At 37.6% G+C, this 144,179-nt stretch overlaps 5 protein-coding genes and 1 long non-coding RNA gene across 10 annotated transcripts in view; 5 read left to right on the top strand and 1 right to left on the bottom strand.

The window, feature by feature from the left end:
- LOC149793615 (uncharacterized) overlaps window positions 1-1,357 on the top strand; it is a 6,061-nt gene extending 4,704 nt beyond the window's left edge. Inside the window, exon 5 of the mRNA XM_089967581.1 lies at window positions 773-1,357. Coding sequence (XP_089823707.1) covers window positions 773-855 — 83 coding nt within the window. The 3' untranslated portion in view covers window positions 856-1,357. The remainder of the gene's footprint in view (window positions 1-772) is intronic.
- A 3,683-nt stretch (window positions 1,358-5,040) lies between these two features.
- Window positions 5,041-8,702, top strand: LOC149793614 (uncharacterized). Of its 2 annotated transcripts, none has more exons than XM_089967579.1 (5): window positions 5,041-5,165; window positions 5,663-5,946; window positions 6,674-6,845; window positions 7,243-7,296; window positions 8,219-8,702. In XM_089967579.1, the coding sequence occupies exons 1-5, from the start codon at window positions 5,138-5,140 to the stop codon at window positions 8,299-8,301; spliced, it is 621 nt and encodes a 206-aa protein (XP_089823705.1). In that variant the 5' UTR covers window positions 5,041-5,137; the 3' UTR covers window positions 8,302-8,702. The 2 variants fall into 2 exon arrangements, with proteins under 2 accessions (XP_089823705.1, XP_089823706.1); XM_089967580.1 differs by lacking the exon at window positions 5,041-5,165 and adding an exon at window positions 5,188-5,418.
- Window positions 8,703-19,000: 10,298 nt separating this feature from the next.
- Window positions 19,001-26,904, top strand: LOC149793613 (EF-hand calcium-binding domain-containing protein 1-like). 3 transcript variants are annotated; one of them, XM_089967574.1, is made up of 5 exons: window positions 19,001-19,143; window positions 22,501-22,740; window positions 24,012-24,183; window positions 24,927-24,980; window positions 26,540-26,904. In XM_089967574.1, the coding sequence occupies exons 2-5, from the start codon at window positions 22,519-22,521 to the stop codon at window positions 26,620-26,622; spliced, it is 531 nt and encodes a 176-aa protein (XP_089823700.1). In that variant the 5' UTR covers window positions 19,001-19,143; window positions 22,501-22,518; the 3' UTR covers window positions 26,623-26,904. The 3 variants fall into 3 exon arrangements, with proteins under 3 accessions (XP_089823700.1, XP_089823702.1, XP_089823701.1); XM_089967575.1 differs by having other exon boundaries at window positions 19,011-19,139; XM_089967576.1 differs by lacking the exon at window positions 24,927-24,980.
- Window positions 26,905-64,143: 37,239 nt separating this feature from the next.
- Window positions 64,144-77,072, top strand: LOC149793612 (uncharacterized). The gene is made up of 7 exons (XM_089967572.1): window positions 64,144-64,421; window positions 65,135-65,306; window positions 65,984-66,037; window positions 74,039-74,322; window positions 75,049-75,220; window positions 75,615-75,668; window positions 76,591-77,072. The coding sequence occupies exons 1-7, from the start codon at window positions 64,146-64,148 to the stop codon at window positions 76,671-76,673; spliced, it is 1,095 nt and encodes a 364-aa protein (XP_089823698.1). The 5' UTR covers window positions 64,144-64,145; the 3' UTR covers window positions 76,674-77,072.
- A 6,623-nt stretch (window positions 77,073-83,695) lies between these two features.
- On the top strand, window positions 83,696-91,614 carry LOC149793611 (EF-hand calcium-binding domain-containing protein 1-like). 2 transcript variants are annotated; one of them, XM_089967577.1, is made up of 5 exons: window positions 83,696-83,830; window positions 86,901-87,140; window positions 88,340-88,511; window positions 89,271-89,324; window positions 90,976-91,614. In XM_089967577.1, the coding sequence occupies exons 2-5, from the start codon at window positions 86,919-86,921 to the stop codon at window positions 91,056-91,058; spliced, it is 531 nt and encodes a 176-aa protein (XP_089823703.1). In that variant the 5' UTR covers window positions 83,696-83,830; window positions 86,901-86,918; the 3' UTR covers window positions 91,059-91,614. The 2 variants fall into 2 exon arrangements, with proteins under 2 accessions (XP_089823703.1, XP_089823704.1); XM_089967578.1 differs by having other exon boundaries at window positions 83,699-83,834.
- A 24,543-nt stretch (window positions 91,615-116,157) lies between these two features.
- Window positions 116,158-139,258, bottom strand: LOC149793610 (uncharacterized). The gene is made up of 2 exons (XR_016422579.1): window positions 139,059-139,258; window positions 116,158-116,460 (listed from the first exon to the last, which is right to left on the bottom strand). It is a non-coding gene; the product is annotated as an uncharacterized LOC149793610 (long non-coding RNA).
- Window positions 139,259-144,179: the final 4,921 nt, after the last annotated feature.

The following is a 144,179-nucleotide window of genomic DNA, read 5'->3' as shown; positions in this document are numbered from 1 at the left end:
AATGGCGTTAAACCCAACAACAACAAAAACAACAACTAATTTTTGACACTATTCAGGAAGACAACCTGACTGATGGCAGAAGGAGCAATTTTACATAAATGTGATATTTCATAATTATTAAAAAATCCACAATTAATTATCTGGTGAGGAACAAAATTGCGAATACTGGAGGCAATAAAGGGGGATAAAATTATATCATGTAAATGTATGATTGAGCACAACTAGGTTGTTTGCAAAGTTAATCAACATTTTGACACTGACCGTTTTCATTAGAGGATCAAAATGAAGTGTTAAATTTGGTTTTCAAAGCTTAAACATGGACCTCGAATGAGCCTAATATCATGCTTGAAAAAATGACAGCTATATATACTGTATTAAAAACCCTTTCGAGTTTGCATTAACATATTATGGTACTGTAACTTCAAAAGTATATTAAGAACAAAATGTTTTATGATTTACAACATTTAGCATATAAAATTACTTTTTCCAGAATTAATGAACAAGTATTTTAGACAATTCACAAACACCCATTAATGTTTCAAACGTTATTAAATAGTAGAACCCATTTTACGTATTAGTATGCATTCTTTGAAACCCAAATTGAAAAGTCTTACCAAATATAAAGGTATGAATGAACAAGTATTGCAAAGCATGCTGCGTGATTTTCAACTAGACTGCCTTTCTAGGGACGATAGGTAGGAATCAGATTTTGCATGTTCTGATGTTTCCTTTCCTCCATCTTCCCTTGATTTAACTTATTTTATCTTTACAGGTGATGGTGCTGATGGTGTAAATGACATGATTGGGGAGAGCACGAGCCCCAAGTCGGTGAATGAGGAAACAACACAACAGTGATGTGGAAATAATGGAATAGTTAACGTCTCAATATTTTGACTGTGTTTGTGCTGTTAGTTTGAACTGATATATCGAATGAAAAATCATACTCTAACACTCTTTTTACTTAAAAAATATAGTGGAAAACGTAATAGTGGCATCACCGTGACTGATGAAAGTTGGAGACCTATATTGAATCAATTGGGATGACATTTTCTTATATATTCTCATTCTCTTACATAACGGAAATGCTTATATAACAACATATGGTGCGCTGGAAGATTGTTCAACTATTCTGTTATCAAGAACAAAAGGTCATACATTGTAGAATGTTTTGAGAAAGTATTTGTTGCATCGTTTCAAAAGAGATAATTCTACATCACGATGCAATAAATTAATGTAATAATAATGACAATACTAATAATAATAATAATAATAATAATAATAATTGATGTTATTGTTATTATTATTATTAATATTTAGGTCATTTTATTTTGGTAGATACAATTAAATCTTTAAATTTATCTCGATAGAGTTTTTGTTTTATTTGGTACTGTATACGGATGCTATCTTGTCATACTAGGAAATTAATTAACGGAATTCGATTTCCATCATTTTGTGATACATTATGTGCTATTGTATGAAGGAATACGCATCCCCCCCCGTAATCATTTCAATGTACTATTCCGTCAGAATCTAAAAAATTATAGATCTTTACATGACGGATGAGTTATTTGAAAAACTATATATGTCGCGAAAATATACATATTAGATCATAAATTAATAAATGATCCAGTGGACATCAGTTTGTAAATAGTTATTTAGATGATAAATTAATAAACTATCCATTAGACATCAGTTCGTAAATACTCATTTGGATCAAAAAATAAAAAATACTCTAATGGACTTTAATTTATAAATATTGCCAATGTATATGCGTGACACATTACAGGACCAGTTGGAATTTCTTGTTTCTTTCTAGCCAGACAATACCGCCGCACCACGGTTTGTTGATTTGTTAATTTATTTGAGATTTCGGACAATGACCAGAAGATATAAAAATTTTTTGTAGCTTTATTTGATCTGTAACCTCGAAGAAAAAGAGTCGCTCAACTGTCTGTCTCTTGTCTTATATGTTCATATGTTTGAGACTTGTTATGCACTTTTTCAGAGTCTATCAGGGTATCTTTCTCTTTGCACGAGGAAAATGAACTTATTAGACTTGATTGGAACATATGTAGGTGACGGATAATTTGGACTGAATTTCGATGTTTTAAAGCAGTGTAGACCATTGGTCAGGAAGACATTTTCTTCATGGATGGAAGCATATAATACCAGTCACATGTTTATAAACTCTGTTGTAATTGTTTTGTACAGAGTATTGGCAATCATTTCTAACTCTTTAATTTGACTTAAACACGTACGTGAGTTCTAGGTATGATTGTGTGTCAACGTTAGGGTTAACTAAAATATTCGTAGGCTGTCTTGTAAAGATCGTCCGTATGGAGAGCAATTACTAAAAGATAATGAAAGGATTTTTTGTGGGGTTTTAATACAGTGTCATGATTTAAATATGCCAGTAACATGTTGCAAAGGTGGAGACTGAATTGAAAACTAGCTAGAGATAATGCTATGGGGTGTTATAGCATCAGCTGTTACCTTGGTTCCATCTTTTGAATCGTCTGCATAGAGAACATATGACCACTGTATGAGGCTCTTATTTCATCTCTGAAAATAAGCGAATTCCTGGTAGGCTTGGCAAGGATAAAACATTATTTTTGGGAGCTTCATTAACTACTGTGGTGATTTTTTGACTGAGAAAAACTCGTTGAACTTGAATGGGCATTAGACTGGTATACGGATCAACGTGTGAACCGGACTCGACTTCATAATGGACGAGTAAACCAAACTAATTATATCATTTAATTTCCGACAATATATATTAGGTTTACACATCATACAAATGGACGAAGAGTGTAAGGACATCACAAATATGGTGACATTTTTGTGTGCAGATCATGATATTCCCGTGTACGTGAAAGTCTCATATGTTGTGTTTTATACGCCTATTACCTTATTTATCAACCCTACAGTCTGATATGTCTATTGCCCTAATACAAATTTTATATATATATATATATATATATATATATATATATATATATATATATATATATATATATATATATATATATATATATATATATATATTGCCCCTACCTAAGTTTTGGATGCTTTAAAACTGACATGTACGATAGCAACCGTAGTATTAATCGACATTGAACAATTTCCGGTAGCACTTTAGACGCCATTTTCAGCAATAGATAAAGTAGGAAGTATATATAAATTTTCCCCATACATAAGTATCAAATAAACATTTAGTGCTTTAAGTGGATGATGTGGGTGTTGAAAGGCATAACCTTATACAATTGGCTCTCTGACTACAAGGAAGAAGTTGTTACGGCGCATGGGGCGAATGACTACAGAAAGGGGTCTTATTCACATACATACATATTATATATTAAGAGTAAATCAGAAATTATCTGGCTAAATATAGTACCGGTAAAATGTTGTCATCGGAATGCTCTTAACTGAGGTCAGATCATAAAATATCAAAAGTCCAAATCGATACACTCAGAAACTCCACATTTGGTGGACATTGAAAAGGTATGCCCATGGTCCATTGTATGTGGGTACTGACGATGTTTGCATACGATCCATTGTCAGTGTACACTGACAGAGTATGCACTCTAAGGTTCATTCATAAGGAGGAAAACACAATCAAGGTATAAGTGACATATACGTCAGCTGCACGATACCATCTCATCTCTGCAATTTGTTTAAGTACTAACGTTGATACTCTCTAAAGATCGGCTAAAATCCATGCATATTGACGTCCTTTGACTATCTATCTATCTATCTATCTATCTATCATAATAATAACAATAGGAAACTAATTTGTTTTGTAGATGTAAAAAAAATATTTCGCTTGTGAAGTGGAAATATTTTGCATTTTGCACAAATAGCTTCACCAATCCTGTCAACATAATATTTCCATTTCACGTGTGAATTATTTCCTTACATCTACATAAAGAAATACATAAATGCATCAGTGCGTGAACAATTAATAGTGACGATAAAAATGGTATCACCACTGGCGATATCAAACTCTGGAACTGTTTTATTTTCTGTTTTTCGGAAATATATGCCCTTAAATATGATAACTATTCGTATTTTTTAAAACTTCTACTGTTCTTCCTCGTTTTTCTTGGCGTTCATTCCCCCTCCCCCTTCAGACAAGGGAAGGACAGCATTTTCTTCAACCCACCCGATCCCCAACACACTCAGACAGGATGAACTGATAACAAATAAAATATAACATCACTTTATATTTAAGCAAAGAGCGAGCGGATGCAGTAAAAATGATTGTTAAAAAATTCCGACAACAAGAACTGGTAGGTTACAAGTATTCGCTAATCAAAGATATTTTCCATATGGTTTCTACAACTTGTCATGGACTGAAATTTAGTTTTAAGTTTTAACCGTTTCTATGCCAATGGCGGATCCAGAAATATTGTGGGAGTAGGGAATTGAGCTGACGGTTTATTGGAAAAGAACCATCTCTTTCTTAATCGTTTCAGGCTATAATTATAATTACCTACCTGTAAAGAAAACTTACGGTAGGAAAAGTTCCAGTTGTTTCGCACTCGTGTGTGCGTGTGTGTGTGTGTGTGTGTGTGTGTGTGTGTGTGTAAGCCTACTAGATAAATCACTAGCATGCGATAATCATTCAGTCATTATGGCATCATTCACCCTTATACAAACTAGAAAGCTTTCAGGGCATAACTCTGGAACAAATATCATACTAAAAACTAGTTAATTACAAAATTTAAGGTGTATCACTTTCAAAGCCACACATTCACGTGTGAAAGCAGGGACTGCAAATTAACTAATAGGTAAACTGACAATCATTACAATCTTAAATTTAAAAATGCATGGCTCTCCACTGCATCAATCTGCATCCAAAATTGTTATCGTTATATGCATTGTTGTACGGACGAGTCTTATTTAGTTACCTATTGTAGTAGTTATTCATAGTGTAACAGTTTACGCTTGTATCACGTAACGCTCTTACTTGAAGTGGATTGACAAAGACTGACGTATTTTATTTTCCCAATCTGGTTTTCGCATGTCCGGTATTCCTGGAAATGGACACCATAAACAGCAGGAAGTTTCGCCATCTTTCCTGGAATAAACGAATTGACCGAGCTATATAGATAAAAGGACCACAATAGATAGCATTATGCATCCTGAAGTTTGTTGCAGGTGGTGTAAGTATCCGTTACCGGTTCAAGATAGGTTCATGCATGCACATAAGATTACATTTTAATGAACAAATGTTTTCTCACGCAAGATAGAGGAATACAAATTCATGTTCTTTATTTTTAGTTAGATTATTTGCTTTTAATTCGTACTGAGTTTGACTTCACAGCAAGACGTGAAAGCTATTTAGTGCCAAGGCAACTGGAGCAAGGTTTCTAAAACAGCGATATACAATGTTCACTGACCCGGGCTGATTTGATGGTAAGTTCTCGAACTAATCTACTTCTGGTGGCGAATCCAACCCGCTTACCACTGACTCGTTTTGGCTCTTCGTTCATTTTGTTTGGAAGAGGTATATAATTAAGATAATCGTTCGTTAAAATTAATTAGATGTAATAAATGTTGATCTGACCGTGATTCCCGATCTTTTGAGCATTTGCGTATTATCATTTAAATTTTGCTTGTTTTCCAAACATGCTTTGACATTTATATATTTCATTTGTAGGTGTAGACATGTTCAAAATGAACCCCAGGACGTGTTTGATTCTCTTTGTTCTGACTGCTGCATTGCTGAATGATTCTGAAGCCTTCCGATTCCGTCGTTTTAAGAGCCGCGTGGTCAATGCAGTAAGGAGAGTAGGTCATGAGGTTCGGAGAGTCGTTGAACCAGTGATATGTCCACTTACCTGTTCGAAGGTGTGCCCTGGTGTAGGTTCAGCTGTAGGCCTACACCCTGCTGTCACCGGAATTGGGTGTCATGCTGTATGTAGGAGGATTTGTAAGAGAAGTGTAAGAAAAAAGTTCTTATATGTAGAAATTAAGTTATCAATATAAATGTCTTCGATAAATGACAAAATGTATGTAACAGCTCTCTAACGACCAGTTCTAATAGTGAATAAAATATATATGAAATGCACGTTCTCTTCCCCTTCTATGCAATTTTGAACATTTGAGTTTTTAATTTCTTAGTTTGCACAAAAATATTCTAAATTATATTGATAATTTTCAATTATTGTGCACTTTCTGTACTCTCTAACTCTTATATTTTCTCATTAGAATTAACAATGCAAGCGACGGATATACAAATAACGTTTGCTAGAAAGGATACCTTTCTCTTTAATCGTATTGTACAGCATGGATATTCTTTCAAAACAACAAGTCAAGCCCATTATCTAAAACCTGAAATGTGCTGTGAAGACATATACAGCCATGCAATTCATTTCGATCAAAGATTATAATTATATCCGTTAAATAAATCATATTGATAACATATTAATGAAAGGTAAAGTAAGTGCAAAAATGAGCCTTACTCTGTTTCTTAACTGTTACTGTATGAGAAACAACAGAATTGTTTGATTCGTTAAGGATTCTACTTTTTAAAAATCTCTTTTAAACTTTAAATTAAAAACCAGTTTATGTCTTGAAACATACTGAATTAATAAAATTCATGAATTATGTTAGCAATAAGGCATCTGCGATATACGGTCTCTCGATTTGTTTATATATATCAATTTAGATTCCCGATCTTGTGACTTCAGACGTCCGGTACCAAGTTGTACCAATGTCGCCTGATTTCAGTCATTACGACCTGAACGGCGACAAGTTGCTATCTCCAGAAGAGTTCGCATCAGCTGAGAAACTGCCGTTGGAGGAGGTGTACGATCTATTCCAGTCTGCTGATGTTGATGGTAAGTTGGTATATTGTATTCCCTACCTAAATAAAATTTAAGATTTACAGTTTCAAGTACTAATTTGAATAACACAATGTTCAAAACAATACCTAGATGGAAGCCACTTATAGTTAGAACATAGCTTGTTTGTTTTCAATACGTAATATTTTTTAAATGAAGAACAGAGTATATAAAATGACATAATCCCCAGTTTACGTTCTATATCTGTAACTAGTGATTTACCACCATGGATCTTGTAAGCTTAAATGTGGCTCGGTTAGCAATAATCAAATCATTTATTGTTAATTATCCTTCAAAATGAAAATGCATCAAGTTTATGTTCTAGTTAGTTTCCTTCGTAAATATTGTGATATCAAATTATTTTGGTTTTTAATTCCACAATTTTTTTATTTAGGTGATCAGATGTTGGATGTAGATGAATTCGAGACAGCACCATTCATTTTTACCAGTAAGTTTTTATTTGAATGCAAATAAGACACGCAACTGTTAAAACAGGAAAAAAGATAGAAAACACAAAAGATCAACAAAAATCAGCAACAAGTAGAACGGCTGGTTTCGAGATACAAGTTTGTATGATTTTCTTGCTTAGTTGTAAAGCCTTCCTTTGGCTACAAGATATACTTGACTGATGGTAGAAAGAACAATTATATTTACATGTGACAATTCTTAATTAGGAAAGGAAGCACAATTAATGTACCGGTGATTATAAAATAGCGTGTTCTGGAGGAAGCAATGGGAATTAAAATTATACCATGCCAATGTCTGATTGGACACAACTATGTCATTTATAAAGTAATCAACCTCTTGACAATGATTTCTTGCATTCAGGGATCAAAATAAATTGTTGGATTTAGTTATCAAAACTTGAACACGAATCTTTGACCGAGCCTATGCGTGTACGAAAATGGCAGCTACAAATTATGTTATACTGAACACCCCGTATAATTTACTTATCATTTAATAGTCTGTCTCTTTTTATAGAACGTTTAGAAAATAATGTTTTTATCATTTAAACGTATGCCCTCTTAAATCGGAATAAATCAACTATACCTCAGCACCTAAAAATAATTGTTTTACCAGGGGAAAATGACCACACGTAATTTAGAAAATCCAGGAGCATGTTTTTAATGATGGGTGTTATCAAATAATAGCGCCAATTGCAAGTATTCGTATGCAGTCTTTGAAATCCTATTTGAAAAGTCTTACCAAATAAGAAATTATGAATGAACAAGTATTGCAAAGTATGTTGCGTGATTTTCAACCAAACTGCCTTTAGAGGGATGGTCAGTAGGAATCAGATTTGCGTGTTCTGATGTACCATTTTATGTTTCCTTTCCTCCATCTTCCCTTCAATTAACTTATCGTTACAGGTGATGGTGCTGATGGTGTAAATGCCATGATTGGGACGAGCACGAGCCCCAAGTCGGTGAATGAGGAAACAACACAACAGTGATGTGGAAATTCTGGAATAATATACGTCTCCATATTTAGATTGTGTTTGTGTTTATGTTGTTAGTTTTGGACTGATATGTCGAATAAAACTGTAGTATGTGCTAATACTACTGCTATTTCATAAAAGTGTGGAAAACGTGAGACTGCCAGCACCTTGTCTGAGGAAAGTCGGAGACCTATATTTTCTTATATATTTTCATTTTCTTATATAACGCAAATATTTATAGAGTATATGGGCGAACTAAAGAACGAAAGGTGATACTTTCTAAAATGTTTTGAGAATGTATTTGGTGCATAGTTTCAATGATATAATACTATTTGATGATTCCACATCAAAATTTAATAACTAATATTATAATTAGGGCCATTTTTTCAGTGGATGAAAATAAATCTTTAAACTTGTCTGGGCAGGATTGTGGTTTTTCTTTTTTTACACTATATTAATGCTATCTTGCGCTCTGAAGTTCACGGTGTCTGTACTCAATTTAAAACGCACGTCATATAGTATGATTAAGGACAGGAATGCTATTTCTATCATTTTGTCATGCATTGTGTCCTAATGTACAAGGACGGTACACATTTTGTCTCCGTAATTTTTTTCAATGTACTGTTCAACTGGAATCTAATCAAATATAAGTCGTTACATGGCGGATGAGTTATTTGAAATAAATACATTTAGATCATAAATGATCCAATGGTATTCAATTTGTATATATTCATTGAGATTGTAAGGTAATAAATAGTCTAACGGACTTCACTATTGTACATTTTAAAGTATGTATGGCACACTTTTCTTGAGTTGAAATTTCAGGGGATTTTTTTGCTGCCAGACAAAACCGTCTCACTAAGGGCTGTTGATTTATTGATTAGTTTACCTTTCGGCCACTGTCCACAAAAGTTATATTGGTAGCATTATAACAGCGGTCCCTTCAAAAAAAAGTTACACCACATCCTCCCCTCTCTCTGGTCTTACCTGTAAATATGCTTGGGAGTTGTTATATACGTGTACAGAATCTATCTGCGTATTTTCTCTTTACACGAGAAATAAAGGAACTTGTAAGACGCCAATGGAGGATATATAGTTAACAGGTAATTTTGACTGAAGTGCGATGTGTTTAAAAGAATGCAGATTATTGTCCATGAAGAGATGTTCTCCATGGATGCCAAAAATAATATCATTCACGTGTTTACAAACTCTTTTGAAATTGTTTTTGTACTTGTTTTGGCGATCTTTTCCATGTTTTGACACTGACATAAGCATGTCAGTGCCTATGCTTGCTCAGGATGAATTCTGTCAGCTTGTTGATCAGGTTCTTGATTATACGCAAACTTAAAATATATTGAGTTCTTAAAACAAAAGTTATTTTTTCTTTAATAAATCTCACAGGTGATAAATGGTTATAGAATCTCTAGTATCCCTCTGGAGAGAAGAATGACCATGCATAAGTTACACAGGTACAATCTGCTATGTTCAACCGGTATCACATGATTTGAACCTAATTCGTATTAGATCCTCTGTAATCCTATTCCCCAACTTCACAATATTGCATATTGCGACATTCTATTCTGTACTATGATATCATTAAAGCATATTATCTGGAATTACAAGTAGATGGAAGCCACTTATAGTTAGAACATAGCTTGTTTGTTTTCAATACGTAATATTTTTTAAATGAAGAACAGAGTATATAAAATGACATAATCCACAGTTTACGTTCTATATCTGTAGCTAGTGATTTACCACCATGGATCTTGTAAGCTTAAATGTGGCTCGGTTAGCAATAATCAAATCATTTATTGTTAATTAGCCTTCAACATGAAAATGCATCGAGTTTATGTCCTAGTTAGTTTCCTTCGTAAATATTGTGATATCAAATTATTTTGGTTTTTAATTCCACATTTTTTTTCATTTAGATGATCAGATGTTGGATGTAGATGAATTCGAGACAGCACCATTCATTTTTACCAGTAAGTTTTTATTTGAATGCAAATAAGACACGCAACTGTTAAAACAGGAAAAAAGATAGAAAACACAAAACATCAACAAAAATCAGCAACAAGTAGAACGGTTGGTTTCGAGATACAAGTTTGTACGGTTTACTTTGTTAGTTGTAAAGCCTTCCTTTGGCTACAAGATGTACTTGACTTATGGTAGAGAGAACAATTATATTTACATGTGACAATTCTTAATTAGGAAAGGAAGCACAATTAATATACCGGTGATTACAAAATAGCGAGTTCAGGAGAAAGCAATGGGAATTAAAATTATACCATGCCAATGTCTGATTGGACACAACTATGTCATTTGTAAAGTAATCAACCTCTTGACAATCAGTTCTTGCATTCAGAGATCGAAATAAATTGTTAGATTTAGTTATCAAACCTTAAACACGAATATTTGACCGAGCCTATGCGTGTACGAAAATGGCAGCTACAAATTATGTTATACTGAACACCCCATATAATTTACTTATCATTTAATAGTTTGTCACTTTTTATAGAAGTTTAGAAAATAATATTTTTTCATTTAAATGCATGCCCTCTTAAATCGGAATAAATCAACTATACCTCAGCACCTAAAAATAATTGTTTTACCAGGGGAAAAGGAACACGTATTTTAGAAAATCCAGGAGCATGTTTTTAATGATGGGTTTTATCAAGTAATAGCGCCAATTGTAAGTATTCGTATGCAGTCTTTGAAATCCTATTTGAAAAGTCTTACCAAATAAAAAGTTATGAATGAACAAGTATTGCAAAGTATGTTGCGTGATTTTCAACCAAACTGCCTTTAGAGGGATGGTCAGTAGGAATCAGATTTGCGTGTTCTGATGTACCATTTTATGTTTCCTTTCCTCCATCTTCCCTTCAATTAACTTATCGTTACAGGTGATGGTGCTGATGGTGTAAATGCCATGATTGGGACGAGCACGAGCCCCAAGTCGGTGAATGAGGAAACAACACAACAGTGATGTGGAAATTCTGGAAAAATATACGTCTCCATATTTAGACTGTGTTTGTGTTTATGTTGTTATTTTGGACTGATATGTCGAATAAAACTGTTGTCTGTGCTGATACTACTGTTATTTCAAAAAATTGTGGAAAACGTGAGACCTCCAGCACCTTGTCTGAGGGAAGTCGGCGACCTGAATTTTCTTTTATATTTTCATTTTCTTATATAACGCAAATATTTATAGAGTATATGGGCGAACTAAAGAACAAAAGGTCATACTTTCTAAAATGTTTTGAGAATGTATTTGGTGCATAGTTTCAAAGATACAATACTATTTGATGATTCCACATAAAAAATTAATAACTAATATTATAATTGGGGCCATTCCTTTTCATTGTATGAAAATAAATCTTTAATTTTTCTGGGCAGGATTGTGGTTTTTCTTTTTTTACACTATATTAATGCTATCTTGCGCTCTGAAGTTCACGGTGTCTGTTCTCAATTTAAAACGCACGTCATATAGTATGATGAAGGACAGGGATGCTATTTCTATCATTTTGTCATGCATTGTGTCCTATTGTACAAGGACGGTACACATTTTTTCTGCGTAATTTTTTTCAATGTACTGTTCAGCTGGAATCTAATCAAATATAAGTCGTTAATGGCGGACGAGTTATTTGAAATAAATACATTTAGATCATAAATGATCCAATGGTATTCAATTTGTATATATTCATTGAGATTGTAAGGTAATAAGTAGTCCAACGGACTTCACTATTGTACATTTTAAAGTATATATGGCACACTTTTCATGAGTTGAAATTTCAGGGGTCTATTTGCGGCCAGACAAAACCGTCTCACTAAGGGCTGTTGATTTATTGATTATTTTACCTTTCGGCCACTGTCCACAAAAGTTATATTGGTAGCATTATAACAATTGTCCCTTCAAAAAAAGTTACACCATATCCTCCCCTCTCTCTGGTCTTACCTGTAAATATGCTTGGGAGTTGTTACATACGTATACATAATCTATCTGCGTATCTTATCTTTACACGAGAAATAAAGGAACTTGTAAGACGCCAATGGAGGATATATAGTTGACAGGTAATTTTGACTGAAGTGCCCTGTGTTTAAATGAATGCAGATTATTGTCCATGAAGAGATGTTCTCCATGGATACCAAAAATAATACTATTCACGTGTTTTGAAATTGTTTTTGTACTTGTTTTGGCGATCTTTTCCATATCTTTACACTGACATAAGCATGTCAGTGCCTATGCTTGCTCAGGATGAATTCTGTCAGCTTGTTGATCAGGTTCTTGATTATACGCAAACTTAAAATATATTGAGTTCTTAAAACAAAAGTTATTTTTTCTTTAATAAATCTCACAGGTGATAAATGGTTATAGAATCTCTAGTATCCCTCTGGAGAGAAGAATGACCATGCATAAGTTACACAGGTACAATCTGCTATGTTCAACCGGTATCACATGTTTTGAACCTAATTCGTATTAGATCCTCTGTAATCCTATTCCCCAACTTCACAATATTGCATATTGCGACATTCTATTCTGTACTATGATATCATTAAAGCATATTATCTGGAATTACAAGTCGATAGCAAACTACACACTGAGTTGAAAAAGAAAATAATCTTGATATTCTGATTCTATTAAAATATAAATTATGTTTATACTACTAGGAATATCATATCACAACATGTGCAAAGCTGGTTCACGACTGGGGTTTGATATCATAAAATAACATGCATAAGCATGCCTCTATCTTCGCTCACCTATTAATTAATAATATTAACTTACAAATAATATACTTGTTATCCCCCTTTATTAATAATATAAATGTTAGAGCCCTTTATTAATTATGTATCGCTTAGACTCCTTGATTAATAATGTAACATTTATAAATAACGTACCTGTTAGGCTCCTTGATTAATATTCTACATGTTAACCTGTTTTATAATGAATCTGTTAGCTTACTTTATAACTAATGTGCCGGTTAACCTCTTTTATATATTATGTACCCTTTTAGCCTCCATTATAAATAATGTACGTGTAAGTTTGTATCAGTTAGCTTCCTTTATAAAAAATTGTACCTTTTTAGTCTCCATCATAAATAATGTACGCAATAATTTCCGTTAAATATAATTTACCTGCTAGCCTCCGTTATGTCTTTGATGTATGAAGCAATGTGGAGATATTTAACATAAAATATTCAGAAAATAACACCAACACTTTCTTGAAAAAGCGTTACTGTAATATAATCTATTGTCTGCCCGTTTTTTATGCGTCCGTCTGTCTGTCAGACAGTCTACTGGGGCTTATTTTCTTGAACACCAAAGGTTATACAGGGGGTCAGTTTCATTAGTGATCTCAAAATATATACTCATGCTGAGAATTAAATTTTGTCTTGCTGATGATACTTTTGTTAGGGGAGAAATAACATCATATGGGAATATATTTTTGCTATTGAAAAAGTGTTCACGTATTCCATAAATTTGAGAAAATTCTCCAATTTTGCTCAATGACAAAGAAAGACTCTGCATGAGATTTCTAGGAATGATGACCTTATTTGATTTCGTAATGCCTGCTGAATGTTTAGCTAAAATTTACAGCTGGCAATTAAATTATCACAAAGATATTCCAGAATCACACGGGGTGATGAAAATGTTTCGATAAACTGAGTAAACCCGAAACCGGATAGTCTCATATTTGTGACAAATTTGGAGGAATCTTAACGATGGTTTTGACCTCATGGATCCTTTGAAAAGGTTTGAAGGTCATCGTAGATAATTTATGAGGACATTTGATTTACATTTCATCAGAGATTAAAATATGCGTAACTCACAAAAGGACACAGAAGTCAGGGAACGGCTGATGGGAGAGTGGGCAGTGGAAAAGTTTCCATCAGATGCATTCATTTCTTTATTTTTTGTTTTCATAAAAGCTTTGGTACTAAACAGTATCCTCGTAAAACACCTTACTAATTAGGCAGTGCCGTAATTAATCTAGCTGAACATATTGTGCCGTAAACTGCCAAAATTATAATGATGTGCCGTAAAACGCCTAACTAATCATGATGTGCCGTAATACTCATTACTAATCATACAGTGTCGTAAACACCTAACTAATCAACCTGAATAGTTTTCTTTAGTAACAATTTTGTGTATGTTATTAGCTTACAAAACGTCGATTAACAAAACAAAGCAAAAAGAAGAAAGATTCTATTAGCTATTTTTGAAAACATAATTTATTGTGGTCCTGGATGAAATAACACATTATACACATTTGCATATCCTTTTACGTCTTAAACAAGGGATATAATTTAGAGAAGATATGTGCAGTTCATTCAGCACAGGAACGAGTACTGCGAACTGTGCAGATCAAGATAAGGTGTTTTCACACTCGAACAAATATTTTTAGTACACCAAAACCAAATAGGTTTTCTTTCTTGTTTGAAACAAAAAGGGATTTGCATGTGTTTAACCTTTAAGAATGGGGGGGGGGGAACTGACCTGCAATGTGAGACACCGATTCTGTTACAAAGTTATATGGAAGTTCATGTCAAAATTTCTACGAATAATATGATTTGATCTGAAGATATTGCATGTCGATTAATTGTAAGGTTAGACTGTACATTGACCTTAAGACGCAAGAAATGGTGGTAAACATTATGGATTGGTATCATACTTTTTTTAGATATAGATATATTGTTTCAAACATGAAAGTAACGTTAACTATTATTTTTTATTGGAAGCTGATAATCCACGAGACTGAAACCTTATTTATCCAATATTCGTCTTTTCTCAGAGCACGATAAAATTTGGTAAGCACAGTGACGTTTCGTCATGACTCTGGTTCGTCAAAATAAGCATGTTAAATCACATATTTTCCATCGGTATAAACTCATAGCTTTATCCCGCTATGTTTCTTCTCCTGAACGGTCTACATAAATAATTTGCTAAATTGCACCTGAAGCATGAACATGTCAAGTGCAAAGATCAATATTCGATTATCATAGCAAGTAACCACTGGTTTAGTCAGAGCTACTAGGGACCGATTTCCAGATTACTAATTTCGCTTCACGGAATCCCTGAAAAATGGTTAATTTCCGGTACAGTATTCTTGAAAACCTTGACTGCAATATTCAAGAAAATATTACGATTTTGTTCATATTCTTACACTTGTATAAACGAATACCTTCCAGGCCAAATTTCTACAACCTCTATGTATTTGCGGTTTCATATAGATTTACTTTTACAGCTTTAGCCCAAGTTGCTTTGATCAAAGGAGTTTTGAGATTAAGGTTTCATACCTGCTGGGCTATAATCATTAGATAAATTTAAACACCCATGTCTTATATCCCAGATGACGTTATTAAAGAGAAGAACTTGGTTCCACTCTGATGTTTTATTCTTACTTAAAGTTTGATGGAACTATCAGACATACTTGTCTTCATTTTAAAGAATATAAAATTTAGATTTCCTTTTCATGCAATTTCCATTTTCTTCCTGCAATTAATACACAAATTATACCCTATTGTAAATTCAGTACAAACATGTGAGTTATTTGTGCATACTTATGTTTTAAATATTTACAGTCTGTGCAATGACTTGTAGTTTTTGCGGTCAGTAAGCGGACTCCATCTCTTTAACACTCAGTATTTTTGGACTTTCCTTTAACAAAGGTTTTTTGATAATGATTTAAAAGTGATGAAATTCATATAAGGAGGAACATTTTCGATAGCACACAAATATAAATCACCACATTTTCCACTTTTATTTCGAAATACAATCGGCAACTAGCTCAGTCGTGACATTTTTTTATTCTTATATACATTTTCTATAAATATATATTAAGCCTTCTTCATATTACTTAACGATTCCTCTTGTAATCTTAAAAAGTGAAATACAATTTGTAAAAAATGTCTTTATAATTGGAAATGACCAAGATACGACCATTAAATCTGTGCGTGTGACTTTGAGGTGATGCAAATATAGTTCTCATTACTATTTCTGTATCTCGTGAAGCTGAATCGTTCATAGGAGAATATATATATATATATATATATATATATATATATATATATATATATATATATATATATATATATATATATATATATATATATATATATATATATATATATTAACATTATGGACTACAATTAAAGCTTTAAGTTTCAAACATGGCTGTATGTGAAGTATACAAAGTCGCATATGTATTAAATGTTCAAGATACTAGTTTTTCATCCATAATGTTTAGCAGTGTTTAAGTATTGTAGATGAGTTTACAATATTGGATAGATATTTTACACTAATAAAATATCTTGTGTAATTGTGTTTCATCAGGTTCTCATTTTAGGAGACACTGGACACAAGGAGACCAAATCTCTCCTGACATTTTCATCCTATACTATTAGATATATTATTATCCCATATAATAATACTATGATGTTTAAATATAAGGAAATTATTATAAACAATGGAAGGTATGTAATTTTTGTAGAATACAGTTGACGCGTCATTGACTCTTAATGGCTTTGAAATGCCTCTTAAATCAGTTTTGGACCTACGATATCAATATTCCAAATGTTCATGTCTTAACATAAACGACGAAAGAACTAATGCAGTCTGCACTGGCAGTAGAACAAAAGTAATGTTGCGTATTGTACAGAATATCATTTCTATTGGGAAATATCTAAATTTACTTTCGTCGGTATGATCATCTCTGCAGACTAAAATGATGTGGTTAAATAAACATATGAGACTAAAGTTATTGAAGTTCGAAATATTGTTTTGAAATGGCAAATACGGAGTTATTAAAAATATGGTACTGTCAAGAGTTTCTCATTTATTATTGAGTTTATTAAATCCTCCTCATAATGTACTCATATACTTTTTCTATAAGATCGTTGGGGTAGGGTCAAAGTTAGAATTTCAAAGTAGTCATTATTAAGGATTACACTGAAGTTATAATAACATGATGGATATCAATATATTCACAGATGCCATTACATTAACTTCGATTACAAGAACGATTGCTTCTTAGAAAATGTGGCAAACATATTGTAGCTGCCTTCGTTTCACATCTGGACCATTTGTTAATTGTTTGTAGTAGATTTACTTAAGGGAAGTCATGTAGGCAAGACACAGTTTTTGATTGATGTTTTTGTTCCGCTCAGGATACATTAAGCTACATCATAATCTTAGAGTATAAAGAAAAGATAGCTTTGTATAAACACAAATATAGATGAATGTCAATATTAGAACTGGAGAGTCTAGTGTAATATAGAAGCATTGGATTTAAAAAGAACTATATACATAAATTTTGAAAGTTAATATCATTAGTACAGTGAATTTTAAAGTGTTTTGTAATGAATAAATAATGCAATATTTCGAAATAAACTTTATTACCATTTTTTTGATAACAAATGGTATAAACTTGATATTAATAACTTTAATTTTAACATAAAATGATGTATTTAATATATGTTATTACACTGGTCTTTATTGATAGTTAAAAAAAGAATGTATAACAATCAATTTGCAATAATTACTATTAAATTACTGTGCTAGAAAGGTGTCTACGTGTCACAAGCAAAGGTGGTTTCAAACTAAAATTTTCCAAGACGCTTTACCAACTAATATTAATTTATGTACCATTTCTAAAATGCCAAACAACATATGTTCTTCAGAAGCTCTTTAAGATATATTCTGGAAGTGTATCGAAGCAAAATTAATTCTTAATAGTTTTACTGAATATGTAAGAATAAGTTCAATCTTCTCCATAATTTTTCACATTTCAACGAAACAATTTCTCCTCTCAACAGTAAAATGGAGCTAATAATGGTATACATTTATACTGAAATTTACACTATATACGTATAGATGTTGAATTACCTTGTGAATCACTATATATGGCATAACTGTTGTAAAGAAATTAAGTTAAATCTTATGTCTGGAAGTATTCTGGTTATGTAACATGCAGATAGGAGAGTTTCAACGCTCAATGGCATTTGCTCTTCGAAATGCTCAAGATAATGTATCGGCATGTGCAATGCACGTGCTTATGTATGACACAGGTATTATGGATTGGCGTTGAAGATGCAGTTTTAACTTTTTACTAGGAAGCTTATCTCGTCTCTATTAAGAAATAAAAATGTCAGCGATAAGCTGATCTGTCTGGATAAGAGGGTAAGCACAACTTCCTCCTTCATAAAATACAAAATTTAGTCTGACCAATCATCCTTAACATATGGGTCTAATTCAAGTACTTCCTCAAAATACGGGAGACATATTTAATTGAAATACATAGAATAGCTTGATTGGGTCTTATCATTCTTTCAATGCTGAACTTGAAGTCTGTTTCCTGCATCCTAAAAAGAAAAGAAAGAATTTTCCTTCGATTAATAAAATATAAGACGGTGGGAATCAACATATTAATAGCATTTTGTAACCCTTTTCATAGTCTTTCGAATTTTGAAGATGTTTGTACAAAATTTGCATTTAAATGCAGCTGTTTTGGATGGATAATTTTATAAGACTTAATAAAGCCATCCGCAGTAAAACTGCTGTGAATGGCTTCTCGAGTTATTCCTCATCTGAGAACAAATAAACTTTGTTCAAGCTTTAATAAAAGTGCCGTTGATGGGAATTATGAGGAAATAGATAATTTTAGTACTTAATATAACAAGTGGTCCACTTCTTTGTGCACTCCTTATTCTATTTAAAATGTCAAGTCAGCAATTGTAGTATTTTCTCCTTTTTGGTCAGTTTTTCTCCTACACGTTTAATTCAGCCATCGTATATAAAGCTGCTGATTGCAAGTAGTTGATGTATTCCACGACCGGTGATCATTACAAGTATACATCGTAGGTATGCATCCATTATTATTATAATTAACTTTTATCTTGACTTCTAATTGTTCTGTAATGCCGTGAACATTTTTTCTCCGTTTGATTCTCTTATGTGTACGAGTTCTTTATTCATTGTTCATAATTGTGTTTTTTTCCTGCTAGTGTAGATACTTACATAATTTTTTTTCTTATTAATACTGAGTTAGATTTAACTGAATGATATTGACATATTTTGATATCATTTATGATTCGATCTAAATTTCAACTGCATAGTCTTCGACCTAATTTTATGCGTTGGATTACCGGAGTGTTACAGTTCTTTTCGTTTATTTTCACACTTTTCCTATTCGTAGATTGTGATTTTCAAATCTATCCTTAACACACAAGGAAAACTATTTAGATTAAACTATTTCATTCAAAGATATGTAAGCCATTGCATTTTCGCTTTGGTTTTCTTTGATTTGTTCATGTCTCTCTGTCTATTTACTCTCTCCCTATCTCCTTCTCAAACTAGCTCTAAATATTGCAACTGTTTGGTGGTAACGATTGTTTTTATTGTTTTGGTTTTATTTGTAGAGAAAGAAAAATATGACATTTTTAAACATAAACAACAATTTTAGAATTCAAAGGTATATTTTAAAGGACTTTCCATTACCACGCGTTTCTAAGGACGTCAACTAAAGGTTAATTTTTAGTCACGTATTCTCTGCTGCGCCTATTTGGAAAGCCTAAATTCTATCTCCGACTCGTTCGGTCTGTCTGTCTGTCTCTCAGTGTATTTACTTCAAAATTTATTATAAAGTTGATGTTATTCCAAAGGTATTTGCCCTTTAGTAATGAAATGTATTTGACTTCATTGACTGAAGAATTACTGTAACGTTGATTAGTCTTCACCCCTCTCATTTATTGTGCGCTAACTATTAGTCTGTATTGTTGCTATACAGCGCTGTTTCATATAAAGTATATCTTGGTGTTCCACAACATAAGATAAGTGACTTGTACAACGACACTTGTGTAAATTAGAAGATATATCTTGGTGTTCCAGAACATTCACCTTGTATTTAAAAACAGGGCAGTTGCACTAAAAAGTAATACAATGTATAGTAATAACTCTACAATATTGTTGTTTCATTTTATAATTTATTTTACCCCACTGGATCCTCTCGTTTAAGTGAAGTCACCCCCCCCCCCATGAAAACGGTTTAATTGATTTCGCTCGCTGCGTTATATCACTTGATTGGTTTCTGAGCGTCTTTTGAAACATTTCGATTACAGGCATGCCGTGATACGCTAACTGCTAGGATTCATTTTTTATTTTTGGGGTGGCGATGGGGCTGGGAGAGGGGTAGGGTTGGGTGAGGATGAATCGGTGAATATATGAGTTGTACAAATGCGCATTCAAGTTTAGATACTCTTTTCGTATAAACGCCGCATCATTTTCGTTAATTTGCATGGTATACCATTGTATTTTATTAACGTCCACATTGTTTCTTATGAACTGATTCAAAGGCTTTTCAAAATGTAGGCTATTCATACACTACAGAACTCACCACTTTGTACGAACTAGATGTTTCGTTTCGTGGTGTTTGTACAGCGATTGTATTCGTCTTTAGAAATGGCACATTGAAAGGTTTCATTTAACATTTACGTGTGAAACCATCATTCATTGGGATACTTTTCTTTCTTAAATGTTTCTTCTGTCCAGTCTGCTGATGCGTGTTCGTTACCTTTCAAGCTGGTAATCATTCTTAAAGATTATTTTTAATCGTCTTAGGTGGTTTTCACTATTTTTGTAGTTATGCATCCAATAAGTATTTAAACAGAACTATTTACTGATCCTTTTATCGTAAGGATCATACTAAAACAAACGAAAGAACAAAGAAATACAAACCTATTAGGTATTTAGGTTCAAAGTTGTATTAGGTATTTAGGTTCAACGTTGGATGATAAGGTACACTACCGCTATTCCACTGCTTACAAAATCAAAGCCTTTCCTACATAAACAACCTACCTTATTTTAAAGATAGATATGTTGTGACGATCATCTATTGAATACACTAAGGCTAGTGTGACAACACTATACAAAATCTCCGATTAATTAAGATTTTATTTTAGGAAACTATCGGATAATTTTATAAGAACTGATAATAATTCATCTGTTACACACATCATGGATAAGGATTAAAACCTTCTACATAAAAACATACCTCTAATGCATGAAGTCGAAACGTGTGGAATTTTTAGAATGCTAATGTTAATTGTTAAAAATGACAGAAAAATATAATGGAAGGATTCGTTTTGATAAATTTTCTCAGAATAAATGGAGTAATTTCCAGAAAGGAAACGCTTGTTACTTTTGTTTTTGAACTTATGTTCTGATATCGGTCGATGTTTATGAAATGTCTACTCTTAACACACCCACTTATGGCATATATATTTTAATGTGGCCCCTTTCAAGATACATATATATATATTAATGTGGCCCCTTTTAACACACATATATATATATATATATATAAAGGGGCCACATTAATATTTATATATATTAATGTGGCCCCTCTTATATATATATATATATTATTTTTAATGTGGCCCCTTTTAATATATATATATATATATATATATATATATATATATATATATATATATATATATATATATATATATATATATATATATATTTTAATGTGGCCCCTTTCTGCCTTCGTTTTTAGCATCTGTAATCTGTTTTATATTTTTGAATTCTTCAACTGCTCATCTAAAATCGTCATATGATAGCCTTCTTAATATTCGAAGCTATTGTCGGCTCTTCTTTATAGTTGTACTTTTGGTTTTGTGGCTGGTAGGCCAGTCTATTTTTTGTCTTACCTTGTGCTCTCTCTCTCGTCTTACCTTGTGCTCTCTCTCCCTCTCTCTCTCCGCGTCTTACTTTCCTTAGCTGGTTTACATTACATTGTTTATCGAATATATTAGTCGTTTACTTTTACATCCCATCATTGTTGTTGTTCTCCTTTACCCTTTCTGAATGTTAAGTCACTTTCTTTTAGCTTTATTCTCCTACACGGCAACAGTGAAACACTTCGAAAACAAACGGTAGATCAGTGACAAGCAAACTAGGGATTTTTATATGTAACATTATTTGATATGATGTGTAAACAAGTAGCGTTTTCATGGATATAAGATGTAACAATATTTGATGTGATTTGTAAACAAGTGATGTTTTCACTAATGTAACATGTAACAATATTTGATATGATTTGCAAGCAGGTGCTGTTTTCATAGATATATGAATTAATTAACTGATTGTTTGATTGGAGACCATATTTCATTACATACAGCTTTTTCTCGATACTGTATCTAATTTTTCCACATATAGGCATCAACCAACTCAAATATGTATACTGGGGCGTGTTTGATTCTCTTGGCTGTGACAGTAGTATTGCTAGATGGTGCTGTAGCCTGGCGGTTTCGACTACCGCGGATTCACATCCCAGTGCCCGTATGTCAAGAGGTCTGCCACACGGAATGTCCCAACTTTGGCGATAATGCAGGGTGGCACCCAGCCATCACGGCACATTTGTGTCATTTAGCATGCCGAAGGGTTTGCAAGAGAAGCGTAAGTAAACTATGTGCTTGAAATGATTCTACGAAATATATATATATATATATATATATATATATATATATATATATATATATATATATATATATATATATATATGTATGTATGTATGTATGTATACTAGGAAATGGTTTGATAACGTATTTAACTTTACCCAGTAATAAATGAATGCCGATCATCCCATATTATGTCGCTCGATCTCTTGAAATAATGGGAATGGAAATCGATTTACCCCGAAAGACATGCAAAGATTTAAAGATATTAACCACAGAAGAGAATAGAATGAACCCAACACGTTTTGTAAAACTAACAAAATAATTTATTTCCCTAGAATTCAAAGTGAAATTTAAAAATAACTTACATTATTGTGAATTAAATCCCGATTGTCCTAAATGTTCTATCACAAGTCCAAAAGTATTGAGTATTCCTAATGATTTCCAGTGGTGTTTTGGATGAATTCCAAAATTGAACGTTCTTATGTGCTTGTAGTCTGGAAGGTGCTAACAATCTTGATGCATCACAGTGTTATAATCCAAGATGATCTCACGTGAATTAACAATAATTCAAAACAATAATTTAGTCTGAAAATGCTGTGTACTTTGTAATTCCAATAAATAATTTTACAAATGTCCTCTCAAACTAAAACTGAATACGATAAAAAGAGTAATTAAACGTTGGATACTGATATAGGAATGAATGATTCTAATGTAATCGATCTTGAAATAAAATTTTAATATATGGGATAAGGCTCAAAAGTTCTTTTTCAGAACATTCGGCACAACGGAAATATCCATCAACCTGTAAACATAATTCGGTTCTAGAAAATTCTAAGGTCAGAATCAAGGCTGTACCCATACTTCAAACTTAGTAAACTTATTTACACGGCATGACATTAGACATGTGACATCTACTAGTACCCTCAATTTTGAATAAAGGTCAATCACAAAAAAACAAATGTCTGTTATTCGTAATCATGCTTTGAAATCGCAGTTTGAAGCTTGTTTTAATGAATTTTGTAAAAAAAATCGTTCACTAGTTTTAAACAAACATTTGTGAAACTAATATCGGTTGGCGAGGAAATGAAAATTTTTACTTCCAGCAAAAAAGTCCTTTGTCATTTGACTGACTGGTTTTGCGAACAACAGTTTTATCATGGTATACAAGGAATTTCGAGTACGTCCAAGTCATAGCATATATAAGCAATACAGTTTTTAAGTTTCACTCCCTTTCTTAATCGTCTTTCAGTCTTTAATCATTATTTTTAGATCCCTGAGTTGGCAGCGGCTGATGAAGATTATCAAGTTGTACCCATGTCCCGAGACTTCCGTCATTATGACCTGAACGACGACAAACTTATATCACCCGAAGAGTTTGCAAATGCTCAGAAAGTTCCACTGGATGAAGTTTATAATGTGTTTCAATTTGCTGATACAAATGGTGAGCTGTGAAAATTGCATACGGTACAAGCCTAATCAAACCCTACAGCATTTATACCTATGAGAAAATTTGAATGAAATCGAAATTTGCTTATAACAAGTCGACCTTTTATGCACAAAGGTTAATGCTTTAGTAACCTTTCAAATAAAGCACTGCATTTCGTGTTAGGGAGATTTATAGCTAGAGACTATATGTTCCGAATCAAGTTTTCATTTTCATCCGTTGATGCAGAAAAATCTGATTGGTGATTCTGATGATCAGTAGAACCTGGCATCTTTTTTGTGTCCGTCAGATTTCAGTAATGCTGGGGATTTGGATTTTAATCAGATTGACCAAATAGGAAATCAAACTGTGTGCATGCCGGATGAAAATAGTGTGAAATGAGGATCCTATTGAATTAATTATGTTTGTCGTGTAGGTTATTTTATAATTGATTTACATTTATTTAGTGATCCTGTATTAAGAATATTAGCAATTTTCCTATCTTGAAAGAGTTGCCGAATACTATGACAGCAGTTAAGCCATTTAATTTCAGTTTTAAAATCTCTCCTCCTCCTCCCGTAAACATTCGTACCTGGAGGTAATTCCTGTTGTTTGTAGCCTACTGTGCCATAAAATTAAATTTTCACAAGCCACTCATAAAACGAGAGAAATAAATGATTATTGGGATTGCTTTCGTTGTTAATAAAATACTGTAATTTTTTTTGACTATTCCCTCTTATTTTTTTCCTTATTTTTTTAAGGAGATGACAAACTGGATGGAGAAGAATTAGTTTCGGCTCCATTTATTTTTGAAAGTAAGTTTTATATTATTAAGTACAAATTAAATAATTTGCTGAAGAGAAACTACACGTTTAAGATAAACGCATTATATATTCGACTGTATCAGTATTTATTTTATTACATTAATTTATAATCGTCTTTCAACTTATATTCTGTCGTTTTCCAATACATTAGACGTAGAGACACTGAACGAAAAATAGACAGATACGTATCTATCAAGAGTTATAACTCTTCAATCATTTTGAAAACTATAATCCAATCTACATTAGAAGTTCATGATCTCCTTGTCATTGTATTCTTTCATAAAGATGTCTGCTAACATGATTTTCGCAACAAGGCTGCGTGATCCTTGCAAAACCAATGATAATCATAAACAGCAGATGACAACAAATTCGAATCTACCTTGGCGAAGTTAGCTTCTTGTTATACTCTAGGTCTTAAAGTAAGTAACAGAAAGAAGTGAAACCAACAATTTAAATTATAAAAAATCATTTATTTCTCTACAACACAAAATTGTGAATTAAATCCCCCAAAATCCTAAATGTCCTATCGCAAGTCTAATGGATTACTATGTACATAATGAATTCCAACAGTTTTTGAGCGTCCTGATGTGCCAAAATGATGTAATCCAGAAGGTCTTTTAATGAGGTCACAATAATTCCAAAAAACAATGTGTTAATCCACTTTCAATGATCACTTACAAATTCTAATGGATAATTTAAATATATAATTCCTCTCAAAACAGAGCACAACTGTAACTGATTCACATAGATTGATCTTAAAACGAGTAAATTATTTGTGTACAAAGTCCCTATTTATAATTTTTTTTACCTACATGGAAGTCATTCAACGGAAAATTCGAATGAAAATTATAAGCACGTCTGTTTCTGGAACCTTGTGAGCTAAAATGTTATGTTATTTACAATTCATAATCATGGGGAAAAGTTAGTTATGTAAACAACATGTTTCCAAATAACCATTAGTTTAAAGTACAATTTCGAAGCATGGACAAAAGTTAAGCACCCAAGTTAGAAAACATGACATTGTACACGGCCGAATTCGGCTGCTTAGGGAAAATTGATTGTTTGTGCAGCTTACATGTTCTCTCTCAGAAACCATAAAAAAGAGATGAACATACCCAACCACCACACAAAGAAACATATAAGGCAGAGCAATCAGAGTGCATTTGATGAAAAATATTTCAACCAAATCGATATATGCATTTACGTGCCATCAGAGGGGCCTGCACTTAGTGAAAATTAATCGAAATAGGTTAGTCTCATATTTACATCAGAGGTGCTATTTGTACAGAATCGATTCATTTACATGTCGAGATGCAATAAACAACCTGAACAAGCTGCACTTTAGACTGCAATTGAAAGTTTTGTCAATGAAAAATTCTTTTTGTAGTTATTGTTATACATCTTGACACCATATGTTTTTAAATGAATTGGATTTATTTGTATACTTTTTTCCAGAAAACAAGCTCTTCTTTATACCGCAAATATTTTTGATGCGCTTCCTTCATTTCCTAACATCGCTTTATTCATGCAAACGTTTGATTATCTTTCAGGTGAGAAAACATCAGGTGAAAATGGCTATATTCAGGAGAAAGCGGATCGCAAGTCTGAGACTGAAGAATCTTTACATCAATAATAAAGAATTTATACAACGCTATAAATCTTTCATTATGCTTAGATGGTGACGGTACAATTACATTTGAAAAGGTCGTTTTATCATAATAAATACAATATACTACTATTTAAAAATAGTCATAACGTAGCAGACATTCTGGTGTGTCTTGGCTGAACGAGCTTTAATAAAAGTGCCGTTGATGTATGGAGAGAAATCTGCAAGAGCAAACAACGTGTTGTGTTCCTCTGTCATGAAAAAAGTGAACATGTTGATTATATACAAATAAATACTCTTAACAGTGAATTTTTTATTATTAATGAGAATGTAAACCTCACTGACACCTGAATCTTAAACCTAGAATTATTGATCATTTCTTGTTTATATTTTATTCAATACATCTGCCTTCTTTCAAGTTGGATCATCAGGTGTTCACAATAACACTGACACAGTAGATTATATCTTAATCTATACTTGTGAATGAGTTCCACTCTCCCTCCTTTTTATACCCAACCATAAATTTTGAAGGGACATGCGTTACCATTGTCCTTCCACATGTATTGTACATGTATGTTGAAGGGGCATGTAGTGTTACCAGTGTCCTTCCGCATGTACTGTATGTGTATGTTGAAGGATGTAGTGTTACCATTGTCCTTCCACATGTATTGTATATATGTGTTGAAGGGGCATGTAGCGTTACCATTGTCCTTCCACATGTACTGTATGTGTATGTTGAAGGGGCATGTAGTGTTACTATTGACCTTCCACATGTACAAGTGGACACATTTAGAGGTACATTATAGAACAACAACAATGAGAACGGATGTAAAACCTGTTGAACATGATGCAAATTATTAAAATGATAAGCTAGATATGGTACATATGTTTATTATATTAAGTATACAATCCATAAACCATGAAGTAACAAGAAAGTATGTATTCTCAATGATGACAAGAATATGTAGTAGCAAGAAGTGTATATTGTCATCTCTTTGGAAGTACGACATTCATTTAAATTCCCATATTATTAGCAAATGGAAAAAATATGCCACTTAAGTTCATTCATAACATTGCAGGGCGCAGTTAATTATATATATATATATATATATATATATATATATATATATATATATATATATATATATATATATATATATGTTCTTTTCTGTTTGCAATGTTTTTAATTTATATCTAAATTTTAATTTGGATATATGGACTATGTAGTCTGAAATAAAGAATTCTTATTTTATCTTATGGAAACTTTTGATGTTAGGTGAAATCACTGTTTATCTCACCATTCGCTGTATCTAGTACAAACTATCCATATGTTCCCAGATTGCTTCATACTCTGGGAAACTATGGCAGACTGTATGTAATATTTGAAACACGTCTTAAAGTTGGAGGTGTACATTTTCCCAAATGTAACTGACGGTTAGTAAAACAGACTATGGGTGCTTTAAAAAGCATGAACTAAAATGCGTCACTCCAGCAAGGTAAGTACCGATCCAAACGAAATGCAGAGCAAGTTACGTATGTATGATGATTTGTTGAGGTTATCCATTTAAAAAAATATTTTCCAGAACCTTTAGACCATATCTGGAAGATGGAAGATGAAAAGTATTGTTAGGGTGGCAAGCGAACCATTGCTCGAACGTATTGGATGTGAACATTTAAGATCTTTTGAGCAGAGACTACAAACTGCACATAATTTGGCATGCTTTTGAGTTTATGATAAATGATTGGCGAGATTAATCACGAGGTTAGAGGCCATTCCTGCACACGACGTAATAGACATTGACTTTGTTTTCACGCGAGAATCAGCCTTTTACCAGGAATAAAGTCATTGGCATTAAAAAACAAAACATTAAAATGTATCATAAAAAATGGAGACCTTCCTTACTTGCAATAAATGTAAATTTGGCTAAGTCTTGTCATAAACAGCGTCAGTATTATTCAAGTACTTCCTTCAGGCATATTCAGTAATTACATAACTCTAGTACACACGTACCATAATGCAATACTTCAGTAGTTTATATTAAAACGTTACAATTTTTTTCTTACCATGGATATACGATAAGTCCTGATTTTCTTTATTATATGAGACAATAAAAACCAACATGGATGTTATCATACGAGTATACAACTTCGTCTGAAGAAAGTGTGTGTGTGTGTGTGTGTGTGTGTGTGTGTGTGTGTGTGTTATTGTTCAGAATCAAATTTGGTTGCGGTGAATACTTTGCATTTTTTAAAATTGTTTTCATTAAATGAAAAACAAAATAACGAAGTAATTTCATCATGTCGAATAATATATTGTATAAAAAAGTTACAAAAGGCTTTTAATAATATAAGATATATATGATTTCATAGTTTCTACAATCTCATTTCGTCCTAATTTACTTCTTTCTGCGTGGACTTAGCTTATTATAACTTCTTAGAAATATACTGGTAAATTAAATAATTGTTGCATGTTGGCCTTGTTATATCAATGATTGTGAGACTTTGTAAGTAGTTAATAGTTAATGCAGGTTCATCCTTTGAAAGATTTATTATTTCAATATGTAATACTATATGAAAGAATGACAGTAAATGTGAAGAAAATAGAAAGATACGAAGTCTTTGTAACGTGGTATTACATATACTTATTTGTTATATTACGTAATGATCACCACCAACTCGGGTATATATACTTATACCGTATAATGTAATAAATTTGAACTCACACTGATTAGTCAGTTTGCTTACAGAAAAGTTAAAACCTCATTTGATTTTACGTATACAGTCTTACATTAAAGGATAAGAAAAGTAATGGTTCATTTTGAAATTGATCAATACTTTGACGATTTTATTCCAAACATAAAATATTTGTAAAAGCATTTTTTCTTCAAGATTTGGAACAAAGAATCAGAAAGAATTGAAGTGCATATAGGGTTAAAAGCAACGTTTATGTGTAGAGCTTTTAAAGCAAGCCTCCTCAGTTTCAAATTATGGAGGCCGGATCAATTTATTCGTACTATATTTCCCGTATTAAATCTGTATAACCTTATAGCATAGTAAAAACTGAGAATTTTGACTAAGCTGTACTCCACAGAGTTGGCCACTTGGAATAAATCAGAATATTAACTTTATCTGCATGATCATATTGATGTTTTCTTTTTTCGGAACTTTCTTATGTTTGCAAGAGTTACTGATATTTACATCTGTTATTTGGTACTGCCATGTTAGTAGTATAAATAAAGTGCGTAAGTGGCATACTGTTATTTGGTACTGTCATGTTACTAGTATACATAAAGCGCTTAAGTGGCAGACTGTTATTTGGTACTGTCATGTTACTAGCAATCATAAAGCGCTTAAGTGGCATAATGGTTTTTTTGGGGAATAACATGTTACTTATATATTTAGAAAGCTCAGCTATTTCCATTGTTATGCGAATATAAAATTTCGTTGTTTCAACTAGTCAACTAAAATAAATTAAAGAAAACAATACCTTAGGTCACCTTCTCAGTTGAAAGAGGCTTTTGCACCTGAATGGCTATTCTAACTAAATTTTACAAGTGGTATGTTTATTCAAGTCTGAATGAATTTCTACAAGGAGCGTCAAGGTTCTTTACTACCCCACGTTTGCGACAAGAACGCAGAAAACATCCGACTCAGTAACTACTGCTGATTAAATACCTATGTCGAGGATTTTCTCAGTTTCTGGACAATATTTCCCATGACTTAGCCACGACAAAATGCTTGTACGGCTACACACTGCAAAGATATTTACGTAGTTATAATTGTGATTAGATAACAAATTGAAACATTATACTCAGTAATAAATAAATTTTTTAGGATGTTGCAATTGTAGGGAATTCCGTGCAATTAAAAATTAAGTAACAAGACGGGATCTCACAAGTTTTCAAATTAAGTTAATGATTCTTTTATATGGCTTGTTTCAGTGTGAATTCAAGTTGTTTTTGTCGAATTAGTAATTGACGATGCTCATCCAAATCTTTGATGTATTGATGAAGATAACACACACACACACACACACACACACACACACACACACACAACCGTGCGCGCGCTCTGGGACATAGAATAAGAACGACGTGCCTTCTAGCTTGAAACCGGACCGCTCCTGTGGCCTAAGTGGTTAGAGCGTCCACATCGGATGCGGGAGGTCGCGGGTTCGAACCCCGGCCGAGTCATATAAAAGATTTATAAAAATGGTACTTACAGCTGCTTCGCAAGGCGCTCAGCATTAAGAGGTTAATGTTAGGACTGTGACTGGGTGGGACATGGTGCTACATGCCTGCGGCATAATGCTCCAGTGCTAGACATCACTATAAACTGTCACTGCAGATATCGTAGCGATATGACTGCAAATGTTTTAAAGCTTCGTTAAAATTCGAAACCACACACACACACACACACACACACACACACACACACACACACACTTGTTTGAAATCAGGCAGGACATGCGGCGGTGGCTCGGTATTTAGCGTACCTGACATGCGACTGAAGGGTGTGTATTCGAATTATGCGACCGTAATGGCCTGAGTCGATTTCCGTAGTGTGTCCATGGGCGGGGCGCGTTGCTCCATTATTGATTGAATTTCCAAAAAAGTCTTCTAGCATATTTAAAACAGTATTTCATGTTAAATTTTGGATCGAGTGAGAGGTATCAGGTTTGAATTTTCTTACATATGCTAACAAGTAAACCACGTCTGCTAATGCAAAGCACTTCCTGATTGATCGTACACCCAAAATTTATAGCTTTGACGTCACGAAAACTGTCCCGATATTGTAACGTCAATACACTTCATGCTACACAATATCACAAAAGACAATATTTTCGCAACTGCATTTTCTAAAATGTTTTAAGATGGAGGTTTTAATCGTGTATTTGAGAACTTTTGGGCGGCTATCATGGTTTAATCTAGCAAATGCATCAATGGAAAAATAAAATTGGGGCTGAAAACGACCGTCAGTGGTCTAATTATAATATCTTCGAACACAACTCTGTATCCACTAATGTTAAAAAATTAAACATTGGTACACATACAGTAGGTGTGGAAGAAACGAATTAAATCACATAAGTATAATAACATATCCGTAATCTGTTTAAATCTACCTACATTTTATGTTGATACGTTTTTCTGTCAGACTTGACATTTATTTGACAGCAGACTCCACCATGGGTAAAGATAGAGGAATGAAAATACAGGATAAGTAACTTTGTAAAACAGTACAATACACAACTCAGTATAGGTGGACGGGGTATGGTACTCTGTGAATAAATGGCTTCAATGTTTGGTGATTGTGATTCCTTGTTTCCTTCAATGACCTATCATGTCACACTTAGCACTGAGCCTGAAAAAGAATAAATTACAAGTTATAAAAGAATCCAACACAAAGCTGTGTTATCAATATATGAAGTTTATATGCTCTGAGAAAATATAATTGACACATAACAATAGTTAAATTAGTGACAGAGAGCAATGGATTTTTTGTTGTTACAACTTTGAGAAATTGAACGTAAGCCGTTTTCCTGCACATGCTGTTTGTAAATATAAAAACATTTTTAGTTAGTCCTTCAAAGTAAAGGTATAGAATCATGTGCTGGCCATAATGATCAGTTTATGAGAAACACAATGACATTTGTACGTGTTATTTGGTAAAAGTAATAATGAGAACATATGCCAAACATTTATACCGACCATGTCAAATAAACGTTAAAATACTAGCTAGTCCCTTTTCATGACTTTTTGTATGCAAGGTTACAGGACAGCCACCATCCTCTGCTATCCTCCTGGACCCCTCGCATAAACAGGGAGTTGAGATTTCAATGATGTCCTCTTTCAGACATTTTAGTTTTATCGTTTGTTGCCATCCACAGTGTCTACAACCTATTTGATTCTTTCGCATTCATTTTTACTATCTTGATGAAAAACCTGCCGCTTCCAATGACGCTGAATAGAAATATGCTACCAAAAATGGTTGCTTTCTTCTGTATCAGTTCATATGGTGGATGCCTACATCTGTCAACACGTTACAGTTCCACCGTCTTATTTATTCTTACACTCTCTCCATTACGTCTTGCCTATGTTTGCGACTTTTTCGACCACGAAAGCAATAAATCGCCTTCTTAAATTGTTCTTATTACGCAACCAGTGGTGTAGTGATGTGGGAAAGCGTAAAAATGTCGTTCCCTTCCTTTTTTGTGCGTTCCCTTATTTTTTGTGTTCGCCATCCCCCCCCCGCATCTGAGTAAGATGCGTTCCCTCACGTCTTTATTGCGTTCTGTCACGTCTTTTTGTAGAACTACAATTCTGTACACAACTCATATCTTTGCAAATGCAAAACTGACTGTAGTACGATAAAAAATACATCCAAAGTGTTAAGATGTCACACACAACAAAACGAATCAATATTCAATACAAACATAATAAATGTCACTATATACTCCACAAATATATGTATGTAACTAATTCCCAAAATGTATAAACCCTTTCCCTACAGGTTGCTGAAATATTCGAGCTGAGAGCCCTTTACCTCGCACTTAATAAATTCAAAGCTAATACAATAACTTGATATTTTAATATATTATCGAAGTGACGGATGGATGGACATAACTCGAGCCTTATATCCTGCAGCCAAGTTCAACAACGGAAGTCCGAAAGTCAAGACAATTTACTCGTCAATTTTTAAATCACACATTAATTTCAGCCAGATAAAGTCCAGACTAAAACCGTGTTGGTGAAATCTAGCAATTTCAACGACATGAGACTTCAGTTAAGCCTAGAGTTGACCCACATAATTTAAGTCTGGACTTACATTTAGGTCAATAATCCGGTCATCTGCCCGTCTGAAATTTAAGTGTGGCTCACAATAGACCAATCAAAAAACTTACATCCGACCTAACATTAAGACCGATGTTGTTGAAAGTTGATGCTGATTGGTAGATTTTAAGTCGGACTCAAATTTCCCAAAGCCAGAGTCCAGTATTGTAAATCAAGACTTAAAATTAGACCTTAGTTTTGTTGGTGAACTTCAGATGTGGTCGTATTTACGCCTGGGTAATAGAGGAAATAATCTTCTCTGGTACTGAGTTATTCCAGTTCTTATTGGATGTATTAATTCAATTAAATTGGTAGAATGTAAGAATCAAAATTGCTCTCTTTCTCTCTCTCTCTCTCTCTCTCTCTCTCTCTCTCTCTCTCTCTCTTCAGTTGCTATTTTAATTACAATCACTGTATTGCACAGTAGCGTACATTTCGTAAAGTTTATCGTGCCATACATATAGTGTTCCAGGAAAACATGCAACGATATATCATGTTGGATACACTCTTATATTCGGGATTGACGGCGCAAACATGTCATTGCTGACCTGCTCAAGCCAAGGACTGGGATCAGTAGTTATAGACACTCCTGCCTTGATAACACTAAAATGTAACAACTCAACATGGTTCAACCTTTTGTATTTAATTGTACTTATATACAGCAAACACAGTGTTGACTTTTATATTCGTCGCAAGTTTGTGTAATGTTATGCTGAGTAGTAAGGTGGGGCACTATACGTACAATGGAAATTAGCATTACGGAGACCCCTGGGTGAATATACGTACAATGGAAATTTAACATGGCGAAAAATCGTGGGTTAATATACGTACAAGGGGAATTAACATGGGAAAAAATTGTGGGCCGCTATACGTACAAAGGGAATTTAACATGGGAATAGAGTTTGGGGGTTGTTTAGGGACAAAGGGGAATTGAATATGGGATTTTTTTTTTTTAAATTTTTTTTAAAAAAGGGGTAGGCAATGGAAAGGCTATCTCTTTTCGAGAAATATGGCTGGCCCTGAAAAGGGCCTTTGGGTTTATGTTAATATTAATATTAACATAGATGGCATCTGTCACATCTTCTTCTTCTTCTTAAACTCCTTCTAACTGCCTGTCCATACACAAGTACCCTCTTGAGACATCCTTGTCTTTCTATGTAAACTCTCCTCATCCATTGACTAGTATCTGTCCTATCAACAACAGTCCACTTGGACCTGACATACATGAGCATGTCCGTCCTAAACATCATGGAAGACACAAGGGTGGATGACTCAACTGTGGTCCACATCTTGAAGCGACGAGAATAGGTGAATCAATGCAGTGAACTGCGCTTATTTATAGGTACAGGAAGGATTGAAACCTATTGAATTCATTCACCAATCCGAACACGCGTGAAAAAATTCAGTCAGCTCGCATCCAATCCGAAGAGAGCAGTCTGTGACGTCACGTGGTCTATATAGATTCGTTAGCGCTTGTGTGCAGTCAATCTATGCGACAGTGATTCAACATGACGGAAACTCAGAAAACGATCCATTGGGGTGCACCAGCAGGGGAGACTGCCCAAGGGAACCCGGACTTACTTTCAGAAGAGGTACATTGGGATTTTGTGGATTTTCTTACCTCGCAAGAATTTGTTCCGGAACCTTCGTTACCTTATTCATTACCGCAAGTGGAGAATTTTAGACAGAGACAGAAAGAAGAATTGGAGAAATGTATGCAACGACAAAAGGAAGCGGAACAAGCTTTTCTCCTACAGCAACAGCAACAGCAACAAGAAGAGGTAAGAAAAAAACAACAGCAACAACAGCAAGAAGAAGTAGCAGCAAAGAAACAAGAGGGTGAAAATCAAACGGCTACGGTACTGTTGGACATTTTAGCGGAGTTAAGAAGTCTGAAACAAATGTATCAGACTTCTTTATCACGACCGAAGAGAATACGACCTTCCCGAGCTAAACACGCCAACCCTGTGACTAAGCCTGTCCTACCACCCTTAGTGATTTCAACCCAATCATCAGAAGTAGGCCTTGGCCGTGGCAAAGGCTTAAGGCAGTTAAAGTTGATTGGTTAAACTCACTCCTACACCATAAAGAAAAAAGGCCCTTTTCAGGGCCACCCACATTTCTCGAAAAGAAATACAATTTCAATTTGCCAATAACTCAAAAATAAACCCACCCATTTTACCCTTATAGTACGTGTCTGTGTATGAGTGCTTGAATTTAGCTTCTTATTTTAAAATCAAAACTCAAAGACACTTACCTTATATCATTCATGTATTCTTTTATCCATTTTTTACAATCCAATTCACAATTCACCACAGAACACTTTAAAAAGTTCGTACACTTCTTCTTTCTCATTATTTAGTCTCTCTGTTTTTTGAATTTCTTCACCGTTTTTTCCTCATTTTCTTCCCTTCTTCTTTTCTTCTCCTGTTTCTTTGCCTCTTTTAAATAGAATTGTCTTCTTTCTTCCTCTTCTTCCTCTGAAGAATCCCTCTCTTCTTCCGAAGAATCCCTCTCTTCTTCTGAAGAATCCTTCTTTTCTTCTGACTCCTCTTGTTTCTTTTTTGGGCAATCTGGAGACCAATGTCCTTTTTCTTTACAATAATAACAGGTATCTTGACTTTTGTCTTTTTTAGCCCCTGTTTTTGTTCTTTTTTGACGGTCTGGACACTCTGAAGACCAATGCCCTTTCTTCTGACAGATATAGCAAGTATCTTGACTTTTATCTCGAAGGGAAGGAGAGTAGTCCGTCGGCTGGTCTGAAGAGAATTTTCTAATGACCCCTCGCAAAGCTCTGACGAAACGTTCCATCTGGGTAGTCTCTTCCATCGTTGTGCTCGGCTTGAGAGTGAAATGAATAGTGAAAGGACAAGACACACACCCTTTTTATATACGCTGGTTTGCCAAGACTATAAATTAGTCTATGGTGTTTAAACTTGAGTCATTTGACGTTTTGCACTCAAGATAAAACGATCCCATTCATTCGAGAAGAAAGAAGAAGAAGAAGAAAGTAAGAGGCAGAAACGTGATCTATCGCCTCGTACCAGGGCTGAAATCTTGGCACAAATTCATACCAGTGATTTTGAAGAGGACATGAGTGAACCAGAATTTGAAACCTCTAAACCAAGTTCGTCACCCTTAGTCAACCCTGAAAAATACTATTCCATTCGAGAGACGGAAAAGCGCTCCTCTAGAAAATTTAGAACCACGGCTTACACCTACACGGTGAAGTTTAAAGATTTCAAGGCCGACGTACCCTTGGAGAAAGCAGAAGGGTTCATCACCGAGATGTGGGATTCTTTGCTCACCGCACTCAAGCGACAATGTCAACCCAAAGAAGACGATCGCTTGACACTATCCATAGATCACGACGGTTTGAAATCCCCTGTTTGGATCGAGTTTAGCAGACCTGCAGAACTAACCCCTTCCAAAATCATGGACAAGATTCAACACGTACAACAATCTAATGACCAGTTTGACATCACCGATGGTAAAGCCACACTGAAAATGGCCCATGTCTCTCTTCCTCAAGGGACAGGACGCAAAAAGATGTTATTGGTGAACGAGCTTCGCAGCATTAAGCGTAGTCTTGTCCAAATTCACAATCCTCATGACCAGATGTGTTTACCCGTGCCATCGTGGTGGGACGAACCTATGCCAACAAGAACGACACGACAGAATGGAAAAGAACCTGGAACACTATTCAACGATCCGATCGAGCCAAACAACGAAACGAAGCAGAACTCCTGTCGCAACAAGCTGGCCTGTCCAAAGACACACCCTGTGGCATTCCTGAGATGCAAAAATTGCAAGATGCCCTAGCTCCACGCTACACCTTGAAAGTGCACCCTCAAGAAATGCGCGGGTCTCTGTTGTTTCGAGGCCAGGATTTTAAGGACGGAAAATACATTCACCTTTATTATCACGATGACCATTTCGATACCATTACCAGTATCACCGGATTCCTGGGATACAGTTATTATTGTGAGAAATGTGATTATGGTTATAACAATCGAGAGCAACACAAGCATTGTGGATTGAAATGCCCAGGATGTTTGGCCTCTCCACCCTGTCTGAGCGAAGAACCAGTGTCTTGTTCAACTTGTCTGCGCACGTTTGTCAGCCCTGCCTGTTACCAGCAACATTTGAAAACACAAGGTTCACAGAAGAAACGTGCTTGTCAACTCCTGAGATTGTGCCCTACGTGTGGACAAGGCATACTTACCAACAATGCCAAGGCACACGTATGTCGAGGAAAGAAAAAATGTCACATTTGTCACCACATCGTGGACTTGGAACACGAATGTTACGTGCAAAAATACCAACCCCCACCAGAGAAAGAGGACGGTCACAAGAAGAAAGGCAATTTCATCTTTTTCGATTTCGAATGCATGCAAGAGACCGGCATTCACATCCCTAATTTCTGCGTGGCTCATCGAGCGTGCGAGAAGTGCATTCAAGAACCTATCTTCAGTCATTGCCCTCACTGCAGCAAGATTCCTGGAGGACGTGAAAAAATCTTTCGGGGACCAAACACGTTAGCCGATTTTGCCCAATGGGTCTTAGACCCCATCGACAAGACGTGGAGCCAAGAGGACATCGAACGTTACGGAGATTGTCATCATCATGCCACGGTGATGGCTCACAATTTCTCCGGATACCATGGACAGTTTCTTTTGAGGTACTATGCGGAACAAGGCACCGAGCGTCCTAAAGTCACTTTGAACGGAGTCAAAATCACTTTCATGCAAGTGGGACAAGTACAGTTTAAAGATTCGATGAGTTACTTGGCCATGCCTTTGAGTCGAATGCCTAAAACGTTTGGAATGACAGAAATGGCTAAAGGGTACTTTCCACACTTTTTCAATACGGAAGCCAATCAACATGCCGTTCTACCCCATTTACCTGAGGCTCACTATTACGACCCCGACAACATGCGTACCGAACAACGAGAAGCTTTCTACGCTTGGTACCAGGCTCATGCCTCTGACCCCTTCGACTTTCAGGAAGAAATGTTAAAGTATTGTCGTTCCGACGTGGACATTTTACGACGTTGCTGTGGAAAATTTCGAGAACTGTTCATGGAACACGGAGGGGTCGATCCTTTGAAAGAAGCTTGCACCATTGCCAAAGCGTGTTCCTTAGTGTACCGCCAACGATTCATGCCTGAAAACACCGTGGCTGTCATCAGTCCTCAAACGACCCACTATTTCAAGCGTCAATACTCGGTCAAAGCCCTACGTTGGTTACATTACTTGTGCGACAAGGAAGACAAATGGATTCAGCATGCCCGCAACGGAGGAGGCGAAAAGACCATCGGAACGTATTCGGTAGATGGCTGGGACTTAGAAAACCCCAAGATCGTGTACGAGTTTAACGGTTGCTTATTTCACGGATGTCCCGTCTGTTACCCTGACCGTGACACTAAAAATCAGTTTTTGCAACGAACCATGGAAGACTTGTACCAGGACACTTGTCAGCGACGCCTAAAGTTAGAACAGCAAGGATACCAAGTGGTGGAAATGTGGGAACACGAGTACGATCACCGTTTGAAAACCGATCCCGAGTTTAAACGCCTCGTGGAAAGTTACCAGTTCATGGACCCGCTGAACCCGAGGGATAGTTTGTACGGAGGAAGGACCAATGCCACCTGTTTGCTGTACCAAGCCGACGAAGAGAAAGGAGAAGAAATCAAATACTTGGACGTGTGTTCGCTGTATCCCTACGTGTGCAAATATTGTCGCTTTCCTGTAGGGCACCCGCAATTGTTCACGGAACACATCGACCTGAAAAACATTCGACAATACGAAGGTCTCATCAAGTGTAAAGTTTTGCCTCTTACGAACCTATACCATCCCGTCTTACCTCACCATTGTCAAGGCAAACTGATGTTTCCCTTGTGCCGTACTTGTGCCGAAACGTGCAACCAGGACCAACCTTGCCATCACAGCCAGGAAGAACGTGCCTTGACGGGAACCTGGGTCAGCGTGGAATTGTTCAAAGCTCTGGACATGGGATACCAACTGTTAGAAGTGTACGAAATTTGTCACTTTCCCAAGACACAACAGTACCACAAGGGTGACCCTACTCAGAAAGGCATTTTCGTCGACTACGTGGATGCCTTTTTGAAACTGAAACAAGAAGCCAGCGGCTATCCTTCCTGGTGTCACACTCCCGAAGACCAAATACAATTCAAAGAGAAATACTACGCACAAGAAGGCATCTCTTTAGACCACATCGAAAAAAACGAAGGCAGGCGATCGTTTGCCAAAGTGATGTTAAATTGCTTGTGGGGTAAAATGGCACAACGACCGTGTTTACCCAAGACGGAATATTTGACAGAACCTTCCCGCTACTTCCAGATGATTCACGACAAAACCAAATACATGAAACACGTGGACGTCGTTCGAGAGGATTTGATCTTGGTCAATTACGAAGAAGATCTGGACTTTGTACAAGACGACCCTTTTGGAAATGTCGTCATTGCGGCTTACGTGACAGCTCATGCTCGCTTAAAATTGTACGAAGCTTTAGAACTGTTAGAAGAACGCGTCCTGTACTTTGACACGGACAGTTGCATCTACATCCATCACCCGATTCAACAGCACCCTGACATCGAAGGAGACCGTTTAGGAGCCTGGACAGACGAGCATCCCGACGACAAAATTCTAAGTTTCGTCAGTGGTGGTCCCAAAAATTACGGCTACGAATACCGGGACAAACAAGGAGAAGTGCACACGACGTGCAAAGTGAAAGGACTGACTCTGAATCATCGTACCAGTCGAGTGGTCAACTTTGGGGTATTGAAAGAAGCCTTGCAATCGGGAGAGGATGGAAACTTTAAAGTGACCACCTATCAACCGAACAAGATTGTACGTTTACCCACTCACCACATCGTCAGTCGACCCTTGGAAAAAGTCTATCAAATTGTATACCAGAAGCGAGTGCGACTTCCCAATCACTTCACCTTACCGTACGGTCACGTCGGTATTGGTTTGTATATAAAAAGGAACCCTAGGCAAGATCGATAGTTCATTGTTCATTGAAGTAACTTACCATGTCGTTGACGAAGAAGAAACCAGATTGGTTAGGAGTCAAATGTTGGACATCACCGAGACCAGGGTTTTGAGGCTTGGACACAAGAGGTGGCCCAGTATGCACGAGAGTTATTCAAGGAAAAAAGTTACTTTTCAACCTGTGTTAGTGACGGTGCCAGAAGAACCCGTCACCCAGGACAGGACTGTCGTGGACAGGCCTGAAAGACCCTTTCGGGAGGACACTTGTGTGACCTTACCCCTACTATAGAACTGTTAGAACTTTACCCAAAACATGTTGTACAGACACTTGTGTTTATTCCACGTTCATGGTTATCATGTGCCTTTTATTCTTGTACTTAAGCCTTTGGCTTTTATGCATTTTGTCTTTCGTATTCATGTTTGAAACATTCAATAAACGTGTTCTGAAAAAGTATATAAACTCTTGTCTTGTTTGTTTTTCGTGTCGCAAGTGACATTTCTCACACCATGGCTACCTCTGCTGTCTCTGCTCCCTCTTCCTCTACTGTCAAAGTCATCGACGAACACTTAGATCGTGCCAGTTGGGAGGCTTTCTATCTTCGCCATCCCTTTAACATGCTCATTGCTGGACCTAGCGGTTCAGGCAAAACCGAATTCGTCAAACGTTTGATCGAACACAAACATCATTTGATCGATCGACCCCCTCAACGAATCGTGTGGTGTTACAAAGAGTGGCAATCGGCGTACAGCCTCTTGCGAGAAAGTCAAGGCGATTCCATCGTGTTTGTGGAAGGCATTCCTAAAGAAGACGATGGCATCGTCTCTGACTCCCGTCTAACCCATTTGGTCATTTTCGACGACATGTTAGGAGAAGACGAAGAAGAAATTAAACTGTGGTTCACGCGCAAAGGGCATCACCGTAATGCCAGTGTCGTTTACATCACCCAAAATTTGTTTCAACAAAGTAAAGCCCATCGCACCATCAGTCTCAATGCGCATTACGTGGTCTTGTTTAAAAGCCCTCGAGATAAATCGCAAGTGCAAGTCTTAGCCAAACAGTTAGGAACGCCTTGGCTGACTCAGGCGTACGACGATGCCACTCAAACTCCACACGCCTATTTACTCGTCGATTTGAAACCTACGACTCCCGAGGATTTGCGATTTCGTACCCACTTGTTTCACCACTGGTGCCAAGACGGAGGGCCTGTCCTGTACACGTCTCCGTCCTCGACTTCATTTCACTCCCCATAAAAAAAATCTATAAAAACCTCAGACCCTTTTTAGTCTGTCTCACTCTCAGTGCGAACATGACGTCCCTTCAGTCGCATCTTCCCGTCAAATTGATTCGTGCCTTGTATGGCATCAGTCGAGAAAAAGATCCACAAACACGAGCTCGTGTCTTAGAAGCCTTCTCAAAGAAGTCTTACGATGGTTCACAGTGAAGGCACGTCAATTACTCCAAGGAATCATTCAGATTCCTCATCAAACCAAACGCTTTTTCGATCGAAACAAAGTCGCTTTGGCCCAACTGGCCGATCCCCGCATCGACACTCAAACCAAAAAATAAATCATTTTGAAACCTGGAGGGAGCGGTACTCTAGGAGGGGTCATCATTCGCTCACTCTTAAGATGGGATCCTAATGCCCCCAAAGTTATACCCAAGACAAAAGTCCAACGAAGCCCCAAGAAGAAAAAGACCAGGTCCCCAAGGAGAACTTCTCCAGTGGCAGGACCCTCCTCTGACCAGACACCACCACCACCCCGGAAAAAGAAAAGAAGCCCCCAGAAAAAGAAAAGTCGACAGAAAACTAGTCGCAAGAGAGGCACTTCGGCCAGGACGCAACCTTACACTCGCAAACCACGACCTGCCACGGCGGTGACTGCGTCTCCGGCAGCTTCACGTTTGTCCACTTCTCCGTTAATGACACCCAGAACTGAAGAGTACTTGGAGACGTTGATCACACCAAGAACTTCTCCGTTGATGACCCCCAAAAGAACTTCCCCAGTGGCAGGACCTTCCAATTTAGTAGCAGTGGCTGCTGCTCACAAAGTACCTTCTCCCAAAATCAAAGTTCAAGAAAGATCGGGCATGTTACAAAGTTTACTGGATTTGTCCAAGCAAGAACTGGCTCGATTTAGTCCGTTACGTACCCCTGCACGACGTGTCATGCCTGTCCTCAAACTAATACGACGTCAAGACAATCAGTGGCGACGCGTTCCAGTATGAAAAAGGCCTGTGACCAAGTCGGGTATCAGTGTTTTTTGGTGCTCCTGAAGACTCAAAGATGTCACCCTCCAGAAAACCCCAAGGAAAGAAAAGGAAAGGACTGCCACCACGTTTAGCCAAACATGGGGACATGTTATCTGTCCTGTCCAAAGCTTCTCCACCCCTACGAAAAAAACTCATTCAAACAGCCTCCAAAGAGGTCATCGATACCGTGTGCGAATGTTGTTTGAACGTTTTGAAAGGCACGATCCCTTTGTCCAAACACCAGAAACAATGCTTAGGCAAACATCGTCACGTTCTTCGCCAAATGGTTCAAAAGAAAATTCCCATTTGTCAAAAAAAGAAGATGTTAGTGCAACGTGGAGGTATTTTACCTCTCTTGTTAGGCCCCATACTGAAAGGAGTCTTGGGAACCATGTTGGTAGGACTGGTGGGAGCAAGATAAAAAGGCCTCGGAAGTTCCAAGATCTCAGAATCGACCCCTGACAACCCCATGGAAGGACGAAAACTATCTTTAGTGCCTTACAAACGATGGATGGAATACCATCGGTGGCAAGAACAACACACCCCGCATTTACCTCCCAATCCCAATTTGAGCGAGATGTCCCAGTTACAACACGAATTGCAGTCCTTGATGGATCGCTAAGATTTGTCCGAAACAGAAAAATCGCAAAAGTACGGTCAACTCTTGCAACGACTACAATTCTTTCACCAGAAAGCTTTAGACGAAACAGCTCTACCCACTCTGAAAGATTTTAAGACCTTGATGAAAAGTCCAGCACCAGTACCAGTACCAGTACCAGTGCCACCAGTACCCGTGACCAAGACAGAAAAAGGAGAAGAAGAGGAAGGGTTTCAAACTCCACCAGAAAAAGTATGCAAGTTAACAACACCACCTACCTCCAGAATTGGATGGATTAAAAAGATGATGGCCACCCCTTCTTTCTCACAAGAGAAAAAGAAAGTGAAGACAGAAGTGAAGACAGAAGTGAAACAAGAACCGATATCCCCCGCTCAGACATCCTTCTCCTCTTCGACACCTATTGCTGGCCGCACACGCAAAGCATTGCAATCCAAGAAAATACCCCAAGAGAAAAAGAGTAGCATCCCCCAAGAGTGGGTGTCTTATTAACACACCAACCAACACAAAAAAATGGAAAAAGTCTTAGCCAGCATTTACTACGATCCCTCCCATCCTGCAGGTTACGCAGGAGTTCAAAAATTGTATCGTGCTGCCAAAACGCGACTGAAAAGTCTTCGTTTACCTCAAGTGCAACGATGGTTACAAGAACAAGCTACCTACACTTTACACAAACCCATTCGACGCAAGTTTGCCAGAAGTCGCACCCGAGTGGAAGGCATCGATCATCAATGGCAAGCCGATTTAGCCGATGTCTCTCATTTGGCCAGCTACAATCGTGGCTACAAATATTTGTTTTGTGTCATCGACGTCTTTTCCAAATTTGCCTGGGTCGTGCCCTTGACTTCCAAATCGAGCAGCGAGTTAGTGCGAGCCCTGCAACGGGTGTTGAAACAAAGTGGTCGTCAACCTCTTCGATGGCAAACGGACAAAGGCACCGAATTTCTGAACCAAGCTTTCCAAAAAGAATTAAAGAAACGTGACATTCATTTTTTTACCACCGAGAATCCCGAAACCAAAGCCAGCATCGTGGAACGTTTTCAACGCACTTTGAAAGAACGCATGTGGAAATATTTTACGCATCACCACACTCTGAAGTACATTGACATCTTACCGCACCTGGTGCAAGCGTACAACCAATCTTACCATCAAAGCATCGGACGTGCCCCGCAAGACGTGACTCCCGACAACGAAGTGTTGGTGTTTGAGCGTCTGTTTGGTACGTCCCCGACGAGGGCTGTCCCCGAGAAAAGTGGAATGTTGGCCGTAGGAGATTGGGTACGCATTGGCAAAACCAAACGCACTTTCGACAAAGGTTACTTACCTAACTGGACGACCGAATTGTTTCGCGTCACTGGACGAGTGCATGGCCGTCATCCTGCCGTCTATAAATTGGAAGACATGAACGGAGAAGTGCTCAAAGGAACGTTTTATTTGCCCGAGTTACAACGTGTCACCAAAAAAGAAGACGACGTGTACGACATCGAAAGCATTCTCGAACGCAGAACCCGTAAAGTGGGCAAACGACGTGTCAAAGAAGTCAAAGTACGTTGGAAAGGATATCCACCCAGTTTTGATTCTTGGATCGACGCTTCGCAAGTCATCGACTATAAAAAGAAGTGACCATCATGCCCTTTCACACAGCAGACGGAGCTACGTCGACCACTCCTTCTTCACCTAGTTCTTCTGTGCAAGATTTACAAAAACAACCCTTGTGGGTGTGGTGTGGAGAACGTGTGCCTAAAACGCAAATCGTCTTTTTCTGCCAAATCTTCGTGGTGTATTGTGTCATCGGGGCAGCCATCGCCAATTTGAGTTTGCAAGAAGGAGACAAACAATTGTGGACCATTTTATTGAGCAGTTGCATCGGTTACCTGCTTCCTAATCCCTCCCTGAAATTCTCCTCGAACGGGAACCCCGGGAACCTTGTGTCCAGTGCCAGTGCCAGTCACCACTTCAACCACAAACAGAACCCCATTTTAGACGGAGACACGCCTCTGACGTCCAGTAACCCCTCGGACAGCCACAGAACTCTGGAATTATGAGTCACCAAAGCCAATTTTACTTAACTTTACCCAGTGACAGTTCCATGGAGGTGTTTCCCAAGAACACGTTGTGCTGTTACTCGGCCAAATTACCTCAGGCCATCCAGTTAGATCACGAAGCCCATTGGGAAGTGGCTTTAGTAGAAATGATTCACCCGACCCAAGTCCTCAATGTCCTTCCCAATCAAAATTTTTTTGATGTGGAAGTTCATGACGAGCAAATGCAACAGTGGATGGATAGCAATGTCAAATATGACAAGAAAACCTGTACACAAAATCAAAAGTACACCACCTATCACTTGTTCATTCCCCCAGGCTATTATTTTAGTGGTCAACATTTGGTCAGCACCATAGCCTCCAGGTTTAATGTCGTGTTTCTGAAAGCTTTGGAGCATGTCAACAAAAGTGTCACCATGGAGTACCACAAAGCAGCTCGTCGCTTCTTGATGAAATTTGAACGAAATAAAATCATGTCCATTTTATTTTGTCCTGAATTGTTTGACATGTTGGGCGGAGACATGGACATGAGAAAGACCATGCTCAAGAAAAACGAATTACTCATCGTTTACGACAACGAGTCTTTTAGCAAGTTATTTCGTGCCCCGGTAGAACTGAACCAAGGACTGAATTTGATGTTCGTATACTCCGATGTGGTGGAGTACAACGTGGTGGGACACACCTCCGTCCCGTTACTGCGTGTCATTCCTTTCAAAGTGGATTCTGCCACGAACACTGACGAGGAAGGTGGAAACACCACGTCCACCGCGAATTTGTCCATCCTCACTATTTGCCTGTCAGTAAGTCGTATTTGGACACGGTCAACATTGCTATAAAAGGAGATTTGGGACAAAATATTCCATTCACCAAAGGAAAAGTCACGGTGAAACTCCATTTTCGAAAACGGTTCTCTCACGACTCGTAAGTAAGTCATGTATCCAGTGTACCGAGGGGTTGCTCGACAGCGAGGACACGGTTTAGGAGATATGTTAAAATCGGCCTTTCGTTCGGTGGCCCCGGTGTTGAAACCGATGGTGACACGCGGATTGCACGCCTTGAAAGATGCGGCACTGACGCAAGGCAAAGAATTTCTCCAAAATGTCATCATCGACAAACAAAACCCTAAAGAAGCCTTCATGAGGGCAGGCAAAAATGTCTTGCTGCAAACGGGCAAAGACATTTTAGGCCAACGAGAAACACCTATAAATGCCCTGCACGCTACCGAGTCAGGCATTCAGCAAGGACAAGGCAGAAAGAGACGACGAAGAAAACACCCTTTCACCAGACTTCAAGCGAGAAAGGTCAAGAAAAGAAGAACCGTTCGAGACTTAGACGTTTTCGATTATTGAGAAAAGAGACAAAAAAAAAAAAAAAATGATGCACCGAGTATCTTGCGCTTGTTCCAAGACGGAACTGGATCTGTTTGCTATGCTCCCCACGATGATGACGATGCAAGAATCCCAGTGGGTGGAATTTCACCCCGTCTCCTCACTGACCGATTCCGCTCCCATCGAGTTTGAAATCAAAGGACAGCCCGAAGATTACATCGATCTGAATAGCAGTTACTTGTACCTGAAAGTCAAAATTCTAGATAAGACTGGAGGTGCTATAGACGATGAAGCAGTAGCTCCCGTCAACAATTTCATGCATTCCTTGTTCAGTGGAGTGGACTTGTACTTGAATAACAAACTAGTCAGTAGCAGCATGGATACTTACCCTTATCGTGCCTACCTGGAAAATCTCTCGACCTACGGAATAGATGCCAAGAACACTCATCTCAATGACTGTGTGGTATGGGAAGCTGACGAACCTACCAAATTTGAAATATTGGAAACTGATGAAAAGAAAGACAACAATGATGGATTTGTAGAACGAAGAAAGAGAATCACGGGAGCCGACACAAGTTTAGAACTGATGGATCGTTTGCATTTGGACATGTGGTTGCAAGAAAAGTATTTGCTGAACGGGGTGGATGTCCGCCTGAGACTGAATCGTAGCAGTGCCGCTTTCCATTTGATGGCTGATAGTGACGGTTACAAAACCAAAATCCTAGAAGCCAGACTCTACGTACGCCGTGTGGAAGTGTTACCTAAAGTGGGAAACGACATCAGTCAGACGTTGAGCAGAACGACCGCCAAGTATCCCATACGACGCGTGGAAGTGAAAACCTTCACCATTCCCAAGGGACAGCGATCCATGATCGAAGATCATCTGTTCCAAGGACAGTTACCCAAACGTTTGATCGTTGGTATCGTCGAGAATACAGCCTTCAACGGAGCTGCCGAAAAAAATCCTTTCTACTTTCAACACTTTGGCGTGTCCAAAATCGAAGTCAGTCGCGATGGCAAGACCTTGTGTACCCGACCTTTCGAACCTGACTTTACCAAGAAGAATTACTTGAGATCGTACTTGTCCCTGTACGAAGCCACCGGACAGTTAGGAACCAATACCAGTCACGGTATTACGTACGAGGATTATGCAGGAGGCTACGCTTTGTGGGCTTTCGATTTCACTCCAGACCAAGGCAGCGACGAGGGACATTTCCACCCTATAAAATCCGGCCAGATTCGTGTGGAAATTCAGTTTAAAGACCGAGACCCTGATGAAACGGTGAACGTCATCCTGTATGCAGATTTCGACAATACGATAGAAATCAACAGTTTGAGAGAAGTCATCCTAGATTACTAGAAACCATGGAAGACTGTTATCCCTCTTTACCTAGTGGAGAAACTTTTAGTGTTGGATTATTGTTAAAAATGTTAGAGTTGTTGTTGTTTAGTGTTAAGTGATTTTTGAATAAAAAATGTTGTGTTTTGAAAAAAAATTGTTTGATGTTATATTGTTGGATTATTGTTAAAAATGTTAGAGTTGTTGTTTAGTGTTAAGTGATTTTTGAATAAAAAATGTTGTGTTTTGAAAAAAATGCCTTTGTCTTTTGTTTAGCTATAAGAATGTTGGATTGATGCTCTTTCATTTCTTACTATCCCTCTCATGACACTCACTAAACGTTGCGACTCAAAAACCGTGTGGGGGATGTTTTCCTTCACGTCCGCGCTTTGACTTTAAGAACCGGGGTTGTTTCCAGTCTAACCATCCATTGTCGACTCATCCTCCTAAGAAGATGTGCTCCAAACTAGCTAAACTCAACGAAGCCTACGTGAATTTGCATCGGGTCAGACACAGTCTGATACCGAAGCCAGAAGAAATAGAGAATGTGAGAATGTTAAAAATCACTGAAGACCTGATAGAAGAGCTCTTCAGAGAAGAAATGAACAGGGAAAAAGAAGAATAGACAGAGAAGTACAGACTTCAGAGACAGCAGCAACAGCAGCAACAACAACAACAGCAGCAGCAACCTGAAGCTGACAGAGGCTTTGTCGATTGTCGTATCGACACCAAAGAGTTCTTCTTCTCTTTTCGAAGAAGCAGACCTATCGCCAGAAAGTCTATCCTCAGAGGACATCGCATTCTTAGAAACTAAAAAAGAATGTCATAGCAAACAAAAAAACAGCCCTTTCAGGGCTACCCAATACTCTAGAAAAGAAATAACAATCCATTTGCCAATGTGTGTAGTTAGAGTAGTGTGAATATAAATACTAACTCTTTTTTATAAAAAAAAAGTGAGGGTATGTGTTTGTGTGTTTGTGTTTGTAAGTGGTTAAGTAAGTTGGTATGGATAGTAGATTAAAATGATGTCTTTTTTTTTTGGTGTTTGAGGTGTAAACTTGGGGTTAGATTGGATTGCTTTGCGTATGTGGATAGTCTATTGAAGTGATTTATAAAAAAATTTTAAAATAGTGATGGGTAGCATAAAAAAGTGAGTGAGTGTTTCTTTTAGGTCGGCGCGTTGTTGTTTTTTGGTTATGATCTAGGTAAGATCAATTTTATGTTTTAGGGGGATGTTTTCCATCACGTCCGCGCTTTCACTATAAATTGAAACTCGCTGGGCAGTCTAGCTACCCTTGTTGATAGATCAACACAAGAATGAATAGCAGAATAAGCAAACTTCTTGAACTCCAGATACATCTGGAATATGTCAGGCGCCTGTTAAATGAACTGGCCGCGGAGGCTATAGTAGAAGAGGAAAGAATGAAGAACGAAGAGGAGGAGAGAAGACAGAGGGAAGAGGAGGAAAAGAAACTAGAAGAGAGGATGTCGTACAATGTTCCCGAAACAGAGGATTGGGGTGTTGAAGCGAATCATCCTCCCTCTGCGCTCCCCAGAAGAAAGGTGAAAGGAGACTGGGGAAGAAGATGCGTGTGTGGCGCCAGGCCAGGAAGGTGCAACCATTAGATAGGTGCATCTGGAGTTAAAAAAAAACAGCCCTTTTAAGGGCTACCCAATACTCTAGAAAAGAAATAACTATCGATTTGCCAATGTGTGTGTGTGTGTGTGTGTGTGTGTGTAGGTAGAGTAGTGTGATTATAAACACTAACTCTTTTTTCATAGTGCGAGAGTATGTGTTTGTGTGTTTGTGTTTGTAACTGCTCACGTACGATTGTGTGGATAGTAGATTATGGATTTTGTTTATTGTTTCTTAGCGTATGTGGAGAGTATAGTTTGGGTTTTGTAACCGCTCACGTACGATTGTGTGGATAGTAGATTATGGATTTTGTTTATTGTTTCTTAGCGTATGTGGAGAGTATAGTTTGGGTTTTGTAAGCGCTCACGTAGGATGGTGTGGATAGTAGATTATGGATTTTGTTTATTGTTTCTTAGCGTATGTGGAGAATATAGTTTGGGTTTTGTAAGCGCTCACGTAGGATGGTGTGGATAGTAGATTATGGATTTTGTTAATTGTTTCTTAGGGTATGCGGAAAGTATAGTTAGGGTTTTATTATATGAAATGAAAAAGTAGGGGGATGTTTTCCTTCACGTCCGCGCTTTTCGTATAAGAACCCACAGTATTCGTCGTTCAAACCATTCTGCAAAGAATAAAAAAAGAAGATGGCTTCTAACCAAATGGACAAAATGGAAAAATTGCAAAACGTCCTCGACAATTTAGGAATGATAGAGCAAATGTTGGTTAACCTAAACGAGGATCACTATTCTTATAGTCCCCGTCGAGTGAAGATGGAGATAAACAATTTACGAAAAATAAAGGTAATCATCAGTGATCTGTTGAAAGAAATAAAGGAGGAGAAGGAGGATGAAGAGGAAAGGATAAGGATGAGAGCATGGAATGAAAAAATTGAAAAAGAAGAAGAAAATGAAAAGAGGAAGAAAGAAGAGGAGGAAGAGAAGAAGAAAGAAGAGCAGGAGAAAAAAAAGAAAGAAAAGAAGAGAAAGAGTGTTGGAGATAAAATAAAAACTTGGTGGACAAAAAGAAGAAACTAGAAGCAGAAGAAGAAGAAGAAGAAAACCCAAAGGCCCGTTTCAGGGGCCAGCCATATTTCTCGAAAAGAGATAGCCTTTCCATTGCCTACCCCTTTTTTAAAAAAAAATTTAAAAAAAAAAAAGATCCCATTTTCAGTTCCCCTTTGTCCCTAAATAACCCCCAAACTCTATTCCCATGTTAAATTCCCCTTGTACGTATGTCGGCCCACAATTTTTTCCCATGTTAATTCCCCTTGTACGTATATTAACCCACGATTTTTCGCCATGTTAAATTTCCATTGTACGTATATTCACCCAGGGGTCTCAGTAATGCTAATTTCCAATGTACGTATAGTGCCCCACCTTACTACTATGCTGTCTTTGTGACTTTGTGCTCCTGAAATATGAATCGGTCTATTTCGAAAGCACTTTGGATGGTGTCACAGACGGACACGGTCTTTCTTGACCCAGTGCTTCTGCAATGTGATTTGTAACTTATATATAAGTTGCAATCGAAATCGTTTAGGTACGGGTTTAATTCGCACTATGTATTATTAGATTTGCCTCACACTGAGCGTGTTTCATACACCTACGCGTATGATTGTTTACCCAGTTCCAATGACTTCAAGACAACATTCTATGTCAAATGAGGGCTTCCTAAACCCGTAGATACTTGAAATAATTCTTCTCTAAGCACATTATGACCACATAAGAGAAATGTCCAATTTCACACTTGTATGGTTTTTCTTGTGGTTTCACGTTTACTTGAGCCATTAGTAAGCTTTCGAACACAAATACTAATATTTCGCGCCATGCAAAACAGGACGCGACCCCAACATCTAACACAACTAATTAATCCTATTTCAAATTACTAATTATGTATACCTATCAATATCCTAACCCCTTCCTCCACGTAGTCCATGATTTGTCTCTAGTCAGCTATATATGGCTGGCACCAAAGAACACTCTTATTTCTCTAACTGGGTTAGAATAACACCAATGCATGCCCTGAAGGGCTTTTAATCTTCAAGAAGTTTTAACCAATTATTTCTGGAACTATAAATAAATAATGAATACCCAACTGGATGTGAATAAGGAATCAGTAACCAAATGTATGCATAAATAGTTGAATCGGGAATAAGTAACTGGTTACTTATTCCTTATTCAATCGGTAACTGGTTACTTATTCCTTATTCAATCGGGAATAAGGAATAAGGAATAAGTAACCAACTTGACGTCAATGTTTCCCTGCACATGCTGTTTGCAAATATAAAAACATTTTTAGTTAGTTCTTAAAAGTAAAGTATAAAATCATGTGCTGGCCATAAGGATCAGTTTATGAGAAACACAATGACATTTGTACATGTTATTTGGTAAAAGAAATAATGAGAACGTATGCCAAACGTTTATACCGACCATGTTAAATGAACGTTAAAATACTAGCTAGTCCCCTTTTATGACTTTTTGTATGCAAGGTTACAGGACAGCCACCATCCTCTGCTATCCTCATGGATCCCTTGCATAAACAATGAGTGGAGATTTCAATGATGTCCTCTTTCAGACATTTTAGTTTTATCGTTTGTTGCCATCCACAGTGTCTACAGCCTATTTGATTCTTTCGCTAGCATTTTTACTATCGTGATGAAAAACCTGTCGCTTCCAATGACGCTGAATAGGAATATGCTACCAAAAAATGGTTACTTTCTTCTGTATCATTTCATATGGTGGATACCTAAATTTGTGAACACGTTACAGTTCCACCTTCTTATTTATTCATGCACTATCTCCATTACGTCTTGCCTATGTTAGCGACTTTATCGACCAGAAAGCAATAAATCGACTTCTTAAATTGTTCTTTGTTACGCAACCAGTGGTGCAGTGATGTGGGAACGCGTGAAAATTTCGTTCCCTTCCTTTTTCGTACCTTGCCTTATTTTTTGTTTTCGCCATCCCTCGCCCCCCACCCCCCCCCGCATCTGAGTAAGATGCGTTCCCTCATTTCTTTATTGCGTTCTGTCACTTCTTTATGTAGAACTACAATACTGTACACAACTGATATCTTTGTAAATGCAAAACTGACTGTAGTACGATAAAAGTACATACAAAGTGTTTAGCTGTCACACACAACAAAACGAATCAGCATTCAACACAAACATAATAAATGTCACTAAATACACCATAAATATATGTATGTAACTAATTCCCAAAAAGTATAAACCCTTTCCCTGCAGGTTGCTAAAATACTCGAGCTGAGAGCTCTTTACCTCGCATTTAACCAATTCAAAGCTAATAAAATAACTTGATATTTTAATATGCTATCGAAGTGACGGATGGACGCATGGACGGAGATAACTAGAGCCTTATAGCATGCAGCCAAGTTCACCAACGGAAGTCCTAAAGTTAAGACAATTTACTTTTTTGATCCAGTGCTTTTGCAATGTGATTTGTAACTTATATATATATATATATATATATATATATATATATATATATATATATATATATATATATATATATATATATATATATATATATATATATATATATATATATATATATATATATATATATATATATATATATATATATAGACATTATGTTCATTAGTATCCATATACGTGTACAGATAATTGGAGGATATATATTACAATTTTTTCTATCCATGAGTTCGAAAACTGCCGATAACATATTATGGCAAAGACTGACATACACAGAATTTTGTAAGTAGCTTAAAATAGGGTCTATAGGACCCTTTCTAGAGCTGACAGTAGACAAGAGTCGTTTACAACCTGTACAAAACCTACATCGTCAGACATAGCTGTTTTTCAGTTTATGATACAAGTTATGCTATTCTTGAATTACTTTATCGATACAATAAAAAAAGAACTTAAGTTTTTTAACAGTGCACACAGTTCATTCATAAAAAGGTCAATAAGTGCATTTCTTTTTCTATTAAATTCTGTATCCCATGTCATGACTTGTTCTATTTAATGGTGTTTTCCATATTAGGATTTATTATATAGAATGGTGTTTTCCATGTCATGACTTGTTCTGTATAATGTTACTATCCATGTCATGACTTGTTCTATTTAATGTTATTATTCATGTCATCACTTGTTCTATTTAATGGTGTTTTCCATGTCATGACTTGTTCTATTCAATGTTTTTCCATGTCATGACTTGTTCTATTTTATGGTGTTTTCCATGCCATGACTTGTTCTATTTAATGTTATTTTACATGTCATGATTTTTGCCATTTAATGACGTTTTCCATATCATGACTTGTTCTTTTTAATGGCATTTTCCATGTCACTACTTGTTCTATTTACAAACTTATTCTAACTGAGACAAAGCAAGTTAATATATATTGACATATTGATGTTTATATCGGTACATGTATGCCTTTATCCATTTAATTTCCTAACTGGTAATAAAAAATGAATTCACTATTTCCATAAAATTAAAATGATGCTACCGACACAGCATATATAATTTATATACTGACACAGTATACATAGTTTAGGAGATTGACACAGTATAGAGAGTTTATGTATTAACACAGTATAGAGAATTTATATATTAACACAGTATGCAGAGTTTATTAACACAATATACAGAGTTTAGGGTATTAACACAGTATAAAGAGTTTATGTATTAAGACAGTACACAGAGTTTATGTATTAACACATTATAGATAGTTTATCTATTAACACAATATACAGAGCTTAGGGTATTGACATAGTATACTGAGTTTAGGCTATTGACTTAATATACAGAGTATATGTCTTGACACAGTACACAGTCTGTAGAGTTTATTTATTGACACAGTATACAGAGTTTATCTATTAACACAATATACAGAGTTTAGGATATTGACACAGTATACTGAGTTTAGGGTATTGACTCAATATAAAGAGTATATGTATTGGCACAGTATATACAGTTTAGGGTATTGACACAGTATACAGAGTTTAATGTATTGACCCACTAAACAGAGTTAGGGTATTGACACAGTATATGCATTTAGGGTATAGAATGAGTATACAGTGTTTAGGGTTTTGACACAATATACAGAGTTTACGTACTGACACAGTACAGTATATATAATTTATGTATTAACACAATATACAGAGTTTAGGGTATTGAAACAGTCCCTAGAGTTTATGTATTGACACAGTACAGTATATACAGTTTATGTATTGACACAGTATACATATTGTATGCATTGACACAGAATAGGAAGATGAAAGTTACATAATGACAATAACATGAAATGGGTGTTTTTGCACTAGTCTTTTTTATAGGTTCTCGGCCAGGGCTCGTTGTATTGGCATTCGACACTTCCTCTAAGCAATTCAACCAGACTCGGGCCTACACGACTAACTGAGGACCTATAATAATGCCAATACAAAAAGATCTGGGCCTACATGACTAACGCAGGACCTATAGCAATGCCAATACAACCATACCTGCCCTACATGACAAAGTGAGGACCAATAACAATGCCAATACAAAACGATGTGGGCCTACATGACTAACGGATGACCAATAACAATGCCAGTACAAAACAACGTGGGCCTACATGACTAAATGAGGACCTATACCAAGGTCAGTACAAAACGACGTTATCCTACGATACTAAATGAGGACCTGTAACAATGCCAATGCAATCAGACCTGGGTCTATTATTAATAAATGAGGACCTATCACAAGACCAATGCAAAACGATCTGGGCCTACATGACTAACGGATGACCAATAACAATGTCAATACAAAACGACGTGGGCCTACATGACTAAATGAGGACCTATACCAAGGTCAATACAAAACGACGTTATCCTACAATACTAAATGAGGACCTGTAACAATGCCAGTGCAATCAGACCTGAGCCTACATTAATAAATGAGGACCTATCACATGACCAATGCAAAACGATCTGGGACTACTTGACTAACTGAGGACCTATATCAATGTCAATACAAAACGACCTGGGCCTACATGACTAACAGATGACATATAACAATTCTAAAACAATCACACCTGGACCTACATGATGAAATGAAGACTTAAATCAATGTCATTACAAAACGCTCATTTAATAATATAGTAGTATAGTTGAATGACTGTAAAGTGTTTCATTACTACGGACGGAAACAGTGGTTGCAAATATAATTTTTTTATATATATCTATATCCTATTAATTTTACAAAGAAGCTATCTTATCGTTGGCATTACTCCAGACTTGAAGCGAAATCGAAAAAGAATCTGTTTACAGATTGTTCAAGATGTATGATGCAAAAGTAAGGATATAATTTAATTGAGTAAGGAAAGTGATAATAATGCCTTGTCCTTAATTTAGTTCTAACCACGAAAGGAAATAAGCCACAAAAGGATTACTGGTGTTTACTTTATTTTGCTTTAAGTTGCTAATGGCAGGTCATTTGTGCATCACGCTTATTCGGTCTGATTTGCTTAGTTTTAATATGTCAACATAATATTTTGGTAAAATCAATAATATCTAAGCTAAAACAATGATTTATAAATTATGATTTAGACTGTACAAATTATGTTGAAAATCAGACTTCTGCAATATTTATTGATGTAAATCTTTAAAAGGAAATGATATTAAACATTTATAACAACCGCTGAGTTTGTGTTAAAGAACTAGGTTCGACAAATAATTCAACCATAGATGAATAGGGATGACAAACGGGAGCACATTTCAAGCGACAAGCCCGAGGTTTCGGAGTCCTTTCACTGTGCTCCGGAAAGTGTTGGTAGATAGAAAAAATTGTATCGTAATTAATTAATAAATATAGTAATTATATACCAAAAATACCCATCAAAAAGGAGATATTAGAGCAAAAGTCTCATGCAACTTGTACTCAAGAAGCGCGTGCCATTCCGATGTTTAAATACTCTTGACATACGAAACAAAACCAATAGCACGTGTGAAAACAAGTACAACCTCCTTGATCATATAAAACTTGATTGGGGATCTCATCAGAGACACTGTGGCTATGGAATTGTAAGCACAAGAAATAAGGTGATGAAGAAACATACGTCGATTCAATGTTAATGGAAAAAAACTGAATTCATCGGAGAGCTTTGAAACAATATAGTTATAAAGTTTGATTCTAATTTTTTAAAAGACATGGATTCAACATAATTACGTATTCTTATGGCAATCAGACATTTATCAGACTTCATGTACAGTAAAAGAAAACAATGTGAAGAGTTTGCAGAATCATTTATAAACAATGTTCCGGTTCCATCCTTGACATAGAAGCAAACTGCCTGATTTGGTGGAATGAGTACACCCTCTCGATGTAAATGTGTTCTAATTGCCTTCTCCCACTTGAGTTTGATTCTCCCTATCAAAATCATTATATTCTCATCGATACTGATTACTCGATCTCAGCTTCATAGTATATTTTGAACGTTTTGTTGATCTTTGATAATGTGTATACACTTCTCAAGGAGTTTTTATGTTCAACTTGTTTAATTCATCCCAAATGTGTACAAAATGCCAAAAATACTAACATGACGTTACATTATACAGAATATCATCAGTTTGGAACACAACAGCTTTAACAACAAAAAAGGGACAAATCTATAATGCCAAATTCTTACATGATCATGAGATTTATAACTGGTTTGACAGTTTGGACACTTGATGTCTGTCTTCTTCAAACATCCGTATTGGACACTCTGTTTGAATGCTGGTGTAAGGGGTGCTCATGGAGGGGTAGTACCTCTGGTGGGGGTAGCACTCGTACTCCATTGGGATAGTTAGTCCACCTTTGGTATCCACTTGGTGCTCAGCTCTCACCTGTGGCTCCAAGAAGCTGTAGCATGCGCAGTGGCCACACCACAGGCAACGGCTTCGACTGGCCAGCCAGACCAGGTTGAGGGTAACCGACGGGTCTCAAACCCTCAGTGAGTCAGGGATTGTCACCCATTGCATGTGAAGACTGGACCCGGCGGTCTGCGTGGAGGAACCACCAGCTGGTCAACCGGCAGGAAGGCGGATCCAGAAAAGCGATGTGGAGCGCTAAGAGCACGGCAAGACACGTAGGACACCTTGGTCATCCACTGCATCCAGTCTCCATTCCAACCGTCTTGACTACGTCTTGCAACTGCACAAAGTGGAGTCTGGACTAGAGAGTAAGGCTGACGCAGCGCAACTCTTCCTCACTTTAATCCAACTCACGCGCAATTCATGTATGTCGCGACAGGTGTGGATGCACTGGCAGCCGTAGTGGCGGACCTGCACGTAGGCGGTTCAGGTCATATGGTCGTCTTCCATTGACCTGAAGCAGAAATGGATGTCGGAAGACGTCTGAGCTACCAAGCAGACCTCTTCACGATAGCGCTGATTACCTCCATATCATGAGGAAAGGGCTAGAAAAGGTGCCCTAAAAAGCCTGCTTCATCTTCTCTGACCAGCTTACCGCGGCTGGAGGGAATCCCTTTCTTGCAGTCGAAACACAAAGAAAACCCCAAAAGGTCCACTCACTCTTGGTGCGAGGAACATACGCACTCTATTGGATCGTGCAGAGGCTGTAAGACCAGAGAGAAGAACTGCCCTGATTGCAAGAGAACTTTCTCGCTACAAGATATAGATAGCAGCCCTGAGTGAAACTCGCCTGGCCGACGAGGGCCAATTGACTGAAGTTGGAGCTTGTTACACCTTTTTCGGGAAGGGACGTGACACCGATGAACGTCATGTGGCTGGAGTTAGATTCGCTGAAAGTTCGCTACACTGAATATGCTCTGTCTGAAGCTCTGACAAGCGAGCTAGAAACCACATACTCTGATACCAACGACGTAGAGATATGCTGGGAGGCCTTCAAACATCTGGTGTACTCTACTGCATCTGAAACCCTTGGCGTCACTGCGCGAAAGCACAAAGACTGGTTCGACGAAAACTGTGAAGAAATACAGTCCTTGCTAGAGGAAAAGCATCGTCTCCATCGTGCATACAACATCGACCCCAAGTCCGCTGCAAAGAAAGATGATTTCCGCCATGCTGTGCAGAAGAAACTGAGTGAGATGCAGGACACATGGTTTAGTCGAAAGGTTGATGATATTCAGTCTTTTGCCGACAGACATGACATGAAGAATTTCTATAATGTTCTTCGTGTTTATGGCCCAGTAACATCAGGCACGGCCCCAGTCTTGAGCTCCGATGGCAGCACTCTCATAACCGAGAAGGAGAAGTTACTGGATCGCTGGGCGGAACACTTTGACGGTATCTTCAATAGACTCTCTTGAATCAACGATGAAGCGATCAACCGTCTACCCCAGGTGGAGATCAACGATGGACTGTCTGACCCTCCAACAGTGCTGGAAACTCATAAGGCCATTGAGCCCCTGTCTAGTGGGAAAGCTCCAGGAGCAGACTCCATCCCAGCTGAGATCTACAAGTCTGGTGGGCCTAAGCTAATGGAAAGATTAACAGAGATGTTCTGTGGGATGTGGAAGATGAAACGCATACCCCAGGAATTCAAAGATGCATCAATCATCCACATTTATAAACGCGAAGGAAACCGCCAATCCTGCGACAACCGTAGAGGAATCTTTATACTCTGCATCGCTGGCAAGGTCTTCGCCAGGCTACTGCTGAACAGACTCACAGAACATCTTGATCATGGCCTACTGCGAGAAAGTCAGTGTGGCTTCAGAAAGGAGAGAGGCACCATCGACATGATCTTTGCTTCCAGGCAGATGTAAGAAAAGGGTCTTGAACTAAATGTGCAGCTATACACCACCTTCGTGGAATATCATGGCCAAATTTGGATGCCTAGAAGTCTTGATTGAAATAGTATGGCATTTTCATGATGGCATGCTTGCCAGAGTCCAGGACCAGGGTAACCATTCCGAACCCTTTGCAGTTACGAATGGTGTGAAACAAGGATCCGTCTTAGCCTCCACTCTCTTGAGCCTCAGGATTTCCGCAATGTTGATGGATGCTTTCAAGAACAGCTATGTTGGAGTAGGTCTCCGATACCGTCTGGATGTAACGTTGTTCAACCTGAGTAGGCTTCAAGCCATAAACCAAAGTCCAAGTTGAGAACATTCCCGACCTCCTCTTTGCAGATGACTGTGTCCTCAACTTCAGAACGGAGGCAGGCATGCAGCCTCTTTTCCACAGCGTGCAGCAAGTCGTACTCACCATTTTTACCAGCAAGACCGAGGTTCTGCATCAGCCAGTCCTGGAGAAGATTACCTGGAACGATCCATCACTATCAAAGGTCAAAAGCTCAAAAATGTAGACAGGTTCACATACATCGACAGCACCCTCTCACAAGCAGTCCACATAGACGATGAAGTCAACACCAGGATTGCAGACTCTGCTCAAATGTCTGGGAAAGGAGAGGCATTAAGCTTGCCACCAAACTCAAAGTCTACGCAGCGGCTGTTCTTCCCACCATCCTCTATGCTTACGAGACATGGACTGTGTATAGCCGCCATCTTAAAAAACTGAACCACTTCCATATGAGCTCCCTGAGAAAACTATTAAAAGCAGATGTCAGGACAAGATACCGAACACAGAGGTTCTCACTAAGGCCGGCATGACAAGCATCCACACTATGCTGTGCAAAGCACAACTCCGAAGGGTCGGCCATGTTGTCCGCATGCCGGTAGAACGCCTACCTAAGAAGGTCTTCTATGGAGAGCTACACCAAGGCAAGAGATCTTACGGTGGTAAAAAAAAGAGGCACAAGGACACCCTCAAGGCTTCGCTGAAGAACCTAGGCATTGATCCTGACAGCTGTGAGAGTGTCGCTTCTAACCGATCTGCTTGGTGCAGTCAAGTCAATGCTGGTGCGGCAGCCTTTGAGCAGAAAAGACTGGCGGACGCAGCTGAGAAACGTGATCTGCGCAAATCCAGGAACAGCAGTTCCGCAACTCCCGGTCAGCAACCTGTACATCCACGTCCCCACTGCAATAAACTCTTCTGGGCCAAGTTCTGACTGATCAGCCATCTCCGGACCCACCCCCAGTGAACTGATGACATTAAATGGTCCTGATCGACACCGATGGACGAACATCATTGGACACTCTATTTGAATGCACATATTTTGACATTTACAAGAATGAAAAAATCTCCGTTTCGTGATATTTAGTATATAATTCAAGTGCTTGTAATAATTTAACTTATAACTATAATGCCCATACACATTTTGGTTTGCAGAAACGTTTATCAAAACGTTTGGGGGATGTTTTGAACATTCGGGAATAAATTCTTCAATCATTCAGCGGCAATCATTTTGCACACAGCAAACTGCATATAAATCTGAAAAAATAATTAACAGCAGTTCACGACCATATAAAGTGCAAGTATGTACTGCTGAAGATTAAACAGAGAGAGAGAGAGAGAGAGAGAGAGAGAGAGAGAGAGAGAGAGAGAGAGAGAGAGAGAGAGAGAATTTAACGGAACATCAGTACAATCCTCGCAATATATTTTCGATAATTATGGAGGGGAGATTGTTAAACAATTTATGAACATAAACCCTTCCTAATAAACGTAAACATGCTGTCTTTTGAAGTTACATGTAAAGATTATATATTAATTGTTACAACAGAAAGGTTACAAATGTACACATTTTTCAGAAAAAGAAACACTTCTATCAATTTGTAAAAAAAGTATTTAAAACAAAAAGGTTGAAAGGTTAAAGCATTAAAATATATGGCTATGATCTTTTATGTAAACCGTATTCTTTTAGATAGTCACGTGTCTTTTCGAGCGGAACATCATTGCAATTCTGTTTGATTGAGCTGACATTATAAAATGTGTCTCGCAGTTTGGAAATCGATAACTCGACAACAATGTGCCACAGTTGACACAGGTACGGTACGCATTGCAGCAGAGATCCAGTCTTCAGGAGTAATGCATGATTCTAGTATGCGTGCCCTATAAATGAAGAATACAATACCTCCTCATCTATGTGATATGTTCTACATGAAATTATGCCCCAGTGGTTTTATGTTGCGAAGCCTGTTTATGGAGTTTTCTCTCCGCATATATTGTCAAGTAAAACATATTGTTTGAGAAAATAAAATTCCCTATAAAGAATCTTCCATTCAGAAACAGATGACTGGAGAGCAGCTTTGGCTGTTTTATCTGTACTATCATTCTCCGTAATACCAAGATGACTGGATGGCAAACAGTACAGTAAACGTTTTCTGGAGTATATGTATGTATATATGTATGTATGTATGTATGAATGTATGTATGTACGTACGTACGTACGCATGTAAAGCGTTTAACGGCACGTCAGTAAAAGTGTGACTATATATATGCATAGGTAAGGTATATGTGTCATATATCTGGGCGCCTTGCTACCACCTCATCTCTGCAATTTGTTGTGTACGAAGGTTGATACTCTCTGATGACCGATTTCATTTTCCGAAGCTAAACACCTTGGATATCGATGTCTTTTGTTCTAAAAGCAACGTATTAATAGAAAAACATCTGCCTTTTCTGAGTAGATATCAGGAAATAGTTCACTCGAGAAGTAGAAAAATTTTGTGTTCCACAAATGGCTTCACAACTCGTGTCAATACAAGGTTTCCACTTAACGAGTGAAATGTTTCCTTTCATCTAGAAAAAGTAGATATCCTCTGTTTATTACATATCTCATAAAGAGACACAGAAACGAACGAGAGAGAAGAATTTATATCGCCACAGTGGCAATTTAATTGGTATTGCCAAGTGGCGGTATTAAACTCTGGAACTGCTTTCGTTCCTGTTTTTAGGAAATATATACACTTAAATATGATAACCGTGCTTGCTGACTTCAATTTCGATTTGATCTACACCGTTTTTTTTTCGTGCTCACTCTCGAACTCTTCTCGGATGAACAGCTTTCTCCATATCACCTTTCTCTGACACACACAAACAGGATTAACAAATAACAAATAAAATATGCCATCACTTTATATTTATAAAATTAACAAGCAGGTGCAGTAAAGAATGCTTAAAACTAACCCCAAACAACAACAGGTGGGTCACAATAATTGGCTTATCTAAAATAGTCTCATACATTGTTTATACAACTTGTCATTGACCGAACTTAAACGTTAAGTATTACCTGTTTCTATGCTAATGGCGGATCCAGAATTATTAGGGTAGGGGGAGTTGGAAGATAAACACGTAGACAGATAATCTATGTAACAGGCAAAATTTAATCATCTAACTGTAAAGAAAACTTACTGTAGGATAGGTTCCGTTTGTTTCGCACGCATGTTTAGGTGTTTGTGTGTGTGTGTGTGTATGTGTGTGTGTGTGTGTGTGTGTGTGTGTGTGTGTGTAGGGTCCACCTCCAAGATCCACCAGTGTATGCGATAGAATTCTCGAAAGAATATCATAATAAAAACTTGTGAATTACATATGTTAACGTGCATCGTTCTCATATCTATGATTTAAAACAACGGAAAAATAAAATAGGGTCGAGGAGGACACGAGCCTTGATTGGATACCGAAATTAACCAATAATCTGAATTTGGGCGAAGCGTCTGTTGGCAAATCTGCCTGCAAGGTTATCAAGGCCTCATAATTCACGTCTGAAGGCAGGGATAGGAAATTAAATAATAGGTAAACAATTTTAATTTCTTTAAAGTGTAAAAATACTTGTCTCTGCAATGTATCAATCCACATCCAAAGGTGTTATCATTATATGGATTTTTTAACAGACGAATCATGCAATTTAAATACCTATTGTTGTAGTCTTGCAAAAGTGAAACAGTTTACGTTTGTATCATGTAACGCTTTTATCTTAAGTTGCATGATTACAGATGTACTTTATTTTCCCAATCTCATTTTTGCATGTCACGTATTCGTGGACATGGGCGCCATCTGTTAATATTTTTCTGGAATATACGAATTGGCCAATCTATATAAAGAAATGTGTCCCAATAAATCGCAGTATACGTCTTGAAATTTGTTGCAGATGCTGTAAGTATCGATCACTCAGTCAAGATAAGTTTGTTCATGCACATAAGGAAACATTTCATAAACAAATGTTCTATCAATTTCCGACAGAGGAATACAAATACTAATTTGTGTTCTCACTATGTAGTTAGTTTCCTTTCATTTGGCTGGACTAGAAGTTTTATTTCACAGGAAGACATGAAAGTTATTTAGTGCCAAGGCAATTGGAACAAGGCGTCTTAGCCAGGTATACACCACGGTAGCTGACCCTGGCTGATGTGATGGTAGGATTCGAAGTTGTATACTTCTGGTGGCGAGTAAGACATGATAGCCACTGACTCATCATGGCCCTTATTTTATTTTGTCTAGGAGAGGTATATCATTCAGAAAAATCTTTTTGTTAAAAATAATTAGATGTAATAAATATACATCTCACTGTGATCCCAGGTCTTTCGAGTATTCGCCTATTATAATTTAATGATTACTTGCATTCCGAATAATTTTTTGACATCTATATATTTCATTTGTAGGCGTAGACATGTTCAAAATGAACCACAGGACGTGTTTGGTTCTCGTTGTTCTGACTGCTGTATTACTGAATGATTCTGAAGCCTTCCGATTCCGGCGTTTCAAGAGCCGCGTGGTCAATGCAGTAAGGAGAGTAGGTCGTGAGGTTCGGAGAATAATTAAACCAGTGATATGTCCACTTACCTGTTCGAAGGTGTGCCCTGGTGTAGGTTCAGCTGTAGGTCTACACCCTGCTGTCACCGGAATTGGGTGTCATGCTGTATGTAGGAGGATTTGTAAGAGAAGTGTAAGAAAAAAGTTCTTCTATGTATAAATTAAGTTATAAATTGAAATGTCTTTCGATAACTTGCAAACTGTATATAACAACTCTCTGGGTAGCAGTTTTAAAATTAGAAGAAATTTGTATGGCATGCATTTTCTTTTAACCTTTTAGGCAGTTTAGGACTTTTCAAGATCTGTAAGGCGCAATCTTAATTTGATTGTTTCTACAAGAATTTTAAAATATATTGACAGTTTTCAATTATTGAGCACTTTCTGTGCTCTCTAGATCTCGAATTCTCAGCTAGAATTAATAATTCAAGCGACAGAGAAACAAAACACGTTTCATAGGTAAGATATCTATTTTTTTCGATCATTTGTACAACAAGCGCATTGTCCAAAACTTGAAATGTGATACAAAGACGTATGCCGAACGCAGTTCGTTTCGATCAACGATTATAATTGTATCGGTTATGTAAATCATATTGAACACATATTAATGAAAGGTCAGGTAAGAACATAGAATAGAGCTTACTTAATAGAATAGAGCTTACTTAATTGCTTAATTTACTCTGTGACAACCGGCAGATTCGATAGATGCTGTAAGGAATCGAGTTTTATATATAAACAATCTCTTTAAAACTTCACAACCACTTCATGCTTTCAAAAAAGATTACATGAATACAATACATTCATAATACTAGCAACACGGTCTCTCAGGGTCATTCTTCATCATTTTAGATCTCCGACTTTGTGATATCAGATGTTCAGTACCAAGCTGTACCAATGTCGCCTGATTTCAGCCATTACGACCTGAACGGACACAAGTTGATATCTCCAGAGGAGTTTGCATCAGCTGAGAAACTGCCACTGGAGGAGGTGTACGATATATTCCAGTCTGCTGATGTTGATGGTAAGTTGATATCATGTATTCCCAACGTAACTAAAGGAAGATTTACAGTCTGAATTGCTAACTGATCTAACAATATGTCCCAAGCCATGCCTAGATGTAAGCCCTTATATACGTACATGTCTGTTTTCAATGCTTAATACTATTTTAAATGAATGATATGATATGTTCAGATATATTTATTATTTTCTCTCCAGCATGTATGTATCTGCACACGTACGTTAGAATAACATAATCCCCAGTGTACTTACAGGATGTTCTACATTCCTAGCTATGTATTTAACATCATTAACATATAAGGCTTAAATGCGGCTCGAGAAGCATTAGCAACTATAATATTGAAAAATTAATTTAGAATTTTCATGGCGTAAAGAATCATTGATTGTTGATGTCTTTCCGCAAGACCGACATATTCGATGCATTTTTCCTTGTGCTGAGCATATTTTGTTTAAAAGAAAATTTCATTAATCCGCATATTGATTCTGGAGTTGTGGAAGAAGATCCGTTTATGATGTTCACAAATACCATGACTAAATGACACTATGCTATAATGAAATTATTATTTGGGAATAGTCCTTGTATATGAAAGAATCGCTATCCTATACCTTGTTAGTTTCCCTCGTAAATATAGTGCTATGAAATTATTTTGGCTTTTAATTCCACAATTTTCATTTATTTAGGTGATCAGATGTTGGATGTAGATGAATTTGAGACAGCACCACTCATTTTTACCAGTAAGTTTTTATATGAGTGATAAATAAGACACGTACCTGTTTAAAAACAAAAAGCAGGACAGAAAAACAATAAAATAACTAAATGAACAACAAATAGAGCAACCACAGTGGCCTTTCATTCCAAATCCCCATGGGTTTATTATATATAATAATCTCCCACCTCCCCCATCTACCGAATACTTGAGAGCTACTCAGAAACAATTCATATTATTATATACTAATTTTTTTCTCCGTTAAATTTGTATTGTCAGAATCGTGCAATATATTACGATATTGCACTGGCGCTCACTTCATATTTAACTCACGTGAATAAAGGAACTATTTTCTATTTGGAAACAAACAACGGACGCAGACGCCAGCACTTTTGATTATTTTATTTGTCTGCGGATGAAGTAAACCAACTGTCTGAGCCATCTGAAAATAGAGATGCCAACGTTGACAGTGTGGATGAATTTATATACTCAGAAGGAAAAACTTCCAACGAAGCAGGCAACAGAAAGTGATATCAGAAATGTGCAGCGATGGCTGCATGATTACTTTGTAAGCAAATCATGTACACGCACGTAGTAGGCGCTTTACGTTTTGGTTGATTAAATTTCTTTCTGAATGAACCAAAGTAGATGTTTCGTATACTGCCACATAGCAGCTGCTTTGCCACATTCCGCGTTAACTTTTTTGATACAATGCTTCGGATTTAGGCGGGCGATAGACGCCATATTTCATAAAATTGCTGGGTTCCTACAAGTAACATGCAAGCGACAAGGAATAAACTGTCTTCTTTGGCTGGTAATAAGAGTAGCAAAAATATACTGACAGTTTCACATCCTGAATTTCTTCAAAATGTACTTTCTTAGTTCTGCAAATCCGAATTACATGAGCCATGTCATGGGTTATCAAGCTTGATTACACATTTCGATATTGTTCTGTAATTTCGACTATATTCCAAGTGCAATTACACCCTCTTTACTGCACTAAAAATGAAATAAATATTATATTCCATAGCGTCTTTCTGTTAATTGCAATTGAAAGACTTCATATTTTCCCCACATCATAATTTCAAACATTCCATGACAGAACAGAAACACACTTGCAGATGTCAACACGCTGTTCCGTCTCCGCTGAAATCCGACGTACTTCATGTAGAATTGGTACAGATAAATCCAGTCCATAATCACGAAATTTCGTAGAAACGACAAAAATACCACACTTTATTTATTCCAGATCAAATGGAAAAGTTGATGCAATGCGCATTCATTCACAATATGACTCAAAATTTCAATTTTAAGTAGACCCAAATGCCATTTTTTTTAGAAAGTTATGTCTAGCGCGCGACTAAATTTAAGTTTATCTGGGCGGAGTTATGTGAGCATTAATAATGTTGTTGTTGTGTAATGATGAATCTGCGCTTGTGTATTTAGTTTGGAATACGGCATGAATTCGGTTACTTTGTTTCTTGTAGTGTATTTTTGTTTATATAATTAAGCCTTAGGTAGAATGAGAAAATGAGCATATCATGAATAGTTACTGCATTTGTATGGGAAAATATGAACTCGTTTTGTTGGATGGATATACTGCACTCCCAAGGTCATGCAGTATTTCCATCCAAAAAACTCGTTAATATTTTCCCATACAACTGCAGTAACCTATAATCCCGTTTCATATATGATGTTGATTTGCTGGTATAAATGTGTTCATTAACTTTGGTCACAATAACAATGGAGAATATAATAGAAATTCTCCCGGAATCAAACATGATGTTGACTTGCTGGTATAACTGCAGCCATTAACTTTAGTCACAATAATAATTGAAAATATAATATATAATCTCCCGGAAAAGTGAAACATATGGATAAGATACCAGATGACGTGAATTTTCACCTGTTGTGACAGGCAGACCAATGGACGGGTGGAGGACATACGGAGGTTCTCATAATATCGCAACGTTAATGCGTATGAATAAATAAAGCACACTTATACAGTATATACTAATTATGTAAAGTAGTTATAACATTTAACTGTTAGTACTATTTTTTGAGGGGGCCCCGAGTTGCCGAGTGGTCTAAAGCGCTCTCCGTTACGGATCACTGCCATCTCACCTCTGTTTGCACGGGTTCGAGTCTCGGATTCGGCTAATGTGGGTATGTGAGAAAGCTTGCCAGTAGGTTCTCGTGGGTCGGTGGTTCTTTCCGGTGTTTTCCCTTGTTCTTCCTCCACCATTAATACTGGCCGCCATGTATATATAACCTATCGTGTGCTGAAAAATGGCGTTAAACCCAACAACAACAAAAACAACAACTAATTTTTGACACTATTCAGGAAGACAACCTGACTGATGGCAGAAGGAGGAATTTTACATAAATGTGATATTTCATAATTATTAAAAAATCCTCAATTAATTATCTGGTGAGGAACAAAATTGCGAATACTGGAAGCAATAAAGGGGGATAAAATTATATCATGTAAATGTATGATTGAGCACAACTAGGTTGTTTGCAAAGTTAATCAACATTTTGACACTGACCGTTTTCATTAGAGGATCAAAATGAAGTGTTAAATTTGGTTTTCAAAGCTTAAACATGGACCTCGAATGAGCCTAATATCATGCTTGAAAAAATGACAGCTATATATACTGTATTAAAAACCCTTTCGAGTTTGCATTATCATATTATGGTACTGTAACTTCAAAAGTATATTAAGAACAAAATGTTTTATGATTTACAACATTTAGCATATAAAATTACTTTTTCCAGAATTAATGAACAAGTATTTTAGACAATTCACAAACACCCATTAATGTTTCAAACGTTATTAAATAGTAGAACCCATTTTACGTATTAGTATGCATTCTTTGAAACCCAAATTGAAAAGTCTTACAAATATAAAGCTATGAATGAACAAGTATTGCAAACCATGCTGCGTGATTTTCAACTAGACTGCCTATCTAGGGACGATAGGTAGGAATCAGATTTTCATGTTCTGATGTACCAGATTATGTTTCCTTTCCTCCATCTTACCTTCAATTAACTTATCTTTACAGGTGATGGTGCTGATGGTGTAAATGACATGACTGGGGAGAGCACGAGCCCCAAGTCGGTGAATGAGGAAACAACACAACAGTGATGTGGAAATAATGGAATAGGTAACGTCTCAATATTTTGACTGTGTTTGTGCTGTTAGTTTGAACTGATATATCGAATGAAAAATCATACTCTAACACTCTTTTTACTTAAAAAATATAGTGGAAAACGTAATAGTGGCATCACCGTGACTGATGAAAGTTGGAGACCTATATTGAATCAATTGGGATGACATTTTCTTATATATTCTCATTCTCTTACATAACGGAAATGCTTATATAACAACATATGGTGCGCTGGAAGATTGTTCAACTATTCTGTTATCAAGAACAAAAGGTCATACATTGTAGAATGTTTTGAGAAAGTATTTGTTGCATCGTTTCAAAAGAGATAATTCTACATCACGATGCAATAAATTAATGTAATAATAATGACAATACTAATAATAATAATAATAATAATAATAATAATTGATGTTATTGTTATTATTATTATTAATATTTAGGTCATTTTATTTTGGTAGATACAATTAAATCTTTAAATTTGTCTCGATAGAGTTTTTGTTTTATTTGGTACTGTATACGGATGCTATCTTGTCATACTAGGAAATTAATTAACGGAATTCGATTTCCATCATTTTGTGATACATTATGTGCTATTGTATGAAGGAATACGCATCCCCCCCCCCCCGTAATCATTTCAATGTACTATTCCGTCAGAATCTAAAAAATTATAGATCTTTACATGACGGATGAGTTATTTGAAAAACTATATATGTCGCGAAAATATACATATTAGATCATAAATTAATAAATGATCCAGTGGACATCAGTTTGTAAATAGTTATTTAGATGATAAATTAATAAACTATCCATTAGACATCAATTCGTAAATACTCATTTGGATCAAAAAATAAAAAATACTCTAATGGACTTTAATTTATAAATATTGCCAATGTATATGCGTGACACATTACAGGACCAGTTGGAATTTCTTGTTTCTTTCTAGCCAGACAATACCGACGCACCACGGTTTGTTGATTTGTTAATTTATTTGAGATTTCGGACAATGACCAGAAGATATAAAATTTTTTTGTAGCTTTATTTGATCTGTAACCTCGAAGAAAAAGAGTCGCTCAACTGTCTGTCTCTTGTCTTATATGTTCATATGTTTGAGACTTGTTATGCACTTTTTCAGAGTCTATCAGGGTATCTTTCTCTTTGCACGAGGAAAATGAACTTATTAGACTTGATTGGAACATATGTAGGTGACGGATAATTTGGACTGAATTTCGATGTTTTAAAGCAGTGTAGACCATTGGTCAGGAAGACATTTTCTTCATGGATGAAAGCATATAATACCAGTCACATGTTTATAAACTCTGTTGTAATTGTTTTGTACAGAGTATTGGCAATGATTTCTAACTCTTTAATTTGACTTAAACACGTACGTGAGTTCTAGGTATGATTGTGTGTCAACGTTAGGGTTAACTAAAATATTCGTAGGCTGTCTTGTAAAGATCGTCCGTATGGAGAGCAATTACTAAAAGATAATGAAAGGATTTTTTGTGGGGTTTTAATACAGTGTCATGATTTAAATATGCCAGTAACATGTTGCAAAGGTGGAGACTGAATTGAAAACTAGCTAGAGATAATGCTATGGGGTGTTATAGCATCAGCTGTTACCTTGGTTCCATCTTTTGAATCGTCTGCATAGAGAACATATGACCACTGTATGAGGCTCTTATTTCATCTCTGAAAATAAGCGAATTCCTGGTAGGCTTGGCAAGGATAAAACATTATTTTTGGGAGCTTCATTAACTACTGTGGTGATTTTTTGACTGAGAAAAACTCGTTGAACTTGAATGGGCATTAGACTGGTATACGGATCAACGTGTGAACCGGACTCGACTTCATAATGGACGAGTAAACCAAACTAATTATATCATTTAATTTCCGACAATATATATTAGGTTTACACATCATACAAATGGACGAAGAGTGTAAGGACATCACAAATATGGTGACATTTTTGTGTGCAGATCATGATATTCCCGTGTACGTGAAAGTCTCATATGTTATGTTTTATACGCCTATTACCTTATTTATCAACCCTACAGTCTGATATGTCTATTGCCCTAATACAAATTATATATATATATATATATATATATATATATATATATATATATATATATATATATATATATATATATATATATATATATATATATATATATATATATATATATATATATATATATATATATATATATATATATATATATATATATATATATATTGCCCCTACCTAAGTTTTGGATGCTTTAAAACTGACATGTACGATAGCAACCGTAGTATTAATCGACATTGAACAATTTCCGGTAGCACTTTAGACGCCATTTTCAGCAATAGATAAAGTAGGAAGTATATATAAATTTTCCCCATACATAAGTATCAAATAAACATTTAGTGCTTTAAGTGGATGATGTGGGTGTTGAAAGGCATAACCTTATACAATTGGCTCTCTGACTACAAGGAAGAAGTTGTTACGGCGCATGGGGCGAATGACTACAGAAAGGGGTCTTATTCACATACATACATATTATATATTAAGGGTAAATCAGAAATTATCTGGCTAAATATAGTACCGGTAAAATGTTGTCATCGGAATGCTCTTAACTGAGGTCAGATCATAAAATATCAAAAGTCCAAATCGATACACTCAGAAACTCCACATTTGGTGGACATTGAAAAGGTATGCCCATGGTCCATTGTATGTGGGTACTGACGATGTTTGCACACGATCCATTGTCAGTGTACACTGACAGAGTATGCACTCTAAGGTTCATTCATAAGGAGGAAAACACAATCAAGGTATAAGTGACATATACGTGAGCTGCACGATACCATCTCATCTCTGCAATTTGTTTAAGTACTAACGTTGATACTCTCTAAAGATCGGCTAAAATCCATGCATATTGACTTCCTTTGACTATCTATCTATCTATCTATCTATCATAATAATAATAATAATAATAGGAAACTAATTTGTTTTGTAGATGTAAAAAAAATATTTCGCTTGTGAAGTGGAAATATTTTGCATTTTGCACAAATAGCTTCACCAATCCTGTCAACATAATATTTCCATTTCACGTGTGAATTATTTCCTTACATCTACATAAAGAGATACATAAATGCATCAGTGCGTGAACAATTAATAGTGACGATAAAAATGGTATCACCACTGGCGATATCGAACTCTGGAACTGTTTTATTTTCTGTTTTTCGGAAATATATGCTCTTAAATATGATAACTATTCGTATTTTTTAAAACTTCTACTGTTCTTCCTCGTTTTTCTTGGCGTTCATTCCCCCTCCCCCTTCAGACAAGGGAAGGACAGCATTTTCTTCAACCCACCCGATCCCCAACACACTCAGACAGGATGAACTGATAACAAATAAAATATAACATCACTTTATATTTAAGCAAAGAGCGAGCGGATGCAGTAAAAATGATTGTTAAAAAATTCCGACAACAAGAACTGGTAGGTTACAAGTATTCGCTAATCAAAGATATTTTCCATATGGTTTCTACAACTTGTCATGGACTGAAATTTAGTTTTAAGTTTTAACCGTTTCTATGCCAATGGCGGATCCAGAAATATTGTGGGAGTAGGGAATTGAGCTGACGGTTTATTGGAAAAGAACCATCTCTTTCTTAATCGTTTCAGGCTATAATTATAATTACCTACCTGTAAAGAAAACTTACGGTAGGAAAAGTTCCAGTTGTTTCGCACTCGTGTGTGCGTGTGTGTGTGTGTGTGTGTGTGTGTGTGTGTGTGTGTGTAAGCCTACTAGATAAATCACTAGTATGCGATAATCATTCAGTCATTATGGCATCATTCACCCTTATACAAACTAGAAAGGTTTCAGGGCATAACTCTGGAACAAATATCATACTAAAAACTAGTTAATTACAAAATTTAAGGTGTATCACTTTCAAAGCCACACATTCACGTCTGAAAGCAGGGACTGCAAATTAACTAATAGGTAAACTGACAATCATTACAATCTCAAATTTAAAAATGCATGGCTCTGCACTGCATCAATCTGCATCCAAAAGTGTTATCGTTATATGCATTGTTGTACGGACGAGTCTTATTTAGTTACCTATTGTAGTAGTGATTCATATTGTAACAGTTTACGCTTGTATGACGTAACGCTCTTACTTGAAGTGGATTGACAAAGACTGACGTATTTTATTTTCCCAATCTGGTTTTCGCATGTCCGGCATTCCTGGAAATGGGCACCATAAACAGCAGGAAGTTTCGCCATCTTTCCTGGAATAAACGAATTGACCGAGCTATATAGATAAAAGGACCACAATAGATAGCATTATGCATCCTGAAGTTTGTTGCAGATGGTGTAAGTATCCGTTACCGGTTCAAGATAGGTTCATGCATGCACATAAGATTACATTTTAATGAACAAATGTTTTCTCACGCAAGATAGAGGAATACAAATTCATGTTCTTTATTTTTAGTTAGATTATTTGCTTTTAATTCGTACTGAGTTTGACTTCACAGCAAGACGTGAAAGCTATTTAGTGCCAAGGCAACTGGAGCAAGGTTTCTAAAACAGCGATATACCATGTTCACTGACCCGAGCTGATTTGATGGTAAGTTCTCGAACTAATCTACTTCTGGTGGCGAATCCAACCCGCTTACCACTGACTCGTTTTGGCTCTTGGTTCATTTTGTTTGGAAGAGGTATATAATTAAGATAATCGTTCGTTAAAATTAATTAGATGTAACATATGTTGATCTGACCGTGATTCCTGATCTTTTGAGCATTTGCGTATTATCATTTAAATTTTGCTTGTTTTCCAAACATGCTTTGACATTTATATATTTCATTTATAGGTGTAGACATGTTCAAAATGAACCCCAGGACGTGTTTGATTCTCTTTGTTCTGACTGCTGCATTGCTGAATGATTCTGAAGCCTTCCGATTCCGTCGTTTTAAGAGCCGCGTGGTCAATGCAGTAAGGAGAGTAGGTCATGAGGTTCGGAGAGTCGTTGAACCAGTGATATGTCCACTTACCTGTTCGAAGGTGTGCCCTGGTGTAGGTTCAGCTGTAGGCCTACACCCTGCTGTCACCGGAATTGGATGTCATGCTGTATGTAGGAGGATTTGTAAGAGAAGTGTAAGAAAAAAGTTCTTATATGTAGAAATTAAGTTATCAATTCAAATGTCTTCGATAAATGACAAAATGTATGTAACAGCTCTCTAACGACCAGTTCTAATAGTGAATAAAATATATATGAAATGCACGTTCTCTTCCCCTTTTATGCGATTTTGAACATTTTAGTTTTTAATTTCTTAGTTTGCACAAAAATATTCTAAATTATATTGTTAATTTTCAATTATTGTGCACTTTCTGTACTCTCTAACTCTATATTTTCTCATTAGAATTAACAATGCAAGCGACGGATATACAAATAACGTTTGCTAGAAAGGATACCTTTCTCTTTAATCGTATTGTACAGCATGGATATTCTTTCAAAACAACAAGTCAAGCCCATTATCTAAAACCTGAAATGTGCTGTGAAGACATATACAGCCATGCAATTCATTTCGATCAAAGACTATAATTATATCGGTTAAATAAATCATATTGATAACATATTAATGAAAGGTTAAGTAAGTGCAAAAATGAGCTTTACTCTGTTTCTTAACTGTTACTGTATGAGAAACGACAGAATTGTTTGATTCGTTAAGGATTATACTTTTTAAAAATCTCTTTTAAACTTTAAATTAAAAACCATTTTATGTCTTGAAACATACTGAATTAATAAAATTCATGAATTATGTTAGCAATAAGGCATCTGCGATATACGGTCTCTCGATTTGTTTATATATATCAATTTAGATTCCCGATCTTGTGACTTCAGACGTCCGGTACCAAGTTGTACCAATGTCGCCTGATTTCAGTCATTACGACCTGAACGGCGACAAGTTGATATCTCCAGAAGAGTTCGCATCAGCCGAGAAACTGCCGTTGGAGGAGGTGTACGATCTATTCCAGTCTGCTGATGTTGATGGTAAGTTGGTATATTGTATTCCCTACCTAAATAATTTAAGATTTACAGTTTCAAGTACTAATTTGAATAACACAATGTTCAAAACAATACCTAGATGGAAGCCACTTATAGTTAGAACATAGCTTGTTTGTTTTCAATACGTAATATTTTTTAAATGAAGAACAGAGTATATAAAATGACATAATCCCCAGTTTACGTTCTGTATCTGTAACTAGTGATTTACCACCATGGATCTTGTAAGCTTAAATGTGGCTTGGTTAGCAATAATCAAATCATTTATTGTTAATTATCCTTCAAAATGAAAATGCATCGAGTTTATGTCCTAGTTAGTTTCCTTCGTAAATATTGTGATATCAAATTATTTTGGTTTTTATTCCACAATTTTTTTATATAGGTGATCAGATGTTGGATGTAGATGAATTCGAGACAGCACCATTCATTTTTACCAGTAAGTTTTTATTTGAATGCAAATAAGACACGCAACTGTTAAAACAGGAAAAAAGATAGAAAACACAAAAGATCAACAAAAATCAGCAACAAGTAGAACGGCTGGTTTCGAGATACAAGTTTGTGTGATTTACTTGGTTAGTTGTAAAGCCTTCCTTTGGCTACAAGATATACTTGACTGATGGTAGAAAGAACAATTATATTTACATGTGACAATTCTTAATTAGGAAAGGAAGCACAATTAATTTAGCGGTGATTACAAAATAGCGAGTTCTGGAGGAAGCAATGGGAATTAAAATTATACCATGCCAATGTCTGATTGGACACAACTATGTCATTTGTAAAGTAATCAACCTCTTGACAATGATTTCTTGCATTCAGGGATCAAAATAAATTGTTGGATTTAGTTATCAAAACTTAAACACGAATCTTTGACCGAGCCTATGCGTGTACGAAAATGGCAGGTACAAATTATGTTATACTGAACACCCCGTATAATTTACTTATCATTTAATAGTCTGTCTCTTTTTATAGAACGTTTAGAAAATAATGTTTTTTTCATTTAAATGTATGCCTTCTTAAATCGGAATAAATCAACTATACCTCAGCACCTAAAAATAATTGTTTCACCAAAGGAAAATGACCACACGTATTTTAGAAAATCCAGGAGCATGTTTTTAATGATGGGTGTTATCAAATAATAGCGCCAATTGCAAGTATTCGTATGCAGTCTTTGAAATCCTATTTGAAAAGTCTTACCAAATAAGAAATTATGAATGAACAAGTATTGCAAAGTATGTTGCGTGATTTTCAACCAAACTGCCTTTAGAGGGATGGTCAGTAGGAATCAGATTTGCGTGTTCTGATGTACCATTTTATGTTTCATTTCCTCCATCTTCCCTTCAATAAACTTATCTTTACAGGTGATGGTGCTGATGGTGTAAATGCCATGATTGGGACGAGCACGAGCCCCAAGTCGGTGAATGAGGTTACAACACAACAGTGATGTGAAATTCTGGAATAATATACGTCTCCATATTTAGATTGTGTTTGTGTTTATGTTGTTAGTTTGGACTGATATGTCGAATAAAACTGTAGTATGTGCTAATACTACTGCTATTTCATAAAAGTGTGGAAAACGTGAGACTGCCAGCACCTTGTCTGAGGAAAGTCGGAGACCTATATTTTCTTATATATTTTCATTTTCTTATATAACGCAAATATTTATAGAGTATATGGGCGAACTAAAGAACGAAAGGTGATACTTTCTAAAATGTTTTGAGAATGTATTTGGTGCATAGTTTCAATGATATAATACTATTTGATGATTCCACATCAAAATTTAATAACTAATATTATAATTAGGGCCATTTTTTCAGTGGATGAAAATAAATCTTTAAACTTGTCTGGACAGGATTGTGGTTTTTCTTTTTTTACACTATATTAATGCTATCTTGCGCTCTGAAGTTCACGGTGTCTGTACTCAATTTAAAACGCACGTCATATAGTATGATTAAGGACAGGAATGCTATTTCTATCATTTTGTCATGCATTGTGTCCTAATGTACAAGGACGGTACACATTTTGTCTCCGTAATTTTTTTCAATGTACTGTTCAACTGGAATCTAATCAAATATAAGTCGTTACATGGCGGATGAGTTATTTGAAATAAATACATTTAGATCATAATTGATCCAATGGTATTCAATTTGTATATATTCAATGTGATTGCAAGGTAATAAATAGTCTAACGGACTTCACTATTGTACATTTTAAAGTATGTATGGCACACTTTTCTTGAGTTGAAATTTCAGGGGATTTTTTTGCTGCCAGACAAAACCGTCTCACTAAGGGCTGTTGATTTATTGATTATTTTACCTTTCGGCCACTGTCCACAAAAGTTATATTGGTAGCATTATAACAGCTGTCCCTTCAAAAAAAAGTTACACCACATCCTCCCCTCTCTCTGGTCTTACCTGTAAATATGCTTGGGAGTTGTTATATACGTGTACAGAATCTATCTGCGTATCTTCTCTTTACACGAGAAATAAAGGAACTTGTAAGACGCCAATGGAGGATATATAGTTAACAGGTAATTTTGACTGAAGTGCGATGTGTTTAAATGAATGCATATTATTGTCCATGAAGAGATGTTCTCCATGGATGCCAAAAATAATATCATTCACGTGTTTACAAACTCTTTTGAAATTGTTTTTGTACTTGTTTTGGCGATCTTTTCCATGTTTTGACACTGACATAAGCATGTCAGTGCCAATGCTTGTTCAGGATGAATGCTGTCAGCTTGTTGATCAGGTTCTTGATTATACGCAAACTTAAAATATATTCAGTTCTTAAAACAAAAGTTATTTTTTCTTTAATAAATCTCACAGGTGATAAATGGTTATATAATCTCAAGTATCCCTCTGGAGAGAAGAATGACCATGCGTAAGTTACACAGGTACAATCTGCTATGTTCAACCGGTATCACATGGTTTTGAACCTAATTCGTATTAGATCTTCTGTAATCCTATTCCCCAACTTCACAATATTGCATATTGCGATATTCTATTCTGTACTATGATATCATTTAAGCATATTATCTGCACTTACAAGTCGATAGCAAACTACACACTGAGTTGAAAAGAAAATAATCTTGATATTCAGATTCTATTAAAATGTAAATTATGTTTATATTACTAGGAAAATCACATTACAACATGTGTAAAACTGGTTCACGACTGGGGTTTGATATCATAAAATAACATGCATAAGCATGCCTCTATCTTCGCTCACCTATTAATTAATAATATTAACTTACAAATAATATACTTGTTATCCCCCTTTATTAATAATATAAATGTGAGAGCCCTTTATTAATTATGTATTGCTTAAACTCCTTTATTAATAATGTAACAGTTATAAATAACGTACCTATTATCCTCCTTGATAATATTCTACATGTTAACCTGTTTTATAATGAATCTGTTAGCTTACTTTATAACTGATGTGCCGGTTAACCTCTTTTATATATTATGTACCTTTTTAGCCTCCATTATAAATAATGTACGTGTAAGTTTGTATCAGTTAGCTTCCTTTATAAATAATGTACCTTTTTAGTCTCCATCATAAATAATGTACGCGATAATTTCCGTTAAATATAATTTACCTGCTAGCCTCCGTTATATTTTTGATGTATAAAGCAATGTGGAGATATTTAACATACAATATTCAGAAAATAACACCAACACTTTCTTGAAGAAGCGTTATTGTATTATAATCTATTGTCTGCCCGTTTTTTATGCGTCCGTCTGTCTGTCAGACAGTCTACTGGGGCTTATTTTCTTGAACACCAAAGGTTATACAGGGGGTCAGTTTCATTAGTGATCTCAAAATATATACTCATGCTGAGAATTAAATTTTGTTTTGCTGATGATACTTTTGTTAGGGGAGAAATAATATCATATGGGAATATATTTTTGCTATTGAAAAAGTGTTCACGTATTCCATAAATTTGAGAATATTCTCAAATTTTGCTCATTTACAAAGAAAGACTCTGCATGAGATTTCTAGGAATGATGACCTTATTTGAATTCGTAATGCCTGCTGAATGTTTAGCAAAAATTTACAGCTGGCAATTAAATTATAACAAAGATATTCAAAAATCACACGGGGTGATGATAATGTTTCGATAAACTGAGTAAACCCGAAACCGGATAGTCTCATATTTGTGACAAATTTGGAGGAATCTTAACGATGGTTTTGACCTCATGGATCCTTTGAAAAGGTTTGAAGGTCATCGTAGATAATTTATGAGGACATTTGATTTACATTTTATCAGAGATTAAAATATGCGTAACTCACAAAAGGACACAGAAGTCAGGGAACGGCTGATGGGAGAGTGGGCAGTGGAAAAGTTTCCATCAGATGCATTCATTTCTTTATTTTTTGTTTTCATAAAAGCTTTGGTACTAAACAGTATCCTCGTAAAATACCTTACTAATTAGGCAGTGCCGTAATTAATCTAGCTGAACATGTTGTGCCGTAAACTACCAAAATTATAATGCTGTGCCGTAAAACGCCTAACTAATCATGATGTGCCGTAATACTCATTACTAATCATACAGTGTCGTAAACACCTAACTAATCAACCTGAATAGTTTTCTTTAGTAACAATTTTGTGTATGTTATTAGCTTACAAAACGTCGATTAACAAAACAAAGCAAAAAGAAATTTTTTTTTATTAGCTATGTTAGAAAACATAATTTATTGTGGTCCTGGATCAAATAACACATTATGCACATTTGCATATCCTTTTACGTCTTAAACAAGGGATATAATTTAGAGAAGATATGTGCAGTTCATTCAGCACAGGAACAAGTACTGCGAACTGTGCAGATCAAGATAAGGTGTTTTCACATTCGAGCAAATATTTTTAGTACACCAAAATCAAATAGGTTTTCTTTCTTGTTTGAAACAAAAAGGGATTTGCATGTGTTTAACCTTTAAGAAGGGGGGGGTGGGGAACTGACCTGCAATGTGAGACACCGATTCTGTTACAAAGTTATATGGAAGTTCATGTCAAAATTTCTACGAATAATATGATTTGATCTGAAGATATTGCATGTGGATTAATTGTAAGGTTAGACTGTACATTGACCTTAAGACGCAAGAAATGGTGGTAAACATTATGGATTGGTATCATAATTATTTTAGATATAGATATATTGTTTTAAACATGAAAGTAACGTTAAGTATCATTTTTTAATGGAAGCTGATAATCGAGGAGACTGAAACCTTATTTATCCAATATTCGTCTTTTCTCAGAGCACGATAAAATTTGGTAATCATAGTGACGTTTCGTCTTGACTCTGGTTCTTCAAAATAAGCATGTTAAATCACATATTTTCCATCGGTATTAACTTATAGCTTTGTCCCGCTATGTTTCTTCTCCTGAACGGTCTACATAAATAATTTACTAAATTGCACCTGAAGCATGAAGATGTCAAATGCAAAGATCAATATTCGATTATCATAGCAAGTAACCACCGGCTTAGTCAGAGCTACTAGGGAACGATTTCCAGATTACTAATTTCGCTTCACGGAATCCCTGAAAAATGGTTAATTTCTGGTACAGTATTCCTGAAAACTTTGACTGCAATATTCAAGACAATATTACGATTTTGTTCATATTCTTACACTTGTACAAACGAATACCTTCCAGGCCAAATTTCTACAACCTCTGTGTATTTGCGGTTTCATATTGATTTACTTTTACAGCTTTAGCCAAAGTTGCTTTGATCAAAGGAGTTTTGAGATTAAGGTTTCATACCTGCTGGGCTACAATCATTAGATAAATTTAAAGACCCATGTCTTATATCCCAGATGACGTTATTAAAGAGAAGAGTTTGGTTCCACTCTGATGTTTTATTCTTACTTAAAGATTGATGGAACTATCAGACTTCATTGTCTTCATTTTAAAGAATATAAAATTTAGATTTCCTTTTCATGCCATTTCCATTTCATTCCTGCAATTAATACACAAATTATACCCTTTTGTAAATTCAGTACAAACATGTGAGTTATTTGTGCATACTTATCTTTTAAATATTTACAGTCTGTGCAATGACTTGTAGTTTTTGCGGTTAGTAAGTGGACTCCATCTCTTTAACACTCAGTATTTTTGGACTTTCCTTTAACAAAGGGTTTTTGATAATCATTTAAAAGTGATGAAATTCATATAAGGAAGATCATTTTCTATAGTACACAAATATAAATCACCACATTTTCCACTTTTATTTCGAAATACAATCGGCAACTAGTTCAGTCGTGACATTTTTTGATTCTTATATACATTTTCTATAAATATACATTAAACCTTCTTCATATTACTTAACGAATCCTCTTGTAATCTTAAACCTTTAAATACAATTTGTCAAAAATGTCTTTATAATTGGAAATGACCAAGATACGACAATTAAATCTGTGCGTGTGACTTTGAGGTGATGCCAATATAGTTCTTATTACTATTTATGTATCTCGTGAAGCCCAATCGTTCATAGTAGAATATATATATATATATATATATATATATATATATATATATATATATATATATATATCCAATAATATTAACATTATGGACTACAATTAAAGCTTTAAGTTTCAAACATGGCTGTATGTGAAGTATACAAAGTCGCATATTTATTGAATGTTCAAAAAACTAGTTTTTCATCCATTATGTTTCGCAGTGTTTAAGTATTGTAGATGAGTTTACAACATTGGATAAATATTTTACACTAATTGAATATCTTGTGTAATTGTGTTTCGTCAGATTCTCATTTTAGGAGACACTGGACACAAGGGGACCAAATCTCTCTTGACATTTTCATCCTATATGATTAGATATATTATTATCCCATATAATAATAATATGATGTTTAAATATAAGGAGATTACTATAAACAATGGAAGGTATGTAATTTTTGTAGAATACAGTTGACGCATCATTGACTCTTAATGGCTTTGAAATGCCTCTTAAATCATTTTTGGACCTACGATATCAATATTCCAAATGTTCATGTCTTAACATAAACGATGAAAGAACTAATGCAGTCTGCACTGGCAGTAGAACAATAGTAATGTTGCGTATTGTACAGAATATCATTTCTATTGGGAAATATCTAAATTTACTTTCGTCGGTTTGATCATCTCTGCAGACTAAAATGATGTGGTTAAATAAACATATGAGACTAAAGTTAGGGAAGTTCGAAATATTATTTTGAAATGGTAAATACGGAGTTATTAAAAATATGGTCCTGTCAAAAGTTTCTCATTTATTATTGAGTTTATTAAATCCTCCTCATAATGTACTCATATTCTGGAAGTGTATCGAAGCAAAATTAATTCTTAATAGTTTTACTGAATATGTAAGAATAAGTTCAATCATCTCCATAATTTTTCACATTTCAACGAAACAATTTCTCCTCTCAACAGTAAAATGGAGCTAATAATGTTATACATTTATACTGAAATTTAAACTATATGCTTATAGATGTCGAATTACCTTGTGAATCACTATATATGGCATAACTTTTATAAAAAAATTAAGTTAAATCTTATGTCTGGAAGTATTCTGGTTATGTAACTTGTAGATAGGAGAGTTTCAACGCGCAGTGGCATTTGTTGAATTACCTTGTGAATCACTGTATATTGCATAACTGTTAGAAGGCAGTGAGGTTGAATCTTGTGTCTGGAAGTATTCTGGTTATGTAACTTGCAGATAGGAGAGTTTCAACGCTCAATGGCATTTGCTCTTCGAAATGCTCAAGATAATGTATCGGCATGTGCAATGCACTTGCTTATGTATGACACAGGTATTATGGATTGGCGTTGAAGATGCAGTTTTAACTTTTTACAAGGAAGCTTATCTCGTCTCTATTAAGAAATAAAAATGTCAGCGATAACCTGATCTGTATGGATAAGAGGATAAGCACAACGTCCTCCTTCATAAAATACAAAATTTAGTCTGACCACTCATCCTTAACATATGGGTCTAATTCAAGTACTTCCTCAATATACGGGAGACATATTTAATTGAAATACATAGAATAGCTTGATTGGGTCTTATCATTCTTTCAATACTGAACTTGAAGTCTGTTTCCTGCATCCTAAAAAGAAAAGAAATAATTTTCCTTCGATTAATAAAATATAAGACGGTGGGAATCAACATATTCATAACATTTTGTAAACCTTTTCATAGTCTCTACGAATGTTGAAGATGTTTGTACAAAATTTGCATTTAAATGCAGCTGTTTTGGATGGATAATTTTATAAGACTTAATAAAGCAATCCGCAGTAAAACTGATGTGAAAGGCTTCTCGAGTCCTTCCTCATATGAGAACAAATGAAGTTTGTTCGAGCTTTAATAAAAGTGCCGTTGATGGGAATTGGGAGGAAATAGATCATTTTAGTACTTAATATAACAAGTGGTCCACTTCTATGTGCACTCCTTATTCTATTTAAAATGTCAAGTCAGCAACTGTAGTATTTTCTCCTTTTTGGTCAGTTTTTCTCCTACACGTTTAATTCAGCCATCGTATATAAAGCTGCTGATTGCAAGTAGTTGATGTATTCCACGACCGGTGATCATTACAAGTATACATCGTAAGTATGCATCCTATATTATTATAATTAACTTTTATCTTGACATCTAATTGTTCTGTAATGCCGTGAAGAGTTTTTCTCCGTTTGATTCTCTTATGTGTACGAGTTCTTTATTCATTGTTCATAATTGTTTTTTTTTTCCTACTAGTGTAGATAATTACATAATTTTTTCTTATTAATACTCAGCAAGATTTAATTGAATGTTATTGACATATTTTGATATCATATATGATTCGATCAAAATTTCAACTGCACAATCTCTGACTTAATTTTATGTGTTGGATTACCGGAGTGTTACAGTTCTTTTCATTTATTTTCACACTTTTCCTATTCGTAGATTGTGATTTTCAAAGCTATACTTAAAACACAAGGAAAACTATTTAGATTAAACTGTTTCATTCAAAGATATGTAAGCCATTGCATTTTCGCTTTGGTTTTCTTTGATTTGTTCATGTCTCTCTGTCCATTTACTCTCTTCCTATCTCCTTCTCAAACTAGCTCTAGATATTGCAAATGTTTGTTGGTAACGATTGTTTTTATTGTTCTGGCTTTATTTGTAGAGAAAGAAAAATATGACATTTTTAGATATAAACAAGTATTTCAGAATTCAAAGGTATATTTTAAAGGACTTTCCATTACCACGCGTTTCTAAGGACGTCAACTAAAGGTTAATTTTAATCACGTATTCTCTGCTGCGACTATTTGGAAAGCCTTAATCCTATCTCTGACCCATTCGGTCTGTCTGTCTGTTTCTCAGTGTATTTACTTTAAAATTTATTATAAAGTTGATGTTATTCCAAAGGTATTTGCCCTTTAGTAACGAAATGTATTTGACTTCATTGGCTGAACAATTACTGTAACGTTAGTCTTCACCCCTGTCAGTGATTGTGCCCTAACTATTAGTCTGTATTGTTGCTATACAGCGCTGTTTCATATAAAGTATATCTTGGTGTTCCACAACATAAGATAACTGACTTGTACAAAGACACTTGTGTAAATTAGAAGATATATCTTGGTGTTCCAGAACATTCACCTTGTATTTAAAAACAGGGCAGTTGCACTAAAAAGTAATACAATGTATAGTAATAACTCTACAATATTGTTGTTTCATTTTATAATATATTTTACCCCACTGGATCCTCTCGTTTAAGTGATGTTACCCCCCACCCCACATAAAAACGGTTTAATTGATTTCGCTCGTTGCGTTATATCACTATTATAAACGGAGTGATTGTTTGGTTTCTGTGCGTCTTTTGAAACATTTCGATTAGAGGGATGCCGTGTTACGCTAACTGGTAGGATTCTTTTTTTTATTTTTGGGGTGGCGATGGGGCTGGGAGTGGGGTAGGGTTGGGTGAGGATGAATCGGTGAATATATGAGTTGTACAAATGCGCATTCAAGTTTAGATACTCTTTTTGTATAAACGCCGCATCATTTTCGTTAATTTGCATGGTATACCATTGTATTTTATTAACGTCCACATTGTTTCTTATGAACTGATTCAAAGGCTTTTAAAAATTTAGGCTATTCATACACTACGGAACTCACCACTTTATACGAACTAGATGTTTCGTTTCGTGGTGTTTGTACGGCAATTCTATTCGTCTTTAGAAATGGCACATTGAAAGGTTTAATTTAACATTTACGTGTCAAACCATCATTAAGTGGGATACTTTTCTTTCTTTCCACATTGACTTAAATATTTATTTTCTCCAGTCTGCTGATGCACATTGGTTACCTTTCAAGCTGGTAATCATTCTTAAAGATTATTTTTAATCGTCTTAGGTGGTTTTCACTATTCTTGTAGTTACGCATCCAATAAGTATTTAAACAGAACTATTTACTGATCCTTTTATCTTAAGGATCATAGTAAAACAAGCGAAAGAACAAAGAAATAAAAACCTTTTAGGTATTTAGGTCCAAAGTTGTATTAGGTATGTAGGTTCAAAGTTGGATGATAAGGTACACTACCGCTATTCCATTGCTTACAAAATCAAAGCCTTTCCTACATAAACAACCTACCTTATTTTAAAGATAGATATGTTGTGACGATCATCTATTGAATACACTAAGGCTAGTGTGACAACACTATACAAAATTTCCGATTACTTAAGATTTTTTTCTGGAAACTATTGGATAATTTTATAAGAACTGATAATAATTCATCCGTTACACACATCATGGATAAGGATTAAAACTTTCTACATAAAAGCATAACTCTAATGCATTAAGTCTAAACGTGTGCAATTTTTAGAATGTTAATGTTAATAATTAAAAATGACAGAAAAATATAATGGAAGGATTCGTTTTGATAAATTTTCTCAGAATAAATGGAGTAATTTCCAGTAAGGATACGCTTGTTACTTTTGTTTTTGAACTTATGTTCTGATATCGGTTGATGTTTATGAAATGTTTACTCTTAACACTCTTATATTTTTGAATGCTTTAACTGCTCATCTAAAATCGTTATATGATAGCCTTCTTAATATTCGAAGCTATTGTCGGCTCTTCTTGATAGTTGTACTTTTGGTTTTGTGGCTGGTAGGCCAGTCAATTTTTTGTCTTACCTTGTGCTCTCTCTCTCTCTCTCTCTCTCTCTCTCTCTCTCTCTCTCTCCGCGTCTTACTTTCCTTGTCTGGTTTACATGACATTGTTTATCGAATATATTAGTCGTTTCCTTTTACATCCCATCATTGTTGTTGTTCTCCTTTACCCTTTCTGAATGTTAAGTCATTTTCTTTTATCTTTATTCTCCTACACGGCAACAGTGAAACACTTAGGAAACAAGCGGTAGATCAGTGGCAAGCAAACTAGGGATTATTATATGTAACACTATTTGATATGATGTGTAAACAAGTGGCGTTTTAATGGATATAACATGTAGCAATATCTGATGTGATTTGTAAACAAGTGATGTTTTCACGAATATAAAATGTAACAATATTTGATATGATTTGCAAGCAGGTGCTGTTTTCATAGATATATGAATTAATTAACTGATGGTTTGATTGGAGACCATATTTTCATTACATGCAGCATTTTCTCGAAATCTAATTTTTCCACATATAGGCATCAACCAACTCAAATATGTATACTGGGGCGTGTTTGATTCTCTTGGTTGTGACAGTAGTATTGCTAGATGGTGCTGTAGCCTGGCGGTTTCGACTACCGCGGATTCACATCCCAGTGCCCGTATGTCAAGAGGTCTGCCACACGGAATGTCCCAACTTTGGCGATAATGCAGGGTGGCACCCAGCCATCACGGCACATTTGTGTCATTTAGCATGCCGAAGGGTTTGCAAGAGAAGCGTAAGTAAACTATGTTCTTGAAATGATTCTACGATATATATATGTATGTATGTATACTAGGAAATTTTTTCATAACGTATTTAACTTTACCCAGTAATAAATGAATGCCGATCATCCCATATTATGTCGCTCGATCTCTTGAAATAATTGGAATCGAAATCGATTTACCCAGAAAGACATGCAAAGATTTAAAGATATTAACCACAGAAGAGAATAGAATGAACCCAACACGTTTTGTAAAACTAAAAAAATAATTTATTTCCCTAGAATACAAAGTGAAATTTAAAAATAACTTACATTATTGTGAATTAAATCCCGATTGTCCTAAATGTTCACAAGTCCAAAAGTATTGAGTATTCCTAATGATTTCCAGTGGTGTTTTGAATGAATTCTAAAATTGAACGTTCTGATATGCTTGTAGTCTGGAAGGTGCTAACAATCTTGATGTATCACAGTGATATAATCCAAGATGATCTTGCATGAATTAACAATAATTCAAAACAATGATTTAGTCTGAAAATGCTGTGTACTTTGTAATTCCAAAAAATAATTTATCAAATGTCCTCTCAATATAAAACTGAATACGATAAAAAGAGTAATTAAACGTTGGATACTTATATAGGAATGAATGATTCTAATGTAATCGATCTTGAAATAAAATTGTATGATATGGGATAAGGGTCAAAAGTTCTTTTTCAGAACATTCGGCACAACGGAAATATCCATCAACCTGTAAACATAATTTGGTTCTAGAAAATTCTAAGGTCAGAATCAAGGCTGTACCCATACTTCAAACTTAGTAAACTTATTTACACGGCATGACATTAAACATGTGACCCCTACTAGTACCCCCTCAATTTTGGATTAAGATCAATCACACAATACAAATAAGTCTGTTATCCGTACCCATGCTTTGAAATCGCAGTTTGAAGCTTGTTTTAATGAATTTTGTAAAAAAATCGTTCACTAGTTTTAAACAAACATTTGTGAAAAAATGTTGGTATGCAAGGAAATGAAAAAACTTACTTCCTGCAAAAAAGACCTTTGTCAGTTGACTGACTGGTTTTGCGAACAACAGTTTTATCATGGTATACAAGGAATTTCGAGTACGTCCAAGTCATAGTCTATATAAGCAATACAGTTTTTAAGTTTCACTCTCTTTCTTACATCGTCTTTCAGTCTTTAATCATTATTTTTAGATCCCTGAGTTGGCAGCGGCTGATGAAGATTATCAAGTTGTACCCATGTCCCGAGACTTCCGTCATTATGACCTGAACGACGACAAACTTATATCACCCGAAGAGTTTGCAAATGCTCAGAAAGTTCCGCTGGATGAAGTTTATAATGTGTTTCAATTTGCTGACAAAAATGGTGAGCTGTGAAAATTGCATACGGTACAAGCCTAATCAAACTCTACAGCATTTATACCTATGAGAAAATTTGAATGAAATCGAAATTTGCTTATAATAAGTCGACCTTTAATGCACAATGGTTAATGTTTTAGTAACCTTTCAGATAAAGCATTGCATTTCTGTTAGGGAGATTTATAGTTAGAGACTATATGTTCCGAATGAAATTTTCATTTTCATCCGTTGATGCAGTAATCTGATTGGTGATTCTGATGATCAGTAGAACCTGGCATCTTTTTTGTGTCCGTCAGATTTCAGTAATGCTGGGGATCTGGATTTTAATCAGATTGGCCAAATAGGAAATCAAACTGTGTATATGCCGGATGAAAATAGTGTGAAATGAGGATCCTATTGAATTAATTATGTTTGTCGTGTAGGTTATTCTATAATTGATTTACATTTATTTATTGATCCTGTATTAATGATATTAGCAATATATCTTTTGCTATCTTGAAAGAGTTGCCGAATACTATGACAGCAGTTAAGCCATTTAATTTCGGTTTTACAATCTCTCCTCCTCCTCCCGTAAACATGCGAACCTGGATGTAATTCCTGTTATTTGTAAAACGTAGCCTACTGTGCCATAAAATAAAATTTTCACAAGCCACTCATAAAACGAGAGAAATAAATGATTATTGGGATTGCTTTCGTTGTTAATAAAATACGGTACATTTTTTTGACTATTCCCTCTATCTTATTTTTTTCTTCTTATTTTTTTAAGGAGATGACAAGTTGGATGAAGAAGAAATAGCTGCGGCTCCATTTATTTTTGAAAGTAAGTTTTATATTTATAAGTATCAATTAAATAATTTGCTAAAGAGAAACTACACGTTTAAGATAAACGCATTATATATTCGACTGTATCATTATTCATTTTATTACATTAATGTATAACCGTCTTTTCAACATATATTTTGTCGTTTTCCAATACATTAGACGTAAAGTCACTAAGGGAAAATAGACAGATACGTATCTATCAAGAGTTATATCCCTTCAATCATTTTGAAAACTATAATCCAATCTACATTCGAAGTTCATGATCTCCTTGTCATTGTATTCGTTCATAAAGATGTCTGTTAACATGATTTTTGCAAGAAGGCTGCGTGATCCTTGCAAAACCAATGATAATCATAAACAGCAGATGACAACAAATTCGGATCTACCTTGGCGAAGTTAGCTTCTTCTTATACTGTAGGTCTTTAAGTAATTAACAGAAAGAAGTGAAACCAACAATTTAAATAAAATAAATAATTTATTTATTTCTTCACAACACAAAATTGACAATTTAAGAGACACTTAGAAAATTGTGAATTAAATACCAACAAATCCTAAATGTGCTATCACAAGTCTAATGGAATACAATGTACATAATGAATTCCAGCAGCTTTGAACGTCCTGATGTACCAAAATGATGTAATCCAGAAGGTCTTTGAATGAGTTCACAATACTTCCAAAAACAATGTGTTAATCCACTCTCAATGATCACTTACAAATTCTAATGAATAATTTAAATATATAATTCCTCTCAAAACATAACACAACTGTAACTGATTCACACAGATTGATTTTAAAACGAGTAAATTATTTGTTTATCAAGTCTCTATTTATAAAAGGTTTCACCTACATGTAAGCCATTCAACGGAAATTTCGAATGAAAAATTATAAACACGTCTGTTTTTGGAACTTTTTGAGCTAAAATGTTATGTGAACTTGTTATTTACAATTCATAATCATGGGCAAAAGTTAGTTATGTAAACAACATGTTTCCAAATAACCGTTATTTTAAAGTACAATTTCGAATCATGGACGAAAGTTAAGCACCCAATTTAAAAAACATAACATTCTACACGGCCGAATTCGGCTGCTTAGGGCAAATATATTGTTTGTGCAGTTTAACAATTTACGGTGAATTTTAAACACCCTAGAGCGTGTTTGCCTCAATGTTCTGATACACGTTTGCTCTCAGAAACCATAGAAAAGAGATGAACATACCCAACCACCACACAAAGAAACATATAAGGCACAGCAGTCAGAGTGCATTTGATGAAAAATATTTCAACCAAATCGATATAATCATTTACGTGCCATCAGAGGGGCCTGCACTTAGTGAAAATTAATCCAAATATGTTAATGTCATATGTAGATCAGCGGTGCTATTTGTACAGAATCGATTCATCTACATGTCGAGATGCAATAAACAACGAGAACAAGCTGCACACTTTAGACAGCAATTGAAAGTTTTCTCAGTGAGAATGTCTTTTTGTAGTTATTGTTATACATCTTGACACCATATGATTTTAAATGAAATGGATTTATTGTATATTTTCTGCAGAAAACAAGCTCTTCTTTATACCGCAAATATTTTAAATGTTGTCCTTCATTTCCTAACATCTCTTTATTCATGCAAACGTTTGATTATCTTTCAGGTGAGAAAACATCAGGTGAAAATGACAATATTCGGGAGAAAGCGGACCGCATGTCTGAGACTGAAGAAACTTTACATCAATAATAAAGAATTTATACAACGCTATGAATCTTTAATTATGTTTAGATGGTGACGGTACACTTACATTTGAAAAGGTCGTTTTATTAATAAATACAACATACTACTATTTAAAAATATTCATAACGTAGCAGACATACCGGTGTGTCTTAGCTGAACGGAATTTTTAGAACTTTTTCTATGGTTCCATGAAACTTTAAGAACCTTTATACACTTTGTTACATGCTTATATTTTGTAAAGGTAGTTTTGTTCTTGAAAACTGTCTGTCAAAAACAATACTGGAGAACTTAATGAGCTCAGCGTTGTAATTGATGTCTTTCAAAAAACGTAGCCATTTTAGATAAATATTCATCGTTACGATAGATAAGTCGGGTAAAGCAAGATTGCATCAAATACTCAATTATTGATGATTTAAAAAATCATAAGATGAATTTGTTTAATTTACTTCATTTACATTGCTAGACAAATCAACACAAATTAATTATTGTTCAGACCCGTGTACTGTTATCAATGTCATTAAATTTAAATGATTTAAAATAAAGTTTTCAGTTTTTCTTGTGATTGCTGACTTTATTTCTTACCTTTTTCGTGTGAAAATGTTGATCATGCAAAAATCAAAACTTTGATTTGGTACTAAGCATGTCCAAAAGTTCGGACGGTAATTTTGAACCTCTATGATTATTATATAAACAACACCCTTTGTACATATATTTATTTATGTTTGCATTCATGTGTTTTAATGACATAAAAGTTGTAGTAACTTACACAAGAAAAACAATTTTCTTCCTTTGTCTCTCAAGATAATAGTTTCATTGGAGAAAATAATGTTTATCTACATGGATGTGGCATGAGTTAAATACACTGAGTACACCTATACCACAAAGACAAATAAATATGTATTGCACATACATACATACGTACGTACATACATACATACATACATACATACATACATACATACATACATACATATATACATACATACATAGTTGATATATAGGTTTGCTTGTATACATTACGATACTCTTTTCCTTGACTTCTGAGTTAAAACACATTTGCATAGAAACAAAAGGCCAATTTAGTGAGTCTCTTTACCCGTTCATAAAATGAAATGAGTTGTAAATAATGTAGGGTGGTTTTCAGTGCCATATTCTTAACCCACGTTCATCTCTGTACGCAACCCACCCATACCTAACTCGAAAGCACGTGCTCTCACTGTTACATTGTCGAAACGTAACGAGTTGTACCGGACTTAATATTAGTTCTACTTTTGTACGACTCTATGATGTGTGTGTGTGTGTGTGTGTGTGTGCGTGATTTAGTAATTTAACGAAAGTTTAAAAATAAATTTTCAGTCGCTACGATGTCTGCAGTGTGTCTGTTTATAGTGATGTCTAGCACTGGGGCATCATGCCGCAGGCATGTAGTCATAGTCACATTATCCTTAAACGAGACCGACCAGTCCTAACACTAACATCTTAATGCTGAGCGTCTAGCGAGGCAGCTCTTGGTGCCATTTTTATAAGCCTTTGGTTTGTTTCGGCCGGGGTTTGAATCCGCAACCTTTCGCATATGAGGCGGACGCTCTAACCACTAGGGTACCGGGGCGATGACTCTAAGATCTTAAATTAAATAACAGAAAATAGGAAAAGCCAACAAGTTTTCTAAAATTCAACAAATAATTTTTTTCCCTAGAACAGAAAGTGAAAAGTAAAAAAAAAAGAACTAACGGTATTGTGATTTAAATCCCAAATAGTCCTAAAAGTTCTATGATGAGTCCAAAAGTATACAGTACCAAATGAATTCTAGTGGTCATCCGAATTAATTCCAACTTTAAATGTGCTGATTCACCAATATCATGGAAGGTTGCGATGTGTTAACAGTCTTGATGTATCAAAATTATATAATTCAAAATGTCCTTGAATGGAAAAGAGTGATTTAATCCAAAAATACTGAGCACATTATAATTCATGTGAATAATTTAAATGAATAAACCCTCGCAAATTAACTGAAACGCAACTTAAATTGATTCCTGTAAGATTGATGTTAAGATATGAACTTAATAATTTTGTACTAACAACATCAATGTAAAAAGCAAAGACACAATAACAGAGCAAGGTTGAGGGTCAACTTCCCGTGAAATTTATAAACAACTTGCTTCGAGAGCATTTTTAAGTTCTTAAAATAAAGCCGAGACCCTGAGCTTACAATTTTTAAACATGTTTACTTCTATTTAAAATGATCGTAATATTATATGTTTATATAAATATATATGTTTTGTGACGAATATTGGACGGATTCAAAGCAGCGCAACGGAACGTAGATCGGGCTGATATTTTTGTTGTATTCACCATTGCAAAAGAACGGATTGTTGGTGAACAAGGTATGGAGAATTAAATACATTTCTGAGGGGCATATTTTGAGAATGATTATAACATCGTCTAATTGGGTTATTTAAAAAAATGGATAGTGTAACTGAAAGGCATCTAGGGTAATACAAGTGTAGCTTTCTCTTCAGGAAATCTACTCTTGTTCACAAACATAAGTAGTCACGTAAAGCAGGGAACATAAGTAGTGAATGGGGTCACTAGAGCCTCAATGGGAATTAGCATTACAGACACCCCTGGGTCACTATAGCCTCAATGGAAATTTAACATGGAGAAAAATCGTGGGTCAATATAGCCTCAAGGGAATTTAACATGGGAATTAGTCTTGGGTCACTATAGCCTCACGGGGAATTGAACATGAAGAAAAAGTCTTGGGTCACTATAGCCTCAAGGGAATTGAACATGGGATTATTTTTTTTTAAAAAATTTAAAAAAGGGGTAGGCAATTGAAAAGTCATTCTCTTTTCGAGAAATATGGGTGGCCCTGAAAAGGGCCTTTGGGTTTATGTTAATGTATCCATTAACATAAAGGGCACCGCATTGGTCTTCTTCTTGTCCTTAGGCTGCGTCTCACTGTTGACCCGTAAATCAGCACTCTTTTGAGGCATCCTTGTCTTTCTACGTAGATCCTACGTATCCACAGACTGGTGTTTGTCCTGTGTACAACGGTCCACTTGGATCGGACATACATGAGCATGTCCGTCCTAAACATCATGGAAGACACAAGGGTGGATGATTCGACTGTGGTCCACATCTTGAAGCGACGAGAACAGGTGAATCAATGCAGTGAACTGCGCTTATTTATAGGTAGAGGAAGGATTGAAACGGATTGAGTTCATTCACCAATCCGAACACGCGTTACAAAATTCAGTCAGCCCGCATCCAATCCGAAGAGAGTAGTCTGTGACGTCACGTGGTCTATATAGATTCGCTAGTGCTTGTATACAGTCAATCTGTGCGACAGTGATTCAACATGACGGAAACTCAGAAAACGATCCTTTGGGGTGCACCAGCAGGGGAGACTGCCCAAGGGAACCCGGACTTACTTTCAGAAGAGGTGAATTGGGATTTTGTGGGTTTTCTCTCCTCGCAAGAATTTGTTCCTTTACCTTCGTTACCTTCTTCATTACCGCAAGTGGAGAATTTTAGACAGAGACAGAAAGAAGAATTGGAGAAATTTATACAACGACAAAAGGAAGCGGAACAAGCTTTTCTCTTACAGCAGCAGCAAGAAGAACAGGTAAGAAAAAAACAACAGCAACAACAGCAAGAAGAAGTAGCAGCAAAGAAACAAGAGGGTGAAAATCAAACGGTCACGGTACTGTTGAACATTTTAGCGGAGTTAAGAAGTCTGAAACAAATGTATCAGACTTCTTTATTACGACCGAAGAGATTACGACCTTCCCGAGCTAAACACGTTAACCCTGTGACTAAGCCTACCGTACCACCCTTAGTGATTTCAACCCAATCATCATCATCATCAACATTACGCAGTCCAGAAGTAGGCCTTGGCCGTGGCAAAGGCTTAAGGCAGTTAAAGTTGATTGCTTAAACTCACCCCTACACCAAAATAAAAAGGCCCTTTTCAGGGCCGCCCACATTTCTCGAAAAGAAATATAATTTCAATTGCCAATAACTCAAAAAATAAATAATGAACAGCCCATTTTACCCCTATAGTACGTGTCTTTCTATGAGTGCGTGAGTGTACGTTCTTATTTTAAAATCATAACTCAAAGACACTTACCTTATATCATTAATTTATTCTTTTATCCATTGTTACAATCCAATTCACAATTCACAACGCAACACTTTAATTAAAAGTTCATTGACTTCTCTTGTCTCCTTATTTAGTCTCTCTGTTTTTTGAATTTCTTCACCGTCGCACTCTTTTCCTCTTCTTCCTCCTCACTTTCTTCCCTTCTTTTCTTCTCCTGTTTCTTTTTCTTCACCTGTCTGCTTTCTTCCTCTGAAAAATCCCTCTCTTCTTCCGAAGAATCCCTCTCTTCTTCTGAAGAATTCCTTTTTTCTTCTGACTCCTCTTGTTTCTTTTTTGGGCAATCTGGAGACCAATGTCCTTTTTCTTTACAATAATAACAGGTATCTTGACTTTTGTCTTTTTTAGCCCCTGTTTTTGTTCTTTTTTGACGGTCTGGACACTCTGAAGACCAATGCCCTTTCTTCTGACAGATATAGCAAGTATCTTGACTTTTATCTCGAAAGGAAGGAGAGTAGTCCGTCGGCTGGTCTGAAGAGAATTTTCTAATGACCCCTCGCAAAGCTCTGACGAAACGTTCCATCTGGGTAGTCTCTTCCATCGTTGTGCTCAGCTTGAGAGTGAAATGAATAGTGAAAGAACAAGACACACACCCTTTTATATACGCTGGTCTGCCATGACTATAAAATAGTCTATGGTGTTTAAACTTGAGTCATTTGACGTTTTGCACTCAAGATGAAACGATCCCATTCATTCGAGTAGAAAGAAGAAGAAAGTAAGAGGCAGAAACGTGATCTATCGCCTCGTACCAGGGCTGAAATCTTGGCACAAATTCATGCTAGTGATTTTGAAGAGGACATGAGTGAACCAGAATCCGAACCCTCTAAACCAAGTTCACCACCCTTAGTTAATCCTGAAAAATACTATTCCATTCGAGAGACGGAAAAGCGCTCCTCTAGAAAATTTAGAACCACCGCTTACACCTACACAGTGAAGTTTAAAGATTTCAAGTCCGACGTACCATTGGAGAAAGCAGAAGGGTTCATCACTGGGGTGTGGGATTCTTTGCTCACCGCACTCAAGCGACAATGTCAACCCAAAGAAGACGATCGCTTGACACTATCCATAGATCACGACGGTTTGAAATCTCCTGTTTGGATCGAGTTTAGCAGACCCGCAGAATTGACTGCTTCCAAAGTCATGGACAAGATTCAACACGTACAACAATCTAATGATCAGTTTGACATCACCGATGGTAAAGCCACACTGAAAATGGCCCACGTCTCTCCTCCTCAAGGGACCGGACGCAAAAAGATGTTATTGGTGAAAGAGCTTCGCAGCATTAAGCGTAGCCTTGTCCAAAGTCACAATCCTCAAGACCAGATGTGTTTAGCTCGTGCCATCGTGGTGGGACGAACCTATGCCAACAAGAACGACACGGCAGAATGGAAAAGAGCCTGGAAAACTATTCGACAATCGGACCCAGCCAAACAACGAAACGAAGCAGAACACCTGTTGTAACAAGCTGGCCTGTCCAAAGACACACCCTGTGGCATTCCTGAGATGCAAAAATTGCAAGATGCCCTAGCTCCACGATACACCTTGAAAGTGCACCCTCAAGAAGTGCGCGGACCTCTGTTGTTTCGAGGCCAAGATTTTAAGGACGGAAAATACATTCATGTTTATTATCACGATGACCATTTCGATACCATTAGCACCATCACCGGATTCCTGGGATATGTTTATTACTGTGAGAAATATGATTATGGTTATAACAATCGAGAGCAACACAAACATTGTGGATTGAAATGCCCAGGATGTTTGACCTCTCCACCCTGTCTGAGCGAAGGGCCAGTGCCTTGTTCAACTTGTCTGCGCACGTTTGTCAGCCCTACCTGTTACCAACAACATTTGAAAACACAAGGTTCACAGAAGAAATGTGCTTGTCAACTGCTGAGATTGTGCCCTACGTGTGGACAAGGCATACGTACCAATAGTACCAAGGCACACGTATGTCCAGGAAAGAAAAAATGTCACATTTGTCACCACATCGTGGACTTGGAACACCAATGCTACGTGCAAAAATACCAACCCCCACCAGAGAAAGAGGACGGTCACAAGAAGAAAGGCAATTTCATCTTTTTCGATTTCGAATGCATGCAAGAGACTGGCATTCACATTCCTAATTTCTGCGTGGCTCATCGAGCGTGCGAGAAGTGCATTCAAGAACCTATTTTCAGTCATTGCCCTCACTGCAGCAAGATTCCTGGAGGGCGTGAAAAAATCTTTCGGGGACCGAACACGTTAGCCGATTTTGCCCAATGGGTCTTAGACCCCATCGACAAGACGTGGAGCCAAGAGGACATCGAACGTTACGGAGATTGTCATCGTCATGCCACGGTGATGGCTCACAATTTCTCCGGATACGATGGACAGTTTCTTTTGAGGTACTATGCGGAACAAGGCACCGAGCGTCCTAAAGTGACTTTGAACGGAGCCAAAATCATTTTCATGCAAGTGGGACAAGTGCAGTTTAAAGATTCGATGAGCTATTTGGCCATGCCTTTGACTCGAATGCCTAAAACGTTTGGAATGACAGAAATGGCTAAAGGGTACTTTCCACACTTTTTCAATACGGAAGCCAATCAACACGCCGTTCTACCCCATTTACCTGAGGCTCACTATTACGACCCCGACAACATGCGTACCGAACAACGAGAAGCTTTCTACGCTTGGTACCAGGCTCACGCCTCGGACCCTTTCGACTTTCAGGAAGAAATGCTAAAGTATTGTCGTTCCGACGTGGACATTTTACGGCGTTGCTGTGGAAAATTTCGAGAACTGTTCATGGAACACGGAGGGGTCGATCCTTTGAAAGAAGCTTGCACCATTGCCAAAGCGTGCTCCTTAGTGTATAGACAACGATTCATGCCTGAAAACACCGTGGCTGTCATCAGTCCTCAAACTACCCACTATGTCAAACGTCAATACTCGGTCAAAGCCCTACGTTGGTTACATTACTTGTGCGACAAGGAAGATACATGGATTCAGCATGCACGCAACGGAGGAGGCGGAAAGACCATCGGAACGTATTCGGTCGATGGCTGGGACTTAGAAAACCCCAAGATCGTGTACGAGTTTAACGGTTGCTTATTTCACGGATGTCCCGTCTGTTACCCTGATCGTAGCACTAAAAATCAGTTTTTACAACGAACCATGGAAGACTTGTACCAGGACACTTGTCAGCGGCGCCTAAAGTTGGAACAGGAAGGATACCAAGTGGTGGAAATGTGGGAACACGAGTACGATCACCGTATGAAAACCGATCCCGAGTTTAAACGCCTCGTGGAAGGTTACCAGTTCATGGACCCGCTGAACCCGAGGGATAGTTTGTACGGAGGAAGGACCAATGCCACCTGTTTGCTGTACCAAGCCGACGAAGAGAAATGAGAAGAAATCAAATACTTGGAGGTGTGTTCGCTGTATCCCTACGTGTGCAAATATTGTCGCTTTCCTGTAGGGCACCCGCAATTGTTAACGGAACACATCGACCTGAAAAACATTCGACAATACGAAGGCTTGATCAGGTGTAAAGTTTTGCCTCCCACGAACCTATACCATCCCGTCTTACCTCACCATTGTCAAGGCAAACTGATGTTTCCCTTGTGCCGTACTTGTGCCGAAACGTGCAACCAAGACCAACCTTCTCAGCAGACCCAGGAAGAACGTGCCTTGACGGGAACCTGGGTCAGCGTAGAATTGTTCAAAGCTCTGGACATGGGATACCAACTGTTAGAAGTGTACGAAATTTGCCACTTTCCCAAGACACAACAATACCACAAGGGTGATCCCAGTCAGAAAGGCATTTTCGCTGACTACGTGGATGCCTTTTTGAAACTGAAGCAAGAAGCCAGCGGCTATCCGTCCTGGTTTCACACTCCCGAAGACCAAATACAATTCAAAGAGAAATACTATGAACAAGAAGGCATCACTTTAGACCACATCGAGAAAAACGAAGGCAGACGGTCGTTTGCCAAAGTGATGTTAAATTGCTTATGGGGTAAAATGGCACAACGACCGTGTTTACCCAAGACGGAATATTTGACAGAACCTTCCCGCTACTTCCAGATGATTCACGACAAAACCAAATACATGAAAGACGTGGACGTCGTTCGAGAGAATTTGATCTTGGTCAATTACGAAGAAGATCTGGACTTTGTACAAGACGACCCTTTTGGAAATGTCACCATTGCGGCTTACGTGACAGCTCATGCTCGCTTAAAATTGTACGAAGCTTTAGAACTGTTAGGGGAACGTGTCCTGTACTTTGACACGGACAGTTGCATTTACATCCATCACCCGAGTCAACAGCACCCTGACATCGAAGGAGACAGTTTAGGAGCCTGGACAGACGAGCATCCCGACGACAATATTCTAAGTTTCGTCAGTGGCGGTCCCAAAAATTACGCCTACGAATACCGGGACCCACAAGGAGAATTGCACACGACGTGTAAAGTGAAAGGACTGACTCTGAATTATCGTACCAGTCGTGTGGTCAACTTTGGGGTATTGAAAGAAGCCTTGCAATCGGGAGAGGATGGAAACTTTAAAGTGACCACCTATCAACCGAACAAGATTGTACGTTTACCCACTCACCACATCGTCAGTCGGCCCTTGGAAAAAGTCTATCGAATCGTGTACCAGAAGCGAGTGCGACTTCCCAATCATTTCACCTTACCGTATAGACACGTTGGTATAAAACATTGGTTGTAACAGGATAGTCACCCACCAGAAAGATGACTTCGCCACAGCAAGAATCGAGTGAGAAACCCGATGAGAACTCCAAGTTCAAACCCTACCATTTTCCAGTCTTCTTACCTGACTATTGTGATTGTGCCCGTCGATTGGACACGTTTCAGAAATGGCCTACGGATAGGGAAGGATTACCTTCTTCGCATGTTTTAGCTAGAACAGGATTTGTCTACTTGGGACCTGAGTCAGGATTGGGATACGAGGTACAGTGTTTCGCTTGCGGACTGAAGTTACGAATGGATCTATGTATCTATAAAGATTCAGCTATTCTGGAACATACTCGATGGTCTCCGCACTGCCATTACCTTTCTATGGCCTTTCCACCCATCACACTACGGTACAATGTTGACGGTAGCTTAGAGACGGTACATTCCAGAACAAGACATAAAAAACGTAAAAAAGGAAAGATGTACAAGCTGGAGACTGCATTGCGACTAGTATAAAAAGGGCGCTATGGTCAAGATCGATAGTTCATTGTGACTACCAAGACCGAGCGAACAAGATGAATACTTTCAGAGAAACACAGAACAAGTTGTTTAGAAAGGCACAATTCAAGTGTGAGGCTTCGGAAGTGGAATGCGATTGTGAGCCTTGCGATGGGTACGATGCTGTACGTTGTGACCTTAGCGATACCGTAAAGCATCATGGGAACTTTGTTCTTACGACCCCTATCATGGAAAGTGATGCTGTGCGTGTCAAACCTGAGGGATGCGAAAGCGATGCCGCTCGTCCTCTTGGACATTTTACTGGGTTTCGTTTTAAAAGGGAATGTTCACCTTCACGTCTACCCCCCTACGGATGTCATCCAGCCCTGAGCAAACTCCTGTTCATGTCACCCAACCCTCATCGAAACGAACCTGTGAAAGACGAATATTCGTTTCCTGTGCGTTTGTCGGAATACTGCGACTTTGAAAATCGTCTTCAATCGTTCAAAGGAAAATGGCCTAAGTATCTTGGAGGACCGACCCCCGAAGAATTAGCCAGAGCCGGATTTTTCTACTTGGGCGAGGGAGATAAAGTCAAGTGCTTCAGTTGCGGTGTGTCACTTCACCACTGGGAACCGCAAGATTCGGCCTACGTAGAACATGCTCGATGGTCACCGAATTGTCATTACTTACCCTTAGTGGGACCGAGACATTGAAGTAACTTACCATAATCTGTTCATCTATACTTTACAAGAGAACATCTGTGCTTTGCCTGTGGAGTTGAGAGAACGCATTTACCGAGAGCTGGTCAAAATACAAGTGAAACGTAAAGAACAATTGCATCCGTTACGTCACCGGTGTTTGAACCACTGGTACCTGAAGGCTATACAAGGACTGATTCAATTGAAAGTGTTCCTTTGGACAGACATTGATCAACGATCCCCTGGTTTTAAAAAGGATTGGTTTGTTATGGACGATTCTATCTACTACATCATTGTAAACTTACTGCATCGAATTCCAGAGGAAGAGTTAACGAATTACCAACATCTTGAACAAAATGTCAACTTAGTGAAAGAGGAAACTTCTGAACGAACTGTAATGTGTAAATTAGTAACTAAACTATTTAAATTCGACACTGAAGTAAAACCATGTCTGTGCAAACGGTACATTTCTTGTGTCAGACAAAAGAGGATTTAGTATGACCTATTCATGGATACTTTGCTAGAGAACATTCGTGCCTTGCCTGTGGAGTTGAGAAAACGCATTTACCGAGAACTGATCAAAATACAAGTGAAACGCAAACGCAAAGTTATTCAACCGTTTTTAAATTATGCTCTGTTCCAAAGTACAAGAAGACTGATTATGAGTGGATATTACATTAGGCACAAAGTTAAACGAGGCTATTGGCCACCACCCAACGATTCCAAAAACAGTGTATATACTTATGGATACTTTACAAGAGAACATTTTGGGCTGGCCTGAGGAGTTGAGAGAAAGGATTTACCGAGAGCTGTATTGCTTCCGAAACAGAGACTATAAAATTAGGCTGCCATGCCACGGATTATGTCACATATTATTGAACAGATTCCGTGGAAGGAACTCAATGACCATACTCAAACCGTAAATCATTACCATCGATTATTACAAGAACTGTATCCATTCAATTTGGGACGACAAGTTGTGTGTGTCTTAGTCACTTGTTTTCTGGGATTTCGTTTACCAGCCGATTCTTTGTGGACTCTTTACGATCAGTACTTACCACCTCAATGGCCTTAAATGGTCACGAAAAACTCCTTTTGCTCAAAGCCTTGCGGTTTCATCTGGATACTTCTCGACCTCTACGGGAAAAAAAGATTCGTCAACTTTTAGCTACCCAAGACGTGTATGACGATGTGTGTGTAGCTTGCGACTTACATCCCCATTGGACAGATGTCCGTGCCTGGAAAGAATGGGATTTTGAGGCTTGGACCCAAGAAGTGGCCCAGTATGCACGAGAGTTGTTCAAGGAAAAAAGTTACTTTTCAACCCGTGTTAGTGACGGTGCCAGAAGAACCCGTCACCCAGGACAGGACTGTCGTGGACAGGCCTGAAAGACCCTTTCGGGAGGACACTTGTGTGACCTTACCCCCTACTATAGAACTGGTTAGAACATTACCCAAAACATGTTGTACAGACACTTGTTTTTATTCCACGTTAATGGTTATCATGTGCCTTTTATCCTTGTACTTAAGCCTTTGGCTTTTATGTATTTTTGTCTTTCGTATTCATGTTTAAAAAAAAAACATTCAATAAACGTGTTCTGAAAAAAGTATATAAACTCTTGTCTTGTTTGTTTTCGTGTCACAAGTGACATTTCTCACACAATGGCTACCTCTACTGTCTCTGCTCCCTCTTCCTCTACTGTCAAAGTCATCGACGAACACTTAGATCGTGCCAGTTGGGAGGCTTTGTATCTTCGCCATCCCTTTAACATGCTCATTGCTGGACCTAGCGGTTCAGGCAAAACCGAATTCGTCAAACGCTTGATCGAACATAAACATCATTTGATCGATCGGCCACCTCAACGGATCGTGTGGTGTTACAAAGAGTGGCAATCGGCGTACAGCCTCTTGCGAGAAAGTCAAGGCGATTCCATCGTGTTTGTGGAAGGCATTCCTAAAGAAGACAACGGCATCGTCTCTGACTCCCGTCAAACCCATTTGGTCATTTTCGACGACATGTTAGGAGAAGACGAAGAAGAAATTAAACTGTGGTTCACGCGCAAAGGGCATCACCGTAATGCCAGTGTCGTTTACATCACCCAAAATTTGTTTCAACAAAGTAAAGCCCATCGCACCATCAGTCTCAATGCGCATTACGTGGTCTTGTTTAAAAGCCCTCGAGATAAATCGCAAGTGCAAGTCTTAGCCAAACAGTTAGGAACACCATGGCTGACCCAGGCGTACGACGATGCCACTCAAACGCCACACGCCTATTTACTCGTCGATTTGAAACCTACGACCCCCGATGATTTGCGATTTCGTACCCACTTGTTTCACCACTGGTGCCAAGACGGATGGCCTGTCCTGTACACGTCTCCGTCCTCGACTTAATTTCACTCCCCATAAAAAAAATCTATAAAAACCTCAGACCCTTTTTCGTCTGTCTCACACAGTGTGAACATGACGTCCCTTCAGTCGCATCTTCCCGTCAAATTGATTCGTGCCTTGTATGGCATCAGTCGAGAAAAAAATCCACAAATACGAGCTCGTGTCTTAGAAGCTAGTCTCAAAGAAGTCTTACGATGGTTCACGGTGACGGCACGTCAAATACTCCAAGGAATCATTCAGATTCCTCATCAAACCAAACGCTTTTTCGATCGAAACAAAGTCGCTTTGGTCCAACTGGCCGATCCCCGCATCGACACTCAAACCAAAAAACAAATCATTTTGAAACCTGGAGGGAGCGGTACTCTAGGAGGGGTCATCATTCGCTCTCTCTTAAGATGGGATCCTAATGCCCCCAAAGTTATACCCAAGAAAAAAGTCCAACGAAGCCCCAAGAAGAAAAAGAAAAAGACCAGGTCCCCACGAAGAACTTCTCCAGTGGCGGGACCCTCCTCTGACCAGACACCACCCCGGAAAAAGAAAAGAAGCCCCCAGAAAAAGAAACAGAGAAAAAGTCCCCAGAAAAAGAAAAGCCCACAGAAGAAAACTAGTCGCAAGAGGGGCACTTCTTCTTCGGCCAGGACGCAACCTTACACTCGCAAACCACGACCTGCCACGGCGGTGACTACGTCTCCGGCAGCCTCACGTTCATCCACTTCTCCGTTGATGACACCAAGAACTGAAGAGTACTTGGAGACGTTGATCACACCAAGAACTTCTCCGTTGATGACCCCCAAAGGAACTTCCCCAGTGCCAGGACCCTCTAATTTAGTGGCAGTGGCTGCTGCTCACAAAGTACCTTCTCCCAAAATCAAAGTCCAAGAAAGATCGGGCATGTTACAAAGTTTACTGGATTTGTCCAAGCAAGAACTGGCTCGATTTAGTCCGTTACGTACCCCTGCACGACGTGTCATGCCTGTCCTCAAACTGATACGACGTAAAGACAATCAGTGGCGACGCGTTCCAGTATAAAAAAGGCGTGTGACCAAGTAGGGTATCAGTGTTTTTGGTGCTCCTGAAGACTCAAAGATGTCACCCTCCAGAAAACCCCAAGGAAAGAAAAGGAAAGGACTGCCACCACGTTTAGTCAAACATGGGGACATGTTATCTGTCCTGTCCAAAGCTTCTCCACCCCTACGAAAAAAACTCATTCAATCGGCCTCCAAAGAGGTCATCGATACCGTGTTCGAATGTTGTTTGAACGTTTTGAAAGGCACGATCCCTTTGTCCAAACACCAGAAACAATGCTTAGGCAAACATCGTCACGTTCTTCGCCAAATGGTTCAAAGAAAATTCCCATTCGTCAAAAGAAGAAGATGTTGGTCCAACGTGGAGGTATTTTACCCCTCTTGTTAGGTCCCATACTGAAAGGAGTCTTAGGAACCATGTTGGGAGGACCGGTGGGAGCAAGATAAAAAGGCCCTCGGAAGTCCCATGATCTCAGAATCGACCCCTGACAACCCCATGGAAGGACGAAAACTAGCTTTAGTGCCTTACAAACGATGGATGGAATACCATCGGTGGCAAGAACAACGCACCCCGCATTTACCTCCCAATCCCAATTTGAGCGAGATGTCCCAGTTACAACACGAATTGCAGTCCTTGATGGATCGCGAAGATTTGTCCGAAACAGAAAAATCGCAAAAGTACGGTCAACTCTTGCAACGACTGCAACTCTTTCACCAGAAAGCTTTAGACGAAACAGCTCTACCCACTCTGAAAGATTTTAAGAGCTTGATGAAAAGTCCAGCACCATCACCAGTACCAGTACCATCACTACCAGTGACCAAGACAGAAAAAGGAAAAGAAGAAGAAGAAGAAGAAGGGTTTCAAACTCAACCAGAAAAAGTACGCAAGTTAACAACACCACCTACCTCCAGAATTGGATGGATTAAAAAGATGATGGCCACCCCTTCTTCATCACAAGAGAAAAAGAAAGTGAAGACAGAAGTGAAGACAGAAGTGAAACAAGAACCGATATCCCACGCTCAGACATCCTAATCTTAACACCTATTGCCGGTCGCACACGCAAAGCATTGCAATCCAAGAAAATACCCCAAGAGAAAAAGAGTAGCATCCTCCAAGAGTGGGTGCCTTATTAACACACAAACACAAAAAATGGAAAAAGTCTTAGCCAGCATTTACTACGATCCCTCCCATCCTGCAGGTTACGCAGGAGTTCAAAAATTGTATCGTGCTGCCAAAAAATCGACTGAAAAGTCTCCGTTTACCTCAAGTGCAACGATGGTTACAAGAACAAGCTACCTACACTTTACACAAACGAATTCGTCGCAAGTTTGCCAGAAGTCGCACCCGAGTGGAAGGCATCGATCATCAATGGCAAGCCTATTTAGCCGATGTCTCTCATTTGGCCAGCTACAATCGTGGCTACAAATATTTGTTTTGTGTCATCGACATCTTTTCCAAATTTGCCTGGGTCGTGCCCTTGACTTCCAAATCGAGCAGCGAGTTAGTGCGAGCCCTGCAACGGGTGTTGAAACAAAGCGGTCGTCACCCTCTTCGATGGCAAACGGACAAAGGTACCGAATTTCTGAACCAAGCTTTCCAAAAAGAATTAAAGAAACGTGACATTCATTTTTTTACCACCGAGAATCCAGAAACCAAAGCCAGCATCGTGGAACGTATTCAACGCACTTTGAAAGAACGCATGTGGAAATATTTTACGTATCACCACACTCTGAAGTACATCGACATCTTACCGCACCTGGTGCAAGCGTACAACCAATCTTACCATCGAAGCATCGGACGTGCCCCGCAAGACGTGACTCCCGAGAACGAAGTGCTGGTGTTGGAGCGTCTGTTTGGTACGTCCCCGACGAGGGCTGTCCCCAAGAAAAGTGGAGTGTTGACCGTAGGAGATTGGGTGCGTATTGATAAAACCAAACGCACTTTCGACAAAGGCTACTTACCTAACTGGACGACCGAATTGTTTCGCGTCACTGGACGAGTGCATGGCCGTCATCCTACCGTCTATAAATTGGAAGACATGAACGGAGAAGTGCTCAAAGGAACGTTTTATTCGCCCGAGTTACAACGTGTCACCAAAAAAGAAGACGACGTGTACGACATCGAAAGTATTCTCGAACGCAGAACCCGTAATGTGGGCAAACGACGTGTCAAAGAAGTCAAAGTACGTTGGAAAGGATATCCACCCAGTTTTGATTCTTGGATCGACGCTTCGCAAGTCATCGACTATAAAAAGAAGTGACCATCATGCCCTTTCACACAGACGCAGCTACGTCGACCACTCCTTCTTCACCTAGTTCTTCTCTGCAAGATTTACAAAAACAACCCTTGTGGGTGTGGTGTGGAGAACGTGTGCCTAAAACGCAAATCGTCTTTTTCTGCCAAATCTTCGTGGTGTATTGTGTCATCGGGGCAGCCATCGCCAATTTGAGTTTGCAACAAGGAGACAAACAATGGTGGACCATTTTATTGAGCAGTTGCATCGGTTACCTGCTTCCCAATCCCTCCCTGAAATTCTCTTCCAACAGGAACCTTGTGTCCAGTGCCAGTGTCAGTCACCACTCCAACCACAACCAGAACCCCATTTTGGACGGAGACACGCCTCTGACGTCCACTAACCCCTCGGACAGCCACAGAACTCTGCAATTATGAGTCACTAAAACCACTTTTACTTAACCTTACCCGGTGACAGTTCCATAGAGGTGTTTCCCCACAACACGTTGTGCTGTTACACGGCCACATTACCTCAGGCCATCCCCTTAGATCACGAAGCCCATTGGGAAGTGGCTTTAGTAGAAATCATTCACCCGACCCAAGTCCTCAATATCATTCCCAATCAAAATTTTTTTGATGTGGAAGTTCATGACGAGCAAATGCAACAGTGGATGGATAGCAATGTCAAATATGACAAGAAAATCCGTACACAAAAGTACACCACCTATCACTTGTTTATTCCCCCAGGCTATTTTTTTAGTGGTCAACATTTGGTCAGCACCATAGCCACCAGGTTTAATGTCGTGTTTCTGAAAGCTTTGGAGCATATCAACAAAAGTGTCACCATGGAGTACCACAAAGCAGCTCGTCGCTTCTCGATGAAATTTGAACGGAGTAAAATCATGTCCATTTTATTTTGTCCTGAATTGTTTGACATGTTGGGCGGAGACATGAACATGAGAATGGCCATGCTCAAGAAAAACGAATTACCCATCGTTTACGACAACGAGTCTTTTAGCAAGTTATTTCGTACCCCAGTAGAACTGAATCAGTGACTGAATTTGATGTTCGTGTATTCCGATGTGGTGGAGTACAACGTGGTGGGACACACCTCCGTGCCGTTACTGCGTGTCATTCCTTTCAAAGTGGATTCTGCCACGAACGCTGACGAGGAAGGTGGAAACACTTACCACGTCCACCGCGAATTTGTACATCCTCACTATTTGCCTGTCAGCAAGTCGTATTTGGACACGGTCAACATTACTATAAAAGGAGATTTGGGACAAAATATTCCATTCACCAAAGGGAAAGTCACGGTGAAACTCCATTTTCGAAAACGGTTCTCTCACGACTCTTAAGTCATGTATCCAGTGTACCGAGGGGTTGCTCGACAGCGAGGACACGGTTTAGGAGATATGTTAAAATCGGCCTTTCGTCCGGTGGCCCCGGTGTTGAAACCGATGGTGACACGCGGATTGCACGCCTTGAAAGATGCGGCACTGACGCAAGGCAAAGAATTTCTCCAAAATGTCATCATTGACAAACAAAACCCTAAAGAAGCCTTCATGAGGGCAGGCAAAAATGTCTTGCTGCAAACGGGCAAAGACCTTTTGGGTCGCCGAGAAACACCTATAAATGCCCTGCACGCTACCGAGTCAGGCATTCAGCAAGGACAAGGCAGAAAGAGACGACGAAGAAAACACCCTTTCACCAGACTTCAAGCGAGAAAGGCCAAGAAAAGAAGAACCGTTCGAGACTTAGACGTTTTCGATTATTGAGACACAGAGAAAAAATGATGCACCGAGAATCTTGCGCTTGTTCCAAGACGGAACTGGACCTGTTTGCCATGCCCCCCACGATGATGACGATGCAAGAATCCCAATGAGTGGAATTTCACCCCGTCTCCTCACTGACCGATTCCGCTCCCATCGAGTTTGAAATCAAAAGACAGCCCGAAGATTACATCGATCTGAATAGCAGTTACTTGTACCTGAAAGTCAAAATTCTAGATAAGACTGGAGGTCCTATAGACGATGAAGCAGTAGCTCCCGTCAACAATTTCATGCATTCCTTGTTCAGTGGAGTGGACTTGTACTTGAATAACAAACTGGTCAGTAGCAGCATGGATACTTACCCTTATCGTGCCTACCTGGAAAATCTCTTGACGTACGGAATAGATGCCAAGAACACTCATCTCAATGCCTGTGTGCTATGGGAAGCTGACGGAGCTAACGAGTTTGAAAATTTGGAAACTGATGTAACAAAAAGAAAACAATGATGGATTTGTAGAACGAAGAAGAGAATCACGGGAGTCGACACAAGTTTAGAACTGATGGATCGTTTGCATTTGGACATGTGGTTGCTAGAAAAGTATTTGCTGAACGGGGTGGATGTCCGCCTGAGACTGAATCGTAGCAGCACCGCTTTCCATTTATTGGCTGATAGTGACGGTTACAAAACCAAAATCCAAGAAGCCAGACTCTACGTACGCCGTGTGGAAGTGTTACCTAAAGTGGGAAACGACATCAGTCAGACGTTGAGCAGAACGACTGCCAAGTATCCCATACGTCGCGTGGAAGTGAAAACCTTCACCATTCCCAAGGGACAGCGATCCATGATCGAAGATCATCTGTTCCAAGGACAGTTACCCAAACGTTTGATCGTTGGTATCGTCGAGAATACAGCCTTCAACGGAGCTGCCGAAAAAAATCCTTTCTACTTTCAACACTTTGGCGTGTCCAAAATCGAAGTCAGTAGCGATGGCAAAACCTTGTGTACCCGACCGTTTGAACCTGACTTTACCAAGAAGAATTACTTGAGATCGTACTTGTCCTTGTACGAAGCCACCGGACAGTTAGGAACCAATACCAGTCACGGAATTACGTACGAGGATTATGCAGGAGGCTACGCTTTGTGGGCTTTTGATTTCACTCCAGACCAAGGCAGCGACGAGGGACATTTCCACCCTATAAAATCCGGCCAGATTCGTGTGGAAATTCAGTTTAAAGACCGAGACCCTGATGAAACGGTGAACGTCATCCTGTATGCAGAATTCGATAATACGATAGAAATCAACAGTTTGAGAGAAGTCATTCTAGATTATTAGAAGCCATGGAAGACTGTTATCCCTCTTTACAAAGTGGAGAAACTTTGGAGATGGAATGAGAGGAGATCGTGGAAGAAGAATCCCAAGACAAAGACGAAGAAGTTGTCATGATGAAGTCAAGATGGCCAGAACAAGAAGCCCATTTAGTCTCCTGTTTTGCCAAACACTTGGTCGAAAAAATGACGGAATTGATCAAGAAAGATTGCTATGGATGTCAAAACGATCATCCCAGTCAAATTCAACACGATAAATGCCTGATGTTGAGTCACGAAGAAAAATTGGACGAGTATCTGGACGAAGCTTGGAGTCTCATCTCGGACAAAGACGTGTTGCACCAGTGGTATAAAGACTTGCGTGAACATTCTTGTCCACCATTAACCACACAAGAGATCCATCGTATCGAAGCTCTCCTGAATCAGAGTGAGGAGACGAAACGAAGAAACGGTTATTTGTCAGACATTTTCAAGCAAAAAGTCAGGATCGAATTGACGACTTATTATTACCTGTGAAGAAGAAGAAAAAAACACACAAATCAATGGATACCTGGGAACTTTATTACCTTTTGAACCACAGTTCGTATACGGCTTCTTGGAATTCTGTCGTCTGTGCTAAAGATGAACTCCCTCATCGCAAACCTCAAGACCATCTAGCTTACGTGATCAACACGGACGACAGTCATCTCCCAGGAACCCACTGGGTAGCCGTTTACTTCCTCAAGAAGGATGTGTGGAATATTTCAATTCGTATGGATTGCCCCCTTTGGAAGACGATATCATTGACTTTATGAGAAGAAATGCTCAAACCACCCGATTCAATAATGTGAAATTACAAGGCACAGATTCCTTGGTGTGTGGACAACATTGTGTGTATTTTCTGCATCATCGCAGCCTGGGCTATTCCTTAGAACATTTAGTGACTCATTTTGATCCTCGTTCTTCTTCAAGAAATGATGTGAAAGTAGATCGATGGTTTTGTGACCATTATGCTTATCTTTTGTCTCAAGCTACGAAACGTAGTGTCCATCAATGGCCTAATGACTTCCAACAGTGGAAATCACAATTTCATTCACAACGTTGTCAGCCCTGTTTAAAGTAGACTGTAAATTGAAAAAAATGTTTGTAATTTGAAACAATTGCTTGATGTTATATTGTTGGATTATTGTTAAAAATGTTAGAGTTGTTGTTTAGTGTTAAGTGATTTTTGAATAAAAAATGTTGTGTTTTGAAAAAAATGCCTTTGTCTTTTGTTTAGCTATAAGAATGTTGGATTGATGCTCTTTAATTTCTTACTATCCCTCTCATGACACTCATTGAACGTTGCGACTCGAAAACCGTGTGGGGGATGTTTTCCTTCACGTCCGCGCTTTGACTTTAAGAACCGGGTTGATTCCAGTCTAACCATCCATTGTCGACTCATCCTCCTACGAAGATGTGCTCCAAACTAGCTAAGCTAAACGAAGCCTACGTGAATTTGCATAGGGTCAGACACAGTCTGATACCGAAGCCAGAAGAAATAGAGAATGTGAGAATGTTAAAAGTCACTGAAGACCTGATAGAAGAGCTCTTCAGAGAAGAAGTGAACAGGGAGAAAGAAGAATGGACAGAGAAGTACAGACTTCAGAGACAGCAGCAACAGCAGCAACAGCGGCAACAACAACAGCAGCAGCTGCAGCAACCTGAACCTGACAGAGGCTTTGTCGATTGTCGTATCGACACCAAAGAGTTCTTCTTCTCTTTCCGAAGAAGCAGACCTATCGCCAGAAAGTCTATCCTCAGAGGACATCGCATTCTTAGAAACTAAAAAAAGATTGCCATAGCAAACAAAAAAAAAAAAAACAGCCCTTTTCAGGGCTACCCAATACTCTAGAAAAGAAATAACCATCAATTTGCCAATGTGTGTAGGTAGAGTAGTGTGAATATAAACACTAACTCTTTTTTAAAAAATGTGAGGGTATGTGTTTGTGTGTTTGTGTTTGTAAGTGCTCAAGTACGTTGGTATGGATAGTAGATTAAAATGATGTCTTTTTTGGCTTTTGAGGTGTATATTTGGAGTTAGATTGGATTGCTTTGCGTATGTGGATAGTCTATTGAAGTGATTTATAAAAAATTTTAAAATAGTGATGGGTAGCATAAAAAAGTGAGTGAGTGTTTCTTTTAGGTCCGCGCGTTGTTTTTTATTTTGGTCATGATCTAGGTAAGATCAATTTTATGTTTTTTAGGGGGATGTTTTCCTTCACGTCCGCGCTTTCACTATAAATTGAAACTCGTTCGGCAGTCTAGCTACCCTTGTTGATTGATCAACACAAGAATGAATAGCAGAATAAGCAAACTTCTTGAACTCCAGATACATCTGGAATATGTCAGGCGCCTGTTAAATGAACTGGCCGCGGAGGCTATAGTAGAAGAGGAAAGAATAAAGAAGGAAGAGGAGGAGAGGAGACAGAGGGAAGAGGAGGAAAAGAAAATAGGAGAGAGGATGTCGTACAATATTCCCGAGACAGAGGATTGGGGTGCTGAAGCGAATCATCCTCCCTCTGCGCTCCCCAGAAAAAAGGTGAAAGGAGACTGGAGAAGAAGATGCGTGTGTGGCGCCAGGCCAGGAAGGTGCCATCATTAGATAGGTGCAACTGGAGTTAAAAAAAAACAGCCCTTTTAAGGGCTACCCAATACTCAAGAAAAGAAATAACCATCAATTTGCCAATGTGTGTAGGTAGATTAGTGTGAATATTTGTGTGTTAGTGTTTGTAAGAGCTCAGGTATGTTTGTGTGAATAGTAGATTATGGGTTTCTTAGCGTATGTGGAGAGTATAGTTTGGGTTTTATTATATAAAATGAGAAAGTAGGGGATGTTTTCCTTCACGTCCGCGCGTTGCTTGGTCATGATCTAGGTAAGATCAATTTTATGTTTTTAGGGGATGTTTTCCATCACGTCCGCGCTTTCAGTATAAAACTAACAGTGTTGGCCATTGGAGCCCATTCTACGGAATAAGCAAACAAGAAGATGCCAGCAGCTTCAGCTTTATACAACGATCTTATGGGAAGTTGGTATTGGATGGTGGATGGATTGAGTGTAGCAGAAAGGGTTGAACAGGAATGGAGGTATGCAGTGACAAAAGACTTCGTCTCAAGACAAGTAACCAGCCTCCACTTATCCGTAAATATTGTAAAAGAAATGATAGAGGATGAGGAGAAGAGAATCAGAGGTTTAATTAACCCACCGTATGTGAAAGTGGGTAAGTTAAAAGAAGCGATAGTTCATGTGACGAGTGCAAGGTGCTTTCTAGAAGACATTGTAGAATGGACAGATTGGTGTTTCGCGAAGTGGGGGTTAGAAAAACTTAAGAAAGCGGAAGAAGTAATGAGGAATGTGCTGACCGAAGAGGTCAAGAAGATCAAAGAAAAGTGGTCAAAGGAAAGAAAAGAAGAAGAAAATAGAAAAAAAAGGAAGAACTAGAAAAACTAAATGCAAACTGGATGAAAATCCAAGAGAAGTTCCGGGCCATGGGCCACCCGGACTGGATGCCGGAAACAGAAAAGAAGAAGAAAGGAATGATGGACAAAATAAGAGGATGGTGGAAGAAGTTAAGAAGTTAAAAGAAGAAGAAGAAGAAGAAGAAAAACCCAAAGGCCCTTTTCAGGGCCACCCATATTTCTCGAAAAGAGAATGACTTTTCAATTGCCTATCCCTTTTTTAAATTTTTAAAAAAAAAACAAAACCCATGTTCAATTCCTTTGAGGCTATAGTGACCCAAGACTTTTTCTTCATGTTCAATTCCCCTTGAGGCTATAGTGACCCAAGACTAATTCCCATGTTAAATTCCCTTGAGGCTATATTGACCCACGATTTTTCTCCATGTTAAATTTCCATTGAGGCTATAGTGACCCAGGGGTCTCTGTAATGCTAATTCCCATTGAGGCTCTAGTGACCCCATTCACTACTAACATAGTTATATGTTTGCGGATATACCTATTCCTTTCTCCCTGATGTTAACACGAAATTTCATCCGATCATTTTCACTATATAAAAATGTATATTTTACGTAATTTAGCTGCTACGGTAATGCACTCAAGCCACGTGACTCTTAACGCTGTCCTAAAAGAATGGAGTGAGCCACTTTAATTGCTTTAGATGCAACTGCGAAGTCTATTTTGACGATTCCAGACAAATGATATTTGCTTTCATTTTTCCACCCTCAGACAACACAACCCACAATTTTTGTCATGGAAAATTAAACCTATAACGACAGATCTTTAAACTGATAAACGTCATGACGAGCATTGTCTCTATAAGTTATTTAGTAAAGCCTAATCAAGGCCTGGTGAAAAACAACAACAACAAACAAATATGAATTAAATACACAATTTCGTACCATTTAGAATTGATACGTGCATAAATACTGCTCTGAGAACAGTTGTTTTCAAATTAAATTGAACTTCATCCCGAACATCGTAGATATGGATACGTTATACATTTGTCCACTGTAACATAATCACTCGGGATAAGGTTAAATTACTTCATATTGACATAATCAATCGGAACAAGGGATCTATTTAGCAGTCCTTTTCACAAAAATATATATTTGCATTTATATATTCAGAAAAATTCTTGGCAGCTAAGATTATGATATTAGGGTCAGAATATATATGGATACGTTCTACATTTGTCCACTCTAACAAAATCACTAGCGATAAGGTTAAATTACGTCATGTTGACATAATCAATCGGAATAAGGGGGCAATATTTAGCAGTCCTTTTCACAAAAATGTATATTTACATTTATCTATTCAGATAAATTCTTGGCAGCTAAGACTATGGCTTTAGGGTCAGAACCCTCACCGAACTAATAAGTGTACTGTTTCATCGTGACGTAATTTGTTTTTGAAAATCATAATTTATGTTTAATCCTTATTTAATACCTCTAACATTGTGCCCGCATAGAAATAATACCATTTAGTGCCCAATATGCCGACAGACAAAGAGTACTATGAAGTGCTCAATATTCCGACAGAGAAAGAGTACTATGAAGTGCCCAATATGCCGACAAACAAAGAGTACTATGTAGTGTCGTCAAAGCCCTGAGACAAAGAGTATCACGTGTGTGTGTGTGATTAGGATTTTTAACATAGCTTTACAAATTTTTCAGTCATATCGCTACGATGTCTGCAGTGTGGCATTTTATAGTGGGCATCATGTTTGCAGTGTGACATTTTATAGTGTGCATCATGCCACAGCCATGTATCATGATGTCCCACCCAGTCACATTATCCTGACACCAGGCCGACCAGTCCTAACACTAACCTCCTAATGCTGAGTACCTAGCGAGGCAGCTGTTAGTACCATTTCTGTAAGTGTTTGGTATGACTCGGCCGTGGTTCTTACCCACAACAAGCGGCTTCCGAGGCGGAAGCTCTAACCATTAGGCCACCGGATCGGTGTAGAATACCATGTTGTGCCCACTAAACCCTAAGACAAAGAGTACCATGTAGTGTCCAATAAGCCCTGAGACAAAGAGTATCACGAAGTGTCCAATAAGCCCTGAGACAAACAGTATCATGTAGTACCCAATACGCAGACAAATAATACCATGAAGTGCCCAATAAGCCCTGAGACAAAGAGCAACATGAAGTGCCCAATAAGCCCTGAGACAAAGAGTACCATGTAGTGCACAATAAACCCTGAGACAAAGAGTACTATGAAGTGCCCAATAAGCCCTGAGAAAATGAGTACCATGTAGTGCCCGATAAGCCCTGAGACAAAGAGTGCCATGTAGTGCGCCCAATAAGCCCTGAGACAAAGAGTACCATGTAGTGTCGCAGTATCGTGATTTCAGCCGCGAAGAGATATTGCTGGAAGAGTTCTCAAGTGTCGAGAAGTCTTGTCTGGTTGAAGTTAGGCACATTCTTTGATTTTCCGATGTTGATGATAGGTTGGGCAATTTTGATTCCACACCGTTATTATAATTTTCTTTAGGTTTGTGTAATATTTTACATGCAAAATTTTACACGTAAAATTCACACAAAGATAGACAGCCAGAATATGTAAGACAAGTTGCTATTTGATTGTTATTGTCAAATCTTTCTTTTAAAATTTCGGTATATTGGGCAAATATGTCACTTTAGGAAAACACGAAACGTAAAACCGAACATATTTTCACAAGACCTGATTGAATTAATATTGGTATTATAGTCACTTCATTTACTTGCAAGGACATTTGATGGTCTTCGGACAAGTTCCCAGAATCCATTATTACAGTAAACAGTAAGTAGTGCAAGCACTTAAATTTTTCATATTAAATAAAACAAGTTTGCAGAACAATGTTTAAGAATTTTTAATACTTTTCACGAAATAAGATTTACAATTTGAATTATGGCAAAATTGAAAGAAAGTAAAATTCATGTTTTGAACAATTGTAACAGCCAGTCTAGATATTCATTTTTGAAGACAACCATGGTGTGTCTGCACATAAGACGAAAGCTTATAAATCAGGTTAATTGTTTCTCACATCGTCAATCCATTTGTTGAAAAAGAAATACTTAATGTTTTCTGAGAGAAAAAAAAAGAAGTAAAAATCTATTTTCTTATATTTAGGCAACAATGAGCGTATGGCATCATCCATCTGAAACAAAAAAGAAAACCAATGACTCGTGTTAGAAGTTTAGAAGTTGAGAGCTATGGACAACAGTACAATCAAAATATTGCGATTCTTTTGGTATGACGTTTAAATATATCGAATAGGTTCTGGCAATTTTATTTCCACCAGTATCAGTTAAGAACCTATTCTGCAATTCCTGCACCACTTATACTTGTCTTATAAAACAAACACACCAGTGTCCCTAGACCCATTAATGTGTTTATAAATCAAAATTACCGTCTAGTTCCAGGACCACACGATAATTTCTTCAATGTACATTAGGTTATGTGCAATCAGCATTGATTAAATACACACAACATGAATAATGGCACAAACCTAATACTGCATTGTCATCAATAGAGGAATATAAATATTTCATGACTTTAACATAAAAGAAAACAATCTCATTATCAAGAGATAATGTTTATTGTTTTTACAAGTTTAGATGGGATAAAACTGCAGTTAAATCTCTTTGTGTTACAAAATAACATAAAGGGAATACAAAAGTTTCATTTTGCGATTTAAATATAAAACATATATACTGCAATGTTCTAAAAACACGAAGATTTACAAATTCAAGTCGGTGATATAATAGTTTGGGCAATAAAATAACATGTCAACAACAGCAGCAGCAGCAACAACAACAACAACAAACTATTCTATCAGACAGCGTCAAAAGATAATGGCTATTCGTGCAACATTTAAGAAAATGATTCAATAACATTTAAAAGTAGTTTGTGTTGACTACTTAACAAATTTAGATAAATAACGTTCTACGTAAAAAATATGACAAAAATAATGATTACAAACTCCTATGGACAAAAACATACACAATAGTTTACTAATTTCATAAAATTGTATAATATTCAATACAAAATGTTATGAAAGGGGACACGACTTGTTTTTCAATACATTAAAAGAAAGATAACAGTTTCTTCCCTCGCACAAATAGACATAAGGAAATATTTCAAATATTTTGCTAGTAAAGTGGAAAACACTGCATTGTCACGGGTGGCTTTACCACTGATTAGCGACATATGTCCAAATAACTACTCCAAAAACGCCGATGTTCGTCTTTTTATATATTATATTAGCCAAAAGCTGTCGATTAGTTTGGATTATTTTCTCCATTCTGTGCCATTGCGATTAACCGCTGTATTACTATATAGATAAAACAAGGTTTGAAATTTACAATAATTGTGAGACAGCAACGTTAAAAAAAAATTCTAGTCCGAATAATGGCTTAAACTATTGTTTTATCAAATAGATCAGTTTTAAACGAAAATGAAAAGAATTTATTTTCGTTAACACATTTCAGTGAACATTTGTAGGGTCGAATACCGTAGAAACATAACAGAATGGACACGTCCAACATATTTCAGAGTGTAAAATCTTTAAACAATATATTTTAATGATTGTGAGTTTACTTTCATGGAGTTTGCTTTCTTCGACTTTTGTTTTGTTAATTTGTGCATTCAATCGTGAATTGTATGAAACTTCGCGAGCTTGAAGTCTAGTTCGGTAACAGACTCTTCACCAGAACATCGATTGCCTATTAATTTTGGTTTTCAATGGACAGTTATTAATATCCATTTCTCTATCGTTTTTAGGTAGGATTATGGTTGTGCTGAGAGTTAGAATCACTACTAATCCAATACAATTGTATTGCTATATTTAACAAAGCATTTTTATAATAATGTGTCCGTTTGTCGTAGTGAGTAAAAGGCATACGATACTTTATGGGTGGCAGAACATCGAATAGCAAGAGTTCACGTAGTTTCAAAATAATTTGTAGATTCTTGTGGAAAACGAATTTATAAAGTTAATACTTGAAGCCTACTTTTTTGTTTGCAGTTCAATTTGAGGCACTTTTTGATGTGCATCTTTTTTTTGGTATTATATCTGCATGCTAGACGGTATACAATCTTGGCATATTTGATTGCACTTAACCTGAGGGACAAAAATTAACGTGCAATATGAATTCTGAAATATTTGTTTGCTTGGCCATGTTTTAAACGTCTTTTTTTTGTCTGCAGGCGTTTAACTGTTTTAAATCTGGGTGGGTCTTGTCATGGAGATGTATAGTGTGACATCATAATATGGTGAATTTTAACAGCCGTTCATAACGCCTCTACATTATGATGGATGACATGCCCGGGTACAGTTCATTTGTAAAATGATATTTCATAATCTGAACTAAGCGACCGCTAGTCACAAACTCACGGCTAATTCATGCTTGTTCAATGACGTTTATAATACATTGAGGTATAATGGATTCATTGACTTAATTATTTATTAAAGTTTTCTTGATTAAGAAATAGTATATTATTACACACACACACAAGTGAATGTGTTGTATAACCCATTGTAATAATAAAATGAAATTTTATTTAACGAAAATTAAGTTAAACTTTGTTATCATGTTAGTGTTGTTAATTATTTTCTCTATTTCTTCATCATGGTAAATTAAGAATGTGCTTTTGTTAGTTGCTTATGAAATATCATACAATGTGAGGAGGAGAAGGAGAAAGTCAGAGACTTGTATATCACACCATTAATTGTTCGTTAATCATCTAATTCTTTGTATTAATTATCTAAAGGAGTAGGCGATTTTTAAACAAACGTGATCGTATTAAAACATGTATTTTTATCATTTGAAAGATTTAGACATTTAGGTAGCTATGTGTATCTCAAGGTTTTCACCAAGCCTAATGTAACAGATTCGATGTACATGTATCTTTAGATACTAACATATACTTTACTAATCGTGTTGATCATTAAGCTTTTTTTTTTTAAAATGGCCATTTGTTAATTTATGTACAATAGTGACTATGAGTGAAATTGACGTACTTTAAAAAACATAGGTTGTGAAAACTATTGGAGTATTTAATGTTTGCTCTAACATTTTTGACACAGATGAGAGTCTAAGCAATCCAAAGCTCATAAGAAAAACAGGATAGGTTGCACTTTCTTGAGACTGTCCCCATGTAACCCTCACTAAAAAAGGGAAAATTGTACTTTGTCACGAAATGTATATATTAAAAATAATAAAATTTGCAAATATTGAGAAACAAACACAGCTGCTATCAAATGCAAAATCGAAAGTGTTTGTTTATAAGTTATTATTTTAGTATCAGGTAATGAAAATACATTGATGTCTGCAGCATAAGCCTTGCGAGACCGATTTCTTTTCAGGCCGCAAATTGCTAAAGACCTCGAAAGGTCAAGTATACTTTACGTTGACTTTATATAATTTACTTTCACATGCACACTAATTCTTCATTTACATTATTTAATGAGAGACATAAGTCACAACTGTAGTGTAAGCCTTGATCTGATTAGCTTTGAAATATCACTTGACAGTAAAAGTAATCAGGTGTTTCACACTGGACTAGAACTGATACACACCAACAGCTGGTTTATGTTATACATTCACTAGGGTTTAAGTTCCATGAGAAATATACTCTCAGGGCAGTCTTTACTCCCCTTCCAAGCTTTATTGACGTCTTGTACTTAATAAACAGTATAGAACGCCTTCTGCAGTTATTTTTCAATAACAAATAACATTACAACAACCACCTCATTTTTCGTTCTATTATCAAGAGTTCATAGTGTTGTAATGAACATGGTAAATAGTGACGTCATATTGTTGGCAACATAATGTAATGCTTGCTGCTTTCGAGCGACACAGTAAGCATTGTAGTTACAGAAAACCTTACATTTAACCACATTTACTTATCTTTCTTTCGCTTATTTTTTTGTGTGATGCGAGTATCGCTGTACACCTCAGTAAACTCTAATTTATCTGCCCGTATACAGTGAAATGCATATAAACTACACTTCGTTACTTTTTATGGTAGTCTCCAAACAGCCCCAGTGCCAAATGTGGTCATTTTCATCAAATATAAGTGCATTTCGTAGAATTACAAACTGTGTTGGCAATTTTGAATAATTTAAAATGCATTGTAATAAATCATTCCTGTGATTTTATACGCGGGCTTTTATTTAATATTTTAATTTGTAAAATTAGAACACGGCTGGGTGTGCGATACGGAAAGTTTAGATGTGCGATACGGAATTACAGACTGAACATCCGTCAGAGGGAAATGCGAAGATCGTGAAACTTAAGCATCAGACATCATTGGATTGGTCAGCCTGATCAGCGCCTGCGCAACAAAATTGACATCCTCCCCGGAAGTTAAAGACCGGTTTTAGGACGACCTCAGTGTTACTATTGGAGAAGTCCCCTTGCAAGATCCACTGTTCATCTTTGATGTCTTCAATGCCAGAATCGTTGCTGAACATAGCTCATGGTCAACTTGTTTGGGACATTTCAGGAGGAGGAAGATGAACGAGAACTCTGCTGCCATCACAGTCTTGCCAGTAGCAACACAGTCTTTAGGACGAAGCCCCAACGCAGTGTGGCCTGGCTACACTCTAGGAACAAGCATTGGCATCAACTTGATTCCATCATCACAAAAAAGTTCTAACCTTAGCAGAGTACATATGACTCACAGTTACCATTGCGTAGACTGTGACACTGATCATTCTCTTGTGTGCAGCAAAGTGAAGCTCTAGCAAAAAGAGGCTGCATTGCTTCAAGAAAAAGGAAAGATCTCGAACTGACACAAGCAAGACTCGCCCACAAGAGAATGCGCTTGATTTTGTCAGAGTTTTGGAGGAAGCTCTTCTCAAAACAAATGTCACTGAAAAACGAAGGAGTCTACGAGAGTCACAGTTCGGTTTTAGAGCCACCACTGATATGACATTTGTATTCAGGCATTTGTAAGAAAAGTGTAGAGTGTAGGGGAAACCACTCTATGTCGTCTTCATTGACAGATAGGAACTCTTCAAGATACTAGCAAAAACTGGTTGTACACCAACACTACTCATTATTGTGAATTTTTTCACGAAGACATGAAGGGGACTACTATGTCATACGTAGCGTTAACCAGGGCCAGCAGCAGAGGGGGCGAATCCGACATTTTGTCCAATCGTTATTTTGCTTAATTATTACTTTCTGCACTCAACGATCTAGTGTCGTCAGCGCCTGGTAAAAAAAAAACGACGACGTCGTTGGGGGATCGTCCAATCGTCATTTGGTTTAATTAACACCTTCTGCGCGTCGATCCCCATCGTCGTCAGCGTCCGGTAAGCACATCGACGACCGCGTCGATGTCATTGCCCCCTCTGCTGCTAAGTGGTTATTTACAATGAAAATTATTTACAACTAACCGAATATTTGGTCAAGTCCGATACGATATCGTGTCCGAGGATCATGTAAATTTATCGTTACGAATCCATGTGGGGTCGACTGAGCATGACTAAAAAAGTTTCGAAAAGTATTAAAGTCCATGTCACCGCCGCACCATGTCTGCCAAATATTTCGTAGCGTGTGTGTATCAACGCCGTTGAACACAGCAAGAATATTACAGTTGTCTCTAATTACTTTTGGAATCTGAGTGTATCGTTGAGTGACATATATCACGTCAGTGTTTTTATGCCTGCCTCTGGAAAATATCCTAGCTGGGTTTTTTTGATTGTCTAACATAACATCATCGTACACGACTAGATTGTTAACGTCGCCATCAATATCATCAATACCCGGTGCATCATTGATATCCGTAATAAACTCAATAACATTTTTTTTAGCGATCGCTGATGCATTCTCGTTGAAATCTTTCAACACCTCGTAGCATCGTTGATCATCTACGCTAGGAGCAACCAAATACAACTTATCCCACTTCATCCATCTCATTATTAAATTGAGTAACAATTGCGTCTTGCCGGATCCAGATGGTCCGATGATAATCATCCGGATCGAGTTTGGTAACGCTGCAACATGCTTAACTGGTTCTCTTGTTTTAGTCGCCGAAAAATCAATTATATTCGTATCTCTATACATAAATTATGGATCTATATTGTGTGAAGTGTAGAGTACGTACTGGCACAAATGATATGACAACCGCTACAACAAGAAATAACAGATCGGCGCTTACTGGCAAGTGTGTACAATGCGGTACAAAGAAATTTAGATTTATTTCTATTAGACCCGGAGATGTTTTAAAAAAAAGCGAGGAGGTGACATCGCAGCCAAATTGGCAAAACTCCCCGGAACACCGTGGGCAAAGTATCCAGGAGAAAAACACCTCCCAGGATATAACTACTGTGGCCCCGGAACACGATTAGATATTAGACTCGATGATCAAAATCAGCCCAAACCCGGTGAGTATCCAATAAACGCTATCGATAAGGCGTGTCATGCTCATGATGTTGCTTACAAAAGTAGCGATCTGCAACAGCGTCATATCGCGGATGTAAAATTAATTCACGCATTAAATGCTATTCCTGATAAATCCGTCAAAGAAAAATTGGCCTCATGGTTGGTAAAATCGGCTATGAAAGGTAAATTAATGATGGGCGCTGGTAATTAATAACAACATGAAATCCATCTATTATTCTCCGAGAGGATACTGGAAGGGGAAGGCCGCAATTGGTAAGCTTGCAAGCGCTGCAAAGGTAACAAAGGCCACTGCGGCTAATTGGTTATCCAAACAGGCTATATGGCAAATCTATCTACCACCGCCTAAACAAATCAACTTCTCGCGCTTTGATGTCAGCGTACCTAATGAAGTTCATCAGGCTGATATACTATTTTTGCCGCATGACAACGGTTACAAATACGCGCTAACCGTAGTTGATGTTGCGAGTCGATACAAACAAGCGGAGCCGTTAAAAACAAAGTCGGCAACTGAAGTAGCCGCTGCGTTTGAAAGAATTTATCGAAGAGGCCCTCTGCGCTGGCCAAATCTATTACAAGTTGATCCCGGTAGTGAATTTCGCGGCGCTGTTTTATCAACGCTGAAACATCATAGCGTCGCGATACGACGAGGTCATACTGCGCTACATCGTGATCAGGCAATTGTTGAACGATTCAATCGGACTCTCGCTGAACGGTTATTTGGATATCAATACGCGAAGGAATTCATCCAAGAAAAACGATCTCGTGAATGGGTTAAAAGGTTGCCAGGTGTAATTGCAGCGTTAAATAACGAGATTACCCGAGCAATCAACATGAAGCCCAGCGACGCGATTAAATACGAGTATATACCCGGAAGATCAAAAATAGATAGCGTTTCCAAGCCGATTCTCGGCGATGTCACTGTCAGATATCTGTATGAACCAGGAGAGCTTGAAGGCGGTAAAAAAAGAGCTACTGATCCTATTTGGAGTGTTACCACACATAACATATCAACGATAACACGATCAACTGGTAGACCACCGATCTATAGACTGGATTCAACTGCTCCTCAGCGCGGATTTACACGCGAGCAACTACAAGTGATACCTAACGATACTCAATTGCCCCCACGTGGTCTTAACTAGCGCCGTTGCGTCTATTGCACTCAAGACAGGTCAACCTCACATTGTTTTTGACATGACCGAGACTGTTATCGATCCTATCCACGGTAAATTGGCGAGTGTCTTTATCCGAATAACGCCAACTCATTATACAATTGCAACTCGCGCAGTGATTATTCTGTTGTTGTCGTAGCGAGATTATTAATTCGGCATCAATATCAAAACGCCGCTGTTTTTTTTTATCCTGTTGGCGGTAACCCGAGAGTTTTCTATCAATGACGCTTGCATCGATGGTGACTTTGTCGCCGGCTTCGTCGGTGGCTTCGTCAATAACAATTCTTCGAAGCTGATTTATCCTTCGTACTCTGGACACTGCAAGATAGACTAGATTCGACCATTCGATTCGATTATCAACTATCCAAACAATTGTGTCCGTGATGGTTAGTCCCTGCGAGGAATGTATTGTTGTTGCGTATCCTAGCGTCCACGGGGATTTATCAGCACGTAGCGCGTCCTCGACGACGCTGATATCAACGAGCACAATATCATTCAGCACGAGAATTTGTTTTTTTGTCCCCGACGCTGTCGGGGCTGGAATTTCAACTTCAATGTTCTGCCGCCGTGTGTCCGCGGGTCTATAACACAACGGCACTGGACGCGTTGGAAACTTTTCCTTATGCAACGTAAACAACTTCCGCTGAAGTGTGTCTCTGACTATCTTTCTACTCGCTACAATCAAATCGTTTGGTCTCCATGTTTCCCAGAATTCATTCAACGGCGTTTCCGGAATTACCTCGCGGATTATTTCACACTGAACTCTATCCGGCTGTAATCTGATTAGTTTTTTAACCTCGCGCAGTTGTTCATCAAGTGCTCGGTAATCAGTATCGGTTTCTTCATAATAGTCTACGAACCCGCTCAACCACTCATGTGGACCCTCGCCGACAAATGGTGGTGGTTGGCCATGATCGCCACACATGATCACCGCTGTATTCGCGAGCAGCAACCACTCAAGAAACATTTGTAAAGTATCTAACGAAACAGTACATATCTCATCCCAGATGATAATGTCGGGAATAAATTTTTCACCCATTCGATCAGGAGTCCACTCACCGCCGCTGTATCGAAAAAAGCTGTGATAAGTAACGGCGTCAACATTTCGTTGTTTTATCTCTCGCGCTAGTCTATGGGTCGGTGTAAGCACGATTATACTTGCCCGCGTTCGAAATAATTCAATTGCCCGAGTCGTCTTTCCTGACCCGCCACAGCCGCTTAAATAAACCGTCTTGTGTCTACAAATTGGATCAGAACACGATGGTGCATTAGACCATTCTGACAATTTATCACCGCGTAAGTAGTTGTTCTCAACGGTGACATCTGCTGACGGGGAATAATCGCGTCGTATTTCATTTTTAATTCTCCATGTACCCCAACTCTCGTCCGGACTAGTAAACTCGGCTACGTTTTCCTTATACGCTACGTCAACATAAAACGAATCAACGGCTACTCTAACCGCGGTATCGGGGAATCTATTTATCATCGAGAATAAATTGATAGCGGCATAACCCAGCATAGACGCCCTCAAATGTGGATACGCCGGGCTGTCTCCGTCGCTGTAGGTAACAACTGTACCCAACCTTGTTCCATTGGACAAGAAAGCTGTTTTGCAGTTCACGTATCTATTTTTTGCCACTGCGTCCTTGATTACGAAATCATATTCTGCGTCATCTATAATCAGCCGTGAGCAATATCGTTTGTAGTCGTGGTTTTTTCCACCTTGTGTAAACTTACCAATTATTCTTCTACCGAGATCTTTTGCCTCTCTGTTTCGTTGGTTAAATATCCTCCTGGACCATTCGATGATATATTCCTCGTCGGCATCAATGTTTTTTCTGGACTCGTCAATTATGCTATCTAGACGCTCCGGTTCTGGTAACCAGACTTCAGTCTGCGCCCGGTATGATATAATCGCGTCACTGACAATCAACGAAACTAACATGCTACAATCAATCATATACCGTAGCAGGGCTATTGGCAACCACTTCTTTTCAGCCATGTGTCTACCGATCCAAATATAGCAACGGCGATGAAGTCCTGCAGCGAACTCAAATGATACTATGCGAGCGAATCCGGTTAAATCAAAATCAGGCAGTGGTCCATTAATAGCAACACGAGTCATTTCATGTCTGGGGTGTCCAAATCGTTTGAAATACTCAGCGGCGGATCCATACCCGAGAAAACTCGCTGGATAACAGGCAACCATATCAACCGAAATCATAGCGTCGCGGTTGTATTCAGTGTTCCATAGTCCACCGTGATAGTATTCCAAACAACTGGATTGTACATCCGGTAGAAATTCCTTGCGCGTTGGTCTCCACGCATTTTTCCTTGCTGCAACATGAGCTACAACCGATGGAATCGTAAAACAATTTGTTAGCAGTTGTTCATCATGCTCTTCAAATTCCATGGCGGTTTTTTTCATCCTGTTGTGAAATGCTTCAGTGCGATATAATTCGCCGTTTGGTCTTACAAACTGATCAAAGGTATCCATGTCGTTTTCAGCGCTGCGAAGTAACCACACTGATACAGGGTCATTTTTACACAAGCAAGCAATAGCATCAAATAGTTTCCTCTCCGCGAGAAAACCGTCCTCTCCTAAAAATTCCCCCGGGATATACTTTACTGTTCTATCCCGTGGAAATATTGTGATCGCGGGCGTCCATGCGTGTTCGTTATGATCAATAATTTTGATTGGGGCCCCATTTGATTTGTACTTTGATTCGTATAATACTTCACCGGTTATCGTTGTAACGGTTATTGGAAATCTCAACGACGTTTCTAATCTCGCTATGTCGCTGATGGTCGCTCCACGCTCTTTTACGGTTAGTTCCCACTGGTTGATTTTGCTACGTCGTAAATCAGTCAATTTGTTTCCTCGACATGCATTTGTAAAATGTTCTATTATTCGTTCTGCTACACAATTTATCCCCGTTGACTGTTTCATCGGTTTCAGTTTTCCGATATCAGGTTTCTTATTTAACGGGTATATTCCATAAACAACTGATGTTTCAGGATACGCTCGTTCATAGTATGGTCTGTCAATTCCGGTTAACAACCCCGGCTTGGAGTCGCGGCTGACAATGACTGTTTTCTTGTCGCTGAGAACTGGTTCAAATTTATCACGTATGATCCAATCGCCTGATTTCACCCGGACAATGAATTTTACTCTGAAGAAATATCTTTTACCGTCAAGTTGTGATATTATCGTTGCTGCGCGGTTGTCGTTCATGGTAGCATCAACAACGCCATCAATTCGAAATGTTGACCAACTATGAGATGCACCATCACGTTTGAATTCATTGATACAATCGCGTATTTTATTTAACAGGGTTCTATCGTTTATTAACGCTTTTGGTGTGTCCTTGAGGACTCTATCGAGATTGAACTTAATATTTTTCCGGGGTTTAATTGCTGCTAATCTCTCGAACTCATCCATATAATTAAAACAAGTATTTAAATGAAAGAATATAGTATAATGAATCACTGCAAATGGTTGATGATTGGGTCGACAACCCCGTGCAATAAATCATGTAGAGGTGAATTCTGCGGATATCATTTACAAAGCGTTCGTAATGGTTCTCTTGGCCCCCTACCGTGCTTGGTTTGCCACGTCGGTGTAAGAGGAAAATCCCAGTTGTGTATTAATTGTGGCGGAAAGCGATACAGGGAACTAAAACGCTATTATGACAAACGAATTAAAAACGCCGTCATTGACCCCACCGCTGACTCCGTCATCAAAACCCCCCAAGACTACGTTGAAAGATTCATAATTAAACCAAATAATAAATTAGACAAGTAGTATTATTATACAAATGGACCAAGAATTTCAGCCGCACCCCCTGCTCGTCAATTACGAGGCATCTCGCGACGGTATTGTTAGAAACCGCAGACTGAAGAAGCCGGTTGGATGGAAAAACAATCACGGGTATTTAATGTTTACTGCTGGAGGGAAAAAATATCTCTGTCACAGAATCATCTATGAATGTTTCCACGGATTGATCAAAGATAGTCTCGTTATTGATCACATTGATTCTAATTATCAAAATAACAGACTGTGTAATCTGCAAGCCATCTCTCAGAGTGAAAATAGTAAAAAAGGCCAAACTGGTAAATACTCAAAGAAAGCGAAACCCGTAAAGTCATTTGATACAACAACTTACGAGGAAAAAATATTTCACTCCATGAATGAGGCAGGAAAATATTTTGACATTTGTATCGCCTCAATACAATTTGTTGCAGAACGAATATATCAAACAGCGATCTCAAAAAAGACGGGTCATAGAATTCGATTTTCATATATAACATCAAAGGGAGATAACTCGTTTTGTGATAGCGTCGCATGACAAGAGTTATGTCCCTTGAAGTCCAATTAATGTTGCGATTAATTAATCATTTTACGATGAAAACTAATGAAATACACGCTATTATCTAACAGCTGTATTCTTTTTTTTAATGTTTTATTCAAATATTTGGTTTCATTTAAATGCCGTGAAACACCATTAATAAGTATTTAAGGGTTTAACGATTCAAGGGAATTCAAATTAACACACACCTTGTGACTGACGCCGCTGTATTAGTCACTTTATATATAAGATGACTCGTTATAAGCCTGGGGCTTTCGAAAGCCAATTCAACTAATCAAAACTAACCCACGCTCTTGACCCGGGCGTGTGGTTGTCTTTTGTTCACAATCATGCAACCGGGTTAATTTAATTGGGTTGCTTTTGATTGGTTGAATTGGCCGTAGAGTTCCGCCCCGCCGTTTTATGTTTGTGCTGTCTTGTGCCGTCCCATCATCCATCAATCATTTCATCCTTAATTAAGTACATGTAGTGATGTCCCCCAAGCATATCTTCTGGGCGGTCTACGATGACGTTTGTCACCCTAGGCCTCCCTCCCGGAGATGTATGCTTTGGGGTTCCAAGATGTGAATGTCCTTAATTAAGTATATGTATATGCCTGTAATCTGCCACAACACTCGAGTGGAGATCTACGGCATTGTACTGTCCATGTATGCCTGTAATCTGCCACAACACTCGAGTGGAGATCTACGGCATTGTACTGTCCGTGTATGCCTGTAATCTGCCACAACACTCGAGTGGAGATCTACGGCATTGTACTGTCCATACAAAAAACGGGGTCAAAAATGGCCCCAATAATTTTATTAAAATTTTTGATATTAGAAATAAGATGTTTTATAAGAATAATGAATATCGAAGACATCAATAATATATTAACCGAGATTTCAAAATTAAAAAATCAAGGAATTGAATTATCTGATGGTCTCGACAGTGAAAAAATATTATCCGATTATGAGATTATTAACGAACAGTCGAAACGGGGGCGTTTTACCCTGGCCCGCGAGTATTTTTTTATAAAACGATTACAACATACGATTAATGAGAACCTGTACCACAATGACGCAAATGCATTCATTGGACTATTTACTGCCGTTGAAATAATACGAAAAAAACTCGGACGTGTTTATGAACGACGCCGGGAGATTTCTAGTAAGATCAAAAACATTAGAAGGATTATAGACGAAAACTCCGTGGAGCCCCCGATGATACACTCGGCGGAAAATTAGAAAATTGCGGATCAATTTACAATAATGGTAGGTGAATCACTTACTACTCGGCTAGCCAGAGAGCGGCTAGCAGCGCTTAAAAAGTTTATACCGTTACGAGACAGAGTGAGAGAGAAACTTCAAACGCGACAACAAATGCAAACTGATTTTGCTGTTGGAAGTGAACAGTTATTTGCCCCGGTAACTAAAGCGACTAAGGATGTTACGGCGGCAACTGTACCCGTTCTTGGTGCGCTTGAAAAGATAGCGGCAGAGACAAAACAAACAAAAAGGTCTTTAGAAACACTCCCTGCAAAAATAGCGGCTGCTACAACACGGAGGCCACCACCACTCGCTATAACCGAACCACAAGAACCTTATGTTACAATGGCCGACGAGGAAGAACTAGGCGCTACTGCGAAAGAACCAGAAGAAGAAATACCAGAAGAAGAAATACCAGAAGAAGAAATACCGGAAGAAAAAGAGGGGAATATACCCCGTATTGTACTCAAGAAGAGCACAATAGATGAAATTAGAGGCTTCAGCAACAGGGAAGAATTAATTAATTTTACTGCCAACAATTTTGCTAAGAACATACGAGATAAGAAGCATATCAATAGCGGTTACGAGAAAAATATAAAGTCGTTAAAGGACTGGGCAAGAATAGTGTATTTAGCGAGTAAACATAAAGATGCATTACCACATCGTAGTAAATCCGATTACGACGCATTCCACAAGGAAGTTAAGAGTATAACACCAAAAAAAGGAAAAGGATACTCTGTTGGTAAAGAATCCTACGGCGTTACCTGTCCTAATAGTGTTCTCAGTGATATATCACGGCTGGAAGTACTAATCGGAGGAAAACGAGCCGGAAATAACTCTACGGAAATAATCAATGAGGCCGCTGATATTTGCAAGCGGTTATTTGCAGGCGGTATTATGGACATTAATGTATATCGAACGCTCATAGACGAACTCGTGGATGATTAATTGGAAAACTGGTGTTTTTAATAAGGATGATCATACACTACAACCATGATAAACCAGTACTCGTCTACGTGGTAAACTCGCGATTGCCTGTTTACCGCGCGTACTATGGAGATGGTCTCGGTAGCACCATTGCGGGGTTATTTACAAGAATGGCTCCAAAAGTAGCGCCGTTAGCCAAACAATTAGGAATGAAGGCTATTGATGTTATTCGTGATAAGGGTATTAGTGCCATTGGAGATGTTGCCGGAAGGGCGTTTTCAGCCGCGCGGGACAAACTAATGTCATTGGTGAAATTCAGGAGAAAAAAACAGAAACCACCGGTAATGCCATCAACGACAGTGATGCCTGCAAATGTCAGTAAAGTAATAAATAACGCCGTGGAAGAAAAACTAGAGTCGTTGGCGGCGACGACTCCGTCGTTGGCGACTTCGCCATCCGCCGATGCGGCAACCAACGCGCTCATGAACGCGATAGCGGGGAGTGGTTTAAATTCAAAGAATTTACGACGAAAAAATCGCAATTGAAAACATCAACATGATAAATAATAGAATGTTTGCGCGTACCGCTGATCCCGCGTTTGATATGGACGCCCCAGTGCGCAGGGATGATTCTGTCCGTGATTATCAATTTTATTCTTATTATGCAGCGCAACCTGACCTACGATCGCGAATTGAACTTCAGGTCCAAGATACCAGTAAATACTTTCTGCCGTGTGAAGCGTTTATCGAAATTGAGGGAGAACTCGTGACAAATGCCGCCGATAATGCACCATACGCAGATGACCATCGTGTTCGAGTTGGCTTCGTCAACAACGGTATCATGGCGTTATTTGAGAGCGCCAGATATCTTATTGACGGGCGAGAAATTGAATCAATAGAACGCGAGGTTGATGTTGCAACGACGATAATTGGGTTAGCGAGATATTCGGATGATTATACAAGATCGGCGGGCCCATCTATAATGTTCGCAAAGGACTCCACCGATAACGCTGATCATATTCAGTACATTAACGTGCTGGTGGAAAAAGATACCGCAATTGATCAGGTTGAAGCAAATAACCCAGACCGTAGAGTAAAACCAAACGTTAATTTCAATATTATAAAAAGTCTTAACGATAATTTTAATCTAGGGTTTGCAACACGAATAGGAATGTTGCAAGGACCACGCCGAAAGTTTTCATGCGCGATTCCACTCCATCACATATTTGGATTCTGCAGAAATGTTAGAAAAGTTGTCTATGGGGCTAAGCATACAATCGCGCTGACGCGAAGGGGCGATGATAACAATGCAATATGGCATGCTGCTGGCGTCGCTGCCGGTAAAGTCATTTTAACTAAAATGGCATTGTGGATGCCGGTGCTGACTCCGTCAGTTACCACGGAAGCACGATTGTTAGCATTTATGGAACAGGGAGGGAAATCGTTGTTGAGTTGGCTAGCGGTAACAACTGATGCTAAAGAGGATAACGTCGCCGATACGTTTACATGGCACCTAGCATCAAAACAGGGTGTTTCAGCCCCGCGTCATATATTCATAGCGCTACAGAATAGGGAACGATTGGGTAATCAAGAACGCAGCCATATGATATTTGATCGATTAGGAGTCATGGAGGTTTCGCTGAGAATAAACGGACAACAGGAACCATCCGAGGATATACAGCTTAATTACGGTGACAACCATGTCGCACGTGTGTATCATCGATTGCTGTCATATATGGGTCGTGATCAAAACGTCGACACTGGTTTGCAAATATCACAACTTGATTTTAAAAACCTGTATCCGATTTATTACTTTTCGTTGGAACATCTTGATTTAACGAGACAATCCGTCGTTGATATACACTTCCGAGCTCGTATAGCCCCAGCTGGTGTTAATTACAGAGCGGTCGCTGTCATTCTCAGCGATAAATCAATGCTGCTAGAAGGTGTTGGTGGACGAATGAGAATCGTTGATGCGCCAGTGGAAAACATGTAATTGAAAGCACAAAACGCGTTTACAATAAAATGTCGTATAGTGTCGTCAATGTAGAGTTGACTGATGGTCAAGTCAAGAAATTACGATCAAAGTCGGCTAAACAATGCGGGATCACAATAACGCTGAAGCCGTCACAGATGGCGGGTGGTAATCATAAGATATCGTTGACGGCGCGTCAAATAAAACATTTCAATGATGCGATGAAGAATAAAAAGGGTGTTCAAATAGATTTTTCAGCCGCAGCAATTAAAAACATGGAAAAGACCGGTGGGATATTTCCGCTGTTAGCTGAGATTCCGGCATTGATTGCCGCGGCCGCACCAGCAGTGGCTAAGGCGGCGGCGTTAGGAGCCGTTGGTACCGCGGCGGGGATGGCATTAAAGAAGGCAACCGGGAAAGGCTACAAAAAAAAACGACCCGTGGCCGGAAAGGGTCTAAGACTACCGGGAACCCCGTATTCATGGTACTCGGGAAAGGGTCTAAGACTACCGGGAACCGTTTAATGACTCCCATGTCTAATTTTGATTTAATAGATGCCGCAAACGCGCTAGCGATAAAAAACTTCAGAGGTGTTTTTATGAGGGATCAATTACCGGCGGCACCAAGGAATATTGAAACCGGCATAATTAACCTCGATGGGTCCTCCGGAGCGGGAACTCATTGGGTTGCATACGCGATTGATCCGCGTGCGATCGTCTATTTTGATTCATACGGGTTAGCTCCGCCGAAAGAGTTTATGCGGTATATCCGGGCGTGTTCAGCCCCGGCGTGTTCAGCCCGGGTTTTTTATTCCACGCTGCCAACACAGCGATTAAGTGACCCACCGATATGTGGCCGCGAGGTATTAAACGTACTTGCGGCGATTTCATCATCGCGAAAACCACCTCATGTGGTTGTAAACGAATACACTAGTGGAGTCGTAGAAGCTCAACGGATTTTAGAGAATAACATTTACAATAATAATGATTGATATCTGGGGGCGACCGGTTTCGGCGCTGAAAGAATCCACGGAAACGGCCGCCGCCGACATAAAAAAACTAATTGAGGATGAAATCGCTGATATGTTGAATCTAACAAGTGTTGACCCGGGCGAAATAGTTGTATTTCAAGACCGCCAGGGTAAATTGAAATCCGGTAATGTGTCACTGAATGACGTTTTAATACGACAGCGTGATGCCGCCGAGGACACTATCGCGCTGTATAACAGCGACGGACGACTCAAACCGGGTGAATCCATCTTGACGATAAATGGAAAAATAAGTACACTTGGCGACAATTATATAACCATGTCAAATTCGTTAAAAGGTTTACGTAGTGAAATTAAATCGTATGAAGAACGGATCGTGTTGACGCTAACGCATTTCGACGATGTGCGACACATTGTCGATAGTTTTTTTCGGGGGCCCCCGACGGCAACCGAACCGAATTTTATAATAATAACAAATGCTATTTCGGATCTTATGACGCTGCCGGGCCAATTTACCTCGTTACGAAAAAATGTTAACAGGATCGATGACAACTTTGATAAATTCTTTGGTAAAAAAAATACCAAGCCGGATGAGATCACAATAACTATAAATGATATCACTGCGTATAGACAGGAAATAGAAACAATCAAAACTAATGTTGCAACGAACAAAAAGAGTGTAGACTCGCATGAACGGGAAATAGAAACAATCGGCGCTAATGTTGCAACGATCATAAATAATGTAGACTCGCATGGACGGAAAATAGAAACAATCAAAACTGATGTTACAACGATCATAAATAATATGGACGCACATACACAGGAAATAGGAACAATCAAAACTGATATTGAAGCGAACAAAAAGAGTGTGGACGCGCATACACAGGAAATAGGAACAATCAAAACTGATGTTGAAGCGAACAAAAAAAATGTAGACGCGTATTGGCGGGGAATAGGAATAATCAAAACTGATGTTGCAGCGAACAAAAAAAGCATAGACGTGCATACATATGAAATAGGAACAATCAAACTTGATGTTGCAGCGAACAAAAAAAGTATGACCGAGAATACACGGGAAATAGAAACAATCAAAACTAATGTTGTAACGATCATAAATAATGTAGACGCGCATGGACAGAGAATAGAAACAATTAACACTAATGCTATAGCGAGCAAAAAAAGTATAGACGTGCATGAAGGGGAAATAGAAGTACTCAAAATTAATGTTATAGCGAACAAAAAAAGTATAGACACGCATATACAGGAAATAAATACACTCATTACTAGGGTTGCAGCGAACAAAAAAGATGTGGACACGCATATACAGGAAATAGGAACGATTAAAACTGATGTTGAAGCGATTAAAGACGGACTACCGAGAGTAGCAGAGCAATTCGAAAAAATAAAAATCCCTCATGAGAACATCATCAACACAGTATACACAATTCGGCATGGATCATTCGATTGGACTCCTACACAGAATACAGTAAATATTACCGCAACTGTTAAGGGTATTTATCGATTGACACTGGTTTCAATGATGCAGTTTAATATATTATCGTCGAGTTCATCCGGGTTTAACAATACAATATCAACAATTATAGACAGGAACGCAACTGAACAGTTTACAATTTATGCCGTTGATAGAAATCTAGCCCGGGCAAACATTACATGGTATGTGGAATTTGCAGCGAATCTAAGTAATTAAAAACACTAGCTCTTTTAAAATAAAAATGACCACCAAGGAAATTGAATCAGAGGTATCACCGACGTCACATCAATATCGATTCGATACCGCAAAAGAATTTTCCGCGAACTTGAAAACGCTTTCCGAACAATACCGTGCAAAAATAAAAAAATACCGCAGAAAAATAACCGCCATCGACGCGGTCGTGTACTCGGTATCGGGTATAGTAGCTGGCGCCGGTGTTATTTTATCCACGGTGACCACGATAGCCCCGATCGCTGTTCCAATCGCTGTCTCCGCAATGACAACAGTTGCTGGAGTTGCCAACGCAATCACTAGGAAGATATCATCGTGTTTTCAGAAAAAACTCAACGAGTATACAGTAAAACATCAAATAGTATCCGACGCATACTCGAAATTATCCGGGTTGATCTCGTTATCGATTGATAATTTGTTCGTATCCGATGTTGAATTCTCCACGATGGTCCAGTTATATAGCTCCGCGATGTCAAAAATCGAGGATTTTCAACTGGAAGCCGAAACCACCTGGTTGTTAAAATTAGACACTAAAAACAACGAATAATAATAATGTCGCTGAACCCCGAAGGGTCTCAATTACTTCAGCGGATCGCGGAGAATACCACTCCGGTACAAACAAATATGATATCGATAACATCAACGAAACCCGAATTCAGTGTAAACTTTCCATCACCGGTTCCAGTAAAGGATATAGCGCTGGCAAAATTGCGAGTATATCACAGTTGGCCTAATATCCGAGCGGACGCATTTAACGGACAACAACCTAATAACTCGCTGGTTTTTGCACGGAAAAATAAACCCGATGGGACCCCAGACTGGGAGGAGGTTACAATACCAACTGGGTCATACCAAATAGAGCAAATCAATAAAGAATTTCAACGCAGAATAAAATCGATCACAGGAAAGGAATCAAAAATCGCTATTACGGTTCATGAACCGACGTTATCGTCGACGATTGAAATAAGCACACCGGGGTATATGGTTGATATTTATAACAGTTCAATAAGAACCATACTAGGATGGCCTAAGAATCCACCCGCGGATGCCCCCCCATCAACTTATATCCTCAGACACGATAACGGAGATGATGGTAGGCATATTGCCCCGTACAACGTAAATATCGCATCGGTGATAGCGATTAATCTAGTGTGTGATGCTATCGAAGGAAGTTACCAGGTGGATACCAAGCAATCAAATCAGGCTCAACAGGGATATATCCTTTATTCATTTTCACCAACAGCCCCTCCGGGATTTTTAATCGTTGAGAGTCCGATTAATCCGGTCTATATGCGATGCCATGATCGGTTTTTAACGAGAATTAATTTTAGAATTACCGATCAGTCAAATAACCTAATTGATCTGCAAGAGGAGGAGTTAGTGATCACTCTGTTTGTAAGATCATTGTAAATAACCACTTAGCAGCAGAGGGGGCGATGACATCGACGCGGTCGTCGACGTGCTTACCGGACGCTGACGACGCTGGGGATCGACGCGCAGAAGGTGTTAATTAAACCAAATGACGTTTGGACGATCCCCCAACGACGACGTCGTTTTTTTTTTACCAGGCGCTGACGACACTAGATCGTTGAGTGCAGAAAGTAATAATTAAGCAAAATAACGATTGGACAAAATGTCGGATTCGCCCCCTCTGCTGCTGGGCCGTGTCCATGATTGCCCCCACACTGTTCGGTATTTTGTTTTTAATCCTATTCAAGTGCACCTTTGGATCATCTACAGACGGTATCTACCTTCATACTAGATCAGACGGGAAGCTTTGAGACCTTTCCAAATGCATTAGTGACGTTCTATTTTCAGACCACGCAAAAGTTACAACCCATTCAAAGGAAGATCTCAAGCGACTCATGGATCGTCTTGCAGTGGCATGTACGCACTGAGGGCTCACCGTCAGCTTAAACATGACTCAAGTGATGGGACAGGGTGTAGATGATCCTCCATCAATCAGCATTCAGGACTTTGAGCTTCAAGTATTTACGAATTCGTGTACTTGGGGTCGGTAATCACAGACAATATTTCCCTCGAGAGTGAACTTAATAGATGCATCGCAACGACTGTCACTACTCCTTCCAGACTGACAAAACCAGTATGGACCAATATCAAACTGACGAAATACAGCAAAGTCCAAGTATACCAAGTTTGTATGGTGAGCACAACTCCTATATGGAAGTGAATCTTGGACATTATATACACAACAAGAAAGAAGGCTTAATACATTCCATCTACGCTGTCTCAGTCACATCCTTAACATTTCCTGAAGATAATAAAGTTGCCAAGAGCACAGTGCTTGATAACAGTGCAGGGATCACAAGTATGTAACCTTTCATTGGCAAAGACGCTTGCTTTGGTTGGGCCACGTGTTTAGAATGTCGGAATGCCGCATTCCTAAGGACTTCGTACATGGGGAGCTGGAAACAGGGACAAGACCGATTAGAAGATCTCATCTACGCAATAACGATAAACGAAAGCGTGACCTAAAGGTGCCTTGCATCAGAACAGACACTTGGGAAGTCTCAGAGAGATGCGTGCGTGGCAAAAGTAGGGATTCACAAAGTACGAGAGGGATCTAAGGCAAAAAGCAGAATAATATTGATCCACAGAAAGTGCTGCAAGTGTGGCATAGACTACCACTATCGCATATTAATTTGTAGACACAATAGATATATCCAAACATATATCAACACCCTTTGGCGCAGATCCATGGTCTCGTGAGACTGACGGATGACTACTAGTAAAGATAGTATGTGTGCTTCTGCATGTGCGTCTGAGATATTGAAATATAAACGTGTTAGAAAATTAATATCGCCACAGTAGCAATACTAGTTTTGAGGCCACAGTAACGATATCACTTTTGGAACTACTTTTTTTTCCCATTAGGGAAATATATCTGAACTTATGTATGTGGTTCATATTTTCACCTCGATATTTAGGCGTATCTAATTTTTGTTCTAATTCTGCTCCTTCTCTCTCTCTATCAAAATGAACAGATTTTAAAATATATCAAGACTGAAGTATACATGTATGTAATCAATAAATAGTATCATGTAATGACTAAAGCAATATCCAAACAAGGAGTGGGCTTCAAGTATGAGCGTTTTACACAAACGTTTTGCACGTGAATCCAGCAAATTGTCAGTGATTAAACTAACATAAACTCTTTGTATTAAATATTCAATGTCACCCATAAAGAATTGTAAACCTGTTACACCATCTGACAAACGGTACAAGCTTTTAGTGAAAACTCTTGATTAAATAGAGGGATAACATTGTTTAAATAGTGGTATTAACTACTATGGAATCATAATCAAGCTTTTAAACGATGGAGAAATCGGGGATAGACAAGTATTGATATCAAACCAAAATTAAGCGGGAGTTGAAATTTTGGTGTAGCGTATGTTACCAAACTAAACTGCGAGCTTGACGAGTACACACAATGTACGATTGATGGTCTACATAAACAAAAGAAAGAACGAAAATCGTTATAGGTAGAATTTCAGTCATTATAATCTTTTGTTTAAGGAGTACACTCTAAAGTCTGTCAGATAAGACAGCTCTATTATGTGTTTACATTACATTCACCACAACAGTCTTCAATGAATCAATCTGCGCAAGAACCGTGTTTACGACAATAAATGTTTACGACAATAAATGTTTACGACAATAAATGTTTACGACAGTAAATATCTATTTCATTTTCACACGACAACGGTCATTAATTTGACAACTTATAAAATATGAAGAATCATATGTGCCAATTAAATTTGTTAACATTTGATGTCCTAAAAGTATTTTTAATTTCTGAATTTCTTTTTATATATGTAGTAATACAGACGTAAATCCCATTGCCCCCGAATGGCGAAGACAAACTCTTCGTATATCGAAAGATGTTACCTTAAGAAATGTAAAATAAATACCAAACTTACCATTTATAGTAGATATAAAGAAATATTTCATCCGTGAAGTGGAAACATTCTGTAATGTCACCCATGAAATATTCCTTATCTATAGTCAAAAACGTATCCTTTATATAGAATACTGTACAAAGCATATGTTGAGGGTGTGCCTGTAATCTTGTTGAAATAACACAATTTAAAGTGAATGTTTTGTGACTGATATTGCCCAGTTTACTTTATTTTGCTTGATCCTGTACTGCAGTACATGTCTCATGATTATGTCAGTCTTGCATGTGTGTTTGTGTATATGGGTATTATATATGCATATGGATGCAAAGAAGTTGCTTACATCCCCCATATCAACGATGACGTAGGTTACACACATATGACGTCAAATTTCTTTTGGAAGGTAATATGTACTTATCAGAAGACCATCCATCACGTTGATGTGATAATGCTTAAAAATCAAGACACGATAGTATTGAAACAAAAACATTTCCGAACGTGTAGAAACTTACAATATATCTACAGCAGAGCTAAATAAGCACAAGAAAGATTAATCTGTGGAGAACGTAACTAAATAAAGCTATTAGAATGGTGTTGAAACTTATTTAGATGTATTTTTGTCCGGCTTATTAAATGGGCTCAGAAATCAGCGAGTGTATAACTTTCGATGAAAGAAGACACGGATAGATATATAAATATATACACATACAAGAATACATATATAGATAGCAGGTAATTAGATGGGTAGGTACGCAGTTGTATTAGTTATTCGAACATGTTATTTAACAAAATCACACGCATTTCATTGGAAAGCGTTTACGTCACGATATTGTGAAAAGCGTAATGGTAATATGTTTTTAAAATTTCAGATTTTAAAATTTATTGAATAACCAAGTCAAGTCATTCAATTCATTTTTTTTTACATTATGTATATTTTAAATATACAAAAGAGTTTCATCTGTAGATGATAAAAGTAATAACAAAAAAGTGTTTGTTTCGAGAAAAATGAAATATGATTAATTTCATTTCGCTGCTCTGCGACGTAACATTCGTTTGGGTTGTTTGTATTTTGCAGCTGCCGATACCACTCAAAGATAAATGGGATTGGAGAAACGACGCAATCGTTTTCCATGGTAAGCTTCTATTATTCTAAAAACGCAAACAATTGTTTGCATTAAACACATCACTATATACTGAATATTCACGTTGAAGCACATCAATTTATTTGTTACAGATGATGGGTCACATACGATAATTTAACTTTTCAATCTTTTTTGGCATATCCTGGTTTTGGATGACGCGATGTAGAATGTGTAGGCTGTAGGGTTCTCCTTATTTTCCACCCAAAGCAATTCAAACACCATTTATAAAGAAATATCATAACATTTAATTTGTCTTTTGCCAAGGTTCATTACAAAAATTGGTTATAGGTATGAAAAGTTCAGGGTTGCTAATTGAAGGCTGCCGTGGAGAACTGTATTTGTAGCAAGCTTAAATGCGTCCACAATGCAAATATTAAACAATTTATAACACATGTACAATTCAGTCCATCTTGACATAATATATCGCATCTCATATCTAAGTAGTGGCTTAAAATCCAGCATTTTTATAAAGCTCCAGTATAATGTAGAAAACAATATTGACGTAACTCCAGTATAATGTAGAAAACAATATTGACGTTACTCCAGTATAATGTAGAAAACAATATTGACGTTACTCCAGTATAATGTAGAAAACAATATTGACGTAACTCCAGTATAATGTAGAAAACAATATTGACGTTACTCCAGTATAATGTAGAAAACAATATTGACGTTACTCCGATTGATGAGATTTTCTGAGATGACATATCTTTGTAATAGTTTATATTAAGCTGCGGTCGTATAACTTGTTATGTTTACAAAAGGATTCGTTTGCGGTTTATGTTCAGTGGCTGCTTTTATATATTTTTTACAGTCCTTTATAACGTATGTTGTTGCTCCTCAAAGATGAACTTAGTAGCATGTTTAACAGTGCTAATAATGACTTCTATCTACTGTAGGTCAAATAAATTATATTCTCTCTTGTGCACGTTCTATTTGGACAATGTAATTTTAAACATTTGCTCGTCACTGAACAAGAGAATGCGTTGGTCTCTATCATATATTAACAGGTTTTGGACCTTTAATCACCACATGGCCTAGATGTACCAGCTTGATTTTTCTTTGCGATTGGCATTAAATTTGATTGGACTAGGATGTCAACGAGGTTGTCTGTCTGAGGTAGGTTACTACTGGTTTATTCGATTCCTCGTCAGACTAGTATTTTTGCATGATAAATACCTTGGGTTGTCTGGATTGCAGGCCAGGATAAATGGTGTCCGATCAGCCGTTTCATTTTGATTTATTTAAAAGAGGTCATTGAGGTTATGTTTCATCATCGGATCAAATTATGCATATCATCATTGCCTAACAATCCGGCATCATCCGAATGTATTCATTTAGACGACAAATAGATGAGATAACATATTAGTATTTATCTGTTGTCTTTGAGTAGAGTACATGTGGAGTTTGTTTTCTACACTTATGGTTGTTGTGTGAAGAAATACGTGGTCTGAATTTAAGACTTATACCGTGAATATTATTGAAGGTAGGAAATTATTTGCTTTAGATATAAAGTCGTTCATATTTTGTCCTCAATTTTATTATTTCAATCATCGATGTAGTGCTCGCACTTTTATGTCGTAAGTCTGACAGATGTTGAAAGTTCATTCTCCAGTCTTTCCATCAAACTATTACCCATGACATTTACACTAATTTGGATTTAATTTTTTATTAAATACAGTTAAATTCAACGATACTGAGGTTTAAACCTACGTTCAAATGTTTAAGCTGGAAATGGAAATTAGTAGGCTGTGCGTGTACAGTTCTTGTTTCCTATGTTACGGTACACGCATTGTGTCCCTTCACTCCGCGATATCTTGCCATATAAGAAACAAAATTCTAAGGAAACAAGCGTCGTATCTGGAATCTGGAAGTAATGTTTTACTTGCTTTCTTTCCATAAGAGACTATCATCTACTGAAGACAGGATGGTAATTTGCGGTTTCATGAAATGATCCAGGTTTTCTGATATCCTTTGGCTTGCTTGTCTATGTGTCCGGTTTGGGACGTTAGATCAATAATCTTTATAATACTTTTTGCAAAGACCAAGTATGGATCTTAGACTAGTTCTTGCTGGAACCTGGCATCACTTAATTGTCTGTTCGCTTCATTTACGTAATCTTTTCTGTTTATAATTACTACAGCGGAGCCCATTTTTGCAGTTCTGAGTTTGTTGCATGTTCTGTTTTTCCACAAAATGTTTAGGCATCTATCTCTTTTTTCTCAAATTGGAATATTTGCAAGTATGGTTGAGGTCTTTAAAAGTGTTTCTTTCAGGTGAAGAGATGAGTTCCTCTAGATTTGCAGTTGAACGTTTTTGGTTCGGTCCAACTACATTTCTTTCGGTACATCTTTCATTCACTTCATGAGATAAACATTTGTGATATGGATTTTTAACGTAGCTTTAACTATGTTTTAGCCATATATCTACGATGTCTGTAGTGTGCCAGTTTATATTGATGTCTAGCACTGGGGCATAATGCCGCAGAAACGTAGCATCATATCCCACCCAGTCACTTTATCCTGACTCCATGCCGACCAGTTCTAACACTACCTTCTTAGCGCCGAGCACCTAACGAGGCAGCTGTTAGTACCATTTTTTAAAATAAGACTTTAGTATGATTAGGCGCGGGTTCGAACCTGCGACCTTCCTCATCCGAGGCGGACGCTCTAACCACTATATCTGCATCTAATTAATTTTGTTTGTTGGGCAAAATGGGCCTTGAGACGTAGTTTGCAATTAAAGTGTCCTTTTAAAGCTTACCTCTGTAGCATGTAATGGCGGGGGGGGGGGGAGGGGGGGCAAACACTGAACCCTGTCGAGAACAGCTTTATTTCTGCTTTGAGAGCTTTAGAGATTGTCCACTGCGGAGCAGAGGAAGGAACTTTTATTTTGGATCGCCTCCCCATATATATATATATATATATATATATATATATATATATATATATATATATATATATATATATATATATATATATATATATGTGTGTGTGTGTGTGTGTGTGTGTGTGTGTGTGTGTGTGTGTGTGTGTAGTAACCGCTTGTGCTAATTCGACTCTTTGATGAGTCTTTATGAAAGGCAAATACAAAACATAGACAAGACAAACAAATAAAACAGAAAAACGGTTATGTTTGCGAAACTTTACATGGCGGTTTCTACAGAAATTCAACCTTTTATCTCTATGATGTGTAAACTAGTTTATTTCAACTTGTTGCTGATCATGGAAAATATTTGTATTGGTCCAGAAATTGATGAGCCATAATGACATCTGTTATTTTATGTAAATGAATGTATGCGCAGACTATATTCCGGATATTTCATTGTTATAGTAGTCATATGGTAATTAGAAAATTTAGAGAATTATTAAAAAGAAAATGTGTCGGCGGCAAAAGATAATTTTATTTGTGCATGGTTCTCTTTTTCTAGTCTTTTTGGTTTAAACCATTTGGTCTCAATGTTCTAAAGCGGCGTATCCAGTAACATTTCTTTTCTTTCCTGGTTTGGGGACTCCAGCTGGGGTTGTGAGAAATTGCAGTAAGTGTTATATCACTGAAAGTGTGGCCAGGGAAGGAGAAGTGTTCTGCTTCTGTACAGCTTCCTTTCGTCCAATCAGATCTATGAAGGTTGATCCTTTCGTGTAGCTTTTCTTATATATATATATATATATATATATATATATATATATATATATATATATATATATATAGAGAGAGAGAGAGAGAGAGAGAGAGAGAGAGAGAGAGAGAGATACTGTGCGAGAGACAGAGTGACAGAGAGAATCTTGCATTTTATACAGTATAATACATTATTAAACAAGGTAAAGGTCTTGTGTAAAGTTACTGTCGTGTTGAGAAGATTTTGTCTGCAAGAAAAAGGACTTATATAGTATATCAGACTCTTTTGTTTATCCGTCCGTTTGTCTTCGCGTGGCAGAAGACACATCCCCAAATCTGCATCACTGTGAATGTGGTACATACCGTGAAACATAATCTTAACTTA

This window comes from Sinohyriopsis cumingii, chromosome 8 (assembly GCF_028554795.1).
Source record: "Sinohyriopsis cumingii isolate HCF-2022 chromosome 8, ASM2855479v2, whole genome shotgun sequence".
Lineage (NCBI taxonomy): Eukaryota > Metazoa > Mollusca > Bivalvia > Unionida > Unionidae > Sinohyriopsis > Sinohyriopsis cumingii.
This window is presented reverse-complemented; position numbering and strand designations above follow the sequence as displayed.

Excerpts from the sequence above, each read along its gene's own strand:
- LOC149793613 (XM_089967574.1), top strand. The coding sequence starts at position 22,519 with ATGTATACTGGGGCGTGTTTGATTCTCTTGGCTGTGACAGTAGTATTG. Across the intron at positions 22,741-24,011 it reads GAAGGGTTTGCAAGAGAAGC|ATCCCTGAGTTGGCAGCGGC; the intron begins GTAAGTAAACTA and ends CATTATTTTTAG. Across the intron at positions 24,981-26,539 it reads GGCTCCATTTATTTTTGAAA|GTGAGAAAACATCAGGTGAA; the intron begins GTAAGTTTTATA and ends ATTATCTTTCAG.
- LOC149793611 (XM_089967577.1), top strand. The coding sequence starts at position 86,919 with ATGTATACTGGGGCGTGTTTGATTCTCTTGGTTGTGACAGTAGTATTG. Across the intron at positions 87,141-88,339 it reads GAAGGGTTTGCAAGAGAAGC|ATCCCTGAGTTGGCAGCGGC; the intron begins GTAAGTAAACTA and ends CATTATTTTTAG. Across the intron at positions 89,325-90,975 it reads GGCTCCATTTATTTTTGAAA|GTGAGAAAACATCAGGTGAA; the intron begins GTAAGTTTTATA and ends ATTATCTTTCAG.
- LOC149793612 (XM_089967572.1), top strand. The coding sequence starts at position 64,146 with ATGTTCAAAATGAACCACAGGACGTGTTTGGTTCTCGTTGTTCTGACT. Across the intron at positions 64,422-65,134 it reads GGAGGATTTGTAAGAGAAGT|ATCTCCGACTTTGTGATATC; the intron begins GTAAGAAAAAAG and ends TCATCATTTTAG. Across the intron at positions 65,307-65,983 it reads CCAGTCTGCTGATGTTGATG|GTGATCAGATGTTGGATGTA; the intron begins GTAAGTTGATAT and ends TCATTTATTTAG.
- LOC149793614 (XM_089967579.1), top strand. The coding sequence starts at position 5,138 with ATGCATCCTGAAGTTTGTTGCAGGTGGT. Across the intron at positions 5,166-5,662 it reads TGAAGTTTGTTGCAGGTGGT|GTGTAGACATGTTCAAAATG; the intron begins GTAAGTATCCGT and ends TTTCATTTGTAG. Across the intron at positions 7,297-8,218 it reads AGCACCATTCATTTTTACCA|GTGATGGTGCTGATGGTGTA; the intron begins GTAAGTTTTTAT and ends TTATCGTTACAG.